The sequence below is a fragment of the Schistocerca serialis genome, chromosome 3 (genome assembly GCF_023864345.2).
Source record: "Schistocerca serialis cubense isolate TAMUIC-IGC-003099 chromosome 3, iqSchSeri2.2, whole genome shotgun sequence".
NCBI lineage: Eukaryota > Metazoa > Arthropoda > Insecta > Orthoptera > Acrididae > Schistocerca > Schistocerca serialis.
Window position 1 is genome coordinate 55,184,513 of NC_064640.1, and position 144,179 is coordinate 55,328,691.

The 144,179-nt window shown below is 42.8% G+C and overlaps 1 pseudogene; it reads left to right on the forward strand.

Moving 5' to 3' along the window:
• The first annotated feature begins 38,282 nt into the window (after nucleotides 1-38,282).
• On the forward strand, nucleotides 38,283-38,400 carry LOC126471703 (5S ribosomal RNA; annotated as a pseudogene).
• The last annotated feature ends 105,779 nt before the right edge of the window (nucleotides 38,401-144,179 follow it).

Here is a 144,179-nt window from a genome sequence, read left to right on the forward strand (position 1 = left end):
ACAGTCGGTCACAATTTGGGATGAACAGTGATGTCCATACCTACAATACTAGGGGGAAATTGCCTCTATTACTCATTATAAAGCTCTCAGTGGTTCAGAAAGTATTTCAGTATGCAGCAACAAAAATCTTTGATCATTTTCCCAGTAACATAAAATGTCTGACATGTAGCAAAGCAAGATTTAAATGTAACTTAAAATCATTTGTCCTGGTTAATTTCTTCTATTCAAATGGCGAATTTCCGCTTAAAAACGGAAAGCCAATAAAAAATTTAAAAAAACTTGTTCTTCAGGTGTATTTGTAAGAGTAGGACTAAAATACACTTAAAGAACAATTTGTTTTATTTTATTTTTTGTTGGCATGAGTAGGACTAAAATCCTTCCCCATGAACCATGGACCTTGCTGTTGGTGGGGAGGCTTGCGTCCCTCAGCAGTGCAGATAGCCGTACCGTAGGTGCAACCACAACAGTGGGGTATCTGTTGAGAGGCCAAACAAACGTGTGGTTCCTGAAGAGGGGCAGCAGCCTTTTCAGTGGTTGCAGGGGCAACAGTCTGGATCATTGACTGATCTGGCCTTGTAATATCAACCAAAACGGCCTTGCTGTGCTGGGTTATTTGGTGAGCGTGATAGCGTTACGGAGATGTTTAGCAAACTCAAGTGGCAGACTCTGCAAGAGAGGCGCTCTGCATCGCGGTATAGCTTGCTGTCCAGGTTTCGAGAGGGTGCGTTTCTGGATGAGGTATCGAATATATTGCTTCCCCCTACTTATACCTCCCGAGGAGATCACGAATGTAAAACTAGAGAGATTCGAGCGCGCACGGAGGCTTTCCGGCAGTCGTTCTTCCCGCGAACCACACGCGACTGGAACAGGAAAGGGAGGTAATGCAGTGGCACGTAAAGTGCCCTCCGCCACACACCGTTGGTTGGCTTACGGAGTATAAATGTATATGCAGATATGTAGATGTACGGCGAACGGCTGAAAGCAAGGGGAAACTGCAGCCGTAATTTTTCCCGAGGGCATGCAGCTTTACTGTATGGTTAAATGGTGATGGCGTCCTCTTGGGTAAAATATTCTGGAGGTAAAATAGTCCCCCATTCGGATCTCCGGGCGGGGACTACTCAAAATGACGTCGTTATCAGGAGAAACAAAACGCGTTCTACGGATCGGAGCGTGGAATGTCAGATCCCTTAATCGGGTAGGTAGGCTAGAAAATTTAAAAAGGGAAATGTATAGGTTAACGTTAGATATAGTGGGAATTAGTGAAGTTCGGTGGCAGGAGGGACAAGACTTCTGGTCAGGTGAATACAGGGTTATAAATACAAAATCAAATAGGGGTAATGCAGGAGTAGGTTTCATAATGAATAAAAAAATAGGCATACAATTTTGTAGGGAGCACATTGTGCTCATGTGGGAGCGATCTAAATGCTTGTAAAACAATAAACTGGTAGCCAAGATCGCAGGAATTCTTTTTATTCCATGATTACCGGTTCCGGCGAAACTAAAGCCGCCATCATCGAATCTTAGAACACATACAGGTTACAACATCAAGGCAAACAATGGTGATATTACTAGCTGCCTAAAACACGCAGGCCTTACAAAATTGTCGTAAGTAACACATAGACGTCCAAGAGAGATGACATTATAAATGTTACGTGTCTCCTTCACATACAAGCGCAAGCTAGGTACTCAGTACCTAGGCACACAGGTACTGAAGGCGAAGTCCGATAAACCAATATCTCTCAATCGAAGTAACATTCTTCTTACTATACCGTCGCGTTGATAACGGTAAAGATTAACTTTCATCAGTCGAATGACTGAACAATACTTCAGTCTCTACCTCACGAATATCTAACTTCCTAAACTGAAACAATCTAATAGCGTTTGCGTCCTGAAAACTATCGCAAAAGTACTCTAGGACGGCTCAAGAGAAGCTAACTAACTGAACATTTCCATATCCGAGTTGCATTGTAGTCGCATTGAATTTCCTTTTCGATGCGGCTACAGCTCTCTTCCCTGGTAAATGTTATCTTTGACTGAATTACTTTCTTGGATTCAAACCTTCGTTCATATGATTTTGAATTTATTCTATAGATATTTGATAAAGAATCTAGGATAATCCTTTCCTTTTATCTCCCCTCTTTGTGTGCTATTCTCAGTATCTGAATAATATAGGTGTTAATCAAAATCTTACCAGTGTAGATTTTATCATCAATAGTTGCCGTCACTGTCAAGATGACTCACTTCCTTACTTTAAGTTTCAACAAAGTTTATTAATTGGGGTTTTCTGTCCTTGGGGCGTTACAATTGGCAGTGGCCAAACCCAAAGGCTGCCACCGAATTGCCACAGGATGTAACTCATTCATCATCCAAATCATTCGTATCGAGTCATCTAATGTGCAGTGACGTCACCGTTTACACCCCACCAAGCGACGCTTGGTAGTGACTACAGAAATGTGTGGTTTACGAGTATCTGCTAGACCATTTTACTCTACTCTTTTTAACTGTCTACGCTCAGTCTCCGAAGAACTCGACGGTCCCTATCTGTCAGTTATTCCTTCACATGTCCACTTCATAATAAAATTACGAACAGTCGACCTGGGAAGCTTTAGAAGGGTTTAAATGTCACTGATGGACTTTTTACTCAGGTGACATCGGTGACATCCAATGAAGGGCACGTTCGAAGCGAGTGAGCTCTCCTGATCGTTCAGTTCTGCAGTCACTGCTCCTCTGCTGACAACACAATTTGTACTGGCGTGTCCGCCCCTACCGACATTTGCTGGTCAGTTCGGCTTTATATATAACTGTCCCGATACTTATCACCAGAAAATGTAAGCCCGTTACGCGTCCTGTTACACCAGTACAAATGGAGACAAGTACGTGCCAACTGTTGTAACACAGGGAGGGTACCACACACTAATTTCGTTGATTACTATTCATTGCGATCAGGATCGCCATAATCTTCATGCAGCTGTTTCTCCGTTTTCCACCAATTTCTGTTTGTATTTTTCCTTGTATATGACAGCTTTCATCCTCATAATCAAGCAAATTTCTACATATTGTACATAGCCTCTAGTCATTCCTACTTTGCAGTTTTGCACTTCATTTCGATCCTATTTTACATGCTTTTATTCCATTTTACATGCTTCATTAGTTGTTTTTACACTTTTTTGCCTATTTGATCCTCTGTTGCCTTCAATACTTGGTCTCTCAAAGCTTTCATACGCCTTTTACTGTATTTGATACAATTCACTTAATTCTTTCCTCATACTGTTGTGTGTGGCAAAAAGTTTAACTAAGTGCGTGGCTGAATTTTGGAGTTCATTGACCTTGTACGTATCTAGGACACAGTCACACACCTGTCGCGTTACCCTGTTATTGTTCTGTTAATGGAAGCCAAGCCCAGTGCCTCTACAAGGTGACGGGCGGCTGCGAGTGACAGCAGAGAGCAATCGAGAGTGTCACAGTGAAACATGAAGCGTACACAACTTGGATCCAGCGCCGTGGTCTCATGCAGCAGCCGCAGCACATGATTCCGAGTGTGCCGCCGGGTCACGGACGACGCGCCGTCCGGTTTTGTTTACGTCGTAGAGTGTATGGTTGATAGAGTTGGCCGGCGACCAATGGCTATAATGGCTTTAAGCACTGTAGCAACCCGTGTCACTGCAGCAAGCTGACAACACAAGCGAACGGCCCCATATGCAAGGAGCGTGAGCCACGCGATTTCTTCGGCAGTTCTGTACTTCGTCGCGCATAAAATTCCTTCGCAACAATGAAACTCGGTTATGCTATTAGCCAATGAGTCGCTTCTCAGCCAAAGAACTTCTGCAACAAGAGTTTCTGTAGCGGGAGAGGCTAGACCTACCACGCTCGGCTTGCAAGGAAGTGACTTCAAAATGACGTGTCAATCGATGCGTCCATGCATCAGACGCCGTATTGATTTGTCGTATTTCACAGTTTTGGTATTGTAAGTTTAGCATTCCGTTTCAAGGCAACGGTACATTGAGGATTTATCATAAAAACATCAACCCTGCACGATTTCTTATAAGTAATTAAGTAAATAGTAACGCATCAATAACAAATAATCGATAAGAGCCTCAAGAGACTCGAAAATAAATAAAGTTCCACCTTGCTAGTTCTCGGCATAGGGCACTGACAGTGTCGTAGGTTCGGCTTCAGGAATATAAGGAATTAGTTTTGCGTCCTGTTACATACTAAAAACTTTCTTTTCATCTCAGCTTTTGTAACACTTTCGTGTACTTTCTTGTTAGAAATATGTTCTGCAATATTCTATGTTATTTACATACGAAGATTGCGGTCTCTCACAAATGAATTTCCTCAGTTTTGTGATTCCTGTCTGATTGGAGAACAAAAAATGGTTCAAATGGCTCTGAGCACTATGAGACTTAACATCTGAGGTCATCAGTCCCCTATAACTTAGAACTACTTAAACCTAAAGAACCCAAGGACATCACACACATCCATGCCCGAGGTTCAAATGGCTCTGAGCACTATCGGACTTAACATCTGTGGTCATCAGTCCCCTAGAACTTAGAACTACTTAAACCTAACTAACCTAAGGATATCACACACATCCATGCCCGAGGCAGGATTCGAACCTGCGACCGTAGTGGTCGCGCGGTTCCAGATTTAAGCGCCTATAATCGCTCAGCCACACAGGCTGGCGATTGGAGAACAAAAAAATTAAACTGCTACAGATGAAACAACCATCAAGGACTTGCTTGTCACAAATATTTGTCCGTTTTCTCCTAATACACACATAAAAAATAGTTTTGCATCTGCCCGGTTCCCAGAACTCCTGAAGATAGACGTTGATTGTTGATATTGTATCACAGACACAGTCCTTTTGACTGTCCTGAAATGTCACTAAACCCGCCAAAAGTTGTAAACAACCACGCATGAGCAGCGCGTATTAGACGGAGGGGTCCGACAGCCGATCAGTTCCAGTCATTCCACTAGGAAGGAGGTACACGGCTCTTGTTGTCTGTAGTTCAGTCTTGCCTATACGGTCAATACCGCGGTTCAATCGCGTCCGCATTGTTGCTTGTGCCAGGAAGGGCTCTCAACAAATGTGAAGTGTCCAGTCTCCTCGGAGTAAACCAAAGTGTTGTTGTTCGGACATGTAGAAGATACAGACAGACAGGAACTGTCAATGACATGCCTCGCTCAGGCCGCCCAAGCACTACTACTGCAGTGGATGACAGCTACCTACGGATTATGGCTCGGAGGAACCCTCACAGCAACGCCACCATGTTGAGTAACGCTCTTCGTGCAGCCACAGGACGTCGTGTTATGGCTCTAACTGTGCGTAACAGGCTGCATGATGCGCAACTTCACTCCCGACGTCCATGACGAGGTCCATCTTTGCAACGACGACACCACCGTGGTACAGAAGGGCCCAACAAGATGCCGAATGGACGGCTCAGGATTTGCATCACGTTTTCTTCACCGATGAGTGTCGCACATGCCTTCAATCAGACACTCGTCGGAGATATATTTGGAAGCAACTCAGTCAGGCTGAACGCCTTAGACACACTGTCCAGAGAGTGCAACAAGGTGGAAGTTCCCTGCTGTTTCTGGATGGCGTTATGTGCGACCGACGTACGCCACTGTTGGTCATGGAAGGCGCCGTAACGGCTGTACGGTGCGTGAATGCCATCCTCCGACCGATAGTGCAACCATATTGGCAGCATACTCTACATCTACATCTACATGCATACTCTGCAAATCACATTTAAGTGCCTCGCAGGGGGTTCATCGAACCACCTTCACAATTCTCTATTATTCCAATCTCGTTTAGCGCGCGGAAAGAACGAACACCTATATCTTTCCGTACGAGCTCTGATTTCCCTTATTTTATCGTGGTGCTCGTTTCTCCCTATGTAGGTCGGTGTCAACAAAACATTTTCGCATTCGGAGGAGAAAGTTGGTGATTGGAATTTCGTGGGAAGTTTCCGCCTCAACGAAAAACACCTTTCTTTTAATGATATCCAGCCCAAATCCTGTATCATTTCTGTGACACTCTCTCCCATATTTCGCGATAATACAAAACGTACTGCCCTTCTTTGAACTTTTTCGATGTACTCCGCCAGTCCTATTTGGTAAGGATCCCACACCACGTAGCAGTATTCTAAAAGAGGACGGACAAGCGTAGTGTAGGCAGCCACCTCAGTAGATCTGTTATTTTTCTAAGTGTCCTGCCAATAAAAGACAGTCTTTGGTTAGCCTTCTCCGAGGCATTCGTCTTCATGTACGACAATTCGCACCCCCATCGTGCACATCTTGTGAATGACTTCCTTCAGGATAAATACATCGCTCGACCAGAGTGGCCATCATGTTCTCCAGACATGAACCCTATCGAACATGCCTGGGACAGATTTAAAAGGACTGTTTATGGGCGACGTGACCCACCAACCACTCTGAGGGATCTACGCCGAATCGCCATTGAGGAGTGGTATAATCTGGACCAACAGTGCCTTGATGAACTTGTGAATAGTATGCCACGACGAATACAGGCATGCATCAATGCAAGAGGACGTGCTACTCGGTATCAGATATAGCGGTGTGTACAGCAATCTGGACCACCACATCTGAAGGTCTCGCTGTATTGTGGTACAACATGCAATGTGTGGTTTTCATGATAAATAAAAGCGACGGAAGTGATGTTTGTGTTGATCTCTATTCCAACTTTCTGTACAGGTTCCGGGACTCTCGGACCGAGGTGATGCGAAACCTTCTTCGATATGTGTATGTGCGATTTCCGATGGAATCATTAGGTAGGAGCTCAAACTGCTGCCAGTAAGACAAGCAGGAATGACATTTATATTCCTTACTTATCACAAATATTTGACTGTTCATTTACGAATACGTAGCAATTGCCGAGGATGTAGTTGCTTGTCAGAAATATTTGGTTGCTTGTTTCAAAATATGTCACAGTTTCAGAAGATGTGGTTAGCCACGAAGCTAAAAGAACAGATTAAATTTCTGTTGCAAATCTATATACTTATAACAGCGCCGTCTGTCAGTAGCACTACGTCAAGTCGTAAAATGTTTCAACATAATTCTTCATAATGAATATATTTGGCTGGGAAAAGACATTGCTAGACAAAACTCAGTTCTAGTTAGTTTTACATCTTTGCCTCATGGCAACAGCGGGTATGCTTGGTCGGAAAGATTTTGCTTCTTGGGAAATTTACTGAGGTGACAAAAGTCGTGTAATAGAAATATGCATACATACAAATGGCGGTAGTATGGCGTACACAAGGTATAAAAGGTCAGTGCGTTGGCGGAGCTCTCATTTGTACTCAGGTGATTCATGTAAAAAGGTTTAACGCGGATTGGTAGCTGGAGCTGGATCCATGGAACAATCCATTTCGAAAATCGTTCAGGAATTCAATTTTCCTCGATCCACAGTATCAAGAGTGTATCGACAGTACCACGTTTAAGACATTACCTCTCACTACAGACAACACAGTGGCTGACGGCATTCACTTAACGACCGAGAGCAGCGACATTTGCGTACGACTGCCAGTGCTAACAGACAAGCAACACTGCCTTAAGCAACAGCAGAAATCAATGTGGGACGTACGACCAACGTTTCCGTTAGGACAGTGTGGCGAAATTTGGCGTTAAGGTGCACAGAAGCAGACGACCAACCGAGTGCCTTTGCTAGCATCACGACGTCGCCTGCAGCACCTTTCCCAGGTTTGTGACCATATTGGTTGCACCCTAGACGACAGGAAAACTGCTCTGGTCAGATGAATGCCGATTTAAGTTGGTAAGAGGTGATGGTAGGTTTGAGTGTGGCGCAGACTCCACGGCGCCAAGGATCAAAGTTGTCAACAATGCACTGTACAAGCTGGTGGATACGTAGGGTGTGTTTACATGGAATGCACTAGATCCTCTGTGTGTTCAGCTACTTGTAGAGCATTTGCTGCCATTCATTAACGTCATGGTATCAAACAACGATTGGATTTTGATGGATGCCAATGCACATGTCACCAGGCCGCAATTTTTCGCAGTTCATTTGAAGAAGGTTCTGCACAGTTCGAGCGAATGGTTCGGCGTCCCATATCGCCTCACATGATTCCCATCGAACATTTATGGACATAATCATGAGGTCAGTTTGTGAACAAAAACCTACACCGGCCATACTTTAGCAGTTATGGTCCGCTATAGAGGCAGCATGGCTCAATACATCTGTACGGGACTTTCAATGCCTTGTTGAGTCCATGCCATGTCGAGTTGCTGTAATACGGCGGGGAAAAGGAGGTCCGACACGATATTAGGAGGTATCCTACGATTTTTGTCACTCTCAGTCAGCGCACGGGTCGCGCGGCAGCGGAGACGCGAAATCTGGTAGGGGGTACCTCGGAGGATAATTGGTGGTTCACTGTTGGCAGCCGGCTATAGAGGAGCAGGATATATGAAGCTCGGAACAGCCGCGCTTTTCATGGGGACTGGAGCCTGAAGTCAGGAAGACGAGAATCTATGGAGAGCTACCGAGAAACGACAACAAGGGGGCAAAAGAGGCGGGTGTGTACACTACGGACAGAGCTGGAAGTTCACAGGGCCACATGTCCGGACCTTAGCTACCAGCCAGTAGAACTTGTTATCATCACACGAACATCGCTTCCTGTTCTGGATCAACAAACGGTGACTGGCGTCTTAGCTCCAGAGGAGGACATGCTGACGATACAGGAGTGCATACTACATCTAGTGTACGCTTTTTATCGGCGGTCTACAAGCACTGTGTCATGGTTGTGGTGCTTGATGAAAAAATGGGCTGTGCAGTGGCTTGCAATCTGGTTACATTTACCTTCAATCTAGACTAGCACCTGGAGGATTCAGTGTTCCTGTTTATTGTTGTCGTAAAGATGGGGTCACTGAAAGGCCTACGTGTGTTTACATTTCACTTGTTAAAAAATTGTGTGAAGTAGACTTGGGAGGGAGGTTGCTCTTACACTATTGTTTGTGTTTTTATTGTATAATTCTGTATGTTTTAATTTGTGATCTAATCGATTGGTCTTGAGTTTGCTTTCGCTTGATCTGGCTATCTTCCAGCGTAGTGTAGGCCTTTACTGTGTTGTTTAACTTGTCTGTTTCATGCTGCCGTTAGTCCATTATATAACTTCATAGTGAGTCTAGTTTTCGACCAACTCAAACATCTGACCAAAAAGAATCAGAATTTTAAGTGGTCACAGAGCCACAATCAACATTTAAGGACACAGTGCAATCTAACCCCTCCTTCCTACTTGCAGCTGCTCTCCACGTTAGTCTTTTATTAAGTTTTGAGAGGAGCGAAGATTACAATATACTTTCTAGTTTACTTACTTTTGACGTAGAGTTGGCTCCAGTTCTTCTTGTCTAGGTGTCTGTTTTTTGAAGCTTTTCACGTTTTAGGTCCCCATGGTTGAGTTGATCTAAATAAATTTTAAGATTGTTGCAGAATTTTTTTGTTACGTCAATATATTTTGTCACATTTTAGTATACCTTACTGTCTTTTGATTTTTCGCATTAACATAGCCGAAATTACATTGTTCGCACAAAATACAAAAATACACCCGATCTCATCTCAGGCATGCTTACTACTGTGTCACTCAGTGGAAATAATATTCCAAAGGGTTTGCAGTTTTTCTTGTCAAATGAATTTCTATTAGATTCGATTATTATTTCATAAATGAATCCACAAATAAACATAGTAAACAGTACTAGATAGTGTAATTAATAACTGAAGTCTTACGTGTGCCAAATAATTCGTAATTTCAAAGATTCCTAAAAAAAATCATTTTAACTTTACATTCAGAACTAGTACTTATCGATTATGACATACAAAATAAAGTAATTCCTTTCATAAATTTTAGCTTGAAATAGAACATACTGTGTATAAAATTATATGTAAGCTTTCAGAAAAGCAACTGAGATATTAATGAGTTGTCCAAAATTCGAAAAATAATACTGGTATCAACAACTACCGTTGAGGAAAAGTAATGCTAGATGAGGATGTTCCGTTACGACAGGGAGAGACAGCTGACAGGCCATCTGAATAACTCTGTCTTTTAGTGACAGAAAAATATCTTTCAAACAAAAGCTGCTTCACTCGAAGGGTGGAATTAGTTGAGTGACAGACTTAATGTTAGCTTTAAGTGTTTTTCATTCAGGTCCCATTTATACAGGGTGGGCCATTGATCGTGACCGGGCCAAATATCTCACGAAATAAGTGTCCAACGAAAAAACTACAAAGAACGAAACTTATCTAGCTTGAAGGGGGAAACTAGATGGCGCTATGGTTGGCCCGCTAGATGGTGCTGCCATAGGTCAAACGGATATCAACTGCTTTTTTTAAAAAATAAGAAACCCCATTTTTATTACATATTCGTGTAGTACGTAAAGAAGTGTGAATGTTTTAATTGGACCACTTTTTTTCGCTTTGTGATAGATGGCGCTGTAATAGTCACAAACATATGGCTCACTATTTTAGACGAACAGTTGGTAACAGGTAGGTTTTTAAATTAAAATACAGAACGTAGGTATGTTTGAACATTTTATTTCTGTTGTTCCAATGTGATACATGTACCTTTGTGAACTTATCATTTCTCATAGCGCATGCTGTTACAGCGTGGTTACCTGTAAATACCACATTAATGCAATTAATGCTCAAAATGGTTTCCGTCAACCTGAATGCATTTGGCAATACGGGTAACGACATTCCTCTCAACAGCGAGTAGTTCGCCTTCCGTAATGTTCGCACATGCATTGACAATGCGCCGACGCATGTCGTCAGGCGTTGTTGATGGATCACGATAGCAAATATCCTTCAGCTTTCCCCACAGAAAGAAATCCGGGGACGTCAGATCTGGTGAACGTGCGGGCCATTGTATGGTGCTTGGACGACCACCTGTCATGAAATATGCTGTTCAATACCGCTTCAACCGCACGCGAGCTATGTGCCGGACATCCATCATGTTGGAAGTACATCGCCATTCTGTCATGCAGTGAAACATCTTGTAGTAACATCGGGAGAACATTAGGTAGGAAATCAGCATACATTGCACCATTTAGATTGCCGTCGATAAAATGGGACCCAATTATCCTTCCTCCCATAATGCCGCACCATACATTAACCCGCCAAGGCCGCTGATGTTCCACTTGTCGCAGCCATCGTGGATTTTCCGTTGCCAAATAGTGCATATTATGCCGGTTTACGTTACCGATGTTGGTGAATGACGCTTCGTCGCTAAATAGAACGCGTGCAAAAAATCTGTCATCGTCCCGTAATTTCTCTTGTTCCCAGTGGCAGAACTGTACACGACGTTCAAAGTCGTCGCCATGCAATTCCTGGTGCATAGAAATATGGTACGGGTGCAATCGATGTTGATGTAGCATTCTCAACACCGACGTTTTTGAGATTCCCGATTCTCGCGCAATTTGTCTGCTACTGATGTGCGGATTAGCGGCGACAGCAGCTAAAACACCTACTTGGGCATCATCATTTGTTGCAGGTCGTGGTTGGCGTTTCACATGTGGTTGAACGCTTCCTGTTTCCTTAAATAACGTAACTATCCGGCGAACGGTCCGGACACTTGGATGATGTAGTCCAGGAAACCGAGCAGCACACATAGCACACGCCCTTTGGACATTTTGATCACAATAGCCATACATCAACCGATATCGACCTTTTCCGCAATTGGTAAACGGTCCATTTTAAGACAGGTAATGTATCACGAAGCAAATACCATCCACACTGGAAGAATGTTACGTAATACCACGTACTTATACGTTTGTGACTATTACAGCGCCATCTATCACAGAGCGAAAAAAGTGGTCCAACTAAAACATTCATATTTCTTTACGTACTACACGAATATGTAAAAAAATGGAGATTCCTATTTAAAAAAACGCAGTTGATATCCGTTTGACCTACGGCAGCGCCATCTAGCAGGCCAACCATAGCGCCATCTGGTTTCCCCATTCAAGCTAGACAAGTTTCCTTCTTTGTAGTTTTTTCGTTTGACGCTTATTTCGTGAGATATTTGGCCCGGTCACGATCAGTGGACCACCCTGTATTTTATCTGTGAAGTCCACCATAGCTTGTGCCCAGATATCTTAATAAATTATTGTTCCTTCCACCTTGCACAGTTAATTAATTGCAGTATTGTTGATTTACCTTGTGCTCGTCTGTTCTTCTTAAGTTACATTTATTTTAAGGGCCAGGAATTTTGCCGAGTTGGCATTTTGCGTGAGATATTAAGTTCCTGTGTATGTTATGGATTGGGGGGAATTTTTCTGTCCATATGTCACTAATGTATAAGCCTCTCAGTTCTGTACAAGACTTCGAGTATCATTCAAAGGAGCGTCAAATATTTCTCTATTTTATTTTATTTTTACTTTTAGACAAATTATTGCATAAAACATTAGATCATTTATAGTCTCATTTATCGTTTTCATGTTTTTTTCAGAAAGCATGAAATGCAATATATTTAAATGTTAAACGATATTCTGTTATTATGAAGAGTATCAAAGTCAAGAGAACACACTGAAGTTCCAATTTAGGTTGTAATTTTATATTTATTTTATTTTTTCAACATGAAATAAAGAATCCCACAATTTCTGCACCACTGTAACTTTTTATTTGCGTAAAATAGCTAGGCCTTGAAGAGCTGAACTTTTCAACACTTCATTTACGTAGCTAGTAGCAGCTCTTCGTGAAACATTTTAATTTTCCCTCAAATCAGTAATTAATTTTTTCTTAATTATTCTTATTACTTTTAAAAAATTACTGTATGCTCATTTCACATTCTTTGTCTATAAAAATTCGAACAAAAAGTTTCCCTCACATCACTTTCTAGGATTTTCTGAACTACACTGATTACTTTCAAGTAATTAAATCTTTCTTTGTATAAACAGATCTGACACTGGTCAATTTTATATACAATTTCACCGTTTCCGACTTTCCCTTTAGCTATGAGAATATAGACAAAAACGCATTGTGTAGTTTCATAGGGAAACTAGATGTTCGATACACTCAAACACTTGACCAAAGAGAAACAGAATTATGAGTGGTCACAATGTCACAAGTAATATTTAAGTATACGGAGTGAGGCGCCCAAGACCTAAATAACTCAGCCACTTTTAGTGCTAGAAGAAAATCTCTCAAACAAAAGATGTTTAACTTCAAGGGAAACATGGTATGGTGTTCACTATTTTTCATTAGTGGAAGGGTAGAGGAGATATGATAGCTTTGTTCCTTTAAATGGACTGGCATGTTATATTATTTACCTTTTAATAATAATATGTTTGAAAACACGTACAATATATTAGGTTATGCCGTAATTACCTTACATCAGATCAATGTGTTGACCTTTTACTATGTATCTGCAAATGCATGCAGTGAGACCAGGATAAAATGTATAGTAAGTAACCTAATGACGTTTGATAACGTTATTACAACAGGTGCTCAAAATAGTGACCATTAGCAGCCGTACATGCTGTAAAACGATTGGATGTGGACAATACTGTACGTTGAATTTCCGAGGAGATAGTAGGACAACTTGTTTTTTCAATGTACCGCACAAGTAACAGTCCAGAGGCGTTAGGTTTGGCGAACGTGCAGGCCATTTTGTGTTGCCGCACCTACCAATCGAACGAACCTCATATCTGTTGTTCATATTCTCTGTAATTCTCTGTGCAGAATGTGCAGGATATCCGTCGTGTTGGTACCAAGTGACTTTTCGTATGTCCTTGGGTCAAGAATGTCAGGAACATCACACATGTTTGCAGTTTCCGTAGTCCCCATTCGGAAAATTGTACCATTCGTCGAAAGTGGTCGCCATGGAGCTACTGATATAGTGGTATGTGGTATAGGTGACATATGTTGGAATGTAGTATTCGCCGATGTCAACTGCGTGTGGCTCATCGGTTGCTGATTTGAGCCGTTTAAATTTTTTACTATCGACGTTTCCTGTTTTCTGTTATGTTTACAGAGGTAGACAACGAAGCTGTAGCACTGTCAGGATATCTCTCAACATACAATCGTACTGCTGCTCTCATATTTTGGCGATATTCGCCGTAAATAAAACCCATATCAGATTTCTCAGCTCGTGCCTAGAGCATTGTGAAAATCTGATAAACTTATGAAGGTGTCATCTACTTGCTACGACAGCAAACGGTAGACTAATTTTCCTCATGCAACAGATAAACACACTAACCCTGCAATGAGTGAAATGTTGTTTACATTCGATGTAACCTGAAAATTAAAGCAACCACGTAGTGTGCTTGTTCTTTGTCGCTGATACGCCATAATTAACGGACTCTCATACGTAACCAAACCAAACAGCGTCTTAAAACGCATTATTCAAAGGTAAGTAATAAAAGATGCCAGTCCATTTAAAATAATAAAGCTATCGTATCTCTCTACCCTTCCAGCAACGAAAAATGGTGAGCATCGCATCATGTCCTCCCACAAGCTAAGCAGCTTTTGTTTGACAGATTTTCTTCCAGCACCAAAAGTGAATGAGTTATTCAACACACGAACATCCCTTTCTGTTCTGGATGGACGAATGGTGACTCTGTATACTTAAACGTTATTTGTGGCATTGTGACCACTACTCTTTGGTCAAATGTTTGCGTGTATCGAAATCAAGACTCCTATGAAATTGCACAATGTAGTTTGGTCCACATTTTCACAGCCAAATGTAGGGTGGGAAATGGTGAAGCTGTGTATCAAACTGACCAGTGTGAGGTCTGTTTATACAAAGAAAGATTTAATTACTTGCAAGTAAGCAGTATAATTCAGAAAATACTAATAAGTGATTTGAGGGAGACATTTCTTTCGAATTTTCATAGCCAAACGAAGAGCGTGAAATGAACAAATATTATTTTTTTAAAAGTGATGAGAGTAACTAAGAAAAAAAATTAATCACTAAATGTGGCTGAATTATTCAGGTGGCCTGACACGTTCATACTGACTATTTATCAACTTGTTTTCACTATGAATCACGCGATTTATTTCTGTTGGACATTTGTACACAAATTTAATGTTTCTTGATAGCACAATAGGCTCTTCTCGCTACACTTTTCATTATGTTCTCTGTCAATCCCTGCACTCGTGACACTGGTGCAGCCTGAACGTGAGCGCTATTGCAGTCTCTCTTACCAGACAGACAGTTTTGGTGCCAGGAAAACTCAAAGAAAAATGACTCAGTGAGTCACTCGTCAATATGTGTGTCTTATGAGACAAGAACCTGTAAGTCTAAACCCGTCTCCTTTGCTATTCATACTTGCCACAGTCACAAACAATATTTAAGAAGAGACCAGACACCCGCAAACATATCGCCTGTACTCTCACGGCTTAATACTAGTACAGACATGTCATTTCTCTTTCAACAACACATGCATTTCTAACATAACGGAACACAAGCTTCGAAACTGCACAGCTCTAAGACAAATCCTCTTGAAGCAAAATAATATGAAGACATGGAGTAAATAAAGCTATGAAAGCGTAATTTTCTACGATTAGCGTCATTTGCAAGCTTGCAGCTCAACAACCCCAACTTTCCCACTGTAAACAGATATCTGCAAAACCATTATCTTTCTGCACAATGGAAATGACAAAACCATCCCTGATCGCAAGTATGGCACGAAATTAAAAGTTTAACCGTTACCGTAAAGAACACAAAACAACACTAAATCTATAATGACCCATTAACCAGTGCTCACGTTTCATGGAACATGGATAGGAATCAACCAATCAAGTACATCTAGAGTAACAAACTTAAGATCCTTTCATTACTTTTAATCCAACTCCTATGCCAACGAACTTTTAAGTTAACACTTACAACAAATTTAATAAAATCTGCGGAAGTGCCATCTGTTCATAGCTGACCCCAACATACAAAAAGTTGGGAATGTATCTAAAAGATACATCACCATCCAAAAATGCATAAAAACACAATATAGTTGTAACAACAAATAAATTTAATCTCCCACATCTTATCAACTGCCTGCTGACTGCAGACACATTATTTCATGACAAAATAAAAGAACACAAGCACTATAAACTGCTGCAATTCATGAACAAAACCAACAAGTTTCTATCTCGTTACCAGCCGCAGCAACTGTCCTTTACAAGCAACTTGACTACATTTTAATCAAATACATTTAATGTTGCATAATAAATATTTTACTCCATTCCGAAACGGAACCTTAACCTAGGATCTACGACAAAATGACAAATCTCAATAAATATAAAGACAAAAAAATTCACTTGGCTTGACATTTAAGATTCTTGTTTCCCTACTGAACTTCAGCCTGAGTCAGTCACATTTCAGAGTCCTCTGTCCACATAAATCCGCGTTACGTAGTTTCTAACAGTTTCTTCATTTGCATCAGTGTTACTCCCACACAACTGAACTGAGCAAATCTTCGATAGGGACTTGATCAGATTATCACATAGATATCACTTAAACTTCTCTATCTCCCACTCTACTATTTAACTCAGCAGTTTCATCAGTAGGCGTCTCACATACTCTAAATTGAAACAAAATATTGCTTATTGTAACAACTGTTGATACAAGCTGGAATTATTTTTGTTGTCTTTTGTCAAATCTACTATTTAAAGGAACATATCACACTAATCTGCAAAATAAGCCCATTCTCTCACTGTCATTTTCGTTCTTACTTCGTCAACAACCTTTAATTTATCCATCTCACATTGAGCCACACAAAACTAGCTTCCTCTTGTTTCCCCATAAAATCTGCACCTATAATTAGTCTAACACTCAACAGTGGAATTACAAGAAAAGTTTGAGTGTACTGTTCCCCTCCTACATCTGTTTATAACGCAACTTCTCTCTTCAATAGTTTATTGAAATTTCCAGAGGAATTTTTATCTTTGCACCTGTTGCAAGGGAATTCTTCAATATCTTGGATGTAATGTAATCATGAAATATTTCTGATAGATCACAGATAGTACTACAGTAACTGAAGAGTAACTTCAGTTATATTACCCACTCTTAAATTAATTACAGGCTGAATTTCCTCTGAAGCGTCTTAATTCAACTCTGTCTCAGCTAAACATCCTCCTTTATCTCAACGATACAACCCATAACCACTGAGTAAATCAGTTTCTACAGGGGATGGACAAAAATATGGAAACATCATGAGAAATTCATGGTTGAACACAAATGCAGATTCTAGCTAAGCCTTCAGGTTGCATTGTTGTATTTCACCACAAATGATAAATCTGTGAGGTGCCAAATACGTTGCAAGTGTTAGTCATGATCAGAACAGTGTTCTGTGTAGTTGTGAGTGCATTGTGTCAGTGCTCTGTGCATTCGTATGTGGGCAAATTGTCGGTGCTCGTGAGGTAGCTGCTCCCATAACCAAGGTAGACGAAGTGTTTGGTGTTTCAAGAGGCACTACATCGAAAATTTTAATCACATACAGGGACAGTGGAAAAACTTCATCAAAAAATGGTTCAAATGGCTCTGACAACTATGGGACTTAACATCTGAGGTCATCAGTCCCCTAGAACTTAGAACTACTTAAACCTAACTAACCTAAGGACATCACACACATCCATGTCCGAGGCAGCATTCGAACCTGCTACCGTAGCGGTCGCGCGGTTCCAGACTGAAGCGCCTAGAACCGCTCAGCCACACCGGCCGGCCAAAACTTTCATACGCTACTTCACAATATGGACCAATGTGTAAGTTGAGTGATCATGACAGATGCTCACTGAAGAGAACTGTGGCGAAATGTAAGAGGACGACAGCTGCAGAAGTCACTGCTGAACTGAATATCGCACTCACGACCACTATCAGCCCCAAGACAATATGAAGGGAGGTCCATAAGCAGGGAATCGCAGGGCAAGATGGAATTCCAAAACTACTTATCAGTAATGCACATGCCTTTGACAGGGACACGTTGTGCTGAAGCCACAAAACGGGACTATGAACCAATGGAAGACAGTCATTTTGTCAGATTAGTCCTGTTTCACACTGTTCCCAACATCCGGCAAAGTTTATACGCCAAGAGTGAAACATGGTGAGGGTTCGGTGTTGTTTGAGCGTCCACATCGTGGAATTCCACGGGCCCCATGGTTACTTTGCAACGTCACATTACCGCCAACGATTATGCGGTCGCTGTGGCTGATCAGTTCCATCCCATGGTACAATGTTTGTTGGTGTATTCAATCAGGTCACACACCCAGGTGTGGTTTTGTGATTTACGATGAGTTGTCGTACCTCCCATGGCCACCAGTCACCAGATCTAATTATTATTTAGCTTTTGTCGTCAGGGTGCGTGGTAGCTATGCGTCTCCTCTAGTCCATGTTCTCCTACTATTTTTCCTTCTCTTCCTTTTCCTACTATCACCGTTAAATTTCTGTCTCCATTAATGAATTAAATTTATTTTACACCGAGGTGACAAAAGTCATCGGATAGTGACATGCACATACACAGATGGCGGTAATATCGCGAATACAAGGTATAAATGTGCATTGCACTGACGGAGCTGTCATTTGAACGCAAGTCATTCATGTTAAAAGGTTTCAGACGTGATTATGGCCACACTGCGGGAACTAACAGACTTTCAACGTGAATAGTAGTTGACGCTAGACGCATGGGACTTCAGTATTCCGATACCCACAGTGTCAAGAGTGTGTCGACAATACCAAATTTCAGGCATTACCTCTCACCACAGACAACGCAGTGGCCGACGGCTTTCACTTAACGGCCGAGAGCAACAGCATTTGCTCAGTCCTCAGTGCTGACAGACAAGCAACACTACGTGAAACGACCGCAGAAATCAATTTGGGACGTGCGACGACCGTGTCCATTCGGAGAGTGGGTCGAAATTTGGCGTTAATAGGCATAGAAGCAGACGACTAACGCGAGTGTTTTGCTAAGAGTGCGACATCGCCAGCAAGGCTTCTCCTGGGTTCGTGACCATACCGGTTGGTCATACACTACTAGAAAACTGTGGTCTGGGTCTGGTCAAATGAGTCCAGAGTTGGTAAGAGCTGATGCTAGGGTTTGAGTATGGCACAGACCCCACGAAGCCATGGACCCGAGTTGTCAACAAGGCACTGTACAGGCTGGTGGTGGCTCTATAATAGTGTGGGCTGTGTTTATATGGGTCCACTGGTCCAACTGGACCGATCATCTGCTGGAAATGGTTATGTTCAGCTACTTGGAGACCATCTGCAGCCATTCATACACTTCACGTTCTCAAACAACAGGGGAATTCTTATGGATGACAATACGCCATATCATCGGGCCACAATTGTTCGCGATTGTTTTGAAGAACTTTTTAGACAGTCCGAGCGAATGACCTGGCCACTCAGGTCGTCCGACATGAATACCATTGAATATTTATGAGACGTAATCGAGAAGTCACTTCGTACGCAAAATGCTGCACCGGCAACACTTTCACAATTACGGACGGCTATAGAGGCAGTATGGCTCAGTATACCTGCAGGGTACTCCCAGCTACTTTTTGAGCCATGCCACGTCAAACTGCCGCATTACGCCGGGAAAAAGAAGGTCCGACACGATATTGGAAGGTATACCGTGACTTCTGTCTTCTCAGTGTATCTCATTGCACGCTATTTCAATCTTTTCAATATCCTCACAGCTAACAGGCAAATAAACCTGTTTTACAGAGGTGGCACAGTCACTGTGTCAGCTGTGCCTACGATGGCTCTGGCCACTATGCGACTTAACTTCAGAGGTCATCAGTCGCCTAGACCTTAGAACTAATTTAAACCTAACTAACCTAAGGACATCACACACATCCATGCCCGAGGCAGGATTCGAACCTGCGACCGTAGCGGTCACGCGGTAACAGACTGCAGCGCCTAGAACCGCACGGCCACTCCGGCCGGCGTGCCTACGATAATGCGCCCACAATGCAATTGTTAGTAGCTCACCAGCAGTCCTGTTTTCTCATGTATTATTAGTCCTATTCTTACGTTGCTCTTATTTTGATTTGTGTAGATAGCTTTGCACCCTCCTAACCAGATATCCTGGTTTTTTTTCACCGCTCTTCACTGCTATATTTTACACCTAACTTCAACGTGTCGATTTCTCGTTTTAGATTCGATAACCTACAAACCCGATTAAGGTTGTACTCTCCGACCAGCAGAATGCCACACATAATTTTTTTCTTTCTGCTAACGCCTTCTTAAGCAGTCAACACACAGTGGTCCGATGGGGAACTAATTTACGCCTAGAACACTTCACTCATGAGGATTTTTTTATAATAACATTATATATCAGAGTTGCATGTACTCGAGAAATATAAATGCTGTAGATTCTACTTGATTTTGGCTAGCCGCGGTGGCGGGGTGTTGTACCGTGGTACACTTTTCAGACGTTCGCCCTTTAATAATACACTACTGGCGATTAAAATTGCTACACCACGAAGATGACGTGCTACAGATGCGAAATTTAAACGACAGGAAGAAGATGCTGTGATATGCAAATGATTAGCTTTTCAGAGCATTCACACAAGGTTGGCGACACCTACAACGTGCTGACGTGAGAAAAGTTTCCAACAGTTTTCTCATACACAAATAGCAGTTGACCGGCGTTGCCTGGTGAAACGTTGTTGTGAAGTCTCGTGTAAGGAGGAGAAATGCATACCATCACGTTTCCGACTTTTATAAAGGTCGGATTGTAGCCTATCGCGATTGTGGTTTATCGTATCGCGACATTGCTGCTCGCGTTGGTCGAGATCCAATGACTGTTAGTAGAATATGGAATCGGTGGGTTCAGGAAGGTAATACGGAACGCCGTGCTGGATCCCAGAGGCCTCGTATCACCAGCAGTCGAGATGACAGGCATCTTACCCGCATGGCTGTAACGAATCGTGCAGCCACGTCTCGATCCCTCAGTCAACAGATTGGGACGTTTGCAAGACAACAACCATCGGCACGAACAGTTGTACGACGTTTGCAGCAGCATGGACTATCAGCTCGGAGACCATGGTTGCGGTTACCCTTGACGCTGCATCACAGACGGGAGCGCCTGCGATGGTGTACTCAACATCGAACCTGGGTGCACGAATGGCAAAACGCCATTTTTTCGGATGAATCCAGGTTCTGTTTACAGCATCATGATGGTCACATCCGTGTTTGGCGACATCGCGGTGAACGCACATTGGAAGCGTGTATTTGTCATCGTCATACTGGCGTATCACCCGGCGTGTTGGTATGGTGTGCCACTGGTTACACGTCTCGGTCACCTCTTGTTCGCATTGACGGCACTTTGAACAGTAGACGTTACATTTCAGATGTGTTACGACCCGTGGCTCTACCCTTCATTCGATCCCTGCGAATCCCTACATTTCAGCAGGATAATGCACGACCGCATGTTGCAGGTCCTGTATGGGCCTTTCTGGATACTGAAAATGTTCGACTGCTGCCCTGGCCAGCACATTCTCCAGGTCTCTCACCAATTGAAAACGTCTGGTCAATGGTGGCCGAGCAACTGGCTCGTCACAATACGCCAGTTACTACTCTTAATGAACTGTGGTATCGTGTTGAAGCTTCATGGTCAGCTGTACCTGTACACTACATCCAAGCTCTGTTTGACTCAATGCTCAGTCGTATCAAGGCCGTTATTACGGCCAGAGGTGGTTGTTCTGGGTACTGATTTCTCAGGATCTATGCACCCAAATTGCGTGAAAATGTAGTCACATGTCAGTTCTGGAATAATGTATTTCTCCAATGAATACCCATTTATCATCTGCATTTCTCTTGGTGTAGCAATTTTTATGGCCAGTAGTGTAGTTTAATACCTTTTTTTATTACTCTCGTAAATGATGGCACTCACTTTCTATCTGCTGCAGTGTTTTTCTGAAATTACAAAAATTACAAATGCATAATAAGCCTTGTGAAAATGTAAAGCCCGCATCTCGTGGTCGTGCGGTAGCGTTCTTGCTTCCCACGGCCGGGTTCCCGGGTTCGATTCCCGGCGGGGTCAGGGATTTTCTCTGCCTCGTGATGGCTGGGTGTTGAGTGCTGTCCTTAGGTTAGTTAGGTTTAAGTAGTTCTAAGTTCTAGGGGACTTATGACCACAGCAGTTGAGTCCCATAGTGCTCAGAGCCATTTGAACCATTTGAACCTTTGAAAATGTAAAACGTGTTCCAAGTCACAACACGGTTATGTACTTACGAACAAATTTTCTACTGAAATTTAATAGCATAGCAGCTGTAAGCTGTCGTTGTATTGAATGGTTCATTGGAAATAGTAATGTGGCCCAGTGTATCTGACACAACTAAATCGCTCCCCATGAAAATAACGACAAAGGAGTCCCATTTAATATGAAATTAAACAAGAATGTCATTTAATTCAGTTTATTGAAAGTAAATGAAAAGAAACGGTTTATCAATCATTGGTAACAATAAGCCAATACCTTGGCAAATCTGGACAAGGGATCTGAAATAGGATTCAAATGAAAGCGTATCTGGATCAAACATTTACATGCGCAGAAGTTATACCGTGGTTGACGAAGATTAGTTGAAAAGGATAGAAAATACTACAGGAGGGTAAGCGTTTGCTTATGAAGCCAGACTTGAAAGCATGTTGAGCCTCTAGCTGCAGACAAGCCCTCAGAATGATCATTGAAATTACTGAATATCATTAAAAATGATTCTGCTTCCCCTACATTACGCCTCGATATTGAAACTGGATCTCATCTTACTCACAATCTGCAACTGGCGGTTAAAGTGCCTGCAGTATCAGGCATTGGCTCTGTACCAACCACTTCTGTCTGCATCTAAGTTCAGTTCAGCCAGCTGAGAGCCTCCCGTCTCCGATGTAAAGTCTGCCCATCAAGTCGCCTCGCTGAGAAGCCTACGCGGAAGGGCGCCCATCGACACGCTCGAATAAGAAGTAACTTTCTGCAGTGCATTTCCGACAACGTTCTCTGCGTGTTTCTCGCGTCACATAACTTTGATTGGCTGAATGATAGAGATTGCGAGTGAGAAGTTGTCTTACAAGATGCTGGTCTCCTTCCATTACTCTTAAGTATTTCACCAGTTACAAAATTCGTACATTTGGCTCTTCAAAACTATGTCCTTCTCTTTCCCTCTCTCTGTCTACACTCCTGGAAATTGAAATAAGAACACCGTGAATTCATTGTCCCAGGAAGGGGAAACTTTATTGACACATTCCTGGGGTCAGATACATCACATGATCACACTGACAGAACCACAGGCACATAGACACAGGCAACAGAGCATGCACAATGTCGGCACTAGTACAGTGTATATCCACCTTTCGCAACAATGCAGTGTAGGAGATCGCTCCCCACACCATGATGCCGGGTGTTGGCCCTGTGTGCCTCGGTCGTATGCAGTCCTGATTGTGGCGCTCACCTGCACGGTTCCAAACACGCATACGACCATCATTGGCACCAAGGCAGAAGCGACTCTCATCGCTGAAGACGACACGTCTCCATTCGTCCCTCCATTCACGCATGTCGCGACACCACTGGAGGCGGGCTGCACGATGTTGGGGCGTGAGCGGAAGAAGGCCTAACGGTGTGCGGGACCGTAGCCCAGCTTCATGGAGACGGTTGCGAATGGTCCTCGCCGATACCCCAGGAGCAACAGTGTCCCTAATTTGCTGGGAAGTGGCGGTGCGGTCCCCTACGGCACTGTGTAGGATCCTACGGTCTTGGCGTGCATCCGTGCGTCGCTGCGGTCCGGTCCCAGGTCGACGGGCACGTGCACCTTCCGCCGACCACTGGCGACAACATCGATGTACTGTGGAGACCTCACGCCCCACGTGTTGAGCAATTCGGCGGTACGTCCACCCGGCCTCCCGCATGCCCACTATACGCCCTCGCTCAAAGTCCGTCAACTGCACATACGGTTCACGTCCACGCTGTCGCGGCATGCTACCAGTGTTAAAGACTGCGATGGAGCTCCGTATGCCACGGCAAACTGGCTGACACTGACGGCGGCGGTGCACAAATGCTGCGCAGCTAGCGCCATTCGACGGCCAACACCGCGGTTCCTGGTGTGTCCGCTGTGCCGTGCGTGTGATCATTGCTTGTACAGCCCTCTCGCAGTGTCCGGAGCAAGTATGGTGGGTCTGACACACCGGTGTCAATGTGTTCTTTTTTCCATTTCCAGGAGTGTATATTCGACCGCTGACGAGTCAGGGTGGATCTCTGTAAGCACTGCTATATTTCTTACTGCGACTTCTAAATTATTTATGTTAACCAATCGTAACTGTCTTTGCATGTCCTGTACGTGGTGTCGGTGTCTCACAATCTTCAAAGGAGCCCTTAACTTTTCTGTTCCCTTCCACTTGCTAAGGCTTTATGTTAATTTCCCGTGAATTTCGATGAATTCTGACTGCCTGCAGTCCTGTACGCAGTAGCCGGTCTTCCGGGACTGCCAAAATGGCATGAAGCCCCCAGCCACACAGGTCGCTAAAAACAATCTCTATTGTCCCTGCACAGCTTAGAGATACAATTTTTGTTATGACTTTGGTGCATCCAGCGCTAAGGCAGCTTCTTTCAAAGCACTGTCCAGTCTGACTCCCTGGAGCGGTGCCTTCCACGTGTGAGTGGGCCTTCCTATAATTATACTGAGGGCTGTTTCCCTGCCAGCTTTTATGAGCCACGGCGTGCCCACTCGCCTATTGCTAATGGCAACTTGCTTTCATAGAGGCTTCTTACTTAGATGTACGTGCAGTCCAATAAAGCAAAATGTGATCTACACAGTTAAATACTGGCAATATTTCAGTTACTGGTTAAGATTAATTTATCCTAATCTGATTTGTCTTTTTCTTTCAGGTTTTGTATCATCTATGGGATAAAAACGGCCATGTTACGCAATCAATAAAATCTTATTACTACTGCATTTAATCGTCTCTCTCTTACATTATTACTCTACTACACACCAATAATCAGTAAGTGAGGGAAGAGGAGATTAGTATTTAACGTCCCGTCGACAATGAGGTTATTACAGTTGGAGCACAAGCTCGGATTAGGGAAGGATGGGGAACGAAATCGGCCGTGCATTCGCCTAAAGCGATTTTAGAGAAATCACGGAAAACTTAAATCAGAATGGCCAGAGGCGGGTTTGAACCGTCGTCCTTCCGAATGCGAGTCCAGTGTGCAAACCAATGCCCCACCTTACTCGGTTAGTAAGTGAATTCAAAGTGAGCAGAAGTATTATCAGAAACCAGTTGCAAGTTAAATAAGTTTTGCAGTAGCATTTATTGCAAACAAACACAAATTTCCTTTTTCAAAACAGTAAAAATTGTTAAGACACAAAGAATTTCTGTTAATTTGTTATTATCACATTTCCCATGTGTAGGGAAGCAGCCTACTCACGCTGTAATAAATTCACATCAGTCTTTCCATTGTGTGCCAGCCAGTTTGCTGTAACTAGCTCTAACGTCATAAATGTTGCGCAATACTTTAAAAATCAAGCAAACAACCTGAAATGTTTCTAGCATGTCAGGAGTAATACTAAATTAATGTGTGTTGAATATCAGTTCGATAACTTTAGCCATTTTCGAAATTTGGACGTTTTTCTGTAAAAATCATTGGCGCAACAGAAAAGAGCTAGAGAAGTAAAAATTCATATTTAGATTCCTCTTTCATAATAATTTAATCAAAACAGTCTTCTGGATCACACAAATTAAGATTTTAGTGGAAATTCATGATTTTCTGGTTTTCATCTTAAAACTTAAGGAAGCAAGATAGATTAAGTAGGCTAATAAATAAGGCTAGGATGTTTATATTTAAGTAGGTTGGAGATCATAACTATGAAGATGTGAGAAGTTTCATTTGAATACCTATAAAACTATAGCGATAGCGTATCTCCAAAGGGCCAGTTCAGAGCTCGTCTACTGCGTGCAGTGTAATTGAATTATTTCTCTCGCCCAAAATATTTAACTTAGCCACGTCAAAATTTTATTATCAATACTTACCTGCGTGCTGAATGCACATTTAAATTAAGAGCTTCATCGGCCATAAGCAAAACAAGCTATGATTTATTAGGTAACTTAAAGTGGTGCATTACTAGCCCAGCGGCTGGTCGGGAGAGCCGATTTGATCAGGCGTTCCCTTAGCCGTCCGCACCGTGGCTTTATATATAAGAACGCTGCGCGAGCAGGCAAGGCCCCAGTTCTCTCCAGACGCTGAATAGCACGTCATCTGTGTCGGGAGTCGCGTCGCGTCGCGTCGCGTCGGTATCACGGCTACAAACAGCCTCGGATGCCGTATTAAGTTACTCGAGATACGCGTAACCATGAAATCATTTGCGAGTGAAGTGTTAATTCTGGGTTGACTTTAATTATCGATCTTCAGTTTGCGTATTGTCGTATTTTCACGTGCCGTCGCGGACAAACATTCTACCATTATTTAGCGTGGCGTTTGATGAACCTAATCATCAAATTATGGCGAGCATTCATTTAAACATTTAATTTGGGCATTTATAGTTGCATCAGCGCATTAGACTCTGAACTGCTCTGTTAGTTAGGTTGTGTGGATTCTTTTGTTTTTCATCTGTGACTTTCAGAATATACTCAACTATTTTAGAAAATCGTTTTTGATTATAAATCCCAGACAATCTCCTAATTCCTCAGAGCTATGAGCTGTAACTATAAGTGTATTCTCAGGTGAAGTGGGCACTAGGAATTCTAACTACAGGCTTCACGTTTTGCTAATCACTTTCTGGTTGCCAATATTGTAGTTAGAGAGCCAGTGTTGAGAACGGCGAAAGACAGCATAAATAACATTCTAAATAACGGGAAATGCAGTGCTTCTCTATTCAAACATTTATGCACAGTTAAACAATTAATACTATCCGCCGCCCCACATATGGTGCATCGGATAGTATTAATTGTTTAACTGTTGCATAAATGTTTGTTTGAATGGCCGATGAAGCTCTTAATTTAAATGTGCATTCAGCACGCAGGTAAGTATTGATAATAAAATTTTGACGTGGCTAAGTTAAATATTTTGGGCGAGAGAAATAATTCAATTACACTGCACGCAGTAGACGAGCTCTGAACTGGCCCTTTGGAGATACGCTATCGCTATAGTTTTATAGGTATTCAAATGAAACTTCTCACATCTTCATAGTTATGATCTCCAACCTACTTAAATATAAACATCCTAGCCTTATTTATTAGCCTACTTAATCTATCTTGCTTCCTTAAGTTTTAAGACGAAAACCAGAAAATCATGAATTTCCACTAAAATCTTAATTTGTGTGATCCAGAAGACTGTTTTGATTAAATTATTATGAAAGAGGAATCTAAATATGAATTTTTACTTCTCTAGCTCTTTTCTGTTGCGCCAATGATTTTTACAGAAAAACGTCCAAATTTCGAAAATGGCTAAAGTTATCGAACTGATATTCAACACACATTAATTTAGTATTACTCCTGACATGCTAGAAACATTTCAGGTTATTTGCTTGATTTTTAAAGTATTGCAAAACATTTATGACGTTAGAGCTAGTTACTGCAGACTGGCTGGCACACAATGGAAAAACTGATGTGAATTTACTACAGCGTGAGTAGGCTGCTTCCCTACACATGGGAAAGGATCTTCTTCAGTGGCAAGTTACAACAGGGTCTATGACCGAAGAAGTATGGCTTAACTGTGTATTTTTTATGTAAATAATTCTAAAATTTTGTGGCATAGTATGATAAATAAGTAGTCCAATACACAATACATGAGCGTAGGGGGGCAGATGTAGGAATCCCGCACCGCCACTCATGGCATGGTCCGAATGGAAGTGGTTTGCCGTTGATTTCCTCCGACCTGTTATGAAATGTTAAGTGTGCATTTGCGTCGTGTGAATGACTTGTTTGTATGGTGTAGTGTTGGCTTTTGCGTTGTTATGGATGAAAGGAAAGCAAAGGGTGAAACCTGGTGTCGGCACATAGCCTACTCCAAGCGAGTAGCGCTAGGGGGGTGGGGGGGGGGGGGGGGGGGGGGCGCTGAGCTCAGTGTCCCCATCCGACGGACGGATCATCAACATCAATAGTGTCACATGCCTTCATTGCATGAGACACCGAGGAGAGGTTTGGAGCCGACCGTTGTGGCCGAGCGGTTCGAGGCGCTTCAATCCGGAACCGTATGCTGCTACGGTCGCAGGTTAGAATCCTGCCTCGGGCATGGATGTGTGTGATGTCCTTAGGTTAGTTAGGTTTAAGTAGTTCTAAGTCTAGGGGACTGATGACCTCAGATGTTAAGTCCCATAGTGCTTACAGCCATTTGAACCATTTTTGAGAGGTTTGGAAATCAATCCAGGACATTGGCGCAAAGACTGGTGATCAAGAACTGTACGACAACACTTCTCCGTCCCTTGCCGGCCAAACACTGGCAGAGAAAATATCATCGCCACCAGGATTCAAAGCAGTTTATTTCTGAGTCATGCGCCGCCGTACAAATGTACGTTACAGAGCGCGGCTACTGAGGCAGGTGTAGTATTGTGCTCACCATAAAATTCTCTACCTGAAGAATTAACAATATATTTCAAATAGCTTCAATGTAATCTTGTTGTTGTTGTTGTCTTCAGTCCTGAGACTGGTTTGATGCAGCTCTCCATGCTACTCCATCTTGTGCAAGCCTCTTCATCTTCTAGTACTTACTACAACCTACATGGTTCTGAATCTGCTTAGTGTATTCATCTCTTGGTCTCCCTCTGTGAATTTTACCCTCCACGCTGCCCTCCAATACTAAATTGGTGATCCCTTGATGCCTCAGAACATGTCCTACCAACCGGTCCCTTCTTCTTGTCAAGTTGTGGCACAAACTCCTCTTCTCCCCAATTCTATTCAATACCTTCTCATTAGTTATGTGATCTATCCATCTAATCTTCAGCATTCTTCTGCAGCACCACATTTCGAAAGCTTCTATTCTCTTCTTGTCCAAACTATTTATCGTCCATGTTTCACTTCCATACATGGCTACACTCCATACAAATACTTTCAGAAACGACTTCCTGACACTTAAATCTATACTCGATGTTAACAAATTTCTCTTCTTCAGAAACACTTTCCTTGCCATTGCCAGTCTATATTTTATATCCTCTCTACTTCGACCATCATCAGTTATTTTACTCCCCAAATAGCAAAACTCCTTTACTAACTTAAGTGTCTCATTTCCTAATCTAATTCCCTCAGCATCACCCGACTTAATTCGACTACATTCCATTATCCTCGTTTTGCTTTTGTTGATGTACATCTTATATCCTCCTTTCAAGACACTGTCCATTCCGTTCAACTGCTCTTCCAAGTCCTTTTCTGTCTAATAATATACATCAGTTAAATGTGCAGAACGCGAAATATTTACAAATGCTGAGTAAAACACATACTCATTTCAAACAACAACAAAAACAGTAGAAATGGCGGCAACTGCTTATGGTGGTCTCTAGCGCGCATTACATATTGTGAGTCTAAAATTAATCTCTAGGCTCGAGTAGCAACCAGAAAACATCGTGTGTTCCTAGATACACTATCCTATAGGGACAATAACCGCTCCTACTAGCACGGCAAGGACAAGGCCAGATCATTCAATCACACAGGCTATTGCCCCTACAACTACTGAGAAGGGTACTGCCTCTCTGCAGGAACAATGTGTTAGTTTGACCTCTCCACAGACAGCCGGACCGAGCGGATAACGACATCGGACGAGTATCTGTGCCGTTGAGGTCAAGAAGCCACAAGATGCGGCAAGGTCCATGTTTCGTGGGGAATTAATGTAAAAACAAACATGGTGGGCAGTGTAACAATTGAAGGTGTAAAAACTGCCCGTCATGTTTGTATTTACAGCTGGTAAAGCAGTGAAACAGTTACAGTGACAGTGGCAGTGACAGCTCAATATATAGTTTTCAACAGTGATGAAGATGATTAAAAGGAAAACGTAAGTGAATCTCAGACATAGAAATAACAAGTTTTCAAATCGTAAGTTTGACTTAAACAATTTGTCTACTTTAAGGTATAAGTGCTTGCAGATGACAAACTGTGCAGAAAAAAAAACGGTCATTGTAGAAACACATCACATCAGAAAAACCACACCATGTGGTAAAAAGGTATGAATTCGTAATTTGTGTGTTTTTTTTTTCAAACATTTGTAATTCCAATTTAAAAACTAATAGCTACATGTATACAAACAGCAAAGAACACTCTTTATCTTTAATAGATGGAAAATAAAAGCCCACTGAAGATGCTGCAATTGCAGTGAAACATGTTTGGGCTAAAAGCAAAAAATGTCTTTTGCTAAAGGAGAACCCTATCCAAAAACATACATATTGTTAAAGCAAACACGGAAGAAAAGAGCTTCAACCCCAAGATGATTATAAAACGGTTCCTCGCAGACAATATTGCACGTTGAACTTCATATGACTTATACTACCACACGACCGTGTTATTTCCCATTCCATGTCGTCGCGAATAGTAACTGTTCCTTTGCAGATGTGTTATTTTAATTTACCCACATATATAACTAAAGAGGTGTTAACTTTAGTGCGTGCCGTTTTATGTCCCCGACCGACCGATCCAACGATCTCCAGATGTTCTGTTAAGAAGGTCTGTAATTATTCGTGAGCAACTGTCGGGGCATTCGTCATGTTGGTACAACATAGACTGTATTGTGTTCAGTGAAACGTCTTTCAAAATCTTCGGCAGTAAATTTGTAAAGAACTGATACTTGAGGCTACTTTATAGTCCAACCAGTACAAAAAAACCAATGGTGCAATTCTTGAAAAGCCCACACCTCACTCTGACAGATCACTGTCGCTGTTTATGCACTTTTCTCAGCCAGCGTGTATCTTCAGTAACTGACAGTATTGCATGTTGCGAAGACTAGTTTGCCCACGGTTTTGTAAACGATGGTTCATCCGTCAGCAAAATACGAGTATTATATGAGAACATCGCATCGGACACCATTCGGAGAGGTGGAATCGATTTTGTTTGTACTGTGGTACTGCTGAAAAATCCTATGGTTGACTCTACTCGCACTTTCAAACTACCTCGTAGTGACGTGTGTACTGTGTGTTATCGCTGCTAAAATGTTAATTGTATTACTATCATTAGTTGTTCTTTTTCGTTGGCGTATTGAATTCATCATACTTCCAGTCCTTGATATTTTGATGATGTTTGGAAAGATAGATCATCAGCCCTTGGCTCGTTCTGAACACATATCAGTGTGGAATCGCATTGTTACTCTTGCAATTTATTGACATTCTCCATAAACAAAAACCGTATCCACTTTCGACTTTCGTATTATTTGAAAGTCTGAATAGCTCCAGATCAATAACTCAGATCACAGACTGACGAGCTTCAGGCGGACAAGAACCATACCAGCATTACGTTATGTTTGACACAGCAGGGCAGGATTTGTGGGATGGGGCGACAGCGGTTTGCTGCGCCGTTTCCTTCTTACTACATGATGAACTTCCACACGTCTTACGTCGGTGAAGTCCTCTTCGAACCTCTTTCTTCTATCACAGGAACGGGTACATAGTTCGATTTAAAAGAAGTCCGTGCCATAAAAAGGAAGCTATAAACATTAAAAATTACATAAGTACGACAGAAAATTTCATATATTGTCCACTATAAATTAGCGAAACCCGCACTCGTTCTCTGTATACCTAAGGTGACCAGTCTTAACTGCCACATCTTATATATTACCACATATTCCTAAAGGAACCCTAACTTAAGGCACTGAAAGGAAAGGATGATGTACGCCTCGTCATTAAAGGTGCAGTCCACATCTGTAATTCAGTGCTTCTATGAGGAGGCCTGGGTTCGATTCTGGGTACTGCCAGGAATTTTTCATTGATAGGATGACTGGAACGAGATGCACTCAGCCTCGTCATACCAGCTGAGGAGATTCTTGAGTGAGACACAGTTGTTCGACGGTCAAGAATGTCTACAACGAACTGTAGAGCGGTGCGCTGACCCCATTCCGCATCCAGTGACGCCATATGGCAGCTGATAACACGCCAGCCGGTCGGTCCTGGTTGGCCCATCAGGGCCAGAGCACTGAACTTCGCATTTATTTGCATTAGAAGTGCAGCAAAAGTGCAGGATTGTAGAAGAATGAAAGAAACTAATCTAAGGTTAGGAGTAATCAATTTAAGAAAAACACGAAATTACTTAATGTTGAAGTCCACACGGAAATTTAGAGCCCCACTCGTGCAGCACCTTAATAGTGCCCCAAATCACACTGAAGTGACATTGGGGAGTTGTAAGTTTCCAGTTCCCTTTCAGTTCTTCCGGTTTAGCTTTCCGACAGTTTTACTAAATGCTGAGATGATTCCTTCAATAAACCTGGGTCCAGATTTTTGGTACATTTTTCTTCGATTGAGCTAGTGATCCCTAGTGACCTCGACGTGGACGAGACCTTAAAGTATGTGACAGAGTAAACTGAAAAGAGCTCCGAGATGGCTTTTTTTGGTTTGTGCACGTGGCCGCTTGTCTGTGCGACGCTCTGGATTTTATTAGTTCCTCCATGTGCTCTGAAATTTCACGGGAGGCTGGTGGACGTGGCGCCGGAACTTTGAGGCAGCGACAGAGTCCAGGTGCCCCTGTTAGAGTCGCTAGTGCTCGGACGTTACGCCACCAATGTCGTTAACAGTTTGCACAACGACAGTCATCTTGATGGACGTTTACGCACATTCAGCGTAAACAAACACAGCAAAGCGCAGCAAAAAAAATTAAAGAGCTCAATGAGAGGTTTAGATTGTCTATAGATTGCCTGGGGAAGTGAAGTATTTATTTAGTTACTGAGCGGAAAACAAATCGGTCAAGACTTTTTACAATAACCGTAATAACATCTATACTCATTAAGCCACACAGAAGATCGACCTACCAAATGAAAGCACGAGAGTAGGCAAAGTGTATGAGCTACTAACGTGTTTATTTATACACTTCACTCGCCAATAAAAGCATATGCATTAAGTGATCAATTAAAGTCAGCACATCTAATTATACAAAGCAAATACACAAATAACATTGCAGCATTTGTTGGAAAACGTAATCACACATTACGAACTACAATTACATTGTAATTTTATAGTGTGTAATTGTTATTTTTGATTAATTTGTTAGATTTCTGGGCAAATTTACCCATAATTTAAATATTTCGAGAGCTGCACAAATTGGAATGGCACCATCAGAATGAACACCTCATATTCTTGAAACCGATGTGCCACTTACAAGGAACCTCCCCATCACATTTAGTGGTGGGACGGCCAGTGGAGAGCCCATCATAAACTGAACACAGAGGAAGCATGAAAACAGGAAGAAGGTGTAATGAATTATCACAAGAAAACAAAACAGGAACGGTGAACGGTGCAACTTTAACAAGTGCAAGAGTGTGGAGAAGTTAATAGCCATGGCGTCGTGGATAAGTAGTCACGTTATTGTACTATGAAATGCGTGAGATGGGTTCCAAACGGATGTGAACTATGTTACAACAGAGGAATTCAAAAGTCAAAACTCCCAGACCGGAATGAAACTTCAAAAACGGTAAAAACATATGTTTTGACAGAGCACAGGGAAACTGTGTGACTGTGAAACTGTTGCGGTCATTCGTTGCAGCTTATGTGACAAACTAATATGTTTTCATCATTCCCTTGGGAGTGATCACATTTACATTCATACGTACACAGAAATCGCGTCAAGGAGGCATTTCTCACTCACTCACCAGGCGTACAAATTTGGTCCTGTCATAGGACACATGTACTGTCACTAATACCGTGTGTGATAAACCAGACGTGTTTTCCGGCGGAGCATTCGGTTGATTTGTCGTCCTGTCATCACAGTTTTGTGGTTCCCATGCCTTTCGGCTGCTAATAGAGTAGTTGTGCATAATCAACTTTACTTGTAGATTCCTTCCTTACACCTCGCTGTTGCAAATGGACGTTACACCACGACACAGACACAAATTTTAACACAATGAACAGCGAAAAAAAAATCAAAAAAGAAAAGAAGGCATGAGGAAGCTTTAAGCCGGATCGCCCGCTTTGCAATAAAACAGCGTGGACACTTCTTTTTTTCTTATCTCATTTCGTATATTATTTTTCGTTACATTTGTTCAGAACGGACAGCCCATGACACCCGTTGAAGTTCATTGTTGATCCCCTCACTCAGCTTTTTGTATTGCCGAGTGCAACTAACCCTCCGACCGAACACGCTGAGCTACCGTGCCGGCATTCACCATCATACCTAACTTGTTAGTCCTGGACCATTTGAGAGGTGGCCATTGTCTTCGGCAGTGGCAACTCTCACTTATATTTCGAATAATGTAACAATATTTAATGCAATTGATCGTCGTGTTCTTCTGAGAATACGAGTTTGATCGTAATAAAATCATTTAATTTACTTAGCACAGACTTACTGTCGGTATCTGCAAATCAACACCAAGTTATAAAAGAATGACCAGAAGAATCGAAATGTTTTTATTGATTGTATAAGTTAAGAATGCCGACTGTATCCTATATTTCCTTATCCTATTGAGTCCACAGCAGGAGGGGGAAAGAAATGAATGTATGAAAATAATTGCAGGATGAATGTTTGGGGAGAGAATAAGGATCGAACGACATTTATCAATTGTGGGTGTACGATAGGGAACAACTAGTCGATAGGCAGCGATTATGGAAGCTCTGAAACTTCAGTCTTTGGCTGAAGCGAGGTGTAGGAAGGTTGGATAGTCTGCAAAACTTACGTTTAAGTCTTTGGGAGGCAAGGCGCGGGATCTTCCCCATTGAGTAAACGGGAGGTTCAACTGGAAATTTTAAACCTGGGAAATTCTGAGCTGATGATTGGTTGGGAATCGTCCCTGCCATGAGCGGTCAAGCGAGCGGAACAGTAACGTGGGTCCGAGTGGGGAACTGCTGCTGAAGACTTGGACGAGAGAGGACGCTTTCCTGAGATGGGTCGAGCGATGCTCGATTTGAGTGTGGGAAGTGTGCTATATTTATGATTAATGGTTTCACATTAGGTGAACAATCCTCTTTTTGCAGCTTGACGTAAAGTAATATTAATATTTTGGGGTAACGAAATTTATTTAAGTAGGTAATCTGCAATAGTAGGTGATGTAGAAATGTTGCTTTGCTTTGTGATAGTAATTCGCTATTTTGGGGTTTTATAACAATTTCGCGGTGAATAATTTAATTTTAATTTGTTGAGCGAGCAAGTTCATTAGGAAAAACGAAATATTTAAGTGCGTGTGGCAATTTACTTAGTTGTACACCTGGCACTCACTACGTGGGGCTCATCAAGAATCTTATAACTAGTGGAGGCACGAGTGCTAGGGACCTATAGCATGCAAGTAGGAAGCGTGCTATTACATGAAATATGCGTGTTGAATTAAGTACTGTTATAATTTTTCAATTTTCTTACATATCTGCAATCTTGAAAGATTTAGTAAAGTGGATCCTTTGTTAAGGACACGTGGTATTTCGTGTGAAAGCGTGTGTCGAATTTTAGCAAACCAAGTGAAGATAATGCTTGCTTATTCATGTTTATTGGAATGTAGAGCCATGTAGGGAATTTTCGGAATAATCAGTATTGAAAAGCGGGGAAAGAGATTAGTAAACTGATATCGTAGTCGTGAACTTTCGCTGCAACAAAGTAAGTAGTTGAACTTGAGTGTGTGTATTTTGTATGTGTAATTTTGGAAGGTTTTTCATATTTCAATGGGTGAAGTTATGTCGGGAGTAGGCAGCAGTACAATAGTGGCTATTAAAATGAATGATCAAATAGGAGTGGAATTTATATGTGATAATTTTGGTTTTCGGTGGGATAATTTTGTGTAGAAAGAGTTATTGAATGGTGAATATCGGAACTGCTAACTGCTCGATCCTTAGGTTTCTCCTGCGCATATGTTGGTGCAGTAATTGTGTGTGCATGTTGATTAATGGATACAGTTGTGGAACATCCTCTTCTTCCGATCCAAAAGTGGACATTTGTGGTAATAAGAGAAACCATTCTGTAGGAGAAGATAGTTTTAGTAAAGAAGTCAGATGCATTAACGATAAATTTAAATACAAAGTCAGATGCTTTAAATTTTACATTGTTAATAAGAAAGTCTATTGCGTTTAATTTACATTGTGGAATCTGATGCAAATTTCATGCTGTGTACAGATCGGATGCGTTAAAATTTGTTTAAAGAAGTGAATTTTTTGTTCTTATAATTATCTGAAATGTTTAATGAATAAATCATTTGTTATATCAAATTCAAATTAGAGTCGGAACATGCTTTCTATAAGAGTAGACATACCTGTCATTATTTTATTCTATTATCTGTTGAAAAAAGAAATTTTATTTAATGATTTTAGTACATGTTTGAATGTTAATCATTGGGGCAAGCAGAATTGACATAGCTTTTATGCAAACGTCCCGCAAATAAATCTGTGGCGCGTAGTGTTAAAGTGAAGTAGTAGAGGGAACCTTTCACATTCACTGTTTCTACTTTGCTTTTTTTTCATAGTTCAGTAAATCTTCCTCTTGTTTTCATACTTTATTTGTGTTCAGTTTTTGACGGGCTGTACACTGGCCCCTCATACCACTGAATCAGAGCGGAGTGCGATGTGGCGTTTCCCTTGTTAGATGTAGCCTGTAAATGTCCAAGGCATACATCATTAATATACTCCTAATTAGCTAAAAATTACTTTCACTTCAGCTAAGATTGCCCGCGAACTATTCACCTAGATATTTATTATGACGTACCATTTTAATCACCCTTTCAGCGTGCATCATTTGGTGTCTCTAGTCTTAGGTAATACGTAAGAGTAGAAGCTGTAATTCGGATCGCTGAACGATCATACTAAGGTGTCTCTAGTCTTAGGTAATACGTAAGAGTAGAAGCTGTAATTCGGATCGCTGAACGATCATACTAAGTGTCTCTAGTCTTAAGTAATACGTAAGAGTAGAAGCTGTAATTCGGATCGCTGAACGATCATACTAATATCTCATCGCAATTAAGGCGAAACTCAGGTACTGTCTATAAAAGGAGCGGCCATGTAGGCCTGGGGCAGTGTACTGGAAGCGTTTGAAGACCCAAGATCCGTGTCGCTCTGGGCGGCGATTTAGCCGCTTTTTGTGTTTGCTGCTTGCACAGCCGGACTGCCCTCTGAATTATTTTACAGATCATGTCCTTGGGATTCTGCCTCAGCCAATTCGGACTGTGTTGAATTTATATTTTTGTAGCTTTCAGTTCTGTGAATTTATACATGATTCGGAGGAACTTTAAATTTTAAAAGCTGTTACAAAAAGTATTTATTTAAATGAATAGTGATTATGGAACCACTATATAGGTGCTGAAATCATACTCGTAGATCAAAACTGGAACAGCAGTGAGATCTGTCAGCACCAGTCCCTGTTGAATGTGTGAAATTGATTAACAGATCACACCTATGTATTCAGCCTAACAGCCGGCCGGTGTGGCCGTGCGGTTCTAGGCGCTTCAGTCTGGAACCACGTGACCGCTACGGTCGCAGGTTCGAATCCTGCCTCGGGCATGGATGTGTGTGATGTCCTTAGGTTAATTAGGTTTAAATAGTTCTTAGTTGTAGGGGACTGATGACCATAAATGTTAAGTCCCATAGTGCTCAGAGCCATTTGAACCATTTTTTTAAACAGCCTAACAAATTTATTTTTTCTGATTATACATACAAGTGACATTTTATTCAACTTTTTATTGAGAGAGGCCGGCCGGTGTGGCCGTGCGGTTAAAGGCGCTTCAGTCTGGAACCGCGTGACCGCTACGGTCGCAGGTTCGAATCCTACCTCGGGCATGGATGTGTGTGATGTCCTTAGGTTAGGTAGGTTTAATTAGTTCTAAGTTCTAGGTGACTGATGACCTCAGATGTTAAGTCGCGCGCGGAGAAGCCGCGCGTTCTTAGGGGTCATGCCACGGTTCGTGCGGCTCCCCCCGTCTGAGGTTCGAGTCTTCCCTCGGGCCTGGGTGTGTGTCTTGTCCTCAGTGTAAGTTAGTTTAAGTTAGATTAAGTAGTGTGTAAGCCTAGGGACCGATGACCTCAGCAGTTTGGTCCCTTAGGAACTTACTTAAAATTTTCAAATTTTATAAAGTAGTTCAGCTACAACCCCTATCAAGTATACGAGCCAAAGATTATTCAGTCTTCGCACTGAAAATTCCAAAGTGGTAAGGAGTATATCACATTACATTTAAATCCGTCGTGTTGCAAGTATCACTTCTCTTCCTGCGGTGCGCTGAATGGGGCACATATTGTCGGGCTTCTTAATTATGCGGGCAACGGCCTTGCCGCAGTGGATACACCGGTTCCCGTGAGATCACCGAAGTTAAGCGCTGTCGGGTGTGGCCGGCACTTGGATGGGTGACCGTCGAGGCCGCTATGCGCTGTTGCCATTTTTCGGGGTGCACTCAGCCTCGTAATGCCAATTGAGGAGCTACTCGACCGAATAGTAGCGGCTCCGGTCAAAGAAAACCATCGTAACGACCGGGACAGCGGTGTGCTGACCACACGCCCCTACTATCCGCAACCTCAACTGAGGATGACACGGCGGTCGGATGGTCCCGATGGGCCACTTGTGGCCTGAAGACGGAGTGCTTTTCTTAATAATGCACGTACAGGCAATATAAAAAACGTTTGCACTCATTTAAAAAACATCTTATGATTTACGCTCGTCACCGTATGATCGTTCCAGGATTATTTTGCGCATTTACGTTTGATCAATTTACTTGAAAAACTCTACATATCACTTCACAGTTAATATGTAGACGTGAAATAAGTTGATGTGGGATAATAAAATCAGCTAATATTTGTTTAAGTGAAACAGTCACATCCAGCTTAACAAAGTGCATTATTCACAAATGTCAATACGGAGTAGCGAGAGTTCATTACAAATTTCAGTAACTGTCAAAAACTTGGACAGTCGTTACATTTGGGTCATTCCGCATCATTCCACGAAATATTAATGTAATCCTACAGACGATAACACACACCCCTCACAATTGCATACTTGTTATGGTGCAGCTATTTTGACTAAATTTTGGCCATTATCGTCTTACTGACTGTTAGTTCAGGCATTTGGTCTCAAAATACATATTCATCCCCCAAACATATAATCAGTACAGAAAAAATGAGGGCTGAAAATAGTTTCTGTAAGATCACATAAAGCTGTGACTACGAGGAATATCACCGATAATCCGTATCTATTCTTCACCAGGTAGGTATCGCTCACGCAAAGAGTTTAGACCTCCCGCTGACAGCGTGTGTACTGTTTGTCTAGGGAAGGGTCTTAAGGCGCGCACAAACACAAAAGTGAGCTGTGTCCGGTTTTTGGCTGTCGAGCACAGAGCGGGACGCTGCGCTGGTGATGGAGAGCGACGCCACCATCTGTAATGGGCACGAGCAAGCCGCCAGTTCCGAGGCGGACGGTGAGCAAGGAGGCTGTCTCGTAACCGCCTCCGACCGGAAGAGGTACTTGAGAGCGCGGCGTGCTATTGTTGGCCCAGTGGGTCGCGGTGCAGGGCACGTTAGCCGGACTGTGCTGAAGGCTGCTGTCTTAACTTTCTCTGCAGTCTGATTAACGTTGAGAACCTGCCGGACATTCCATTTGGACAAAGTTTCCCCACATTACCTTCATTCTTAATTTGGCTAGGTGGTTAGGCTGTTAAGTGGCATGTCAGTGACAAACTACACTACTGGCCATTAAAATTGCTACACCAAGAAGAAATGCAGATGATAAACAGGTATTCATTGGACAAATATATTATACTAGAACTGACATGTGATTACATTTCCACGCAATTTGTCTGCATAGACACTGATAAATCAGTACCCAGAACAACCACCACTGGCCGTAATAACGGCCTAGATACGCCTGGGCATTGATTCAAACAGAGCTTAGATGGCGTGTATAGGTACAGCTGCCCATGCAGCTTCAACACGATACCATAGTTCATCAAGAGTAGTGACTGGCGTATTGCTTCAAATGGCTCTGAGCACTATGGGACTGAACTTCTGAGGTCATTAGTCCCCTAGAACTTAGAACTAGTTAAACCTAACTAGCCTAAGGACATCACAAACATCCATGCCCGAGGCAGGATTCGAACCTGCGACCGTTGCGGTCTTGCGGTTCCAGACTGCAGCGCCTTTAACCGCACGGCCACTTCGGCCGGCTGACTGGCGTATTGTGACGAGCCAGTTGCTCGGCCACCATTGACAAGAGATCTGGAGAATATGCTGGCCTGGGCAGCAGTCGAACATTTTCTGCATCCAGAAAGCCTCGTACAGGACCTGCAACATGCGGTCGTGCATTATCCTGCTGAAATGTAGGGTTTCTCAGGGATCGAATGAAGTGTAGAGCCACGGATCGTAACACATCTGAAATGTAACGTCCACTGTTCAAAGTGCAGTCGATGCGAACAAGAGGTGACCGAGACGTGTAACAAATGGCACCCCATACCATCACGCCGGGTGATACGCCAGTATGGCGATGACGAATACACGCTTCCAATGTGCGTTCACCGCGATGTATCCAAACATGGATGAGACTATCATGATGCTGCAAACAGAATCTGGATTCATCCGAAAAAATGACGTGTTGCCATTCGTGCACCCAGGTTCGTCGTTGAGTTCACCATCGCAGGCGCTCCCGTCTGTGATGCAGCGTCAAGGGTAACCGCAACCATGGTCTCCGAGCTGATAGTCCATGCTGCTGCAAACGTCGTCGAACTGTTCGTGCAGATGGTTGTTGTCTTGCAAACGTCCCCATCTATTGACTCAGGGATCGAGACGTGGCTGCACGATCCGTTATAGCCATACGGATAAGATGCCTGTCATTTAGACTGCTAGTGATACGAGGCCGTTGGGATCCAGCACGGCGTTCCGTGTTACACTCCTGAACCCACCGATTCCATATTCTGCTAACAGTCATTGGATCTCGACCAACGCGAGCAGCAGTGTCGCGATACGATAAACCGCAATCGCGATAGACTACAATCCGTTTGTCAAAGTCGGAAACGTGATGCTACGCATTTCTCCTCCCTACACGAGGCATCACAACAACGTTTCACAAGGCAAAGCCGGTCAACTGCTGTTTGTGTATGAGAAATCGGTTGGAAACTTTCAGCACGTCAGCACGTTGTAGGTGTCGCCACCGGCGCCAACCTTGTGTGAATGCTCTGAAAAGCTAATCATTTGCATATCACAGCATCTTCTTCCTGTGGGTTAAATTTCGCGTCTGTAGCACGTCATCTTCGTGGTGTAGAAATTTTAATGGCCAGTAGTGTATACTCTCTTAGTTGTGCTTTTAAACTAATGTGTGAAACTGCATATTGTGTTTACCAAATGAATGGCTGCCAGCATGCGCTCTCTAAACATTGAACTACTACAATATGTCCACTCGTTGTATTAATATTAAGGTGTTAACTAATGCAGTCGTGATTTACTTCAGTCATAGATATTCAAGCTAGCTGTTTCAGCCATTTGCGTGCCTGTTCAAATGGCTCTGAGCACTATGGAACTTAACATCTGAGGTCATCAGTCCCCTATACTTAGAACTACTTAAACCTAACTAACCTAAGGACGTCACACACATCCATGCCCGAGGCAGGTTTCGAACCTGCGACCGTTGCAGTAGCGCGGTTCCGGACTGAAGCGCCTAAAACCGCTCGGTCACATCGGCCGGCTGCGTGCCTAGCTTGAGCCATTTGTTGAATTCATAAATAGCTGACTTGCTTTATTGTAATCTGTACGCTAATTGTGGTTTTCTCTCTGTTTTATAAGTCCATTATAATTGTAAGTGTTAAAGTAACCTGACGCTAGGTTCGGGCACACTGGTGGATTGTACAAATAGCTGTCTGAGTTGTTTCGCCTCAGCCAGGTGCGTTATTTTCCTGAATGCCTACCACTGAAACATTATTTGTGCAGATGAGTCAAGCCAGTGTCTGGTGTAAATTTAGCAAACTCTTGGGTTTATTGTTATTGCTATTTCTTTGGGCATTTGTATTTTATCTATTCTTAATGATTAATGATTCTGAATTTCTCACAAAGTAGCGAGCTGAGTAGAGTTTAGATTTCAAACTACCGTCAGTTGGATGCAAATAGTACTTCAACTTAAATAATTGAATTTTGCATTGTTCTCATTACAATCTTGGAATCATTTTTTTTATAATCCAAGTTTTAGTGGTCTGCGCCCGCTAGCCGTGCGGTCTAACGCGCTGCTTTCCAACCAGGAAGGCTTGCCGGTCCCCAGCACGCATCCACGTGGCGGATTAGTGTCGATTAACAGTGTGCCAGTCAGCCTGTGGATGGATTTTCAAGGTTTTTTCCATCTACCTCCTAGAATGCGGGCTGGTTCCCTTATTCCACCTCACTTACACTGTGTCAGCGATTGCTGCACAAACACCATCTACATGTGCGTATACACCATCACTATTCTACCATGCAAACATTTGGGGTTACACTCGTCTGGTATGAGACATTCCCAGAGGGGTCCAGAGGGGTCCACTAGAGGCCGAATTGCACAATAACACTGGGTTCGGTGTGGGGCTGCGGTGGGGTGGGTGGACCACTTTGGCCTGTTGTGGCGTTGTGAACCACTGAAGGCTACAGCGAGATGCAGCCTCTTTGTCGTTTCTAGGTATCTGGTTTAATACACACATACATACATACAAATTTTAGAGATGGTGGTATTGCGTGCACGCATGCATTTGGGTATGGGTCTCTCTCCTGGTCAATGCGGATGGAGGCTACACTGTAGACAGCTAACGGCGCACGCCTAGGAATTGCTAGTTTGTGTGATCGGTATGTTTAGTGGAAATGTTGTGGTTGAGGAGGCCATGTACAAGATCTCGGATATATTTAGCACTACAATCTGTTTGTTGTGGAAATTTCATTACTTGATTTGCATAATTATTGTATGTGATGCTCAAACGTTGAAAATATGTTTCATTATGAAGAAGGGTCATCGTAAGGTGTTTGGAGACTTTGGTTCACACAGACAAGCGTGGAGTGGCTTCTTGGGAGTGAGAGTGACAGGAAGCGAGTCTGGAAATTGCCGACCAACAGAATACTGCCTCTTGATGCTTTGTTTAGGGGCCGCGAGATAAAAGGAGGCCAATATCCGGTCCGTGATCGGTGATATTTAGTAACGTGATATGTAATTAGGTCATTGGATTGTTTTGACCTTCGCTGCGGTGCCTTAACGATAGAGACACACACGGGAGACCCCAAAAGGTGGCTACTTTACTGCACTTCATTCCAGACATGACTTGTAGACCAATTTTGCATGGTTTAATTGTCAGTGCAATATGACGGTTGTATGTTTCTCGATCTGTACAAAATAGTTTGCCGCTGAGATTTTAGTAAGTTGCCAATCTGCAGGAAGTGATGTTGAATTTCGACAAATGTCATGAAGTTTTAGATATGTAACTGCTCCGATTTTTCCATCTGTGCTTTTTTTTTCACACACTGCAGTCAATTTGCCGACAAATTCTTTAACTAAATAAGTAAACTATATTCCAAACACTACCTTTAAACACGTAAATTGTGTAAATAAACAGTATTTCACACATTGTGTAAATTGTGCAAACAATATTCCATACACTGCAATCGATTTCCTGGCAAATTCTATAACAAAATAAATAAACTATATTCCATATACTGCCATAAATAAATAAGCGATATTCCACACAGTGTCTTAATTGTTTAAACAATATTCCATAAACTGCAATGGAATTCCCACCATATAACCGATCTGATGAGTCTTTTTCCCGCCAACTTCCGTGAGGGGGAGGAGAGGGGGAGGATTGGGGGTTTTCCAGCCGGTGGATTTAATTAACTGATCGGTTTAAGTAATTAATCAATCAGATTTATATCAAAAGTGTGTTCGTATTGGCTAGTGGTGTTCCCTGAGAGACGGGGGAGGAGGAGGTGGAGGGGGAGGAGGGGTAGGCGGGAGGATGGGGGAACAGTAGGTTAATGTCCTGTCAGTCAAAAGGGTGGAGTACCCCCAGAGGTTCATAATGTGTCAATCAAACAGTGGATTCTCCACACAGAGTCTTAATCCTCTTAGCAGAACAATAGGTTAAGTATATGTCAATCAAAAGAGAACAATTGGTTTGCCCTGAATATATGCTTGGCCCTGGTGTAGGCAACCCACACTAACAAATTGCGCTGAAATATAGTTTGCCCTACTACTGCCCTCTGTCGCCACAATCCTTGAAAATGAATGGGAATGATGGAAGACAAGATGAGAAGCCTCAGTTCGCATAAGCGACGGTTACTGCTTATTTGCTGCGAAACGACATCGTAGTACCATGCAGAAAAAATTTAGACTTTTAGGTGGCAATGAAAGCACAAAAATTACGATGATCAACAGACAGGATTCATTGTTCTGAAAATCAAGAAGCACTTTGTCCTTTAAAATTGGTGGTATGAATAGTAAAATTTTAGAAGTCCCGCCCATTATCCGATTATCAGTCACAACAGTTTTCAGTGGAAATGGTCGAAGTCTCGTCAGATGTAACACCTCCTTTATTTGTGAACGGTTAGACATATAGAAACGCGGTTTTCCAGCAAATGCTAGACCGTCGAGGGGCACGTATTTTTTGTTTGGTTAATATTTTTAACTCTCTTATCAACGGAGTTGAAGCAAGTATGTCTTTTTTAATGAAACTATATACTTTTTATAGCTGCATTCGATAGCTCTTGAGAAGATAGCTACAGTGATATAGCGTTTATTAATGTTGAAGTTGAAACCAATCAAAAAAGAATTCAAGAAATGTCCTAAAATTTGGGAGCACGGTGGTCGGAATCGGCATTAGCGGTGCAAACACCGCCAAGCAGAGATCTGGTGCTACACTGTGTCAGAATGTCAACACATCTGCTTTTTACTGGTCTGCACTGCAGACCGCTCATTTCTGTTTCAACACTCGTTGCGTGCGTACATGTACACCAATGAGGAGAAGTTGTACATACAGCTTCTACGTGGTGAATGTGAAGGAAATGCCGTAAAAACAGTTCATGGATATAGGGCTATCTATCCTATCGCCAATGTCGGATGCGCTAGACAGTTGCCCGAGTTATTAAGACGCTAGTGCGGACAGGTTGCTTGAACGTCAAAAAGAGGACAAGAAAGAAGACTGAAACTGACAGAGAACACGAAGAAGCTGTTCTGTCTACGACGCCAATGACTTGGCACAGAAAGACATATTGCCAAGGAGCGTCATTCGCATCATGCATCGACAGAATTTCCATCCCTATTATGCCACTACATCAGGCACTCGACGACAGTGGTTTAGAACGTCGTATAGAATTTTTTCGGTTTGTCCTTCAACAATTGAAAGACGACTCTACGTTTTTCCAACGTGCGCTCTCTGCCGATTAAGCAACGTTTACTAATCACGCAAATGTAAATTTGTATGGTATAACATGCACTACTGGACAGCCGAAAATCCACACTCGCTTTGTCAGGTGCCATGTCAACGGCCGTGGAGCGTAAATTTATGATGCGGTATCATATTAAATTACACTGTGGGACCTTACTCATCTCATGTGTTCTAAATTGACATTCTTACGCACAGCTTGTAATGAACATTCTGCCGATTCTTCTAGAAGAGGTATCACTGGATACTCCATGGTTGTTCGGTTGACTCGTGTTGCAACGCAAATACCGAATGAGAACTTTCCTGGACGTTGGATGGGACGAAATTCTGTTGTCAAACGGCCTGTGAGGGCCCCGATTTGACTCTTCTTGATTTCTTTCTTTGAGGGGCATTCAAAGATGCAGTCTATGAGGAAGCCTCAACTACGCCAGTCGATATGTGTCGTCGAATCGCCAGTTCAACCTGTTCATCGTTCTTTCGAAAGGCGATTGTAAATGTTCCTTTGAGTTCATGATCAATAGTTTCAACATATGCTTAAATAAAGGATAAAGGTAGTTTATTGTAAGACAAAATTTTTGTTACGTGACTTGAGAGATTACCAAATCATTGTTGGTAAATTGTTTATTTCATTTACTTCTTTCTGTACCAAATAAGTCGACAGCGCACGTTGCAAATAGCTGGTAACATTGTCATTACAAGCCTAGGTTCAGCACGAAACGACGCTACGTTAAGAAGAATATTTATTTTGCGGTGTACAGGTGGTCACCAAGGTATTTTTAATAAAATTTTTAGTTCAACGAATGTATCTCATATGAAATAATTTAGAGCAATGTAGGTAGATGCAGTTGCCCGACTGCACGTATTTTACCTCTAAGAAGCACACAGCATCGTACAGGAAAAGATGGGCACATCTTCCTCCTAAAATTTACGTATTTAATACAGAAGTTGGTTTTTTCAGCGTATAAAACCTTTTTATTGTTGACAAACGAACAGCTGATTTCTCTGTTTCAGCTCACGTAAATCTGGGAGAATACACAAATGTGAAATAGTTTTCCTACGCCCTTTGCGATACGTTAGGTTTCTCCCTATGTAGTATTTCCGTGTACAACATTCATAGGTGAACCTGTATCTAGGTCGTAAGTTAGTTGAAAGGGAAATAAAGCTTCATTCTCGTAGTGTAGGCCTACCTTACCATATACAACTACGCAGCCTGGTCCAAGACGTCTGCTTAGCAGTGTTTGCACCCCAGACGCCGTTTCTGGCCACTGTGGTCTCACATTCTAGGACATTTCTCGAACTTTTACGACAGGTTTCAACGTCAACATTAACAAACGCTACATCATTGTCATTTTCTTAACAGCTATCGAATGCTGTTATAAAAAGTATACGGTTCAGTTTTAAAAAAGCACTTACTTAAGTATCTCAGTTGATACCAGCGCTAAAGCCATTAACGAAACAAAAACATACATGCCCCTCGGCGCTATAACATTTGCCGAAAATCGCGTTTCGATATATGTAACCGTTCACAAATAAAACGGATATTAAGTCTTACGTGATTCACTCTACATTTTACTGCAAAGTACGTTGGTTAAGTCAAGGGACATGCCTGAAACGATTTTTCGATTTAAATCTAGCTATTGTTGAATTTATGAAGGGAAAAGGAGTGCAGGAACAAAAATTAGAACGTCTGGAATGGACTGCAGACTTCTCATTTTGACTGGATTTTACCGCACACTCCCCACAGAAAGACACTGGAGGGTAACTTCTTTCTGATTTGATGGAGATTCATTTAAAAGACAATCCAATTCCCTTAGCTCGCTGGCGTTAAAGAAAGCGCGAGGTCTCAAGAATTCATTGCTGTCTCGCAAGAATTACAACGATAGTTTTATAAACGTTTTGAGGACACTGTCAATCTTACATCTGTTTGCGAGCTATTTTCGAGACCGTTTGACGTTTGAGTTGTAAGCGCCCCTCTGCATGTGCAGATGTAACTTACTGAGTTGCAGGATAATTCCAGTTTCAATTAACACTATTTAGGACAGCTCCATTGCTTTTCACAGGTAGATTTTCCAAGTCTTCATAATGATGTTGCAAAAGTACTACATTTCTATGGACATATTTGAGTGAAAGACCTTTTTTCGATTATGAAACTAAATAAGGCACGATTACATGGCTACTTAGTTCGAGACTGTGAAACCGTCTACGTCTGTCTGCATGCCGACAGTTTGTAACAGATAAAAATTATATTTCTTCAGCGCACCGAAAATAAATAATTAATACTGAAACCTTAGTTTTTTGTGAACTATGTTTTTGAGAAATGTGAAATATAAAACAAAGTGATATGCATTACCACTCTACTGCTGTTTAAATGCGGCGCGTTCACTATGTGGCAGTGGGAGAATGTGAAGCGAGACAGCACATTGGCACTCGGGCCCGGGCGTGGTCCACGAGCCGTAATGTTGGCCACCCCTGGTTTGCATTGTCTGCTTTAAGAGCCAAGGCCCGTTATAGAATGCTCAGTGGCTTACCAATCAAGGATCCTTGTATCCAAATTTAACATGCCCCAAAGTCAAATAATCCCGTTCCTAATATCGAACGTTCGAAGCATGACAAAGTTACGGTCACTAGTCCAATTTTTACTTTGTAGTGAGTGAAACGCTGCAGTCAGTCCACCTATCATATAATTTTGTGGTTTTATAAATCTGTCTTTTTGTCAAGTTGTGCCGATTGTCTATTCTCTGCCTGCGTTTTCTCAAATGTTTTCCATGCCAGAGAGGGACATAACGCTGGGAACAGAAATATTGTGTTTTATTTTCATCGTTATTACATTTTATGATATTCAGCACATCGTGTAGCTGTAACCACCTGTCCTGATCAAGGGCTATCACTGGACTAAATGAATGTGTGTGTAAACACAAACGCATGCAACTGGGTGAATTCAGGTGGACGTTCTTTGTTTAGCATTTGAATCAAAGAACATGCGAACTGCATCTACATCTACATTTACATGGATACTCTGCAAATCACATTTAAGTGCCTGACAGAGGGCTCATCGAACCACCTTCACAATTCTCTATTATTCCAGTCTCGCATAGCGCGCGGAAAGAACGAACACCTGTATCTTTCCGTACGAGCTCTGATTTCCCTTGTTTTATCGTGGTGATCGTTTCTCCCTATGTAGGTCAGTGTCAACAAAATATTTTCGCATTCGGAGGAGAAAGTTGGTGATAGGAATTTCGTGAGAAGATTCCGTCACAACGAAAAACGCCTTTCTTTTAATGATGTCGAGCCCAACTCTCTCCCATATTTCGCGATGATACAAAACGTGCTGCTCTTCTTTCACCTTCTTCCTATCTGGTAAGGATCCCACACCGCGCAGCAGTATTCTAAAGGAGGACGGACAAGCGTAATGTAGGCAGTCTCCTTAGTAGATCCGTTACATTTTCTAACTGTCCTGCCAATAAAACGCAGTCTTTAGTTAGCCTTCCCCACAACATTTTCTATGTGTTCCTTCCAATTTAAGTTGTTCGTATTTGTAATACCTAGGTATTTAGTTGAACTTACGGCCTTTAGATTAGACTGATTTATCGTGTAACCAAAGTTTAACGGATTCCTTTTAGCACTCATGTGGATGACCTCACACTTTTCATTATTTTGGGTCAACTGCCACTTTTCGCACCATTCAGATATCTTTTCTAAATCGTTTTGCAATTTGTTTTGATCTTCTGATGACTTTATTAGTCGAGAAACGACAGCGTCATCTGCAAATAACCTAAGACGGCTGCTCAAATTGTCTCCCAAATCGTTTATATAGATAAGGAACAGCAAAGGGCTTATAACACTACCTTGAGGAACGCCAGAAATCACTTCTGTTTTACTCGATGACTTTCCGTCAATTACTGCGAACTGTGACCTCTCTGACAGGAAATCACAAATCCAGTCACATAACTGAGACGATATTCCATAAGCACGCAGTTTCACTACAAGCCTCTTGTGTGGTACAGTGTCAAAAACCTTCCGGAAATCCAGAAATACGGAATCGATCTGAAATTCCTTATCAATAGCACTCAACACTTCATGTGAATAAAGAGCTAGTTGTGTTTCACAAGAACGATGTTTTCCAAATGCGTGTTGACTGTGTGTCAATAGATAGCTTTCTTCGAGGTAATTCATAATGTTTGAACACAATATATATTCCAAAATCCTGCTGCATATCGACGTTAACAATATGAGCCTGTAATTTAGTGTATTACTCCTACTACCTTTCTTGAATATTGGTGTGACTTGTGCAACTTTCCAGTCTTTGTATACGGATCTTTCGTCGAGTGAGCGGTTGTATGTGGCTGTTAAGTATGGAGCTAATGCATCAGCATACTCCGTAAGGAACCTAATTGGTATACAGTCTGGACCAGAAGATTTGCTTTTATTAAGTGATTTAAGTTGCTTCACTACTCCGAGGATATTTACTTCTACGTTATTCATGTTGGAAGTTGTTCTCGATTCGAATTCTGGAATATTTACTTCGTCTTCTTTTGTGAAGGCATTTCGAAAGGCTGGGTTTAGTAACACTGCTTTGGGATCTGTCTTCGATAGTATCTCCATTGCTATCACGCAGAGAAGGCATTGATTGTTTCTTGCCACTAACATACTTTACATACAACCACAATCTCTTTGGATTTTCTGCCATGTTTCGAGACAAAGTTTCGTTGTGGAAACTGTTTGAGTACAACTTTCATAGCTGTCTTTGGGCGCCACCCTGTGGGATGACGAAGTGTTAATTGCGCACGTTTTCGTAACAGGTGACCTTGGAATTAGTTCATTGAGAGCCACACCCGAGGAACGTAATCGCTCGTATTTGGTTCGTTTTAACTGATACAAAATGTCTTCTGACTGGACGAGATACCTGATACCACTAAAGAATTCGTCTTTTTAATTGGTCTGTTCGCCCCCTCCAGGATTTTTTGGCCTCTGTACTCGGAGGCGAGGCAGACTCGTTTTAGGTCAGACGTCAGGGAGATGCAGTAGCCGAATCGCTGAGGAGTCTCTTGGCTGTTGTGCAGTGAGTATGATGTGCCGCTTCTGTGTTCACTTAGGCGGTGACTTTGGACGACGATTAGTTGAGATTTTTCGAAGTGGAAACTTTCTCTAACTTTAAATTTCTTTGGCAGAATCGTTTGGAGTTCTCGTGATTGATTCTGCAATCATTTAACTAAAGTCAGGTGCGGCAGAAATAGTTCTTTATCCGGACACGTTTCATTTCATGCATAGTGATACTGACTATACGTCGTGTTTGCCTACCACTGCCAGACACAAGCCTGTTTTCAGGACTCAATTTTGCATAGAAAACGGTAAATACTAACTTCGGTATTTCTATGAATGTGAGCGTATGTGTATCCATGTTGTGCTCCCGACCCAGCCTAATCCACACTGAATAATAATCATCATACAGTTTGCCGGCCGGTGTGGCCGTGCGGTTCGAGGCGCTTCAGTCTGTAGCTGCGTGACCGCTACGGTCGCAGTTTCGAATCCTGCCTCGGGCATGGATGTGTGTGATGTCCTTAGGTTTAAGTAGTTCTAAGTTCTAGGGGACTGATGACCACAGATGTTAAGTCCCATAGTGCTCAGAGCCATTTCATCATACAGTTTGCTCTAACGGCACCATAGCATTAAGATCTTATACATTTTCCATGTATAATGCAGTTCAGGAGTACACTCCACTATCTGAATAAATGTCCTCTTGGTTTCAATTTAGCATACTAAATTCTCCCCAAGCTGCTCACCAGCACGCCATCCTTTCTCCTGTGATCGCTACCCTCTTGCACCCTGTAACAGGAAGTTATTGGGAAGCATATAGTGAAATTCAATCCCTGATCAGTTAGTCTGAATCTTGTTGTTAGACTTCCATTGCACGTTTCCCTTGTGATAAGAACTAGAGCTAAATTCTGTTAATGATAATGACACTTTAGGCGACTTCGCCAGTCAGGGCAAGTTAGATAATATTAAACACTGCATTTCTTAAATTGGAAGCTGGCGGCTACGAAAAGTCCCTTTTATAGGCCGATAGATCGTAACGTCAAACAATTAACTACCAATATTTAGGCGTTTTGGATACCCAAGAAACAGTTGGTGTCCTTCAAAAGCAAAAATTTCAGTGACTGGTAAACTGTCTGCATTAACTTTAACATCTATGTAATTAATTAGTGTGAGATACTAATTAACCAGCAAATAACTTCCTCACATTAACGACTACAAAAATACTTTATATAGTTTTGAGTAAAGCAACATCTGAAGTAATTGAATTAATTAATTTGAAGTCCTCCTTTACAACGATATTCCATAACCTCAAATACACATAAAGTAATGCACCCTTGCCACACTTTACAAACAATGAAATGCTAAACACACTTAAATCACTTATTATGAATCTTTTTTAAATGTTACTGTCAGAATTAAGTTATTTTTAGATTACCTGTTATCTTTTCACAAAATTCAAAATATATTAAAATATTTTGCAACTAACTGACTACACAGCTTTATTATAATGAATTGGTAAATTGTTTTCTTGGATAACAAAAATCTCTGCCAATCTTCGTTAAAGAAGGTTTTGCATTGTAATTCTAACACTAAGGCAAATTTTAGGTTTCGGGCCACTAACCTATCACAGGTAGTATCACTTGGCTCCATAACAGTTTGTATGCACACGTAAATTAAACACAATTAATAATGAAACCTGCGATTTACAATAGCCAACAATTCGAAGAGCTGAATCAGCATCATCGAATAAAAAAAATGGTTCAAATGGCTCTAAGCACTATTGGACTTAACATCTGAGGTCATCAGCCCCTACACTTAGAACTACTTAAACCTAACTAATCTAAGGACATGACACACATCCATGCCCGAGGCAGGATTCGAACCTGCGACCGAAGCAGCAGCGCGGTTCCGGACTGAAGCGCCTAGAACCGCTCGGCCGTAAATGGCCTGCTCGTCGAATAATATAACGTATGCAGCGAAGGATTTCCTGATGTCAAAAGTAAAGCAAACACCGTCCGAACAGGCCTTGAAGGTCCAACGGCACCGACCGGCCGCCGTGCCGTCCTCAACCCTTAGGCGTCACCGAATGGGGATACGGAGGGGCATCTGATCAGCACACCGCTCTCTTGGACGTTGTCAGTTTTTGTGACCAGGGCTACTTCTCAATCAAGTAGCGCCTCAATTGGCCTCACAAGGGCTGAGTGCACCCTGCTTGTCAACAGCAAATTGGCAGAACCGGACGGTGACCCATCGAAGTGCTAGCCAAGCCCGACAGCGCTTAGCTTAGGTGATTTGATGGGAACTGATGTTACTACTGTGGCAAGGCCATTTTTTTTTTCTTTATTGAATTTCAATTCCCCCCGAAGGGGGCGGGCTGGCAGCAGCTTAGTATGCCTCTCTTCAGCCTACAGATTTTGTTAAAAAGATGAAGAGAATAAATAATAAAAACAGGCGATAAAATCTGAGACTTAAAGAGTAACATGGCGAAAAAAAAATCGTGGAACGTAAAACAAAGAACAGGGGAATGATAAAATACATACGAAGCAGACAGGTAAAACAATAGACAGACAACTAAAAAAAACACGGCGACAGTCTGGTTTCTGTTCGCAAATGGCAAGGCCATTAGCTTCAAAATTAAATATATCTCTAAAATTAAGATCGACATACGAGTACAACAAATGGTATGTTCTGTGAAAGCTGAAAGAAATTTATACAGAAGTCTCGAAATAGTTCGGAAAGCTGCTGAATTATTTTGCTGTAATCTCAGTGCACATTGTCTATAAAAAGTGCACACAGTTTGGTGATCAGTTCCACAGTTGAAACGTGAAAGGAGGTTAGCGTGCCGAAGTAAGAGGTTGAAATCATGTGTTCCATTGAACAACGTGCTTTTCTGGTACTGGAATACCACTTACTTGAAGAATGTTTCGGGAACAGTTATTGCACTGGATTATTTCAAATTTACTGATGCAGGGATGGATTGTCCTATATATTCGCCCGATCTGACCCCCTGTGACTACTTTTTGTGGGGAGCATTGAAAGACACGGTCTATCGGAACCACTCCCAAAACTCCGGACGAACTTGAATCGACGATCTGTGTGGCGTCTGAACCAGTTTCCGTTTAGACACTACGATATATGATGACACAAACAAACATTGAAATTTGACACATCCGTACTGCAGCGATGACGATTTCGAAAAGACTGTGATGTGACTGAAAGACTGCTTGCAGAAGACGAGTTTAATTATACACGCTGATATGCACGACCTGCACAGCATAGAGCGCCATCCGTTAGCATGTTTCCGAACTATTCCGAAACTTCTGTATAAAAAATGGCTCTGAGCAATATGGGACTTAACATCTATTGTCATCAGTCAACTAGAACTTAAGACTACTTAAACCTAACTAACCTAAGGACATCACACAACACCCAGTCATCACGAGGCAGAGAAAATCCCTGATCCCGCCGGGAATCGAACCCGGGCGCGGGAAGCGAGAACGCTACCGCACGACCACGAGCTGCGGACGAAACTTCTGTATAACTTCTACATAAAATTCTCACAGCTTTCACAATAAACGTGCCTTTTATTGCACTCGTCTATCGATCTTAATTTTCTAGATATTTAATTTTGAAATCAGGGTCTCCATTTGACAATCTGTACTTGGTTTTAGCTTTGGCGTTTACATAAATGTTCACGCGGCTCCCCCCATCGGAGTTTCGAGTCCTCCGTCGGGCATGGGTGCGTGTGTTGGCCTTAGCGTAAGTTAATTTAAGTTAGATTAACGGGTGCGTAAGCCTAGGGACCGATGACCTCAGTAGTTTGGGCCCTTAGTCATTACCACAAATTTCCAATTTTTACATAACTCACATATGACTCTTCAAATAACAAAAGCCGTTGAGCACTGTTAAACACTCTGCATCTTTACCAGTGGAAAGAACCAGGAAATTCTTATAACAGTATAGAACTTAGCGTCGTATTCAAGCCGAGATATTCCCACTCTGATGGCTGACTACTTACAGGTGCTTTGTGTTCTGCTGACATGCTCTCCTCATGCCCTCCACGTTTTCCATCGGCTTGTTTATGCCTCCTTAACGCAGAGGTACTTCCCCCTGGCTTTTCCCGTCCTGTCGTTGCAGTTACAGCTACCCTATACATGGACAACTAAACCATACAATATGTTCACAGCTTACATGGCATGTATAGAATGGTTCACATTCGGTACAAAATAAATATAAACGCTAACAAAATATACATAAATTACAAGAAAGCATTATTTACAAACAATTGAAAATTATGAATGAAAAAATCTAGGTATTGCAAGACAGTTATAATTAACAGTTTTTCAAAATACTCTCTGCGACATAAAAACGATGGGTCACGAAGAAATTAGCCGAATGAGACGGAAATCGGTAGATGTGATGTACACGAACAGACAAACAAATGAAAAATTCAATGATTCGTTCAAGAAAAAGACCTTCACAGATTAAGCAACTCAATAACACGTTGGTCCACTTCTGGCCATTATGCAAGCAGTTATTCGGCTTGGCGTTTATTGGTAGAGTGGTGCATGTCCTCCTCAGCGATATTGTGCCGAAGTCTGTAGAATTCGCGCGTTAGATCGTAAAAATCCAGAGCTGCCTGAAGGAGCCTGTCCATAATTTTCCAATGAGTCTCAATTGGGGCGAGATCCGGTAAACTTGCTGGCCAAAGTAGTGTTTCGTAAGCACGAAGACAAGCAATAGAAACTCTCGACGTCTGCGAGAGGGCGTAAGCCCAGGATGCCTTGCCGTGTAGGACAACAAAACGGGGTGTGGAATATGGTTAACGTAATGCGTTGCTGTAAGGGTGAGGCGGTGACCAAAGGGGTCCCACTATGAAAGGAAATGGCAGCCCATACCATCGCTACTGGTTGTCAGGCCGTATGGTGGGTGACAGGATGGTATCCCACCGTTCTCTGGGGCGTCTCCAGACACGTCTTCGAGACTCAGTTCGAGGCGAGACTCATCACTGAAGACAGTTCTACTCCAATGAATCAGATTCCAGGCCGAAGACGTGTCTGAAGACGTCCCTGACAGCTGTAGGATACCAAACAGTCTGTCGAATACGCTGCACCTTTACAGCAAACCGGTACGTCGACGATATTTTACGCCATGTTTTGTTGCCCTTAACGGCAAACATTATGGGCTTACATTTTACACTACTGGCCATTAAAATTGCTACACCACGAAGATGACGTGCTACAGACGCGAAATTTAACCGACAGGAAGAAGATGCTCTGATATGCAAATGATTAGCTTTTCAGAGCATTCACACAAGGCGACACCTACAACGTGCTGACATGAGCAAAATTTTCCAACCGACTTCTCATACACAAACAGCAGTTGACCGGCGTTGCCTGGTGAAACGTTGTTGTGATGCCTCGTGTAAGGAGGAGAAATGCATATCATCACGTTTCCGACTTTGTTAAAGGTCGGATTGTAGCCCATCGTGATTGCGGTTTATCGTATCGCGACATTGCTGCTCGCGCTGGTCGAGATCCAATGACTGTTAGTGGAATATGGAATCGGAGGGTTCAGGAGGGTAATACGGAACGACGTGCTGGATTCCAACGGCCTCGTATCACTAGTAGTCGAGATGACTGGCATCTTATCCACATGGCTGTAACGCATCGTCTCGATCCCTGAGTCAACAGTTGGGGTCGTTTGCAAGACAACAACCATCTGCACGAACAGTTCGACGAAGTTTGCAGCAGCATGGACTATCGGCTCGGAGATCATGGCTGCGGTTACCCTTGACGCTGCATCACAGACAGGAGCGCCTGCGATCGTGTACTCAACATCGAACCTGGGGGCACGAATGGCAAAACGTCATTTTTTCGGATGAATCCAGGTTCTGTTTACAGCATCATGATGGTCGCATCTGTGTTTCGCGACATCGCTGTGAATGCACATTGGAAGCGTGTATTCGTCATCGCCATACTGGCGTATCACCCGGCGTGATGGTATGGGGTGCCAATGGTTCCGCGCCTCGGTCGCCTCTTGTTCGCAGTGACGACACTTTGAACAGTGGACGTTACATTTCAGATGTGTTACAATCCGTGGCTCTACCCTTCATTCGATCTCTGCGAAACCCTACATTTCAGCAGGATAATGAACGACCGCATGTTGCAGGTCATGTACGGGCCTATTTGGATGCGGAAAATGTTCGACTGCTGCCTTGGCCAGCACATACTCCAGATCTCTCACCAATTGAAAACGTCTGGTCAATGGTGGCCGAGCAACTGCCTCGTCACAATACGCCAGTCACTACTCTTGATCAACTGTGGTATCGTGTGAAGCTGCATGGGCAGCTGTACCTGTACACGCTATCCAAGCTCTGTTTGACCGAATGCCCAGGCGTATCAAGGCCGTTATTACGGCCGGAAGTGGCTGTTCTGGGTATTGATTTCTCAGGATCTATGAATCCAAATTGCGTGAAAATGTAATCACATGTCAGTTCTAGTTAAATATATTAGTACAATGAATAACTGTTTATCATCTGCATTTCTTCTTGGTGCAGCAGTTTTAATGGTCAGTAGTGTAGCAAGATAATGAACATCCTCACAGGGCGAGAGTACATACTGTTTATTTTCGTGCTTGCCAAACCCCACCGCGTCGAGCAAGTTCGCCGGATCTCTCCCCAATTGAGAACATTTGGAGCATTATGGGCAGACTGTCAAACCAACTCGTGCTTTTTACGATCTAACGTTCCAATCGGACAGCATTTGGCAGGATATCGCTGAGGAGGATATCCAACAACTCTATAAACCAGTGCCAAGCCGAATAACCGCTTGCATAAGAGCCAGAGGCAGACCAACGTGTTACTGACTTGCTAATTTTGTGAAGCTCTTTTTCTTGAATGTATCATCCAATTTTTCTGATATTGTAATGATTTGTTTGCCTGTTCATGTTCATTACATCTACCGATTTCCGGCCCCTTCGTATAATTTGTTCGTGGTGGAACACTTTTGTGTTTTTTTTTTTTTTTTTTTTTTTTTTTTTGTTCACATGATTGTGTTTATAATACGCTACATGTAATATTGATAAACCATCAGTAAGTAAAAAAAAGTGATCTTTTATTGTACTCATTATGGAAAATGAAATGCTGACTATGTTCATAAATACATAAACAACTGACCAAAAGTGATGTACACAAAACCTGTATAGCAAGTAAGATTTTCGTCCCACCCGAAGTAATATTGTGGTTACTGTATTAACCAACAGAAAGTCCTTATTGATGAGAAGATTTTTGTACAGTAACCTGTTTAAATTGTTTTCTAATTTTCAGGCAGAATGAGCAAGGTAACTGAAAATCCAAGTACCACTCGAGAACAAGATAAGATTTTGTGATTCATATTCTCAACATTAAGAGAAAAATAAACAAAACATTTCTGATGATGGTCACTTTAATTAATCATTTATTTATTTATCAGCTTCCTAGGGTCGGTATGGAACAAACATAGTTGGTTGTGGAACGAGTGAGTAGGACCTACGTAGTTTATATAACGCTGATTAAAAAATTTGTAATAAAATAATTAAAGATTTATAAAACAAAAAAATTGCTTTACAGATAAAGCGTTCGGAACTACTGCGATGAACTCCCGTACAGAGTAGAAAGAGTGTGCCACGAGACAATCTTTCAACCTGAATTTGATAAACTGTAAATATAGTATATGGTATCGGCAGTACAAGACAGTAGCTATTCCTCTGAAAACATATTGGAACAACGAATTTAGTCACTAATATTTGTGCATTACGCTGTGAATTTCAGTCCTCATAGGTCTATGTTCAAATGTATTTAGGTGGTAACATTGAATTTCTTGTCCTTGACAGAGATGATGTTTCAGCTTAGTGTGTTGTTGTTATTAGATGATGTCTTAAATTTGGAAATCGTGAATAATACAAAACTACTGAAAATGGCGTTAGCTGAGAGAAATTTCGTTTTCTTTAGCCACGATTTCCAGATTTAACACAAAAACTTGTAATAACATGAACGCACTATACTGAAGTATTATCTCACTCAAGAGGAAGAAAATTTATGTAACCACATAGACACACCTAAAAATGGACCAACAGGTTCTCAAATGCATAGTTCAGTGTAATAAAGCACAATTATAGGTGACACAAGGTGTTGTTTCGGTATACTTTCAAAGTATTCAGTACAGTCACGTCCGCAACTGTTAAAATTCGGTGAAATTAAATTAACTATTCCTATGTAAGATAATACTAATTACTTTAGTTTGATGTGATCTCTCAGGTTTTCTTGCCGTGTACTTCCGAGTTTACAGCTGACGTGTTCCCATTTTTGCTAAATATTACGACAAACTACCAGGTCGTCGCCTTCAGGTACTGCGAGTTTTGGTGCTATGTGTACTCGCTGTTGTGTGTACTCCCACCAGAAAGTGGAAATAATAGCTCAGGTGTACATCTAGAAGTACACCATTAACTTTCTCACGGTACTTAAAGCAATAGTTTTCTATTCTTATCTTTAGTAACCATATGAAGCAGACGATGGTATTGCATAATTTAACTTCACAACGTTCACACAGAAAGTATTACCGTAGCTATAATTTTTAGTATTAAAAATATAGAAACATCTAGCAGCGTTTGCAAGTACTACATCGTAAAGTAGCGAAGGCACTACAGGTGGCGCTTAAACTTAACTACGTGAAATAAAAACAAACTATAGTGCCATGAGTAAGTAGTAACTTTCACAGCAGTTTTATGGTAGCAGTTCCTACTCCTTTTCCAGTAAATAAATACACTGGTTGACAAAAAAAGTGAAGCGCCCAGCAGACAGTATCGGATGTCAGTGTAGCTGCGTGCATGTAGATACCAACTGCGGTATGTAAATTATTAGAGTTGCAGTTCTCTGTGACAGGCAGAATCGCCACCAGAGTGCGTTAGCACTGTTCGTGTTTAATGTTGTTACCAGCCGTGCTAGGGCACGTAAGGGACGTGAAAAGCGTTAGATAATGGGTGAGCATTGCTAATAGCAGCTGTGAGAGCTTGAAAGGGAGCTCATTGCGAGTCTCCATTTGGCGCACTATCGGATTTGGTGGGCAGCAGACATACTCGTCTGATCACCAGACGAGAGGACCGACATATCGTCCACAAAGCACATCATAGCCCCTTCACATATGTGCCTGCCATCCAAGAAGAAGTAATGGACTCTTTGCAATGTTGTGTGCTACCCCGCACCATTGGGTGGAGATAAGCAGCATCTGGACAAGGGAATTCCAGTCCCATGCCTAAGCTGCCGTTAACACCACAACACACAAATTCCGAAACGCCTTCACCAAAGAAGAAGTAAATATTCCTGAATTCCAGTCAAGAACAACTGCCAAGATGAGAAACATAGAAGTAGATATCCTCGGTGTAACAAAGCAGCTTAAATCACTTAATAAAGGCAAGGCCTCCGGTCCAGATTGTATACCAGTCAGGTTCCTCTCAGAGTATGCTGATAAAATGGCTCCATATTTAGCAATTATATACAACCACTCGCTCACAGAAAGATACATATCTAAAGACTGGAAAATTGCTCAAGTCACACCAATACCCAAAAAGGGAAGTAGGAGTAACCCGCTGAATTACAGGCCTATATCACTAACGTCGATTTGCAGTAGGATTTTAGAACATATACTGTATTCGAACATTGTGAAGTACCTCGAAGAAAACTATTTATTGACATATAGTCAGCACGGATTCAGAAAATATCGTTCTTGTGAAACACAACTAGCTCTTTATACTCACGAAGTAATAAGTGCTATCGACAGGGGGTGTCAGATTGATTCCATATTTTTAGATTTCCAGAAGGCTTTCGACACCGTTCCTCACAAGCGTCTTCTAATCAAACTGCGTGCCTACGGAGTATCGCCTCAGTTGTGGGAATGGATTCATGATTTTCTGTCAGAAAGGTCACAGTTCGTAGTAACAGACGGAAAGCCATCGAGTAAAACAGAAGTAATATCCGGCGTTCCCCAAGGAAGTGTTATAGGCCCTCTATTGTTCCTTATCTATATTAACGACATAGGAGACAATCTGAGTAGCCGTCTTAGATTGTTTGCAGATAATGCTGTCATTTACCGTCTTGTAAAGTCATCAGATGATCAAAACGACTTGAAAAATGATTTAGTTAAGATATCTGTATGGTGCGAAAAGTGGCAATTGACCCTGAATAAAGAAAAGTGCGAAGTTATTCACATGAGTACTGAAAGAAATCAGCTAAATTTCGATTACGGCATAAGTCACACAAATCTGAGGGCTGTAAATTCAACTGAATACTTAGGGATTACAATTACAAATAACCTAAATTGGAACGATCACATAGATAATATTGTGGGTATAGCAAACCAAAGACTGCGATTCATTGGCAGAACACTTAGAAGGCGCAACAGGTCTACCAAAGAGACTGCTTACATTACGCTTGTCCGCCCTATTCTGGAGTATTGCTGTGCGGTGTGGTAACCGCATCAGGTGGGACTGACGGATGACATCGAAAAAGTACAAAGAAGGGCAGCTCGTTTTGTATTATCGCGAAATAGTGGAGATAGTGTCACAGACATGATACGTGAATTGGAGTGGCAATCATTAAAACAAAGGCGTTTTTCGTTGCGACGGGATCTTCTCATGAAATTTCTATCACCAGTTTTCTCCTCCGATTCCAAAAACATTCTGTTGCCACCTACCTACATAGGGAGAAATGATCATTAGTATAAAATAAGAGAAATCAGGGCTCGCACGGAAAAATTTAAGTGCTCGTTTTTCCCACGTGCCGTCCGAGAGTGGAACGGTAGAGAGACAGCATGAAGGTGGTTCATTGAACCCCTCTCTCAGGCACTTTATTGTGAATAGCAGAGTAATCACGTAGATGTAGACGTAGATGTAGATGGCTGCGTCTTGATTGGTGCTGTGACCGGGCAAAATGTACTGCTGATAAATTGCGTCTCACTGTATTCAGTAATGAATCGTGGTTGTGCAATACCCTGGATGCCCGTCATTGGCAAGTATGCTGGAGAGGTGCCATTCTTCCAATGTTTTGCGGAGACACAGCTGTGTTACTCCTCCTGAGGTCGTGGTGTGGGGAGCCTATTGGGAATGAATTTAGATCACAACTGGTAGGGACTGAAGGAACTCTGACGGCTCGAAGATAAGTCACAGACTTTCTCCGTCCTCATATGTTACTCTTCATGCGACAGTGCCACCAGTGGCCACCAAAATCCCACATTTGTACCCAATAGAGTATATGTGGGACCAGCTCGGTCGTAAACTGTGTCCCAGTGCCAGCATCCAGCATATCAAGAACCAGACCAACAGTTATTGGTCATGTGGAATAATCGGGTCTACTGCTGGATGTTTGTGTCGCTCTGTCACAATATTTCGGCCACGTAACTCGTTGCCTTCTTCAGGTGCTACCTGAGACTGCCGCATTGGATAATAATAAAGGATGGGGCCGCTCCACGCCCGCACCAATGTGGTGACCAAACCAAAAGTTCTACTGTCACCTCCGTAAACATGTTAGTTTTTAAATCAGGCGTCACAGGATGCAGGCTGGGTAAGATTACTCATTAACATGGTCCATCAGGAGATAGAAGTGGTCGAAAACGATCGAAGGGTAGCGGTTGTAAGAGCAGAGGAAAAAAAGTGCCAAGGCCAGCGCCAAGGGAAAAAAACCTCTGCGACAGTAGGACGGGTAGTGAGGGCAGTAGCGGCTTGCTAGCTGCGACAGAGCATGCAAGGTGAGGGAAGGTTAGCATGAGGTATCGTGCATCGTTACCTATGTGTTGCGTGGTCGTTAGCTGGGTCAGTCCGGGTGCTGCGGCTGGGCTCGCTTGTAGTCTCCTGGGCCGGCCGCAGTGACTTCTTCCCTGTAACATAAAGAGTCCGGCGCGGCAACGCATGCGTTGCTGTTAGGCCCTCTGCTGCGCCTTGTCGTCAGTGACTTGGTGCAGCTTCATCAGGCTGGTGCAGAACGGCGGCGATCGGCTACCGTTCAGCGTCCTCCTCTACTGCACGGCGCAGGACTTCTGCATTGCAGCTTCGAACCGCTCCGCTTGTTCAGTGAGCTGCGCCGCTTCAGCGTCGGAGAAATGTATGCCGTTCGCTCTCGCTGTCGCGATGATGGACGCTCCCGCAGCGGTCGGCGTCGCCACCGGTTCCGCTGGGGCGGCGGTTGTCTTCTTTGCGCCTCTCACCTGCGGTGCTGCTGGGACAACCGCTGGGATAGGCGCGCGAGCGTCCTTCTGCGAGGTCGCAGGAGGAGTGTTCGTGGGTACGACTGCGCTGAGGCCTCGGGCGAAGACTGCTCGCAGTTGCCTGAGGGCCTCTTCCTTCTCTGCAGCCACGGCGGCTGCGAAGGCAGCCCTCTCCGCCGCCATGACGGCTTTGAGGGCTGCTGTGGCCTCCATCACGGCGGTGCCGAGTTCGAGGTCACATCTCTTCACGGGAGAGCGAGCTGCGTCCTGGCTGCCCGTTTCCGAGCGGCCGTCCCCGCCCCTGGCAGGTGGATCTGCTGCTGCGCCGTCCCTCAGCTGCGCCGGGCTGTTCTGCGCCCTACTCCGTTTCCGGCGTCGTCTTCTCTTCTGCTGCTGCGTCGGTGCGGCCGCGGCCGCTTCGCCGCCCCCGGCACGGTTGCGGCTTGAGAAAGCTGCACAACCGCGCCAACTGGCGACGTGCGGGCCGCCACACCGGACGCAAGTCGGCAGAGCGTTGCTGCCGCGGTCGCTGGCGCGGCTGTCGTGCTCACCTGAGCATTTGACGCACCGCGCCGCGTTGCGGCAATACTTCGCAACATGGCCCTCGCCCTGGCACCTGAAGCACTGGGGCTGAGGGTCCGTGGCGGTCGGGAGAGCCTCCGTCGTAACCGGGAAGCTCAGCAACTTCCGCAAGTCGAAGATGTCGCTCCCGCCGTCGACCGTTTGCACGGTCACGGCATAGAGCGACGCCCTCTTCCTGTTGGTCCGGTTGTGCAACCTTGCGGCTGCATTACCAAACCCGGCTCGCAGCAGCCCTTCCCGGACCGCAGCCTCGTCACAGCACCAAGGCAACCCCCTGAGGAGTGCCTTAGTCGTCTTCATCCTTCCTAGGGAAGGTGCCTTCTCACGCGCCGGCGGCGCGTCGACGATGTGGTCGGCCACTGCGACCTTGATCGCCCTGTGGTCGGCCACGTTTGCGGCTCGAACGCAGATCAGCGAGTCTGTATAGACAGACTCGTAGACCACCTCGTTCCGAGCGCAGTTCGTCATGGTGTCGAACAGCGCTGTCCACCCGCCTTTGCACTTGACGTACAAAGGGGGGACAGGCCGCGACTCGTCTTCTCGGGAGTTCCTTGCACGGTCTGCAGACTCGGTGAGTTGCACAACCGAAGGACCCTTCGTAGCGGCAGGTTTCCTCTGCGCACCCTTCTTTCCCATGCTGCGAGGCGCGGAACACGACAATTTGCACACGTTGTAAAAACAACGCACGACAATTTGCTCTCCGCGGCGCCCACAGCACAGAAAACCTCTTCACGAGCTCTCAACGGCAGCGATGCGCTCGCCTCGCCAGCTCAGGCCGCTCTGCGCGCTTGCCTTATTGGGGGATCTTGTCCAGTATTTATGCCCAGAGGGTGCTGGGTGCTCTCTTTGCCGTCCGCGCCCGCCTGGCGCTGCCTGTAATGTGTTGTCTCTTCCCCAGTGCTCCCTCGGACGTCCGCGCCCAACTTGGTCGCCATCTGTGGCAACTCTCTGAGGCCTATCCTGAACACCCAGAGCCCTCTGGGCATCAATACTGGACAAAATCCTCCAATACGGCAGTCTCAGGTAGCACCTGAAGAAGGCAACGAGTTACGTGGCCGAAATATTGTGACAGAGCGACACAAACATCTGGCAGTATACCCGATTATTCCACATGTCAAGATCTCGCCGGGAAAGCCTGAAGAGTTACATCAGTTATTGGTCAGCTTGCTTCAGGAGAAGATACGACGGCTTTATTACTCCCTTCCCAAACGAATCAGTGCATGCGTCCAGGCCAGAGGTGGTGTAACATTATACTGGTAAGTGACTTCATACTTCCAAGTTCAATGAAACTTTGACGCGGTTTTGTAATCCCTGAAATAACATCACATATCTTCACAACCTGCCAAGTTTCATTTCGTTCCCTCCTCCTCTTCTGGATGATCCTTTTTTTTTTTTTTTTTTTTTTTTTTTGTCAGGCGGTGAATGCTATTGCTTCACATTCATTTATGAAACGCATCAGGAATGTGTAGCTTCCTTGTATTGGGAAAAAATTCGTGAAACCTAATTCCAGGAAAGAAACCACATCACGCAGTTGTGTGTAACATCGCACTTTTGTCTAAAGTGAAGCACCGTGGTTTCCAGTATGTTCAGACACTGCCAGTTATTCTCAAACGATTCAAGTAAGTCACATTCGTCTGCGAATTCATAGACCTACAGCAAACTCAAATAACTAGTTTCTTCATGCGTGGATCCACAGACTCGACGTAAGTCTTCAACGATAAAATCAGTTTACCTATGGTGGATGTTTGAAATTGTTTTATCATGCAAAAAGTCAAATAACATTTACAGGTAAATGAGACTCTTGGTTGCCAAAAATTATAGAAAACACCATCACTGCTAAAAAGTTAACGTGCTGTGGAAAACAAATGTCGAAGATATGTTTTGTAGCTTCATTGCATCATTGTGTCTGATTTTCAGTATGCTGTCTCTGTATATGAATGTTCTGATAACCTTCGTTAGTCTCAATGTCTGTTCTTACCTGACGAGGCAATGCAGGATGATTCAGAGGAGTTGTTCACCGCCTATTTCCTGAACCGTTTAAGATATCGCATTCTATTTCCATCCAAATGAATTATAACAAAGTCTTCTCTAAATGACATTTAATGTCTTTTTATAGCTACAGTAGTTACAGAGTTGCCGGTAACAACTTCTCTTTTAGTTTGGAACTATAGTAACTTTTGCTGATAGTATCGGAGTTCTAAAAGAGGCAATTTACGAGAAATTACAGTACTTAGAAGTTAGGACTTCCCTGTTTTCGATACGGATCCGATTGCAGATTTATACAGAAAATAATTTAATACAGAAATGTCGTATCAGGCTGATGGGGTTCCCCTGCTTGACGCATCTAAGCCAACATACAAAAGCGGAATTTCGGAGGAAAGTTAAATTTAAACATATTAACCACAGTTGGCTATATAACGTGTCCCAGGAGGAATGGTTAATATTCAGGAAAATGACGGGAACGATCATTCGAAGATAAAAAGTCTAGTAAAAATGGGCTCTAGAATTCATACCTTAAGAGCAATAAGCAGTTACACATCTCTTCTGCTGAACAAGTGCTCATAGCACTTAAGTTATGCATTTTTTCTTGTCTTGGTTCGTACTACCTCCTGCTACGTACGGAAAGAAGGACTTGCAGAAGAAGAGATTTGTTTCACAATATCTAAGATGAACGTGCTCATATCTCTTAAGGTATACATTTTAGAGCCCATGTTTAGTAGCCTTTTTTGTTTCGAATGATGGTACGTGTTACATCCCCGAATACTTGCAGTTCCTCCTGAGATACCCTGTATGTGGTTGGACCGACACAGAGCTGGATGTCATAGGACGTGGCATCATGGATGATTCGCCATTTCACTGCGGCAACAGCTTTGCTCTTGTTTCTGCCAGAGCGTTGAAAGAAACGTGAACTACAAAATTTGAATGCATCTATAAAACGGGAAACTGCGGTAGAAAGACTGTTAAATAATAACTTAGTTTTATGAATTTAATTTTGAGATACAAACATAGGTTTCACAATTACATCAGCAACAGCAACAAAAACAATATCTCTAAATATTCCTTAAAATTCCATTTATGTCATTAACTGTTTGAAATGAGCACCGTCTACTGTAGTACACTTTTTCAGCCGCTGGTGGAAGGATGCCTTCAGAGACTGAACACTCCTTCGTTATCATTGTATATACTGCAACAATGAGATGTTAAAAATACCCTCGAGTCGTTGGAACTTTTGTATAGACTTCATCTTTGAGTTTACCCCAAACAAAAATGTTCAGTGGAGTGAAATAAGATTAATGAGCAGACCAACTATAACACATTTATGTCCTATCTAGTAACCAGAAAACAGGGTGAGCGCTTTCCTACATCCAAGCGGGTGCTGAGGATGGCATCCGTCGTGCTGGTAACACATACATCTACGTGTTTCAAGTGATACTTCTTACAGGAGAAATGGAAGCACTGCGGTAAGAAGTTGAGCGTATATTTTACCTGTTAAGCTTTCTTCGAGGAAGTGAGAAGCGGCCGAGCGGTTCTAGGTGCTTCAGTCTGGAACCGCGCTGCTGCTACGGTCGCAGGTTCGAATGCTACCTCGGGCATGGATGTGTGTGATGTCCTTAGGTTAGTTAGGCTTAAGTAGTTCTAAGTCGTGGGAACTGATGACCTCAGATGTTAAGTCCCATAGTGCTTAAAGCCATTTGAACCATTTTGAAGTGAGAAGCAGTCAGGTAGTCTCCAATACCCTCGCACCAAATGTTCAGACTCCACTGCCCCTTATGTTGGACGTGCCTCGACCAGTGCGGGTTCTAAGCGGCCCAACAATGCATCTTACATACAAACAGCTTTCCGTTATTTTTACAGATAGTTTCACTGACAAAGAAAATTCTTTGGCGAAAGAATCTGTTGTCCTATGCCGCATCACAAGCGAGCGACAGTACTCCATGCGTATTACGCAATCGCGCCGTTTAATGTGCCATTAAAACATCCCGGGTGGAAGCGTTCGTGTGCAAAGTGAGAACAAGGCAGTGCTGACTTATTGCAGAGGCACTCGCAGTTTTACTTGGCATTACGTGTGGATTATGGCCAACAACTGCCAGAACATCTGTTTCGTTCGCTCCCATTGTTGTAGGTTTCCTTCTCACCTTCAACATAGTATACCAGAGCCTTTGCAGTAACACGTTTACGCACATTCACTGAATTCTCATTTGTGTTAGAGACCATCTGCCGTTATAACTTTGTGTGAACATCCCAACTATACTCTTCGTCTTCCTTTCGCATTCTCCACAAAGAACCTGCGTACTTACCTCTCCTTGGTTTACGAAAGACATTTATTATTGCAAACTAACCAGTACCTGGGACAAGTGAATCACAGAGGCAAAATAAAGGCTACATTTCTTCTCTGCTCCGTTCATACCGGTATCGCGGCAGTGCAACATTCTGTTCCTTCTCTGTCCGACGTGACATATTTGCTTATTTGGGAATGAAGTCGCGATCTTCCGCATAAGGCAGAAACCCGTTTGATGTTCAAAACAGATATGGCCTATTTTCAAAATAATGTAATTTCTCCGTAATTACTTACTGCAGTTTGAAGAGCCAAAACATCGTTTAATTTGCCCTTTCTGTAAGCACAATACCAGTAGCAGAAAATATTATAGCTCCACTTAAAAAAGTGAAGTTGATAAAGATATCTCTGTGATTAATGTAGCTATGAAAAGAGATTGCACTGTTTAGCGAATTAATTTGGGTGAAAATAGAATTAAGGTATATCAAACAGTTTGGGAAACATTTGAGGTAAGCAGCTGAGCTGAATCAACCTGTATACAATACTTGCCATTAAAATTACCGAACCAGAAAGAATAACATTCTTTGAAAAATTTACTCCTTGTGCTCTTACGTTATGATAGAAAGAACACGCATTTAAATTTGCAGGTGAATTTGTGTGCCAAACTTCATACACAGAGCTGCCACCTTTAATGTGCCTGCGCCGCAAGTCGGTCAGATCTTGGATCATATGTAGGCATGGCATTTCATGCATGTTTAACTTTGTGCTAGAGTTCATCAGTGATAATGAATGCCTGCCGGCCGCCGTGGCCGAGCGGTTCTAGGCGCTTCAGTCCGGCACCGCGCTGCTGCTACGGTCGCAGGTTCGAATCCTGCCTCGGGCATGGCTGTGTGTGATGTCATTAGGTTAGTTAGGTTTAAGTAGTTCTAAGTCTAGGGGAGTGATGACCTCAGATGTTAAGTCCCATAGTGCTTAGAGTCATTTGAGCCAGTTTGATATTGCCTAGCTAACAGTGGCCTCCCAGTCTTTGCAGTGATGTTCTACGCACGACCGAGCTTCGTCTGAAAAGACGACGCGGTATTACTCTTATGTCCACAGTCATCGCTAGGCGCACCACTGTCTACGCTCACGCTCTCTACTGCTTCGGTAAGGGAAGCCTCGACAATGTTCGCCCACCTGACAGACAGTGGTGGTCCGGACATCATCGCACTATCCGTGTTTATGCCCGTGACCAGATATTTCAGTGGGTGACAAACCTGGACAACACACTGTCCAGCGAAACATCCGAACATTTGTATCGAGGTAAGTCTGGAGAGCACGGACAACACGAGGTCTAGTATTATCTTACTCAAGATAGGGCACAGTCACTGAACTTAACACGCCAGAAATATAGCACCCGTTGTTTAGTTTAACGCCTACCATGATCCAGAGGTGTTCATGTTGTACACAATTACACACTTTACCATTACGATAGATTCTGCCCCATATGACTATGACGAATGTAGTTCTTCTCGATGCCTCCATACACGGATACGTGCATAGTGATGTTCGCACGACCGAGCTTCGTGTGTAAAGACGATATGGTATTACTCTTAGGCCCACAGTCGTCGGGCGCACCACTGCCGACGCCCACGCTCTCTACTGCCTCGTTAAGGGAAGCCTCGACAATGTATGCCCTCCTGACAGACCGTCGTGGTCCAGACATCATAGCACTCTCCATGTTTATGGCTGTCTTACTTCATTCAGTTCAACCCACTCCCGTCTCAATGTTCGTGCCATGGCCGTACGGTGCAGCAAAGTGGAACGAACAATGCGTCGCGTGGGGCCGTTAATATCCCACATGGCGTTGAGAATGGCCTTTCTGGACCCATAGATTCCATATTCGCATGACAACGGTAATATCCCGACCAACGAATGTAACAATATCGCGGAGGCTACGATATTGCCGCTGACGGTCTTCTCAGAAACAGTTCACATTCAAATGTGATTTATGAATAAGTATGCCACCTCTTAATCTCTCCTTATATACAGAATATAGATGGCATTATTCCTACCTACTTTGTGAGGTTGCACTGAAATGATAGTCATATGCATATCCCAGCACGTAGTGTACTTTGCGCCAGTCTGACGTTCGTTGCATGCCGTCTTTGTGGTGTTGCAATTTACATGGCCAGCAGTGTAGTTTCACCTCCATTAATGAGGATTTTTTTGCAGTCACGCCACCACTTCCCCACCCTCCTGTGCGTTGTACTGCTGTTACCATTCTCATCCAAATTGTCTACAACACGTCCTTTTGCCAAGCATCCTAAAAGTGATCAACACGATACACGGAATTATCTGCTAAGTGTACACCATCCAACCTCCTCCTCAGCTCAGAGTGTGATCAGCTACGGCACAGAATATGTAATACAGTGGTTCTTAGTTTTCGCAATTCATCTTTGACCATTTGCTCTTCTTTCATTCTGTATTTCTCGATGCTCCTTGCGATCAGCTACGGCACGGAAACCGTAATAAAGAAATTCTTGGTGTTAACTATTCATCCATGAGCAGTTACTCTTCTTTCTTTTGCTCTTTCTATCTTAGTGCTCACACCGATCCGTCAGAGTCGCTACAATTTGTTTGCTTTGTAAAGAAATGTTTTCGTTAACAAACTGCCTTCGACGACTTGGCCATTGCGCTCCCAGAACGGCTGATAACCTGAATGGAATGTGTTACACCAACAACACTTTGACGGAACTTGTACTACTCTACTGTTTTTATGCATTTGGGGCATGCTGATAAAAATTTCATCTTTATGCGAGCTTATTCTCAGAACAGAAAAGGCCATTCCTACACCTGAAAAATGGTATGTGAATATTATGGCTATTCGACTGCCTAACGCTGCTAGAACTTTTCAGGTGGAATTTTCAACACAGTACGCCCAGAGAACATGGCGTGCATAGCTTATCTTCATCTTTCGGACTTTAAGAAAGACCGAGTAATTGCACGAGGGACAAGGCAGCATCACAACAACAGACTGCACAGACTACTGGCTGTAGTGCAATGGCTGCAGAACGAGTGATGTTGAGATGTATCAAGGACAGCGATATTGCAAGAAAAGTAGACACAGGTCCTTCCAGAAGGGCTCCACGAGAAGATCGTATGTTTGAAGCCTGTGACGAGTCGACGGATGACGTAAGTTATAATACGCACATATGCAGCACGCAGTGTCACAACCAAACGTTAGAAACAGATTATTGGAAGCCGAGTAGAGATCTCTATTTACCAAGCGTAGTTTACAACTCACACCAAACAACAGTGATTACATGATGTAGATCCAGCGTCCATTGGGACATTTAGTGGCATTCTGTGGTGTTCAGCGATGAGTCTCGCTTCTGTTGGTAGCGGACAGATCGACGCGAAGGTCCTCGTAAACGGCTGGGTGAAAATATCTCAGGAAGCAACTATTCTAGAGATACATACTCTCCAATATTGTATATGATAACAGATTTGGTAACTGTTTAAGGGAAGTTGAACGCTCCGTAGCATGTGGCAAGAATGGTAAATCTTGTTTGCGTACCCTACATGACCAGGGTACCAAATGGCATATTCCAGCACGATAATACAAAACCCCACAATATAAATACATGGTTCCTTGACTATTCTGTCCAGTCCCTCTATCGTCACCCATAGAGCTTGTCTGAGTTACGATGGGAGCATATCAGCCTGCAGACTTCTTAAGATGACACAGAATTTATTTCAGGCATGGTAAGAAACTCCTCAAGATGAGATTAGAGGCTGTCACCTTCGAAGTCACAGGGCATACAAGAGTGTATCTGTGCCCGTGGTGGTCGCATCGTCTACTGATGTTGATGATGGACATCAGTTCCGAATGAAATGCATGTTTAACCCTAGAATACTCAAGTTACTTCATCACGTTACACACCTGAGGTGAGCCTGCGAGATTGATAGGTATTTTTTCTTCATAATGTTATTTTTTCTCTAAGAGAGCAATGAAAATATGAATAAATTCCATGAGAAAAGTTTTATTAATATCAATATAAATATTTAATGTGCTTAAACAACAAAACTTTATTTTTCCAAAACTCGCTGAATGATAAATATTGCAGAAAAGGATCACGTATATCTGTTACAAATTTTTATATTATATTGCTAGACTTTACTCCTGAAAAAGCTCTGTTTCTGTGTGCTGCTTTCACCCAAAGCACTAGTTGCACTTCACTACTTCTGCAGTTATAAAAAACGATTTTCTGCGGTCTTCATTTTTTTGGGTCGCTTCTTTGCTGGAGATTTTTCTTTTACTACTGCACTGAAGTCTTGAGTTTCGTGCCCAACACTTTCCATACAATGATGAACAGGTTTCTGAAGTCCTAGTTTTGGCCTTCTTTTGATGTGTTGTTGAATCAAATCTTCAGTGAGCTCGATAAGAAAAATCTGACGCCTAGATTTCATCTTTGTGATGTGATATACTGAATTTTCATTCAAAAATACCACTTATGCTGCAACGCAATAAACATCAACTGAGCTCATGGATAATGCCATCTTCTTCTTCTCTGCCTGAAAAAATATGCACCATTTAATCTAATAAGTCCACTTGACCTTTCGTCTCGTTATACTACTTTATTACGTTTGGCTTAGATGCATCTTCACTAATTTGGTGTGCGTTGCATTGTAGAAAGTAGCACTGCACTTCTACCCTTTTTAGAACGTATGGCAGCAGTGTATGATAGCGAATGACTAAATTCTGTAGTATGTTTTTCGTTTCCTCCTTTTCCGAGATTTGGTGGCCCTTTCAGTGGCCAGAAAATTTGTCACATATAAGGAATTTTGTTCCATATCTGTCAGGTTTTGAAATCATACACTGTCTATACGCACATCGTTCACGGAATGGGACTAGTTGTTCATCGATCATCAAGTTTTCGTTTGGTAGATAATATTTCCCAAGATTATGTGAATTATATACGAAACAGTGCTTCAAAAGGAATTTATTTTTTCGGTTTGTACTACATGAGACGACAATTTTGTGATATGAGGGAGGACTTTGAGGGGCGAACCCATGGAAAAAGTCTTAAAGTGATCCCCTTTAAGTCGGCCGGTGTGGCCGTGCGGTTCTAGGCGCTTCAGTCTGGAACCGCGTGACCGCTACGGTCGCAGGTTCGAATCCTGCCTCGGGCATGCATGTGTGTGATGTCCTTGGGTTAGTTAGGTTTAAGTAGTTCTAAGTTCTAGGGGACTGATGTCCACAGATGTTAAGTCCCATAGTGCTCAGAGCCGTTTTGATCCCCTTTAAAAATAAAAATTTGTGTGACACTGAAAGACGTGACACTGTAGGCACCGAAACTTTTTATACGTCGTATACCCTACCACATTTTCCCCAAGTTTTCTCAAAACTCTTTTCCTTGGGCACCCTTTCAGCTTCACTGTTAGTAATCTCTACAATTTTCTGTATATTATCTGAAAAAATGTGTAATTCATATGCGTCTGTCAGTGTTTACAAACCAAGGAACTTGACTGAAGCTTTTTAAGATTTTGTTGTATTATTTTTCCTTACTTTTTTTCCTCATGTGGAATTTTATTCCATATAACTCCATTATTCCAATAAATTGTCAATCAATACTTCCAGTATTATTGGTATCATCTTCATCTCCCAGGGTCGAAACATCTGTTGAGGCAAGTACATTACTTACTTCGCTGACAATACATTATCGTCTTCCCCATCTTTATCTTCATCATTTGGCATTCAGTCGGAATATTCATCACTGAAATCGCTGAGATCATCTGATTCTTCCAATACTTGAAGAATTTCTTCATGTGTCAATTTTCCCTTTGTCATACCGTAAGACTAATAGCAAAAAAATGTGTGTGAATTCCTAGGGGGCCAAACTGCTAAGGTCATCGGTCCCTAGACTTACACACTACTTAAACTAACATATGCTAAGAACAACACTCACAACAATCCCCTAGGGAGGACTCGAACTTCCGGCGGGAGGGACCGCGCAGTCCGTGACAGGACGCCTCAAACCGCGCCACCACTCAGACTAATAGCTAATATGTTTTGCAGCTACCAGATATCATTTTACACTGGAGCATTACATTGCACAAATGTACAGTGAACAATGAACTGTAAGTGAAGCAAAGAAATTAAAAAATAAAATGAGTCACAGAGACTCAGCTGAAGTATTAATGCATGAATAATTTTAAAAAAGAATTTAGGTATTAAAATCTTAGTGCTTATCATTTATAGGAGCACAACATGATGCTAGGAGTATAGCTAAATGATGAAATGCAGTACAAATAATTATTGCTACTAAAAAGAAATTGTAATGCATTGAGTCCCGGACACTCACCGTAAGTGTTGTAGAGTTATTCATTTAATACTTGCTGTATAATGAACATCTCAATAGAGTTTGACAAATATTGTTCTGCTGCTTCGTGGCGTAACACTTTTCATTTCAGTCCAGTGTATTTAGGAGAGAAACATGAGTATCTGTAGTGGCACGGCACTCAGACATCGGCGCCGAGCACTCATTCCTCGCCGCACGTGACGGCTGGAAAGCAATTCACGGCTGTCGCCGGCAGGCGGCGCGATGCCTCGCCGGCAAATCTGCTGCTGGCTGCGACCTGAGCATCGGCAGCGGTGCGGCCGCGAGCAGGCTGTCAAAAGGTTAACTCGCGATCAAACAGTCACCTACGACTTAGCACTACTTGCAAATATGGGGACCTCTTGAACTTCGACAACCACAAATAGCGAAGATCACCGTTTGAACTACGAGCCGTGTGTGACAGGGGCCTATTCGTATTATACGGGGGCGTGCTGAAAAGCAATGCCTCAGAATTTTTACGTGAAAATTGTTAATGCGTTTTAAATAAAACAAACTGTATTAATATTCTACAGCTCCATTCTTCGTGTCTACTTATTTATTTCTCAATACAGTCATCCTGGTGACGAACACATTTCTCCCAACAAGAGACCAGTCGGTGCATACCGTCACTGTACAATGTTTGACTTTGTTGACGGAGCTACAACCTCACTTCTGCTTGCAGTGCTTCATCACTGTCAGAGTGAATTCCTCTAAGGTGTCCATTAAGTTACTGAAACATGAAAATCGGATAGGACCGAGTCGGAACTGTATGGAGGATGATCGATGACAGATAACCCAAGCCGTCGGATTCTTGCAATCTTGCAGCGCTTGTGTGTGGTCTGGCATTGTCGTGGTGAAGGAGAGGGTGGTCCATGTGTGGAGGACTCTCCGAATCCGAAAGTCGATTACAGCAGACACCGACATAATTACGCTACACATCACTATGTTACACGCTACAATTCTAAGCCCTCTAGTGGCAGAGCGCTGCAAATATGTAGACATGAAGAACAAAGATGTAGAAGGCAAATATGTGACCTATATTAACAATGTAGTAAATAAAAGAAATTATATCCCAAGATGATTTATGGACATCATACCATCTAGACGTAAGTATAAGATAAAAATCTCATAGTACTGTTACATAGGCCCATAACACAATGCTTTATAAATGTAATGTCAACAGGAACGCTTGAAAATGGCACAAATTCCGAAACAAGTTTGTAGTGATCCTATGTAGAAACAACAATTTTATAAAAGTATAAAAATTATGTCATATTACGAACTGATGTAAGCTGCGGGCCCGTCAGAGAAGGCTACTTCAGTTCTTACAAAGATACTGAATAACTGATATCTGAACGAAGATGTCAGTGCAATTATAGAAAAAGTGGAAATCCTGAATAAACATTTCTTCTCAATGTGATTTAATATAATTAAATCACATTTCTTTCACAGACTGAAGTATTGTAAATTTTTTATGAGTAGTAATGCTATGGCCATCGTGACACACTTTGCACTTCAATGACTTTAAAAATTGCAAGTGTTCGAGTGGGTTACCTACAGTTAGGGACAGGACCAATGACCTTTCACCTTGAACTTGACCATGAGACAACGTTCACCTCATGACATAATTATACCCGTCTCCCCTCCCATCTCCTTCCCCTCCCCACCCCTCCACCCTGTCTCCAACCAATCATAGAATTAAAAATGAAACAACCACTAAAAATTCAAGATGATGGAAATAGTTCAACAGTGTTATTGGAAAATTAAAAACCTCTCCCCTTTACCAATTTGCAGCCAGTCACACAGTGCAGTAATCATTATCTCCAGTCAATCATGTACAATATTAAAAATCCAAGATGATGGGTATAAACCATTTGTGTGCTTTATACACCACACCCCCTCCTCCTTCTAACCAATCAGAGCATAGCATTTAAATGGTGTCAGCTTACATTATCTTCAATGTACTGTACACTTCCATATCTTCAACAAATTGGAGAGTAGTATTAAGAATAGCTTAAAATATGCAGCAAAAATTACATAACCCTTAGATTAAAGTCATAGACACTCACTATTTCCAGAATATATCAGCTCTGGTTGAAAAATAGTGTGAAATTACATTATTTATACACACACACCACCTGGGCTCTGTTCTAAAATATCTGAATGAATCTGAATTACTTTTAAAAAATCCATCACATATATATACCTCGCTCTCTCTTCCTACCAGAACCTATTATTAAAACACAAGAGCCAATTACAATGTTGGCCCATCTGGGCTGTGCTCAAATGTTACCAGAGGACCTGAAATATTTATCCAAAGAGTATGTCACACACCTCTCCCTACTCTCCTCCACTGAAAGCCTATTATTGCTACTACAATGTAGCCCCATTTGGACTGTTCTCAAAAGTATCCCGAATATTTATCAAAAAGTATGTCAAAGCATATGAATTGCCTAAAACACCGAAAACGTTGTCAACTATATTTGCATTACTAACTTCCAATATATCGTTTATGAGATGGCTCAACAAACACATCAGTTAATTTCATTTAAAGCTATATACCATTCGGCATCGAACATTGGACCCAGTATGTATCATATTTTCTGTTGTTGTGATCTTCAGTCCGAAGACGTTTGATGCAGCTCTCCATGCTACTCTATCTTGTGCAAGCCTCTTCATCTCTGAGTAACTACTGCTACCTACATCCTTCTGAATCTGCTTACTGTACTCATCTCTCGATCTCCCTCTGCGCTTTTTATCCCCACGCCCCCTTCCAGTACTAAATTGGTGATACCTTGATGTCTCAGATGTCTCCTACCAACCGATACCTTCTTCTAGTCAGGTTGTGCCGCAAATTTATATTCTCCTCAAGTATATTCAGTGCCTCCTCATTAGGGACGTGATCATCTAATTTTTGGTATCGTCTGTAGCACAAAATTTCAAAAGCTTCCATTTTCTTCTTTTCTACACTGTTTATCGTACATTTTTAACTTCCGTAAGTGGCTACACTCAATACAAATACTTGTAGGAAAGATTTCCTGACACTTAAATCTATACTCGATGTTAACAAATTTACGAATTACGACCAGACGGAGAGACATCCAAATACTGGGACTGTGTCATTAAAGAATCTATCGAGATTCGAGTACGGAAACCGCTGATCAATCGAGATAGCGGTTACATCTATAGTAAGGCTTGCGAACCTGCTGTTAATCTGGTTAAAAGGAGTAAGAAGGTATCCCACCCCGAACTGACTTCGAGAACAGGCAGAGATACTAAGAAGACGCCGCCGGCACGCGCACCCGGGCGCAGACTGCGTTGAGAAGGAATGCCGGACATTTGCCACGCCTGACATTTGCCACATTTGCCCCTTCGCCAGGTAGCTTGAGTAGCGATCCCTCAGGTAAGGGACACCCTTCCTCGTACTACTTCTGTCCGCTTTCAAACCACCATCTCCACATCTTACTCGATACAATCAGCACGTAAGGAACCTTCTTCTTCGACATCTTGGCGAAATATAGAGCTTCTTTTCAGAAATCGAAATATTTATAACTTTTGGGAAACGAAAGCAATACCGACGATTGTGTCAGTATGTAATTAGCTCTGCCAAGTATAAATATAGATCCCTCTGTCTGTAGGGTAGCTTCCTTTCACGCTTACTGATTACGATAGAAACAGTCCATCGGCATGGGAGCAACAAGAAAGGAGCGATGTAAAGAGAATGTGAATGTACGCTAATCATTTCTTTTTAATCACTGCATTTGTGCCTACTTTAATTACTACAACTGCATGCCCAAAAGACAATAAGGAAAGAAGAAATGGGAATGTGAATGTTTGAAAAGAATAACGACATGCTCCATATTAATTTACTCTCTAAAATCCGATATCCCTTGCGACGAAACATTAGTTAGTAAAGTGTAGCGGGACAATGTTCAAAACATGACTGAAAATACGTTCACTAAATAGAGTTAAGAACATCTATGATTGACATGTCATCTAAAGTCGACGTACAATTTTAAAATGTTAGGAATAAGGAAATGAAGTAATACCGAATGCTATGCTTGTAACGTACGTTGTTGTTCTACATTTAGTAGCTCCGGTATTTACAGGGTCACAGAGAAAGCATCCTAGGTTTTGGAGGGTAAAGTCGTAATTGTAATGATCTGCACTACAACAGAAACAAGAAGCACAACTTAAGTAAAATAATGTAATGTGTGATTCAGCTCACAAGCGACGTTGAACACCTGGAGGGAGGGGGGGGCGGGGGAGGAGATAAAAGCCCGGCGCCTACGACTCCGTGGTCAGTTCGTCAGTGTACCTGGTGATGGCAACGTGGTCGCTTGCCGAGATGTTGTACCTGTCGAACACTAACACCCAGCTGTTCACCCATGAACTCTTTCGTCATGAAGTACGGCAGAAGAAATTGAAACATCACTTCAGTTAGATAGAAATCATCTACCCTGTTACGTTAGATAGCTTCATCATTGCCACACCTTCCCACGAATTAAAGTTGACTATCTATTTAGTGATTTAGTTTCTGTTAGTAAGTAATTGTTATTGTGCTCATATTTTGCCATTAATCATTCTGATTTAAAGACATTGCCCGATGAAGAATGTCTGACTAGTGTGGCAGCAGGCCAAGTCCATTTAGCTTCATACACTCGAAGGCACAAAAAAAAGACGCAGCACGAAGAAATTATTCTAATGGGACGGAAATCGGTACATGTCATACATATGTACAGAAAAACAAATGCTTACATTTTCAGAAAAACTAGATGATCTATTCAAGAGAAATAGCTTCACAAAGTGAGCAATTTTAATAACGTGTTTGTCCACATCTGGCCTATATGCAATCATTTTTATGTCTTGGCACTGATTTACAGGGTTGCCAAATGCTGTCCAACTGGCACGTTAGATCGTCAAAATCCCGAGGGACTTGCCCGTAATGCTCCAGACGTTGTCAGCTGCGGAGACATCCGGCGAACTTGCTGGCCAAGGCAGGGTTTGGAAAGCACGAAGACACGCAACAGAAACTCTAGCCGTGTGTGGACGGGCATTATCTTGCTGAAATGTAAGCTCAGGAGGGCTTGCCATGAATTGCAAGAAAACCAGGAGTATAATATCGTCGACGTACTGCTGTGCTGTAAGTGCAGCCCGCGGATGGCAACCAAAGAGATCCTACTGTGAAATGAAATGGCACCCCAAACCATCCTTTCCGGTTGTCGGGTCGTATGGCGAGCGACAATCATGTTGGTATCTGAACACTGTCTTGGGCGCCTCCAGACACGTCTTTGCTGATCATCTGGCCCCGTTCGAAGCGGGACTCAAGAATGATGAGTACCACTGAGACCTGAGGCCCACTGACTGGCAAAGATGTGTTTGGAGACTCTTTGGACATCGGTTGGATGCCATCCTGACTGTTGTCTGCCATACGGTCCGACAACCAGGAGTGATGGTCTGGGGTTCCATTTCATTTCACAGCAGGACCGGTTTGGTTGTCATTCACGGCTCCCTTACAGCCAGATATTGTACATGTTGTTTTGTTACCCTTCATGGTAAGCCATCCTGGACTTACATTTCAGCAAGTTAATGCCTGCCCGCACACGACGAATGTTTCAACTGCTTTTCTTCATGCTTGTAGCCCCTACCCTGGACAGGAAGCCCGCCGGCTCTCACCTTAATTGCAAACGTTCAGAGCGTTATGGGCGTGGCCCTCCAACTAGTTCGGGATTTTGACGATCTAACGTGCCAGTTCGACAGCATTTGGCAAGATATCTCTCAGGAGGACATCGAAAAACCCTGTAAATCAGTGCCCAACCGAAGTGCAATTTACATAAGGGACCATCACATTATCGACTTGCTCAGTTTTTGAAGCTCATACTTTTGAATAAATTATCCAGTTTTTCTGAAACTGTAATCACTTGTTTGTCTGTATATTTACATCACATCTATCGAGTTTCAACCCATTCCTATACTTCCTTCATGGTGCATCTTTCCTTTTTCTTCTTCGTCTTTCAGTGTACATCAGTAGCAAGCGATTCACTTCTTGTAACTGCACAGAAAGGGATTTCTAGGCCAAGAAAATGGTTCAAATTGCTCTGAGCACTATGGGACTTAACAACTATGGTCATCAGTCCCCTAGAACTTAGAACTACTTAAACCTAACTAACCTAAGGACATCACACAACACCCAGTCATCACGAGGCAGAGAAAATCCCTGACCCCCTTGCTAGGCCAATTTATGTGCAGCAGTTACAGTTATTTACGTCTGGCCAACTGCCAGTCCACTTCGGAAGCTCTATAACACTGCTAGAATCGTGTTGTATTTGAATACCCTCATTCGAAAAAAAATGCGGCCTATCTCTAGTGATAAGCTATTTCGTATGTTTAAAGAACTGTATTCAACAAAGATTCTGATCAGGAATTCTAAATATGAATCTTTGACCTGTTTCAGTCAGGTAAATCACATCTATGTGCCACTTACCGGCTACAATTAGCTTGCATCTTTGGAACGAAATAACTACCACTGTGTGCATGTGCACTGCCTATGTAAGAGAAGATATGGACCACCCTGCTCTACATCTAATCGAAGGTCACTGACGTTGGGAGCTACCATCAAATGCGAATGAACTTCTATAATACATAGTGGTTCTTTACTGTAACGCGGAAGTCATAGGAACAGTCGATTTCGTAGTCGTGGAATGAGTTTACCACTACAGAAAAAATAACGATAGATTATTACATTGTGTTGGATGATGGCAAAATTATTATGTAGGATTAGTGTAAAGGAAAGTGCTGAGAGCAATACGCATGTTGCATTTCAAAATCAGGATGATAGAACTGTGCATCCAATAATAAAATTAGATTTCAAAGTTGGTAAATGGAAGTTGGAGATGTAAATTATATACATTGAAGAACATAGTTTAACGGAACAGTTGTTAACGGCAAGAATATGAGGAAAAGCGCTACCATGCAGCAATACTCTAAAATGACACTGACTTGGGATAGTGTAGACGATCTGTTTTTTTAATATAGGTCTGCTCTTGAGTATATTATGAAAGTATATTATGAAACAGCCATTTCTTAAAGAAAGGTGACAGCATTGTATCAATATGTGGCGTACTGAACACTGTGCCTCTTAATGTTCTATAGGCTTTAAGAATAAAGCGTTGCAAACTGTTCCCATAAATGCTGTTATTCCACAGATTTTGAAAAAAAAATGAGGCGATCTATCTAACAGACTTAGACAGATCGATATTAAAGAAATTCCTCCAGGTTTCTGCAGCAGATGGATGAGATATATGCTGCCTCTACCCTAAATCTCATATTAAAATTATCCCACTTTCAAACAGAATTGTTAAAAATGAATATTTCAATCAATCACTATACATCTCGTTGTTCCATGTAACATTGATAAGTGATGCAAGCCTCGAAGCATTAAATTCATTTTTCATTTCATATACAACGACGGATAAAAGAAGGGGTTGTGTGACATAAACGAAAGTTGGTATGCGTGCTTCTATATCTCAAATTTCGCGCCAGTCGAATAAGGGTGACACTGGTAGAGCCACTATGGGGGTACAAATTAAGTTTGCTTTAAATGCACGTTGTAACGGTGGTGAGTGTTAATTTCCTTCGAGACTGGATGTGATGAGTGGAAGTTAGTCAAGAACGCCTCTAAGGCGACAAAGAAGCCATTATCAACGCCTCACTAGCTTTGCACGAGGTCGTGTGATAGGGACACGAGAAGCTGGATGTTCCTTCCGTGATACTGCAGAAAGACTGGGCAGGAATGAAGCCACTGTACATGATAGCTGCCAGCGATGATCACGAGACTGTATGGTCGCAAGAAGACCGGGCTCCGGGTAGCCACTTGGCACTACCGAGAGGGAAGACCATCGTGTTCGGCGTATGGCTCTGGCGCATCCTACTGCATCTGCCGCACCAATCTGAGCAGCAGTTGGCACAACAGTGACACAGCGAACTGTTACAAATAGGTTACATCAAGACAGCTCCGAGCCACACTCCCTGTAGCGTGCGTTCCATTGGCCCCAAATAACCACCATATGCGACTTTAGTGGTGTCAAGCGAGAGCTCAGTGGAGGGCAGGGTGGAAATCTGTTGTGTTTCTGATGGAAGCTGGCTCTGCCTCGGCGCCAGTGATGGCTGTGAGTTGGTTAGAAGTAACCAACCGAGGGCCTGCGAACCAACCTGTCTGCGTGCTAGGGACATTGGACCTAAACCTGGACCTACGGCCTAGGGTGCGATTTCATATGACAGCAGGAGCACTCTCGTGGTTATCCAAAGCACAATCTCTGAAAATTTGAATGCCAGTCTGGCGATTCGAGCTGTTGTGCTGCCATCCGTGAACAGCATTCCAGGGAGTGTTTTCCAACAGGATGACGCTCGCCCACATACCGCTGTTGTAACCCGACATGTTCCATTGTGTGTCGACACGTTACCTTGACCTGCTCGAACACCAGATCTGTCTCCAGTCGAGCATACATGGGACATCATCAGATAACAACACCAATGTCGTCCACAAACAGTATTAACCGTCCATGTATTGACCAACCAAGTGCAACAGATCTGAAACACCATCCCATAAACTGACATCTGACACCTGTACATCACAATCCACGCACTTTTTAGTGCTTGCATTCAACAGTCTGGTAGTTACACCGGTTATTAATGTACCAGCATTTCACATTTGCAATGGCCTGTTAATCACTTAGACGTGTTGCTAGACAAATGTATTCTCGAAATTTCATTACTCTACATTAATTATTTTTTGATGTTGTAACTTTTTCTGTCAATGTATGTATAACGCTTTAGGTGTGTTGAGAAAAGATGAATTTTTGAGAGAATTTCACGAGAAAATTATTGAAGCCGTCATTACTAGTTTAATCATGATAATATGTATGGAAAGATCTCATAAAGATGTGACTGGACGGCAGCGTGAGGTCTTGATTATCTTCCCATGAGCGGCCATCTTTTTTATATAAGAGCCACTGCCAAGTGACCGATTGGTTTACTTAAAGCTAAAGCATTGGCGGCCATTTTGTTTGTTTGTTGGTCATAGCCAAGTGTGTGGCTTGTGTACATAAGGGCCAGTAAGAGACCTGGGTGAAGTGGCCTGTTTCTTTACACAAGGAGAACAATGTACAGCTAGGGTAGGTATCAAACATAAAGGCAGCTGGAAGCGAATCCGCTACTACAGATGCATGTAGCTAAATGGAACTGGCCAGCTGGCATACTAGTTGTACATTCTTCACAGGACAGTGTCTTTAAAACAGAATCGTTAGTGGCAACACATGAGTACTAGAAACATCATTTATTATAAGAAAATACATGAAATAACAGATATTCAACATTTGTTTGTGAGAAGCCGTGATACCGACGAACCTAATCTAACCTAACACTGTACAATGTAGATGATTTTCAACTATCTTTCTGTGGTGTCACCGCCAGACACCACACTTGCTAGGTGGTAGCCTTTAAATCGGCCGCGGTCCGTTAGTATACATCGGACCCGCGTGTCGCCACTGTCAGTGATTGCAGACCGAGCGCCGCCACACGGCAGGTCCAGAGAGACGTCCTAGCACTCGCCCCAGTTGTACAGCCGACTTTGCTAGCGATGGTTCACTGACAAATTACGCTCTCATTTGCCAAGACGATAGTTAGCATAGCCTTCAGCTACGTCATTTGCTACGACCTAGCAAGGCGCCATTATCATTTGCTATTTATCTTGTGGTGCATGTACCGTCAGACCGAGGTTCACCAATTATGGATTAAAGTTAAGTATTCCAACAGCTACGTACTTTATTTGCTAGACTCACATCCTTTAACTCTTCCAGACCTCACGCCAGCCTGCGTGAGATTAAACGCGTGCCTTTCGGCTTCACCTCCTAGTGGCTTGGCTGTCTGGCCAAGTCACAACACTTTCTGAGGTGTAAGTTCTTTATCTCACCAGGTAAACTACTTGTCTTTCACTTAACTGATGTTAGACCGGGAGTGGCCCGGTCTGTGTGGCCGAGCGGTTCTAGGCGCTTCAGTCCGGAACCGCACGACTGCCACGGTCGCAGGTTCGAATCCTGCCTCGGGCATAGATGTGTGTGATGTCCTTAGGTTAGTTAGGTTTAAGTAGTTCTAAGTTCTAGGGGACTGATGACCTCAGATGTTAAGTCCCATAGTGCTCAGAGCCATTTGAAGACCAGGGGTTTGCCCGTATGGTTGCCCGCGGGCACCGTGAGCCGCAAGGGCAACGGTGAGAAGCTGTGAGCGCACGTAGTGCGGGTAGCAGAGCTGTGAGGTGTGGCTGGCCGGTTGGGTGTGCACGCTGCACGGGGGGCAACCGTGCCGCTGTGAGAGCTGAATATGGGCAGGTGGAACACACCTATTCCGAGGTCGTTTCACGCGTATGTGGTGTCCGTAACTCGGCACCGGTACTCGGTTATCGGGAGACCAATCATATGTGGCAAAGCATGCGTGTGGGGAACATAAGTGTAGAACGTGCTTACCCGAGGTTTGTGCATCCTGTGCCATGCAACGGTTGGCCATGTACGGATGAAACAAAGTTACGAACCATTGTAACACGTTCTACTTTCATAGCCACAAACAGGACACAGACGTAAAGGATTAAGAAACGGACACATTTGTATTGTAAATGTTACGTTATACACTACTGACCATTAAAATTGCTACACCAAGAAGAAATTCAGATGATAAACAGGTATTCATTGAACAAATATATTATACTAGAACTGACATGTGATTACATTTTCACGCAATTTGGGTGCATAGATCCTGAGAAATCAGTACCCAGAACAACCACCTCTGGCCTTAACAACGGCCTTGACACGCCTGGGCATTGAGTCAAACAGAGCTTGGATGGTGTGTACAGGTACAGCTGCCCATACAGCTTCAACACGATACCACAATTCATCAAGATTAGTGACTGGCGTATTGTGACGAGCCAGTTGCTCGGCCACCATTGACCAGACGTTTTCAATTGGTGAGAGACCTGGAGAATGTGCTGGCCAGGGCAGCAGTTGAACATTTTCTGTATCCAGAAAGGCCCGTACAGGACCTGCAACATACGGCCGTGCATTATCCTGCTGAAATGTAGGGTTTCGCAGGGACCGAATGAAGGGTAGAGCCACGGGTCGTAACACATTAGAAATGTAACGTCCACTGTTCAAAGTGCCGTCAATGCGAGCAAGACGTAACCGAGACGTGTAACCAATGACACCCCATACCATCACGCCGGGTTGTACGCCAGTATGGCGATGACGAATACACGCTTCCAATGTGCATTCACCGAGATGTCGCCAAACACGGATGCAACCATCATGATGCTGTAAACAGAACCTGGATTCAACCGAAAATTCGTGCATCAAGGTTCGTCGTTGAGTACACTATCGCAGGCGCTCCTCTATGTGATGCAGCGTCAAGGGTAACCGCAGCCGTGGTCTCCGAGCTGATAGTCCATGCTGCTGCAAACGTTGTCGAACTGTCGTGCAGATGGTTGTTGTCTTGCAAACCTCCCCATCTGTTGACTCAGGGATCGAAACGTGGCTGCAGGATCCGTAACAGCCGTGCGGATAAGATGCCTGTCACCTCGACTACAAGTGATACGAGGCCGTTGGGATCCAGCACGGTGTTCCATATTACCCTCGTGAACCAACCAATTCCATATTCTGCTAACAATCATTGGATCTCAACCAACGCGAGCAGCAATGTCGCGATACGATAAACCGCAATCGCGATAGGCTACAATCCGACCTTTATCAAAGTCGGAAACGTAATGGCACGCATTTCTCCTCCTTACACGAGGCATCACAACAACGTTTCACCATGCAACGCCGGTCAATTGCTGTTTTTTGTTTGAGAAATCGGTTGGAAACTTTCCTCATGTCAGCACGTTGTAGGTGTCGCCACCGGCGCCAACCTTGTGAGAATGCTCTGAAAAGCTAATCATTTGCATATCAGCGTCTTCTTCCTGTCGGTTAAATTTCGTGTCTGTAGCACGTCATCTTCGTGGTGTAGCAATTCTAATGGCTAGTAGTATATTTACACAGACGTGTGTAGTTCAGGGGGGGCTGCTACGTACGAATAGGGCTCTGAGCACTATGGAACTCAACTGCTGAGGTCATTAGTCCCATAGAACTTAGAACTAGTTAAACCTAACTAACCTAAAGACATCACAAACATCCATGCCCGAGGCAGGATTCGAACCTGCGACCGTAGCGGTCTTGCGGTTCCAGACTGCAGCGCCTTTAACCGCACGGCCACTTCGGCCGGCGTACGAATAGGGCATAGGCATTAATTTACATCATCCTGGATGTTTTTTCAATGATTCTGAACTAGCATCTCGATATTTGGTGTGAAATTACTGGTCATTAGGTGCACTGCACCAGTCAGATGAATTTCAGTAAGACTATTCCTACGCTTCGATTTTGTCAGTATCATTATGGAGAAAACACTTTCGCATAAGTATGTTGTTCCAAAAATCTATACACACGAGCAGCTATTTTAAATAACAATGGAAACTGTTCACGTGGGAAATATTTGTAGAAGCTTTCCAGGGTTTCTGCAGTGCGAAACTTTTCCTTCAACACACGATTGCAGTGAAAGTCAATGAAATCTAACTGAATTTCAGAAGGCACTATTTCAACGTTAACTGCAAAAGGGGTCACAAAAAGGTTGACATCGCACTCAAGTCCATCTAAGTCCTCAAATCTACTATCAAAAATTCCTTCGAGAGACTGTAGCACCGTCAAAACCCATCATAGTGTTCTTTGAGCCTCTCCTGTTTCAAATTGTTTTCACTAACAACTAGTGCAATGTTCAGGAAGTGTACACACGACATTCCTGACAGTTGCTTTGCCCACAAAGCAGTTTCCTCTTGAATGCCAAATTAGTGTCGAACACTTCGCTAATTACATTATTTCTACCTTGAAAAACTACATTCAAGCTATTCAGATGCTTGATTCCGTCAATTAAAAACGCAATGTCTGAAATCTACTGTGTGTCGTTCAATTCTTTCACCGGTTTTCTTTTCGCATCCATGAATAACGCTGTATCTTTACGTAAATTAAAAAATCGTTCTAAAACCATACCTCGCATCAACCAGCGTACTTCACAAAAGTATGGAACATCGCCGTATTAACACTCGGGATCTTCCAGAAACGATCTGAATTGTCTGTGTCCCAAACTGTGCTATCTTTCAATATTACCTGCTTTTATAATCATGTCCATGACGGCAACTAGTCTGGTGAAGAACACGGTGAAGAACGCAATGTATTGCTGGTAGTTCCTGCTGGACACCGACGGCTTTCAACTTTTTTGGTATCAAAGCAACGACACTAGACTTGTTGTTGTTGTTGTGGTCTTCAGTCCTGAGACTGGTTTGATGCAGCTCTCCATGCTACTCTATCCTGTGCAAGCTCCTTCATCTCCCAGTGCCTACTGCGACTTACATCCTTCTGAATCTGTTTAGTGTACTCATCCCTTGGTCTCCCTCTACGATTTTTACCCTCCACGCTGCCCTCCAATACTAAATTGGTGATCCCTTGATGCCTCAGAACATGTCCTACCAACCGATCCCTTCTTCTAGTCAAGATGTGCCACGAAATCCTCTTCTCCCCAATTCTGTTCAATACCTCCTCATTAGTTATGTGGCCTACCCATCCAATCTTCAGCACTCTTCTGTAGCACCAGATTTCGAATGCTTCTATTCTCTTCTCGTCTAAACTATTTCTCGTCCACGTTTCACTTCGATACATGGCTACACTCCATACAAATACTTTCAGAGAAGACTTACTGACATTTAAATCTAAACTCGATGATACCAAATTTCTCTTCTTCAGAAACGCTTTCCTTGCCGTTGCCAGTCTACATTTTATACCCTCTCTACTTCGACCATCATCAGTTATTTTGCTCCCCAAATAGCAAAACTCCTTTACTACTTTAAGTGTCTCATTTCCTAATCTAATTCCCTCATCATCACCCGATTAAATTCGACTACATTCCATTATCGTCGTTTTGCTTTTGTTGATGTTCATCTTTTATCCTCCTTTCAAGACACTATCCAACTGCTCTTCCAGGTCCTTTGCTGTCTCTAACAGAATTACAATGTCATCGGCGAACCTCAAAGTTTTTATTTGTTCTCCATGGATTTTAATACCTACTCCGAATTTGTCTTTTGTTTCCTTTACTGCTTGCTCAATATACAGGTTGAATAACATCGGGGAGAGGCTACAACCCTGTCTCACACCCTTCCCAACCACTGCTTCCCTTTCTTGCCCCTCGACTCTTATAACTGCCATCTGGTTCCTGTACAAATTGTAAATAGCCTTTCGCTCCCTGTATTTTACCCCTGCCACCTTCATAATTTGAAAGAGAGTATTCCACTCAAGTCCGAGGGTATTTCGCCTGTCTCATACATCTTGATCACTAAATGGTAGAGTTTTGTTAGGCCTGGCTCTCCCAAAGCTGTCATTAGTTCTAATGGGATGTTGTCTACCACCGGTGACTTATGACCAATAATTGCAGGAGCTCCATCTGTTGCAATCGATGAAAGATTTTCCAAACATAGGTCTCATTTCTCTAAAATGGTTCAAATGGTTCTGAGCACTATGGGACTTAACATCTGAGGTCATCAGTCCCCTAGAACTTAGAACTACTTAAACCTAACTAACCTAAATACATTACACGCATCAATATCCGAGGCAGGATTCGAACCTGCGACCATGGCGGTCGCGCGGTTCCAGACTGAAGCGCCTAGAACCGCTCGGGCACCCCGGCCGGCTCGTATTTCTCTATTATATGTTCTATGCACGAAAATATATCGTCCGCCTTCGTTGAACTGAGCATCAACTCCTGGCAAACAGACCGCAAGTTGAGCAACATCACATACATCAGTTCTTTCGTCCAGTGCTAATGAAAAGAAAACCAAATATTTGATCCTGTTTCTCAATTGTGCTTCCACATAGTGTGCCATTTCTTCAATGCGCCTGCAAACCATTCTCCGTGAAATAGGAACCGTTTCAAAAACAGGAAGACTTGCTGGGCACAGAATTGTTGCGGCAGCAACAAAACATTCTTTCACAAAATTTCCATCACCGAAGGGCTGTGCTGTTTTAGCTATTTCAAGAGCTACATGATAGCTTACTGTCATCGCTGCATCGTTGTGGATGATGGTTTCGTCGCCGGCCGCTGTGGCCGAGCGGTTCTAGGCGCTTCAGTCCGGAACCATGCTGCTGCTACGGTCACAGGTTCAAATCCTGCCTCGGTCATGGATGTGTGTGATGTTCTTAGGTGAGTTTGGTTTAAGTAGTTCTTATAAGGGAACCTCCCCATCGCACCCCCCTCAGATTTAGTTGTAAGTTGGCACAGTGGATAGGCCTTGATAAACTGAACACAGATCAATTGAGAAAACAGGAAGAAGTTGTGTGGAACTGTGAAAAAATAAACAAAATATACAAACTGAGTAGTCCATGGGCCACATAAGCAACATAGTGGACTACTTGAGAATAGGAGTGCCGTGGTCCCGTGTTAGCGTGAGCAGCTGCAGAACGAGAGGTCCTTGGTTCAAGTCTTCCCTCGACTGAAAATTCTACTTTCTTTATTTTTGCATAGTGATTATCTGTCCGTTCGTTCATTGACATCTCTGTTCACTGTAATAAGTTTAGTGTCTGTGTTTTGCGACCGCATCGCAAAACCGTGCGATTAGTAGACGAAAGGACGTGCCTCTCCAATGGGAACAAAACATTTGATCGCAAGGTCATAGGTCAACCGATTCCTCCACAGGAAAACACATCTGATATATTCTATACGTCACTGGTGACGGCATGTGCGTCACATGACAGGAATAAGTTGTCGACCCACCTAACTTGTACACTTGGCGAATGGGTAAAAAGATTCTTCTACCTTGCCGATTTAGGTTTTCTTGTGGATGTGATAATCACTCCCAAAAAAGTGATGAAAACATAAGAGTTTGTCACATAAACTGAAAAGAAAAAAATGAACTTTTCATTCGATGGAAGATTTGAACCAAGGACCTCTCGTTCCGCAGCTGCTCACGTTACCACGAGACCACGACGCTCTTGCCTTTCTCTTGTCCTTAATGTTGCCTATCCTGCCATGAACTACTCAGTTTGTATATTTTGCTTATTTTTTCACAGTTCCACACAACTTCTTCCTGTTTTCTCAATTGATCTGTGTTCAGTTTTTCAAGGCCTATCCACTGTGCCAACTTATAACTAAATCTGAGGGGGGTGCGATGGGGAGGTTCCCTTGTTAGTCTAGGAGACTGATGACCCCAGATGTTAAGTCCTATAGTGCTTAGAGCCGTTTGAACCTTTCTTTTTTTTTGTTTCCGTCCTGTAAATACGTTCAGAAGAAGATAAAAGTGATGGTTCAAATGGCTCTGAGCACTATGGGAGTTAACTTCTGAGATCATCAGTCCCCCAGAATTTAGAACTACTTAAACCTAACTAACCTAAGGACATCACACACATCCATGACCGAGGCAGGATTCGAACCTGTGACCATAGCGGTCGCGTGGTTCCAGACTGTAGCCCCTAGAACCGCTCGGCCACCCTGGTCGGCTAAAGTGATGGAAAATGCACGTAACATATTATTAATAACAGTAATAATGTGAATCAATGTCATAATTATCTACATCTATACGTATGTCTTTCTCCTTCTTCTGCTTCAGTTCGATAAGTTTGGCTTTTCTTTCTTCATTATTCAAACCGACTATATCCTTCACGTGAAGCAGTTGATAATGTCGCTTCACATTGTACTTCTTCGGTGAAGACAATATTGCATTGCAAATCAAACACTGAGGTCCGTTTTGCGTTCCAACAAAAAGTACTCTTCTTCCCACTGTGGATTAACGAGTATGGATTCAAACGACTTTCCTTTCGACGATTTTAACTCCTTCTCAGCCATTTTCTACCCACAAGTTCTGTTTTATCGCAAACACCGAACGCGATGTCTACACAGACAACTGAAACGACGGGTGCATTCACGTGCGTGGCTAGGTGAGCATATGTTGGGGATACTGCTGGCTGGAGAGTGGGCGAGAGCCGCGGGCAGGCCTTGCGGGCAAACCGTATTTGCCCAGCCCTTTGTTAGACACTTGGCGTAAACTACCCGACTAGACTGCTCTGCACAGGCTGGCAACGGTAGAGGCCTGTGGCGTTGACTGCTGACGGCTCCCGTGTAACAACTGAGTCATGACTGAAACTGGAGCTGCTGACAAGTGGAACTGGTGAGAACTGGAAGTGGTAGAGCGTCGGCGTGCAGTCACTTAAATCGTGTGCTCGGCGAATGAATCTTATCCTGCGAATTATTTAGCAGATGCATAAAATAGATCGTGGTTTCTGCTTTCTCTGTGGTGGCAGTCGTAACAATTGGCGGATGAATGGCCTGTTAGAAGGTCTTGTAGTCGAAGCACAGACTGGTACATGTGCCACCTAGGAGGCAGGTGCCCATACCATGTGTGGCGCTATGTTGAAACTGCCTGTGGTGTGGCGCCCTCTAGAGACTAGAGCTGCATACCGCGTCCGGCGGAGTGACAGCACTTACACACGATAGACTAGTGACGCGAGTTGTATCAGTATTGCCGGCCGAAGTGGCCGAGCGGTTCTAGGCGCAACAGGATGGAACCGCGCGACTGATACCGTCGCAGGTTTGAATCCTGCTTCGGGCATGAATGTGTGTGATGTCCATAGGTTAGTTAGGTTTAAGTAGTTCTAATTGCCTCAGAAGTTAAGTCCCATAGTGCTCAGAGCCATTTGCATCAGCCTTCGGACTGAAGACCACAACAACTACCACGTGTCCACCCGAAAGATGCTTTGAAAACGTTGCATTTTACTTGGAATGGAGGTGGAATGCCCTGAAGTGACTTACCAACCAGTTGCAGGGCGACTTACATTTTCACGTGGACTCCTTCCCAGGCTGCGACTTGGCATTGTTTCACATTAACAAGGCTGTGCAGAGGTGAAAGAGGTCGATTTCTATATCACCATTTACGGCCGTCCTATCGCCCTCACCCCCACCCTCAAGTACCTTGGCGTCACCCTCGACCGCCGCCTCTCCTGGACCCCATCTCCGTACGATGCAAGCCAAGGCACACTCCCAACTCCGTCTTCTCAAGCTCCTTTCTGGCCGCACATGGGGTCTGGAACCCTCCACCATCCTCTACACCTATAAATCCCTCATCCGCGCTATTCTCTGCTACGCCCACCCTGCCTGGATCTCCGCCCCTCCTACCTTTTACAAATCCCTTCAAATCCTAGAACGCCATGCTCTCCACCTTGCCTATCGCATCCGTCTCCCCTCCCCCTCGCGGATCCTGTATGACCTTATTCCGATCCCACAACTCCTCCTTTTCATCGAACGGATACGGATCCTCTACACCTCCCGTAAACTTGAGCCCCCTTACCCGCTTGTCTCTCCCATCCTCTCCCACCCCCGTCTGCTGCCGCGCCTGTATTCCACATCCCACCTGCTCTCCATCTCTCCACTCTCCATACCCTCTCCCAATCTGGCTTCCACCAACTCCCCCACCCTGATGATGCCCTCATCCCCTCCATCTACCCCTCCTATCAACTTTGATTCTCCCTATCCTCACCCTGTGCTTCCTTAGGGCACCCTTTCTCCCTTCTCTCCCTCCTCCCTTCCTCCCTCTCTCCTCCCCCAGGCTCCCCCTACCCCCATACCTTCTTTCCTCCCCCTCCCATCTCCACTGCCACTGGCATCTACACACTCCCCTCTCCCTCCTCCCCCACCTTTTCCCTTTTTGGCAGGTCCCTGGACTCGCACACGTCACGTGAACATTTGCGCGCCGGAGATCATCGCCATCGGTTCTGTGTGTGTGCTGTCGTGTTAGTGCTTTAGTGTTTTCACCACCCACGCTCCATCGTTCACATGTGTCGTTTCGGTCATCAGTGTCCGTGTCCAAGTGCTGAACGTTATTTTTTATTATGCTCCATTTGTGAACGGATCCATGGTTTTTACTCAAGTGTCTACTGTTTTTTGTCCACCATTATATTTTGTTTTTCTGTATCTTCCTTATGACTATTTGTTCTATCTATGGCCGAAGAGCGGCGTAATATTGCCGCTGCCGGCCCACCTTTTGTGTAAGGTATTGAAATACCAATAAAGGAAAAAAAAGAGGTGAAAGAGGCGGTAACTGACAGAAAAATCATATGACCGACCGAGAAGAGAACCCTTGACCATTCTTTTACGTGATTATATCTCAGGTATTATCAATATTCTATTCAACCCATGCCAGACTGTTCGAAAGACAATTTGTCAGCTAATGACGTGGCGTCAAAAGAGCCTATCAACGACCACCAAATAAAGGAAAGGACGCACGAGACATCATGAGTTTGCGTAATCTTCTCACTTGAAACCCATCGCCGTCCACACCTCAATTACCAGGTATTACGAGGTTTTGTTTCTGTAGTTTTTTTTAAATTTTGTATGCGTTTTGTGGTTTTTGCGAGTGATTTGCATGTTTTCCTTATGTTTTTTGCGTGTTCTGTGTTTTTTGCGTTTGGCGGATGAATGACGTATTTGAAGTTCTTGTAGTCGAAGCTCATACTAGTTGCTGGTACATGTGCCACCTAGGAGGCATAAAATGTTGCAACGCAACTAACGTGTAGACGGAGATAAACAGTTTTTGGTACATTTTATTATTAACACGTTCGCTGCCACTGTAATTGGCCTTGCGTTGCCACGTAATCAATTATTTTTTTAAATAGAATCTCAAAGTGTACTGCTAAAAGTAATATAAAATGTATTTATTTTATAAGTAAAAGATAAAATTTATCTCGTTAACCAATTTTTTTTTTTTTTTGGGGGGGGGGGGGGGGCAGTAAGGCGTCAGTGGCATATCAGGCCACATTTTGTAGTGCGTGGCCATGGACGCGCTTGTGCGTCTCGTATATTTTTCCTGAAAATTGTGACAGTTTAGAGTACTACATTTTTATTTTATATTCAAAACTAAAACGAAACATCCTACTGACAAACGACACATTTATTGAACAAAAAATATAGTAGAAACAGCATTCAAAAACAAATACCAGACGTTGAAGAAACTTCTGAAATACAATGTATGTCAAATCTCAGAAAAGATACAATCAAGAACTTTACCGATTACACTCAAACAAATAAAATAAATACAAAGTTCAAAAATAGTACCTACACAAAGAAAGAACAACGAAAGTGCTATCTGCCTTTAGAGGAGGTGAATAACACAACAATTCAAACAATACCCTGCTTTATTTCGGCAGTCTGGGCACTCGTAAATCGTGTCTGTTCGTTGTCCTCGGTTGGCCCATGATCTGCACTTTTTTCTCGGTGTTTTTGATTTTCCAGTTGATTCTCGTTTTTTGCAATTTTGTCATATGATGACATGATGGAGACCGTGGCTGTTGTTTGAAGAAAAATGTCGATGGTGTTGTTTTACCACAACCTGTTGGGGATTTCCGACTGGCCGTTCTACCTGCTTTTGTTGCAATAGTGCTCTAATAATACTGAGTCTGAATTCTTGGAGGGGCATTTTTGTGCCAGAATATTTACTGTGTAGGGCATGTGCATTTGTCAGCATCATTTCCATAACGTGGATAAAAAGTTTCTTGTACCAGCGTATGGTTTTTCGTTCCGAGAGGTAATATGATAACATCTGATCGTGCCGATCAAGTCCCGACACAAATTTGTTGTAGTTTACAATGGCCAAGGGCTTGGATTTCTTCTCCTATCTTTTGTCTTCAACCTCAACCATTTCATTTGTAAGTGCATTAGAAATGTAGCAAACCAACCTCTTATCACTCCACTTACCTATCATAACTCCTTCCGCAAATCTGGCAACGGCTTCACCTTTTCGTAGTTTTACCTTCTGTATTTCCTTGGGTGTATCGTTCCTATTCGCCCTCAGAGTTCCCGTGCAGTGAGTCTTCTTATCCAGGAGCAACTTAGCCAATGCGAAGCTATTGTAGTAATTGTCCATGTACAAGTGGTGGCCAGCATTCAACTTTTCATCCTGTAAATGAAGAACAATTTTTTGTGCATGGCCTCGTTCTCCTAAATCGTCCAGCATGCCAGTGTATACCGCGAATTTTAGGACCATTCCAGTGGTAGTTGTCAAAATATATAGCTTTATGCCATATTTGTGCTTTTTACTTTTGATGTATTGGCGGAAAAGTAATCTTCCACGCAAAGGATCATTGATTCATCCAGTGACAGTTCCCGTCCAGGGCACTACACTTGGCACACCCTTTCATTGAAAAAATTGATAACTGGACGTATTTTATACAACCCGTCGTATGGTTTTGGTTCCCCCTGTTTTGGATTTTCAGAAAAATGCAATGCACGTAGTATTAGAAAGAAAACCATTTCGTGACATACTATCGGCAATTCCTTTCACGTGAAATAAAGGGTCCTTTTTCCAATAGTCCTGTAACTTCCTCATCTTTACATTTCCCATGTGCAGGAAAACTAACAAGAAGACTAACAATTCGCCAACCGTCACATCTTTCCAACAATTTATTCGTGATTGTTCTTTGGTTCCCACAGAAAGGAATAATTCAATTGCGTTTCGATTTGTTCCTTCTACAACTTTCAATAGAGATTCGTCCGTCAGCAAAAGACGAAAATACTCTAAGGGACTGTTTCCCGTTGGTTGAATTAGCAGTCCCTCATTTTTTTATAAACGGGCAATTTACCATTCCAACTTGCTCGCTTTCCCATGCAACACTTGTGTCAGCTATGTCAGCACTTGTTACCACTCCTTCTGCCCTTTCCCTGTCGCTTGGATCTACAGTCTCATCTAAAGCAAACTCGGCTCCTTCAGACTCTTCACTGGATTCCCACCCGTCCTCCCCATTGGCCAATTCCGTCTGCGAATCGCTTTCTTCTAATATTCGTAATAATTCCGCATCCGTTAGTTTTTGTACATTTATTGTGTCCCGTATTTTACGTTTCTTAGGTTCTGAAGAGCCCTCCGTGTCACGATTGCTTTCCATTTTCAGTCCCACAACAGAGAAAAACTGTAGGGAAAAAACGCGAACCGCGCCCGTTAAAACTGAAAACAATACATTCTTAGAGTGCCTGCGCAATAAACCACACCGAATGGCTGCTCCCGACTAAACTGTGGTTCCTCGCAACAGCTGAGTCTCTCGGCGCGCAGGCGCGTCCACGGCATGTGCACCGATGGCAGCGAACGTGTTAATCATGTTATTGTTACGATAAGCGGTGACGTAGGATAGATTTTATGCTATTTGACGCCACAGTTTTAAAATTGTCATCTAAGCTGTTACAAATGTCTAATATACATGCTCAGGAATGAAGATGAAAAGCTGTTGTGAGAAAGAAATACTTAACAGCAGGTCTTCGCGGGTGGTCTTTAACGTTTTTTAAATACTTACACGCTGTGCAGCATCGCGATTACAAAATATATTGTAGTAGCTATCACGGCCAAAAGCCTTTCTTACATCGAATAACACATTACCAGAGGCGTCTTCTTGATTCTTTGTAACTGCTGCAAGTGGTGGACTGTGGTATGTTCGGATTGAAATCCAAACTGTTCTGACGAGATAGGTGTTTGAACTGTATGAGTCTTATTTGGGAGAAACTCATTTATCTTTCAAGTCGGTGAACGCAGTGGTGTAGATCCTCTGTTAAGGAAATGCCTAGTTTTCGAGCAATGAATTCATGCATTCATGAAGCGTATTTCCGTTTCGCAGGCAGACGCAGAATAAGATATCGGTGAAATTAGCTGTTTGGTCTCTCTAAATCGTGTGTACAGCAACGCATATTCCTCACTTCTTTGTTTTGCATTCTCTCTTGTGAACGTATAGATCGTTGCCGAAAGTAGACTCAGTGATACATCGGAAAAAAGTATCACGATATTCTGGTGAGGAAATAAACCATCACTTATTCGATAGCGTAAGATATACTAGCATATTACTTCTTTTTCTAAAAACTTTCTAGTTTAGAATAACCAAAAGGAACCAGAAATCACTTTTATTTCTGGAAACCATGCTAATACTGCGATGAAGAGCTTTCTTCAGTCAGATGCTGAAACCTACTGAGAGCTCGCAGAAACGAAAAGAAGCGATGCACAGGAAGCGCGTGGTGTAAAGTACACCCTGCTATCAAAGGCAACAAGTTCAGGCAAATGCTGGAGCTAGAAGAAAATAAATGCCCAGGTGTGTTATTGAGGTTATTTCGAGTGAGAGGCTGTCATTCAAAAAACATTTTCTGCTTGATGATAACTAGTATCAATTGGATCTGGATCTTCCATTTTGCATAATGCTTCAGATGTAAATTAACAAAGTAATAAACGGTATGAAGATAGAACTGATCGTGCCCAATGCTGCATGAAGTTCTGTGGCAGATGCTAAAGCTGTAGCCAATCGGCACTAACTCCTTAGGACTCCGTACTTGTGACGTACAATTTGTAACCAATTTCTGCCATGAAATGTTAGGACAGTGTAGCAAAAGTATTTTTACGGTTCTGTTTACCGTGGTAAATGTATTTAACAGCAACCATGACCTTACTTCAAAGTGCCATAGACCATGACCCTACAACCACATCATGTAACCCCACGAAATAAGTGTGTCCGAACGCGTTATCCTCTGCAAGGACAAAGGAAAAGACGAATGAATAGGAACGAGGCTAGAATGAGGTTAGGTTCTGACTGGGAGGAAGTCTACGGAAGAGCTTCCCCCTAGTACGAATATGTGTGATGGGTCCACATATTGGCATCGTTGCTCTCTAAAACAGGTCAAAAATCAAAAGTTCCCAGTTACTTTAAATTCTTTCTAACGTGTTAATCTTCAAGGTCGATTGCCTGCCGGTCTTTCGGCGTTCCGAACCTCCCCCTACGTTCACACCACCTGTTGCAAAGTCAGTGGCAAACCGGACGTAGTGGGAAATACACGCGCTACTTCGTGCTCTCTTGTTTGTGACATTTGTTTCACTCGCATTTGTTTCTCTCGCTTTTGTGGTTAAATTTAGCTAAAAACACCTACTGAATATATAAATGGAAGGTTTGTACTTTATCTTCAATGATCTCTTTAATGTTCTATTGTTTAATTTGCATATTTATTGACAGTATATGAACTGATATTTCCGTTACCTCAAACCTTGAGAATTCAGTGTTCTTAGTTACCTGTCGTGTCCCGTTGAATTATATTTCCTTTAGAAGTATGAAATTTAGATCTATGACAGTTGTTTAACATAATAGCATTGTCCGCCCTCATCCACTATTTTGTAACTTATTCATTCAAAGTGAAATGTTATGTTAGTTAAACTATTGCAACATAGACATTTTTCGTTTATTCTTCGTAGATTATTTAGGAACTGTCAACGAATTTACTAGAACAAATTTGTGTGATATTTTGAAGCATTTAATTAAATTTAATTTAGATTCAGAGTAATCCTGGAACTGATTTCGAGTGGCACATGCACCGATATTGAAAAATGTCATGCTTTTGCTCGTGAACCGCAAAAATGTTACACACATTTGTATGGCTCGTATCCTATGTCACCAAGTCTTCACGCAGTTTTAATGCATGATGCCGAAGTCATATCTAAAGCAGTTCTACCCACAGGCCAATTGCCAGAGGAAGCAGCTCAGGCTGGCAACAAGCACCGACGGAAACACAGAATAAATTTTGTCCATAAATTTTCACGTACGGATTGTAACAGAGATGTACTACAAAGATTGTTACTAAGTTCAGATGTATTTATGTTGTAGCAGGCCAAGGTAACATAAGAAGTGTCCCATTTTCGCAAGAGGCAGTAAGTCTAATGATCGCAAATGATAGCGATGAAGCTGTAGAGGAAGGCAAAGATGACGAAGAGGACGATTACCAACAGTTTGGTACTGAATAAAGGTATATTGTAATATTTTGCATGTCATATTTGCATGTTATGCAAATAAACATGTAATTAACCTCCAGAAATGTATTTCATTTGATTCCATGGCGAAAAAAGCATAAAATAATTTTCACCGTTTTTTAATGCAAATTCTCCTACGTGTGCTGTAAGTGGTTGGTTGACAGAGCAGAAACATTGTTCGTGGACTATGTTAGTGGTAAGGGATATTGCAAGCACAGGTCCTCTGCCCGGCGCTAGAAACCTACTACTGCCTATAGAAACATACCGATTGAGGGGCTCCTGGTGATACTAGAAAAAAGACCACTCGATCGAGAGAGGTGCAGCCGCGGTTATGAGATGTCTGTATAACTCTGATGTCACTGTGTTGTGCCTATGTTTTGAAATTTGTACCTGTGTGTGGGAGTTTTCTGAATTATAATTCCGTAGCTGCTTCTCTTTTCTCCAAAAGCTTCTTTAGTTTTCCTGTAGACGATATCGGTCTTCAACCTAGTATACATGACTGGAAATCCTTACATTTGTCCTCTAGCCATTCCTAATTAGCCATTTTGTACTTCCTATCAATTTCATTTTTTAAACGTTTGTATTGCCTTTCTCCTGTTACATTTGCTGCATTTTTGTATTTTCTCGTTTCGTCAATTAAATTCAGTATCTTTTGTGTTATCGAAGGATTTCTACTAGGCCTTGTCTTCTTACGTGTTTGATCCTCTCCTGCCTTAACTATTTCATCTCTCAAAGCTATCCACTCGTCTTCTACCGTTTTTCTTTCCCTTCTTCTAGTCAACCGTTGCCTAATGCTCCCTCTGATACCACGGGGTCCCGCGTTCGATTCCCGGCCGGGTTGGGGATTTTCTCTGGCCGGGGACTGGGTGTTTGTGTCGTCCTCATCATTTCATCATCATCCTCATCATTCGTGACAGTGGCTAGATTGGACTGTGAATAAAAATTGGGCTGTGAAAAAACTGGGACTTTGTACGGGTGCTGATGACCGCGCAGTTGAGCTCCCCACAAATCAAACATCATTGTCATCATCCCTCTGATACTCTCAGCAACCTCTGGTTCTTTCATCTTATCCAGATCCCAACTCCTTAATATCGTACCTTTTTGCAGTTTCTTCAGTTTTAATCTACAGTTCGTAACCAGTGAACTTTCTTCAGAGGTCACATCTGCCCCCGGAAATGTCTTAAAATTTAAAACAAATCTAGAATGTATTTCACCCGCCACCCACAACAAAAGTAATGTTTGGTACGTTAAAGACTCCTGAACCAAGAACTCTGCCGCATTCCGTGCTAATGCGAAAAAATGTACATAGAGTCAGACCATCCGGACGGCACGGACAAGACGCACAGAACGCAAGCGTCACACAGATAAGAAACAACAAACAGATTCAGTTGTTGTCTCTCCAAAGGACATAGCATGAAATATGATGGCATAAAGTTATTGAAAGAGGTGAATGCATTCTGGGATAGGGTTAAAAGGAATCTATAGAAATTCAGCTACATGATGAGTTCCTAAAAACAGCGGTTTCCAAATAACAAGGGGAGCGCGCATACTCGTCATCGCTGATTTCGTTCAAATGTATGGTATATGTGGGCCTACGATATCCACCACTATTAAGGCTCCGCACCGAGCAGCGGCGCTCTCCATTATGCGAGGTTGAGGAACGCATCATTGGCCGCACTTCTCCGTGCGCGGTCCGCTACAAACAGCGCAGGCCGCCTTCGCGCCCGCGCTTCATACCACAGCGTTTGGCCACACATAACACTCGGCGATTGGCCGGCCAGAAAATACAGCGACCTCAGACCGGCCTTATTTAACACCGCTACTGACGCCTACAAGCCAGTTCTCATCGTGCTATGTTCCACTACACAATTCGGGAGTGCTACGCTGCGGTGGACTTGCTGTTCGGTGTTGATTTGGCTGCGCTGAGGACTTAGAATCCGAATGTTATACTGTAACTTGGACTTCAGAGTTCACTAAGCTTAGTATGTCAACGGACTTATGATTCCGCAGGAATTCTGCATTTCACATGCACTTCCTGGACATTGGAGTAACCATCATCAATTTATATAATTTTCCATAAAGTGTTCATCTACAACTCGGCACTTGGTAACAGGATTATTTCTATCAATGTTGTGCCAGTAAACCGTAGAACGATGAAATAGTGAAATATTTATTGTGTTATTCCTGATTATAACAAGACCTTAGCCAGAAATGAAAGTGACGAAAGTGACAGCTCCAACTGGCCAAGCGTTTAGAAATGACATCGCTTTTGTCTAGAGTCGGGCGAGGCATCGGCCACTTCACCTAAGTCTACATCTACATAGATACTCTGCAAATCACACTTAAGTGTCTAGCACAGGGTTCATCGAACAACTTTCACAACAATTCTCTGTTATTCTACTCTGAAACAGCATGTAGGAAAAACGAACAGCTATATCCTTCTATGCGAATTCTGATCTCCCTTATTTTATTATGATGACTTTTCCCCCTATGTAGGTTGGCGTCAAAACTAATACTTCCACATGCGGAGGAGAAAGTTGCTGACTGAAATTTCATGAGGAGAGCCCGCCGCAATGGGAAACACCTTTGTTTTAATGATGTGCACCCCAAATCTTGTACGATGTCTGTGACACTCTCTCCCCTATTTCTCGATAATACAAAAAGTGCTGAACTTCTTTGAACTTTCTCGATGTATTCCGTTAATCCTATCTGGTAAGAATCCCAGGCGGCGCAGCAGTACTCGAAAAGAGGAGGGGCAAGCATAGTGTGGGCAGTCTCTTTGGTAGATCTGTTACAGTTTGTAAGTGTGCTGCCAATGAAACACGCTCTTTGGTTAGCATTCCGCACAACATTTTCTATGTGTTCCTTCCAATTTAAGTTGTTCGTAATTGTACTTCCTACGTATTTAGTTGAATTTACGGCCTTTTTAGACTGATTTATCGTGTAACTGAAGTTTAACTGATTCCTTTTAGCACTTATGTGGATGACCTCACACTTTTCGTTATTTAGGGTCAACTGCCAATTTTCGCACCATTCAGATATCTTTTCTAAATCGTTTTGCAATTTGTTTTGATCTTCTGATGACTTTATTAGTCGATAAACGACAGCGTCATCTGCAAACAACCTAAGACGGCTGCTCAGATTGTCTCCCAAATCGTTTATATACGCTAACGGCCGTTAAAAATGCTACACAACGAAGATGACGTGCTACAGACGCGAAATTTAACCCACAGGAAGAAGATGCTGTGATATGCAAATGATCAGCTTTTTAGAGCATTCACACAAGTTTGGCGCCGGTGGCGACACGTACAACGTGTTGACATGAGGAAAGTTTCCAACCGATTTCTCATACACAAACAGCAGTTGACCGGCGTTGCCTGGTGAAACGTTGTTGTGATGCCTCGTGTAAGGAGGGGAAATGCGTACCATCACGTTTCCGACTTTAATAAAGGTCGGAATGTAGCCTATCGCGATTGCGGTTTACCGTATCGCGACATTGCTGCTCGCGTTGGTCGAAATCCAATGACTATTAGCAAAATATGGAATCGGTGGGTTCAGAAGGGTAATACGGAACGCCATACTGGATCCCAAAGGCCTCGTATCACTAGCAGTCGAGATGACAGACATCTTATCCACATGGCTGTAACGGATTGTGCAGCCACGTCTCGATCCCTGAGTCAACAGATGGAGACGTTTCCAAGACAACAACCATCTGCACGAACAGTTCGACGACGTTTGCAGCAGCATGGACTATAAGCTCGGAGACCATGGCTGCGGTTACCCCTCAGGCTGCATCACAGACAAGTGCGCCCACGATGGTGTACTCAACGATGAACCTGGGTGCACGAATGGCAAAACGTCATTTTTTTCGGATGAATCCAGATTCTGTTTACAGCGTCATGATGGTCGCATCCGTGTTAAGCAACATCGCGGTGAACGCACATTGGAAGCGTGTATTTGTCATCGCCATACTGGCGTATTTCCCGGCGTAATGGTATGGGGTGCCATTGGTTACTCGTCTCGGTCACCTCTTGTTCGCATTGACGGCACTTTGAACAGTGGATGTTACATTTCAGATGTGTTACGACCTGTGGTTCTATCCTTCATTCGATCCCCGCGAAACCCTACATTTCAGCAGGATAATGTACGACCGCATGTTGCAGGTCCTGTACGGGCCTTTCTGGATTCAGAAAATATTCGACTGCTGCCCTGGCCAGCACATTCTCCAAATCTCTCACCAATTGAAAACGTTTGATTAATGGTGGCCGAGCAACTGGCTCGTCACAATACGCCAGTCACTACTCTTGATGAACCGTGGTATCATGTTGAAGCTGCATGGGCAGCTGTGCCTGTACACGCCAACCAAGCTCTGTTTGACTCAATGCCCAGGCGTATCAAGGACGTTATTACGGCCAGAGGTGGTTGTTCTGGGTACTGATTTCTCAGGATTTATGCACCCAAATTGCGTGAAAATGTAATCACATATCAGTTCTAGTATAATATATTTGTCCAATGAATACCCGTTTATCATCTGCATTTCTTCTTGGTGTAGCAATTTTAATGGCTAGTAGTTTAGATAAGGAACAGCGAAAAGCCTGTAAGACTACCTTGGGGAACACCAGAAATCGCTTCTGTTTTACTCGATGACTTTCCGTCATATACTACGAACTGTGACCTCTCTGACAGAAAATCACGAATCGAGTCACATAACTGAGTCGATATTCCATAAGCACGTAATTTCACTACAAGCCGCTTGTGTCGTACAGTGTGAAAAGCCTTCTGGAAATCTAGAAATACGGAATAAATTTGGAATCTCTTCTCAATAGCACTCAGCACTTTGTGTGAGTAAAGAACTGGTTGTGTTTCACAAGAACGGCCGTTCCTAAATCCGTGTTGACTGTGTGCCAATAGACCGTTCTCTTCGAGGTAATGCATAATGTTCGAATACAAATGTTTCAAAATCATATGGGCCTGTAATTTATTGGATTACTCCTACTACCTTTCTTGAATATTGGTGTGACCTGTCCAACTTTCCAATCTTTCGCTACGGTTCTTTCGATGAGCAAGCGGTTGTGTATGATTGTCAGGCATGGAGCTATTGTATCAGCATACTCTAAAAGGAACCCAACTGGTATACAGTCTGGGTCGGAAGACTTACTTTTGTTAAGTGATTTAAGTTGCTTCACTACTCCGAGGATATCTGTTTCTAAGTTACTCATGTTGGCAGTTGTTCCTGATTCGAATTCAGGAATATTTACTTCGTCTTCTTCGGTGAATGAATTTCGTAAGGCTGTGTTTAGCAAACTCTGCTTTGGCAGCACTGTCGTCAATGGTATTTCCATTGCTATTGCATTGGCCAGAATCTCTTTGGATTTTCTGACAGGTGAGTGAACTATGTAGGCAGCGGTTGGCACAGCGGAGAGAGTAGAAAACGGTAACCCGAAGACCGCGGGGTGAAGTCCGTATACGAAAACTTTTTTTTCAGTTCTTACGTTACTTACACTGCAAACAAACAGAAAAATTGCTCAGTATATTATATTTATTAGTATTTTTATAAAGGAACTGAAAGGGAAAGGGAAAGGAAAATTTTGGACGAAGGACGTAAAAACGGTGGGTACGTATGCGGCAAAATATCTGAATGCCGTTATTACTTCATCAAACTATACAGGAAACATTTTGAGTGATGTGATGAAGCCCTGTGTACGGCAGAACAAATTTATTCTGTTAATTGACTCGTGACGAGAACAAACAAATAAACAAGTGGCAAAAAGCTCTAGGGTTTGGAGCCGGGTGTTACAGTTAAAATACATCGACGTTTCGACGAGAGTCGTCTGGGGAAGTGTCGAGACATACGATTGCTGTAATATTTATACGAGTGGAGTGCCCCCTCCATGTGGCTACGGGCGGGCGGGTACTGTTCAGCCGGCGGACACACCGCATCTCTCTCTGGACATTCCGGCTGCGTCTCCTAGTTGGATGGTGCTGGCCAAGTTATCGTCGCATTGCCGCTAAGGCGGTATTCCATACTGCACATGCTTGGTATGCTTCATCTCTGTTGTCCAGATTCTCGTATGCACTATCTTCGTGAATTCCTTTATGACGCTGTTCCAATAGACGATTGTTCGCAAAGTTGCCTGGTGTTCTGAAAGTCAAAGATGTGATCCTCCTTGATGCTATGCTCTCCTATTGGCCACATTCGCAGGAGACGCTATATATATATGTATTTTTTTCAGGTACGTTTATTTTTAGTGATGCTTTCGTACAGCCAAGCAACTCTTTCGTCTTCAGCGGTGGTCGGAAGACAGCTTTTATGTTTGATTTTTTGAGTAGCATCGCAATTTTGACTGAGAGTGGACCCCACTACAAAAGCAAAGCGAGTCTCTTTTTCTTCTTCTTCCTCTTCCCTGTTTCTAGTGTCTTGTCTCTTCTTGAATGCCCTAATGCCCTGCGCTTCACTGTACCCTTTTGCGGAATACTTCCTATAGGTATTGTAGTTCATCTGAGAGGCTTTCCTTATCGTAGATGACGCACGCCCTTTGTACGAGAGTGGTCAGGCTGTCTGCCGTTGCGCTGTATGACAGCAGCTCATTGCATGCAGCTACAGGTCTGTGCGTCTTCTTCCTATACACTTAATGGCCAACCGCTCGCCTCTATTTCTATAATGAAAGCAATGCTTTGAATGCTGCTGTTAAGGTGATCCAGACATTCATCCTGTGCTTATTTACCAAGCTCCCATACCACGGAAGTGTCGTCGACCTGGCGGAAGAAGCCCTTGGGTTTTTGGTGAACTGTTTGAAGTATCACCTCTTCAAGGTCTCCATGTAGAGATTTGCGGTCCGTGGAACCAGTAGGCATCCCATAGCCACTCCATCCATCTATTCGCAAAACTTTCCGTTGCAATTGGAGTAGGTGGTCGCCAGTGCATATTCAAAGGGTTTAACTATTTGCTGCTCAAAATGTTTAGAAAGCATAAAGTCGTCCTGCAGAGGTACTTTCGTGGATAGCGATGAAATGTCTAAACAGGTCATCACTTCGTAATCGCATGTCCTTAACTACTTTCACGAAATGGGCAAGTTATTAACAAAATGACGTCAGCTAGCCAGAAGGGGTTTTAGAAGTGTCTCCTAATATTTGGTCAGTCCGTAACTGTGTGTAATGATGGTGTCGTGTACTGCGCGCAGAGGCGCCCCTTTCTCGTGGGTTTTCGGCAGTCTGTACAGGCGTGGCCCTGGTATGCAGCCACTTCTTCATTGGCTCTCCTGGATCTGAATTCTTTAACAGAGCGACAACAGACAGTTCTGACCACGCTGGTACCTAGGTCGCGCGTCATCTGAGATAAAGAAAGCCTCCCAGAGGGTCTACAGCACCTGAAGGAAGTATTCCGCAAAAATGGGTACAGTGAAGTGCAGATTAGTAGGGCATTCAAGGCGAGACAAGATACTGGAAACCGTGGCGAGGAAGAAGAAGACAAGAGACTTGCTCTATTTCCGCACTTGGGGCCGCTCTCTGCCAAAATTGCGAGGCTACTCGAAAAATCTACCATAAACTAACTTTAAACTAACTTCCAACCACTACGGAAGACGAAAGAGTGGCTTGGCTCTGCGAAAGATCCACTAAAAATGAACGTACCTGGAGTATACAGTATTTTATGTGAATGTGGCCAGCAGTACATGGGGCAAACGCAGCTCTCTATGTATTTCGAAACTCTGCGAGGAGCACATCAGGCATGTACGACAGGGACAGGCAGAGAAAACAACACGAGAGCATAGCATCGAGGAAGATCACACACTTCACTTTTAGAACTCCTAGGACCCTCGAATAGGTAAATGGTATTAGTATTTCATACAGGAATCTTATATGTAATTACACATACTTATAAAAGGTGCTTGTCGATTTTTAGGAGACCTGGATATGATCTTCGAATTGTGTGGCAGGGTTAATCAGGTCCCTGTCGTGAGCTCTCAGGATCCTTGAATATGCGAGTGTTTCACATAAGTGTTACATACGAACTCATATGATGTTTAAGAAATTTTATTGGTTTTTGTATATTAGGCACCTCGATATGATCTTAGAGATATGTAGTACGGTAGGTGCATAAATCTCCACATAGAGAAGGGCTCCTATCATACAAATATAACTGAATTTTTCTCAATATTAATTGACGCTTGTGTGCATTACTTATGAGATGTTCTTTTTATTCCGTTCCAGCTACTGTCGATGCCACACCTTATCACACTGAAATTAATGTTTATGTTGAACTCGATAAAACATTGGAAACCATTAAACCGAGTGATGTCACACCCGCTCACACTGAGCAGGATATTGATTTTAGCAGGACAAAATATTAAGAACGAATATTCCATTCAGTGCTGAGGATAATGAATAGCTGAAATCCCTATGTGGCAATACCAACTCCAGTGATTCTCCATGTAAGTACTGGGAATTATTATTATTAGTGACATCTGCATGTGTGTCTCACACGCACATGATACTTATTAGTTACCCTCTTCGTTTGCAGGAATATTGGACCAGCCTGGAGGTGGGCTCGTGTCAACACCATCGACGTGCAAACGTCACTGTCACCGCGAGATACTTCATCAGTGGCATCGTCAACCTGGTACGGACTGACAACACCGGCACATTTGTCACGATCTGGGCCACACTCCCTGGACCATCTCACCATCATCGTCCTGGACCTAGCAGCAGACTACCCTGTTAATGATCACTAGGTAGAAAACATTCCCACGTTGGACTGCTCTGTGGTTGCTGGCAATTTAGAGATAATATCTCGCAAGTTTACATAGACAGTTCTAATGCGGGCTACCGTTACCCATATACTTCCTGTAACACATGGCTACCTGTCCCAGAATCGTCAATGACCTGCAGTATCGAGTCATTAAATGCAGTGCAATTATATGCTACATACCCAACCCCCTACCCCTCTCCAAACGAAGGCAGTAATGTTGTTGAGGAAAGTCCATTGTCTACATTTGGGGGGATAATGGATTGATGTAATCGGGACACTCAATTACAGATTGGTTTAAAACTTTTAATAAGGGTGTCATTCTGGGAATTTTTGCGAAATTCACGAAAGATGATCTTGTAAGGCAGTCAATCGTGTACTCTACCTCTATTTGTATTCACATATGTACAATCCAGTAATTGAATGGGTCCAGTTTTATCTGTCTTCCAAAAGATATTGCTGTTAAACAGGAGTGTATCCATGTCCAAAATACGTCTAAAGCGAACAAATATTACTTTCCATGGTCACTTCAGGTTTTCAACAGAGACTACAAGAAAAATTCTCATCGTATGACTGTTACAAATATCTGATTTCAGCGAGCATTACAACTTCACTGGGATCTCATCTCCCGTTAAACTCAGGACCTTCCGAAATTTTAAAGAATGAATCCAGCGTATTCGGTTTCTGATGGAAGATAAAAGAAACAATTCAGAAAAAGAAGAAGAAGAAACTGAAGACCATATTGTGCAGAACACAGAAAATGTGAAGCATAATGTAGGTGGACCACTCTATTTTTCAAAAGTAGATGGTCAGTGCCTTAAATATGTAGATTTGTTGCTATTCTCCGAGAGTGAGAAGTAATACTACATCTGGATCGCCGGCCGGAGTGGCCGAGCGGTTCTAGGCGCTACAGTCTGGAACCGCGCGACCGCTACGGTCGCAGGTTCGAATCCTGCCTCGGGCATGGATGTGTGTGATGTCTTTAGGTTAGTTAGGTTTAAGTAGTTCTAAGTTCTAGGGGACTGATGACATCAGCTGTTAAGTCCCATAGTGCTCAGAGCCATTTGAACCATTTGAACATCTGGATCAAAAGCATGACCCAACTACTTTCTGCTGAAATGAGTACAGGGAAATGTGTATGGAACTTTTTCTGTACATGTCTAAACTTCTTTACTAATAGCGATTCCTCAGAATAGCATCTGACTGATTGCCCTTGCCAGGAACCAGTGTGTGTAAACATGCCAACTGAGGCAAACAAATTCCTTAAGTTTAAGAATGCCCACCACCAGGAAGGCTACACCTTTGTCGTTTTGGGGAGTTAGAGTGCCTACTAGCTCCTGTGGCACGTTGTGAAGGTGACCTCACCGCCTCTCATACAAACTTATGCGGCTGCACATTAAGTTGATTGCCCATATGATTCCAGTCTTAATCAACTAAAATCATACGACGAGGAGAGTACTGCAATGTCATTGCTCACAGAGCTCGAAAAATGTTCGTTAAGTATTCATTGGATTTATTTCAACAACATTCCCATGACCAAATCACAGAAGATAGTAGCAGATTGTCATATTTGTCATATTTTCGGGCTGTCACTGGATAGAAGTGAGGAAACTCCACGTAGAGACCATTGTCATCTGCTGAGGACGTTCTCTATTGCAGCACATAACGTATACAGCTTAAAATACTTACCGCCGTAACATACACCTGTGCTGTTTCACGATCTGAGTGGATATGATGCTAACTTCCATGTTGAGCACTTGGATGGTGTCAGTCTGATACAAGATAAGGTATGTGTCCTGACTGATAATGTCGAAAAATACATCTCATTCTCCAAACGAATCACGCTGAAAACAACCCTTTAGTTTCTAGAGTCCCTGTGTTTCGTGCACGTACATCCTCAGAAATTTGCTGAGACAATGCATCGGGAGGACATGCACACACTGGAGCTACACAACCTGATGGCGCAAAGATTCAGCTTGTGACGAAGAAGCGGGTCTTTCCTTACGAATACCGGGATTCAATACAGAGACTCCACATAAACGCATTGCCCACCATAGCCACAATCACCGTTAAACTTATAGGTACTTTCATAACGGATGCAGAATATGGTCATTAGGGTGTCCCTTATTTCCCCCTAAAAATTTGTTTTGAATAAATTTTACACTCACCCCTTAAAAGTTTTCCATTTCGTTAGATACACTCTGGAAAAAAAAGTCATCTCAATAGGATGATGTTAACCCATGCCGAGTAGAGCTTCAATTTATAATATTGGGGTCTTACGTTTTGTTGTTTTTGATTGGTGTAAAAGTTACTGACGACTGCATATAATCAACATTAAATACCTTTTTTGCTTTTTAGGATGCATTTAGTATTCTCGGGAACATTTTATTTTCAGTGTTGCTCTCTTGCAATACGGGCACACCCTACAATGTTTTTAAAACTACGCAGTACATTCCTTTTGCTCCTCATCTGCCGGAAATCATTCCTGAAAAATCTTGCATTTATTTGACACATCTTTCAGCAGTCATTAACAGTTTTTAGCTCCTTATCTATCCTTTAACGTCTAAATATGAAGTACTACTCTTCTATATCGAAGAGTATTCTTGAGTAAAACTATAGTCTCCATAATCTTCAGGTAAGAGAACAGATTTCTGCTCTGGTTTGACATGTAGTCGGTTAATAATTTCTCTGAAATGAAGATGATACTGAATTAGGAGATGTAAATTAACGAATTAAAACCAATAACAAATGGTAATCAGTAAAATATTTAACTTACCCTATAACGATTCTTCCAGTTTTCCATAAAAAGGAATATTCTTCATGACCAATTTCACTACGATTTTGGTTTCCAGTCCAACTTCACCATCAAAGAGCGATTAGAGATACAACTGTTACGATAAATACTACAAATAATGGCTAAATTTCCTTACAACTGCTTTCGAAATCGTGGGGTCTACCCTTTCTCTTGATTTCAGATCTTTTAAGAGACAGAGATCCAGATAAGAAGCTCTTTATAGCTCCACGGCACTGTAGCAAAGTTTTGGCGTAAGCACCTACAATGAAAAGAAAGACACCCCTCAGTGAATTATTATTTTCAATAGTTCGTCCAAGTTTTGATCTTAGCAGAAACATTTTCAAGCAATAAAATGCTCTTGCCATTCTTCTTGCTTGATGCGTTCCCCCTAGAGGGTATATTTTCAGGTTTTTTTCCCAAAATCTCCACCCAAAAATATTGCACAGAGCTCTATGAGTTCACAATAATCACCTTTCACTTTTGGTTTATCTAATTCTCTTTCATAAAATTCCAACATATAGTTTATTTCTGACTCACTGAAAAAGAAATCTACAAACTCTTTTGCCAGTGTGAAAGCTTCTGACATTGACACTTTTCCAGTGTTATCTCAAATGTTGACAAACTGGTACCTCGGGACTGCTTGTTACACCATATACTTTACATTCAAACACACTTTTTAAAACAAGCTCATAGATGTTATTACATCATGGGAAATACAATTTCCTGTCCAATTTGTTTTGAGGTAAGATGCAGCCCCTATAAGATGGCCATTGTTTGAGGCAGTTGTGTCACTGCAGATAATTTTTATGTAGTCTTCAATAGCCAGATAAATTAAAGCATTGCTTTATATCAGAATCATTCTGTACAGTTCGGAACGCCATTAACGTGTTCACTATCACCAAATGTAACAACAGCTGGAGGTCTTCCCTTTTTTGAGTCCCTGATATTGAACGCTGGCAGCAGTTTATCATTACAATGAACAAAAAGAGCGACAGGGATATTATTTTTTCAGATGTTCTCTTCTCTTCTACTGTCCGATTCAATGAAAAGATTTATTGATCCAGAGCTCTTCAGTATTGTGATAAAGCGCCTTTGCTGTCGCCTGAAGAATATACACAGAATCAGTTACACTCAGTTAGCATCTATCGAAGGCAGCCGCTAATTTTCTAGTAATAAAGTCGTTGGTACCTCACCTGACAGCATTCTCCAATGAAATTCTCTCAGAACTAAGTTGTAAAAACTTACCTTCAACAACGTCTAATTCATCTGACCTTGATAATGCCTTATCTGATTCTTCAGATGATGAAAAATGGTTCAAATGGCTCTGAGCACTATGGGACTTAACTACTGAGGTCATCAGTCCCCTAGAACTTAGAACTACTTAAACCTAACTAACCTAAGGACATCACACACATCCATGCCCGAGGCAGGATTCGAACCTGCGACCGTCAGATGATGAGTAAAGAAGTATGGGATAAGATGCACGATTAGATGCTGTACACTTTGGTACTCTTGCCTCGCCGTTTCTTCTTTGTCTGCAAGTGTTCGGTCTACTCCTCGAATGCAGCATTCACTCCCTGGCTCTCTCTGTCGAAATAAAAACATTCTATCTTCCTCCAACTTGACTGTTTGTGTAGCACTGGCATGTGTGGTATCAGATTCTCCGAATTAGTTATAAACTTTTCTTCGCAGCCCTTAAACACATCTTGACATCTTTTTTCGTCATTTCGGAATTTTCTCCACTCCAAATGCGAGATAATGTTTTGTGAAGAATGTTGAATAGTTCTTGTCGGAATTTTTTCTTTCTCCCAAAATATGATGCACGAAATTAACACTTTTACTAATGGTTAATTTTGTTTCTCGTATGTTATAAAATATAACTTCCAGCACTTGTTTATTTGTTGTTAATTTGTGTTTAGTTGTTTGGTGTTTTACATCTCCTATTAAAATCACACGTTCCTTGGCACTGCTTAATTGATGTGACATCTTAGATAGCGACTGGAAAATACGGTAACAAATAAACAACTGACTACACTGCACGTGTTCGTAATTATATGCTGAGTGGACGTCAGCGCAACATCTGCGAACAATGTGAACTCAAGCGAGTTCGGGCTCAAGTCGGCACGGGTTACAGTCGGTCGATCGCAACAAAATTTTGTACTCACGTGTTTTAGAGTGATCCAAACTATACTGGAGGGTGAGGGATCAAAAATATTAATGTCGGATAATACGGGACACCCTAATGGTCACGCGGTGAATGTTTCATAGCAGTTCAGCATCCCATCTCTAGAAGAATATGCCGGACTATACATGGAAACCAACGTGCACCTGTTCGCTGGTATTTTCGAAAAAAACCCATAGTGTGTGCACTGACACATACATGCTGGATTCTGCCTTTTATTACACCACACCACGGCTTTCGTGGGACGTGTTGTTAAAAAGGACACCTGTCGATATCGAATTGTTGACCGATGTTGACATGCTGCTCCTCCTTACATGCTGGATTCGTGGGCGACTTTGCCAGTGTGTACATTGGTATGCCAGCGCAAATAAACTGTGATGAGCAATGCAGGCTTTCAAATAAAACATGAGGAGTTGTGTGGTGGCCCTCAACTACGTACCCTCAGATTCAGAATTGAAACATTAAAAGTTTTGGCTGGTTTCGTTGTCTAGGGGCTGGAATACGTAGTTGCCGCATTACATGCCAAATACTGCTGAGTCTACAGTATACAATATGAATATACACAAGAATCGATTGGTCGAAGGTTCCTATCACTTGGCAGTTGCGAATTTTGAACGTAATATAGACATATTTCTGTCTCCCGCGACCACGCGCAAACTGCTATACTCTCCAATCCCTTCCCGCGGCTGTCCGTCGCGCCATACTGTCCAGGACTCTCTCGTGTCCTCTCTCATCCTGTCCATAACCCCCTGTCCTCTCTCAAAACGATGCTCCTCCCCCACTTCCATACAGTCCCTCCACGTGTCCTTTTTGGAACGATCGCTGTGATTGGATAGAGCACTCCCGCCCTGTCTTCGAGCCAACGCACACTCACAAACAAAATGAAGCACATTCAAAATACTGGATTTACATTTAAATAATTTGAAATTAAATAAATATTCTTACGGCTGGACCTTAAACACGCTCTAACACACATTATTAAATACATAAACAAATTAAATAAACATATATCAAAGAAATAGAACGGAAATAAGCCAGTTGCCTAATGGCCCTGTGCTTTCTAAACCACAGTAAATAATTGACCAATTTCTTCATTAATAGTATATATCGGCTATAAACAAAGACATATATGAATAAATATATTTATAAGCATGCTGCTACCGTTTTCTCGTGTAACTGTGGAGTACTTATGGCCTGACGCGATTAATAGTAATCAGCCACTTTGACCTCCAATAGCTCATGTACTATTCAAGTTACATGCCTGTAATTCATACCAATTTAGGTTTACACTAATAGCTTTCTAAAGACATGTCGATCGACAAAATCGGATGAACTGTTTAGATTTTGGAAATTCGTTGCTGGGTGTTACTTGTATTATTTATCGTCAGATACTAAACTTTAAACTAATAAAGATATTTAAAATCTGATTACACCATCAGAATCGTCGTGCAAATGATGGTAATGTACATGTTTCTTTTTGAGGTATCATGATTCATCTGGCTACTTTTAATTTCTATGTGAACTGTGAAATGTCTGCCATGAAGGTTTCACAAAGTCTGTCATCTCCCTCATCGACATAGTGTCGCCATGGAATTCCCAGCAACACAGCCGATGGACCCCGGCTAACGTTTGGCAGCATGCGGCCACCGACGAGCCGCAGCCCGCTGAGAGGCCCCAGCACTGCCACGCCAACTCTGGCCACACCATGCAACAACTTCTGCCCATTAGGGGATTTTGATGGGCGTCTGAAGAGGATATCGCCAGGTTGGATAGGTTCTAAGATGCGGTTGCAGATTCTAGTAATGGATATGTCATGAAGTCGGATATGGTATATTCTGCCCAGTTGAATGGCAGACACAGAGACTTGTGGTTGTGTCCAGAACGACTAGTCCCACACAATGGTTCCATCACTATACTGATGACAACAATGAGGAACAAACAGAGGTACATCATACACTGCAAAAACTTCGAGGAACGCCTTAGTTTGAGAATGGAACTTAGTACCACCACATTATGTTCAAACAGCCATGCTGGTTGAAGGAGTACATCGATTTGAATACCGAAAAGAGGGCTCTCGTGATGCATGATTTTGAAAAGTATTTTTTTAAATTAATTATCAACTCAGTTTTTGGTAAAACAATGGAAGGTTTGAGAAAGTGTTACGAAATTCGTTTAGTTCACCATTGGGGTGGACATTATGGTGCAAGAGATTACATCGTCAGGCCAAATTCTAAGCGAGCCGTTATCTTCCATGAAGGATTAGTTGCTCTGGAGATGGCTAAGGCTTCAGTAGAGTTCACGAAACCTACCTGTCAGTAAGTGTATATTAGACCTTTCCAAATTCCACATGTATCACTTCCCTTGTGAGTTTGCGAAACCATGCTTCACTGATCCAAAGTTACTTTAGATGGATGCAAACACTTTCACCAGTTAAGTGCACGGCTGCATAACATATTAAGTATTTAAGGCACTATTCTGAAACATTCGACATAACTGCATCTGCAGCTCGTAGCCCTTATGCTATTGTAACTAAAAACAAGAGTGTTATATGCCTAATGAAACAGGAGGTGACTGGATCGGAGATTGTGGAGTTTGTGGGTCTCAGACCCAAAATGTACGCATATCATACTGACACAGGCGCCATCCAAAGACAGGCTAACGATGTGCATCGAGCTGCCTCAAAGGCTCTAACAATTGAAGATTGCAAGGAGTGTCTACGCGAGGGCATTGGTGGTGTTCCTTCTCGACTTCTGCACTTGGTGTGCCATGTAGTTTTTCGATCATGAGGCATGAGGTATGAGGCACATACTGCACTGCAGCTGTAATTCAGCTGTCACATCAGGATGACGAACGGTTTATCTGTGAGGATGGGATTGGTACCCTCCCATTCTCACACTACTCGCTTGTAAGATAGTGATAGAGTGGATGTACTTATACTTTATGGAATAGTAGCACGGATTTTTTGTCATAGGTGTATATGTTGTTGTTGTTGTTGTTGTTGTGGTCTTCAGTCCTGAGACTGGTTTGATGCAGCTCTCAAAAAAATGGCTCTGAGCACTATGGGACTCAACTGCTGAGGTCATTAGTCTCCTAGAACTTAGAACTAGTTAAACATAACTAACCTAAGGACATCACAAACATCCATGCCCGAGGCAGGATTCGAACCTGCGACCGTAGCGGTCTTGCGGTTCCATACTGCAGCGCCTTTAACCGCACGGCCACTTCGGCCGGCTCATGCAGCTCTCCATGCTACTCTATCCTGTGCAAGCTTCTTCATCTCCTAGTACCTACTGCAACCTACATCTTTCTGAATCTGCTTGGTGTATTCATCTCTTGGTCTCCCTCTACGATTTTTACCCTCCACGCTGCCCTCCAATACTAAATTGGTGATGCCTTGATGCCTCAGAACATGTCCTACCAACCGATCCCTTCATCTAGTCAAGTTTTGCCACAAACTTCTCTTCTCCCCAATCCTATTCAACACCCTCTCATTAGTTATATGATCTACCCATCTAATCTTGAGCATTCTTCTGTAGCACCACATTTCGAAAGCTTCTATTCTCTTCTTGTCTAAACTATTTATCGTCCGTGTTTCACTTCCATACATGGCTACACTCCATACAAATACTCTCAGAAATGACTTCCTAACACTTAAATCAATACTCGATGTTAAAAAATTTCTCTTCATCAGAAACGCTTTCCTTGCCATTGCCAGTCTACATTTTATATCCTCTCTACTACATCGACCATCATCAGCTATTTTGCTCCCCAAATAGCAAAACTCCTTTACTACTTTAAGTGTCTCATTTCCTAATCTAATACTCTCAACATCACCCGACTTAATACGACCACATTCCATTATCCTCGTTTTGCTTTTGTTGATGTTCATCTTATATCCTTCCTTCAAGACACTGTCCATTCCGTTCAACTGCTCTTCCAAGTCCTTTGCTGTCTCTGACAGAATTACAATGTCATCAGCGAACCTCAAAGTTTTTATTTCTTCTCCATGGATTTTAATACCTACTCCGAATTTTTCTTTTGTTTCCTTCAGTGCTTGCTCAATATACAGATTGAATAACATCGGAGAGAGGCTACAACCCTGTCTCACTCCCTTCCCAACCACTGCTTCCGTTTCATGCCCCTCAATTCTTATAACTGCCATTTGGTTTCTATACAAATTATAAATAGCCTTTTGCTCCCTATATTTTACCCCTGCCACATTCAGAATTTGAAAGAGGGTATTCCAGTCAACATTGTCAAAAGCTTTCTCTAAGTCTACAAATGCTAGAAACGCAGGTTTGCCTTTCCTTAATCTAGCTTCTAAAATAAGTCGTACGGTCAGTATTGCCTCACGTGTTCCCATATTTCTACGGAATCCAAACTGACTTCCCCAAGATTGGCTTCTACTAGTTTTTCCATTCGTCTGTAAAGAATTCGCGTTCGTATTTTGCAGCCGTGGCTTATTAAACTGATAGTTCGGTAATTTTCACACCTGTCAACGCCTGCTTTCTTCGGCATTGGGATTATTATATTCTTCTTGAAGTCTGAGGATATTTCGCCTGTCTGATACATCTTGCTCACCAGATGGTAGAGTTTTGTCAGGACTGGCTCTACTAAGGCCGTCACTAGTTCTAATGGAATGTTGTCTACTCCCGGGGCCTTGTTTCGACTCAGGTCTTTCAGTGCTCTGTCGAACTCTTCACGCAATATCATATCTCCCATTTCTTCTTCATCTACATCCTCTTCCATTTCCATAACATTGTTCTCAAGTACATTGCCCTTGTATAGACCCTCTATATACTCCTTCCACATTTCTGCTTTCCCTTCTTTGCTTAGAACTGGGTTTCCATCTGAGCTCTTGATATTCATACAAGTGGTTCTCTTTTCTCCAAAGGTCTCTTTATTTTTCCTGTAGGCAGTATCTATCTTACCGCTAGTGAGATAAGCCCCTACATCCTTACATTTATCCTCTAGCCATCCCTGCTTAGCCATTTTGCACTTCCTGTCGACTCATTTTTGAGACGTTTGTATTCCTTTTTTCCTGCTTCATTTACTGCATTTTTATATTTTCTCCTTTCATCAATTAAATTCAATATTTCTTCTGTTACCCAAGGATTTCTACTAGCCCTCGTCTTTTTACCTACTTGATCCTCTGCTGCCTTCACTACTTTATCCCTCAAAGCTACCCATTCTTCTTCTACTGTATTTCTTTCCCCCATTCCTGCCATTTGTTCCCTTACACTCTCCCTGAAACTCTGTACAAACTCTGGTTTAGTCAGTTTATCCAGGTTCCATCTCCTTAAATTCCCACCTTTTTGCAGTTTCTTCAATTTTAATCTACAGCTCATAAACAATAGATTGTGGTCAGAGTCCACATCTGCCCCTGGAAATGTCTTACAATTTAAAACCTGGTTCCTAAATTTCTGTCTTACCATTATATAATCTATCTGAAATCTGTCACTATCTCCAGACTTCTTCCATGTATACAACCTTCTTTTATGATTCTTGAACCAAGTGTTAGCTATGATTAAGTTGTTCTCTGTGCAAAATTCTACCAGGCGGCTTCCTCTTTCATTTCTTACCCCCAATCCATATTCACCTACTACGTTTCCTTCTCTCCCTTTTCCTACTACCGCATTCCAGTCACCCATGACTATTAAAGATTCTTCTCCCTTCACTATCTGAATAATTTATTTTATTTCATCATACATTTCTTCAATTTCTTCGTCATCTGCAGAGCTAGTTGGCATATAAACTTGTACTGCTGTAGTAGGCATGGGCTTCGTGTCTATCTTGGCCACAATAATGCGTTCACTATGCTGTTTGTAGTAGCTTACTCGCATTCCTATTTTTTTATTCATTATTAAGCCTACTCCTGCATTACCCCTATTTGACTTTGTATTTATAATCCTGTATTCGCCTGAACAAAAGTCTTGTTCCTCCTGCTACCGAACTTCACTAATTCCCACTATATCTAACTTTAACCTATCCATTTCCCTTTTTAAATTTTCTAACCTACCTGCCCGATTAAGGGATGTGACATTCCACGCTCCGATCCGTAGAACTCCAGTTTTCTTTCTCCTGATAACGACGTCCTCTTGAGTAGTCCCCGCCCGGAGATCGGAATGGGGGACTATTTTACCTCCGGAATATTTTACCCAAGAGGACGCCATCATCATTGACCATACAGTAAAGCTGCATGCCCTCGGGAAAAATTATGGCTGTAGTTTCCCCTTGCTTTCTACCGTTCGCAGTACCAGCACAGCAAGGCCGTTTTGGTTAGTGTTACAAGGCCAGATCAGTCAATCATCCAGACTGTTGCCCCTGCAACTACTGAAAAGGCTGCTGTCCCTTGTCAGGAACCACGCGTTTGTCTGGCCTCTCAACAGATACCCCTCCGTTGTGGTTGCACCTACGGTACGGCTATCTGTATCGCTGAGGCACGCAAGCCTCCCAACCAACGGCAAGGTCCATGGTGTATATATATTGCACGTAATATAGACATCTGTTTGACTTTATTTTTCTTTACCCGCTGATAGTCGTTCCAATTAGTCTCGTTTTTCACATGTGTTGTATAAAAGTATATAAATAACAAATGGTACACCGAGTTTCTCTATTTCTACATAAGTTTTCTACTGCAGTAAAAAGTGATTGTATTGTGAAGTAATATTCACAAAGAGAAAGACTCTGAAACTCTAACTAAGAGGTATAAATGACGAATTGCTCTAGAGATAAAAATGAATTAGAAGAAGGGATGAATCTTACTGTTAATAATAAACCCAATATTAACTTACTATTATGACTTATAAGAGATACCCCCAAACAAACATGATTCATTCGCTGTAGAGTACAAACCTCGAATGAATGATGGAAGTCACAGAACTGCAACAATGAATAGCAGGGAGAGCTTGGGGAATTTGATTCCTATTGGCCCAGGGAGTCATCACGTGCCTGGGGGAGAGGTTCATTGACCTTGACATTCTAGAAAAATGGACCCTTTGTTCTGGAAATTGTACTGTGGTTTCGTGACGTCGTCATGTGCTCAGGGGAGGGGAGGAGGATGGGAGGATGTTCAGTGACCTTGGCATATGATAACAATGGACCATTTGTTCTCAAACCTGTCTTGTACTACTACTGAAGGTTTCATGACACATAAGGTGACTGAATGTAGGTGGAGGAATGGCAGGCCATTCTTCCTCAATAGTCAGAACAAGAAAATGTAGTGATGTTGAACGCTAGGATCTTTAGCGAAGTCGACGTTCTAACTCATCCCAAAAGTGTTCCATTGAGTTCAGGTACAATCAACTCGCTCTTCAGTCAAATGACAACAAAAACAAAGAGAGAAAGTAAACAAGAAACATAAAGGTAAGATATTTATAATGAATTTAAAACTTTTTATATGTGAAAATAGAATGGAAGGTTTTGTATATACAAGAGGCAACACTTTTTACACTTGTAGTTAAAAACAGTAATAATAAAAGGTAGAACGAAATACAATAAGAGCACAGTTAGAAACATTTCAAGCACGATGCTGAAACACTGATATTTAAAAGAAGCACTTTCCTGGTAATGGAACTGGAAGGACCTGCCTTAGTACAGGGAGTCTGTTGTTTGAAGGGAAAACGTTAAGCTGGCGGGCAGTGTAGGAATGTGGTGGTATAAGGATGGATGACTGTTGCACAATATCGATGAGCAGGAGTAGCTGTTGAGATAGAAGAGGGGGTGGCGTAGAGAGCGGTGTTTATGAGGTTAAAAATTGATGGTTAAAGACGGTAGGCAAAGAAAGGAAGATGGGGAGAAAAAGGGACTAAGGAAATATGCGGAAGGGAGGGAGAGGAAGCCCTGATGAGGAAAAACGTGTGGGGTTGACACAGAGCTGGTAGGGTGAGTAAATATTGGGGCTGAGTTCATGATCTGGCAAGGGGGGCTGGTTGAAGCTTTTTGGAAGAGTATCTGGTGGGTGTGTAGGTGCAGGGTTGGTGGGATGTGTTGGTAAAGGTACGGTAGCATATGACGATTGGAAAGCAGAATGGAAATTATAGCCAGATTCGAGGCTGCAGATGGTGTACATAGCTAGGGAGTGTTCAATGTGAGTGAGGAGAGGCGAAGTCCATGGCGTTCCAGGATCTGGAGGGACTTACAGAACATGGATGGGCAGAGACCCATGCAACATTCGCATAGCAAAGGATGGATCAGATCAAGAGAGCATTTACATTACACTGCCTATTACATTCGAATATGCCGCATTGCGTGATGAGAACAACAAGTGATAAAAATTAAAACGGAAAGCAAACAAACGTGACATAATAAAAGGAAGCAATATTTCAATAAAATATTTTAGAGATAGCATAATTTGTAGTGGGAAGGTAGTGAAGCTGCAGCGGCTGTCACTAAATGGCGCATGTTACTCGTAGTTTCATGTTATTTTCTCTTGGCTACAGTTCTTGTTGTGCCATTCAAGGTAGCAGCGTTTCTACAGGGAGCGGTCCGCAGTCCCGTGTGCCGTGTGTCCACAAAGATTTGTGAATGACGGCAACATTGTTAATCTCTGCAAGCCTTCGACGGTTCACAATGACACTTCAACTAAGAACTCAACAGTCAGGAAGTAAATTTTTAAAAGACTTCGAAATAAAAGTTTTGTTGAACGCAAAATCTGCAATTTTCAACGGTCCCCGTCCGTCAATGACGTCTGCCTGCTCTTCGCATCTCCACAATCAGATCACCAACAGTCGACTTGGCAAATTTTATAACAGCTGAAATGTTCGTGATGGATTTGTTGTTCGCGTGACATCCGATGACAAGTGCAAGATCTAAGTCAGTGAGTCCTCCTAATAGACCAGTTCTGCTGTTACTGCTTCTCTCCTGGCAACAGACTCACTCATTTGCGGCTTCCGCGAGGCTTCCTGCCTAGTTTATCTGCAGGTTAATCAGTAGCTGCTGTTCCTGCTGCTTCATAAGGTTGGTGTTGTGTGGCCTCTCCTTCTGATTTTTCTCCTCTTGATGCCACTTGGTAGTTTCTTCATCTCTTGTTGAGTGGTATGATTACTTAAGCACAGATCCTGTCATCCCGTGGACGGCCACCGGTGAAGCTAGTTGCCCAATGCACTGCCGCGGAGAGTATTCTTGTGGAGTGCAGGAATATTCCTTTAAACCTCAGAATTCCAGAAATGCTTTGTTCTGCAATGTCTGCAGAACCTTCAGCTACGTATATATATATACACCAGGAACCGCGGTGTTCGCCGTCGAATGGCGCTAGCTGCGCAGCATTTGTGCACCGCCGCCGTCAGTGTCAGCCAGTTTGCCGTGGCATACGGAGCTCCATCGCAGTCCTTAACACTGGTAGCATGCCGCGGCAGCGTGGACGTGAACCGCATGTGCAGTTGACGGACTTTGAGCGAGGGCGTATAGTGGGCATGCGGGAGGCCGGGTGGACGTACCGCCGAATTGCTCAACACGTGGGGCGTGAGGTCTCCACAGTACATCGATGTTGTCGCCAGTGGTCGGCGGAAGGTCCACGTGCCCGTCGACCTGGGACCGGACCGCAGCGACGCACGGATGCACGCCAAGACCGTAGGATCCTACGCATGCCGTAGGGGACTGCACCGCCACTTCCCAGCAAATTAGGGACACTGTTGCACCTAGGGTATCGGCGAGGACCATTCGCAACCGTCTCCATGAAGCTGGGCTACGGTCCCGCACACCGTTAGGCCGTCTTCCGCTCACGCCCCAACATCGTGCAGCCCGCCTCCAGTGGTGTCGCGACAGGCGTGAATGGAGGGACGAATGGAGACGTGTCGTCTTCAGCGATGAGAGTCGCTTCTGCCTTGGTGCCAATGATGGTCGTATGCGTGTTTGGCGCCGTGCAGGTGAGCGCCACAATCAGGACTTGCATACGACCGAGGCACACAGGGCCAACACCCGGCATCATGGTGTGGGGAGCGATCTCCTACACTGGCCGTACACCACTGGTGATCGTCGAGGGGACACGGAATAGTGCACGGTACATCCAAACCGTCATCGAACCCATCGTTCTACCATTCCTAGACCGGCAAGGGAACTTGCTGTTCCAACAGGACAATGCACGTCCGCATGTATCCCGTGCCACCCAACGTGCTCTAGAAGGTGTAAGTCAACTACCCTGGCCAGCAAGATCTCCGGATCTGTCCCCCATTGAGCATGTTTGGGACTGGATGAAGCGTCGTCTCACGCGGTCTGCACGTCCAGCACGAACGCTGGTCCAACTGAGGCGCCAGGTGGAAATGGCATGGCAAGCCGTTCCACAGGACTACATCCAGCATCTCTACGACCGTCTCCATGGGAGAATAGCAGCCTGCATTGCTGCGAAAGGTGGATATACACTGTACTAGTGCCGACATTGTGCATGCTCTGTTGCCTGTGTCTATGTGCCTGTGGTTCTGTCAGTGTGATCATGTGATGTATCTGACCCCAGGAATGTGTCAATAAAGTTTCCCCTTCCTGGGACAATGAATTCACGGTGTTCTTATTTCAATTTCCAGGAGTATATATATATATATATATATATATGTTCAAATGTGTGTGAATTCCTAAGGGACCAGACTGCTGAGGTTATCGGCCCCTAGACTTACACACTACTCAAACTAACTTAACGCTAAGGACAACACACACACACCTATGTCCGAGAGAGCACTCGAACCTCCGGGGGAAGGGGCCGCACGATTAGTGACGTGGATCCTATAACCGCGCGGCCACTCCGAGCTGTAGCAACGTGTATGCAGCGTTTCTCCACACCACAGCAGCGTCCTCAAGCAGTGGCCTATTGAGTGCTAGGTGCAATGTGATGCCACAGTGTGAGAATAGCGTCGTAGTGGGGTTTACCAAGCGCATCCTGCTCGACGCCTTACCCCTCACCTCCCGTACGTGCGCCATCCATGTCAGGCAACAGCCCAGTGTGACGCCGAGGTATTTACCAGTGCGTGAACAAGGGATGGGGCCACCCATGATTCACACTGGCTGAAAATAACAGTCCCCAGTTCCATTTATAGTGGCGGATCTGCCTCTCGTGGCATGTACTGGTCAATTGTCAATCGCTTTAAGGTGTCCAGATACTTTTGATCAGATAGTGTATGTTGTACGCTTCATTAAGAAGGCTTATTCCTCCTTAATTTGTATTCTGTCCTATCTTCATTTTTAAAAATGACAGTTTTCCAGCTGGCAGGAATATTCCCCTTCCAGCGCACATCGCGTTATTTAAAGGCACCTTCAGAGACAGGTGTGAGGGTTTGTGCGCTACAATGAAGAGAAGAGTAATGAAGGCGGTAGCGTCGCTACTGGTGGGACAACAGGAGTCGTATAATCCGTGTCTCTGGAAAGCACAGTGAAATCACTGTCTCCCCCTAAACAGCAAATTAATCAATACCGACTTGCACTGAACTTTTGACTGTTTCGACTTTTCACCTGTTAATGTAGTTCGTGCTTATTTAGATTTCACAAGATCTGACTTCCGGAATCAAATTTTCAGTCTGCAGTGGAGTGTGAACTGTTTTGATGCTTCCTGGATAAGTAAAACTGCGCACGGGACCGGGACTATAGCACAGACTCTTGCTTTCCACGTGCAAGTCTCGTACAGACTGATGCATCCAGACATTCTCACGACCCTCCTTCTTAGCTTCACTTCGCATCGTCACTATCAGGAGTGAAGATGTTACGACGTGCTGTGGGTCGTGCACGGAAACCAATAATATCTCAACTGATGGAAAAAGACAATTGGAAAAATGCATTCGTAGAATGGTAAGGGAAAAATACTTAAATTGTATACTGTTTTGAGGCTACATACTAGAAACAATAGAAACAAAAACATTATTTTGAGTAATATTGGTGGCTTTTTTTTCTTTTTATGTAGGCGAAGAAAATGTGTCTACTTCTTTCCATAATTTTAGTGGGTAAAATGTTAAGCTAACAAAAATTTGGACAAAATGTTTTAATCTGCATCGAAATTCAACAGGTCACTCGCGTCATCAGCATAAATAGTACATCTTCAATTTTTGGTAGTGCACATGCTGTTTTTACCTTAGGATAGCAGTAGTTCCGCTGTCTGAGCTCTCTAATTTACATCCAATACTGGTTGAAACAGTACATCAGCATAGCACAGAAGGTCTCTAAAAGGAGAAGTTCAAATCACTTTATATTCCTTGAAAATATTGTACAAAATCTGCACTGCTATTTGTAACTCTTCGCTTAATGCAAATAACATAAGAAATGTGTGGATAAAGATTGAGATTTGTGTCAACATGTGTACAGCTTACACTGAAGTGACAAAAGGCATGGGATACCTTCTAATATCGTGTCGGACTTCTTTTGCCCGGCATAGTGCATCAACTCTGCATGGCGTGGACTCCACAACTCGCTGGAAGTCCGCTACGAGAAATATTGAGCCATGCTGCCTCTATAGCCGTCCGTAAGTGTTGCCGGTGCAGGATGTTGTGCACGTACTGACCTCTCGATTATGTCCCATAAATGTTCGACTGGATTCATATGGGGCCATCTGGGTAACCAAATAATTCACTCGAATTGGCCAAAATGTTCTTCAAACCAATTGCAAATAGCTGTGGCTCGGTGACATGGCGCATTGTCATTGATCAAAATTCTGTTGTTGTTTGGGAACACACAAAAGTTCGGTCGTTGGTTGGGGACATGAAGTCCCCGAGTGGCTGAAAATGGTCTCCAAGTAATCGAACATAATCATTTTTAGTTAATGATCAGTTCAGTTGGACCAAAGACAGCCCATACAATTATGGAACCACCACCAGCTTGGACAGGACCTTGATAACAACCGGGGTCCATGGCTTCGTGGGATCTGTACCACACTCGAACCCTCAACCAGCTCTTACCTAATGAAATCGGGACTGACCTCTCCAGGTCACAGGTCACACAGGTCTAGGGTCAGGCCCAGGAGAAGCGCTGCAGGCGATATAGTGCTGTTTACAAAGGCACTTACGTCAGTAGTCTGCTGTCATAGCCCATTAACGACAAATTTCGCCGCACTGTTCTAGCGGATACGTTAGTCGTACATCCCACCATTGATTTCGCGGTTATTTCGCGCAGTGTTGCTTACCTGTTAGCACTGACAACTCAACGCAAGCGCCGCTTTTCTCGGTCGTTAAGTGAAGGCGTCGGCCATCGCGTTGTCCGTGGTGAGAGTTAATGCCTGAAATTTGGTGTTCACGACACACTCTTGATACTGTGGATCTCTGAATATCGAATTCCCTAACAACTTCCAAAATGGAATGTCCCTTGCTGAAGCTAAACAAGCGCCGTGTCATTGTAAAAGGTATCAGAGGTGAGAGACTGTGCCAGGGCTTATCCCAGTTCACCACCACCACCAGCGCCATGTCATCGTAGAGCGTCTGTGCTTAACATACAAGGACTGCACCATAATCTAAGAGTGAAATTAAAAATTAAGATAACTTTTCCAGACTTCTTCAGTGCATGTTTCAGTATATTAGTGTGAACATTTTAAGGTCTCAGAATGATCAAACGAATTTCAGACAAAATACACGATGTTACGAAAAATATGTGGCGCAGAATAATAACACTACAAAGCCAAAAATTGTTCAGAGTATGCAAATGTATATCCCAATAAAAAGTTACAAGTCTCAACTTGATGTGAGCAATATTTCGTTCAAAACTGGCTTTTTTATGAGAAATAGAAGGCGCTAAATATTAGGCTCAGAAAGATGAAAATTCGGATTACCGTAGTTACAAATAAAAACATTAACTATGTTACACTAATAGTAAATTAGTTTTCAATTTATTTACTAAAAACCAAATTTGGAACGAAAACGTCCTTATTCATGGTAGATTAAGCGTCATTTGTATTTCTAATGGAAAGTTCTAATTAAAAAACTCGATTACATTTACCTAACAACACGGCTGTACCAAGTTTCAAGACTGTATTGTAAATAATAATAATATGCAAGGAATCTTAAAGAGGCAGTTCATAAGTCATGTTCTACTGTCACTTTCGTTCTAAAAATTCGAGCCAGCAGAGTTTAAATGGAGTCGAGCTAAAACTCTTTTACTAAGTAAAACAAATTAAACTCTATTTATATACGATGGTTGGAACTTAAATAGTGCCAACTATTTATTCACAACCGATTCAAAAGAGTTACAAGTTTGCACCTGTTACTGTCCAAAGTAGTCACCAGCGTTGTGTAGAACTCGTTGCCACAGATGTGGAAGGCGTACTATACCGTTAGCAGAGCCTGTTCTGTTGAAGGTGTGAATGGAGCGGTCTAAAGTTAAGGTGATTCTAGTATATGACTGTCATGGTGTTATCCTAACGCATTACGTTCCTCCCCGGCAGAAAACGTCCTTATTCATGGTATTACTGTTCGTTTTTGGAGCATCACCTGCGACCAGATTTGCGGAAGAAGCGGCGACACTTTCTGCGCAACCCACCCATCATTTTGCACGGCAATGCGCGGGCGCATACAGCACAAGCTATGGCTGCTCTGTTCAGTCGATGGGACTGGGAAGTACTGTACCATCCACGACACTCCCCGAACTTAAGTCCTTGTGACTTTAATTTGATTCCGAAGATGAAGGAACCACTTCGTGGCATTCGCTTCAGAACTGTTCCAGAGATTCGAGAAAGGGGACGTTTGGATACCGCTACCTGTGCCTAGGGCAGTTGGTATCAGATGTTCCGTTTGCTGGTCGACTGCGCCCATAAATAAATACAGCCAGAGGGGCAGGAGAGAGACACTTCGCATCGAGATATCAATCTGTTCGCGTCAGTCAAACGCATGCGTGGGCTGTGCCTCGGATGACGTCAGAGCCGGTCAACTACCAAAAGCGTACGAAGTGAACTCGCGAGTACTGTACACAATCCTGGACCGCTCAGATTTCACGGAAGTAACTGTTTGTGTGCCGCCCGTAATGTTGACAAAACTGCGTGGCAAGCTTCATTTTCAAGGCGAGCAATTAACTTTGGTGATTAGAAGTCAGGGTGATAAACCATTTTACTTGGAACTTCCCGTAGAGGTCACCTCTGAACTGTTAATAGTGCTGTTTTCGATAGGGACACTATAATTATTATTGTTAATATTATTATTATAAGGGATATTATTACATTTTGTGCGCTTGGGCTTTTAAAGAATATATCAATCAGTTACAACTCAAAACTTTTATTTATAGTCATAGTTTCAGATCCTGCTGAGTAAAAAGCAAGTAGAAACATTTTGCTTCAGTGCGTTCAAAGAGTAATATGGACTTGCAGGCTGGAAATTATGATCAGTATGTTCTCCACCGCTTTCTGGCTGACCGTAAAAATGGTTTTCTAACTCTTGTAAAAGGCGAAGGTAGGTGTAAAGCACCCACAAACAATTTAAGAGTCTTTTCACAAGCTTAATAACGGAATATCAACAATTGTGGATATTTACCCACCACCACCAATGCGTCTACCGCCTGCTAACATTCCGAGTTTAGAGTCTGTGAATTCGTGTCGTGCGGCCATAATCAGATCGTAAAGGTTTTCACATGAATCACGTGAGTACAAATGGCAATTCCGTCAATGCACTGACCTTTTATATCTTGTGTACCCGTACTACTGCCATCTGTATATGTGCCTATCGCTATGCCATGACTTTTGTCACCTCAGTGTACAGTATTCAGCACATTAAAAATTTTTTTAAAGAAAGAGACTTCAGGCAGTAACAGCATTTTCCACAAAAGGCAAGGCTCCGGGTTCAAATCTCTCTCCGGCACAGAGTTTTCATCAGGCCAGAAAGATTCAAGATCTGACCCCTTTTACACCGTAGAAAATAATTTTGCTATCGAACCAACCAATAATTCATTAGTTTCTGACAAAATTTCTTTAATTTCGCAGGTAACTACGAGGGTCACTCCAAAAGAAATGCACGCTACTTTTGTAAAAATACAGTTTTCATTGTGCATGTGTGAAAGTTTTACAGTGTGTAGATACATCCTTCCCGCTTGTTTTCAAACTTAGTCCAACGTGTTCCCGTGAGTGGCGCCGTCACAGCATGTCTTGAAGATGGCTGCTACACTTGACGTTCGTCAGAAGCACCGTGCTGTCATAGAATCCCTGTGCTGTCCAAACGAGACAGTGGGAAACATCCACAAGAGGTTGAAAAAGGTGTATGGAGATGCTGCTGTCGATTGCAGTACAGTTAGTCGGTGGGCAAGCAGGTTACGTGATGAAAGCGGGCACGGTAATATTGAGGATTGTCCTCGCAGCGGCAGGCCTCGTACTGCACACACCCCAGACAATGTGCAGAGAGTTAACGAATTGGTGACTGCTGACAGACGCATCACAGTGATCGAATTGTCACGCTACGTTGGGATAGAGAAGGAAGTTTTTGCTGAATACTGAAGGTGTTGGCGTTGAAAAAGGTTTGTGACAGGTTGGTTCCCAGGATGTTGACACTGGCTCACAAAGATACAAGAAAAACGGTATGCAGCGAACTTTAGGAACAGTACGAGAATGGTGGAGATGAATTGTGACAGGTGATGAAACATGGCTCCATCATTTTTCACCAGAGACGAAGAGGAAATCAGTGGAGTGGCATCATGCAAATTCACCCAAGAAAAATAAAAATCAAAACCACACCTTCTGCTGGAAAAGTTCTGGCTACGGTGTTTTTCGATTCCGAAGGACTCTTGCTTGTGGACATCATGCCAAGTGGAACCACCATAAATTCTGATGCATATGTGACGACACTGAAGAAACTTCAAGCTCGACTGAGTCGTGTTCGACCACAGTGGCAAAAGCGGGATGTTTTGCTGTTGCACGACAATTCACGACGACATGTCAGTCAATAAACCATGGAAGCGATCACAAAACTCGGTTGGACAACACTGAAACACCCGCCTTTCAGTTCTGACCTGCTCCATGTGACTATCATCTCTTTGGGAAACTGAAAGACTCTATTCGTGGAACAAGGTTTGAAGATGACGACTCCCTTGTACATGCTGCCAAACAGTGGCTCCAACAAGTTGGTCCAGAATTTTACCGTGTGGGTATACAGGCGCCGGTTCCAAGATGGCGTAAGGAAGTTGAGAGAGATGGAAATTACGTGGAGAAATAAAAATATTTTCCTAAAGGATGTATCTACACAGTGTAAAATTTTCAGACATGTAGAATGGAAGATGGATTAAAAAAAATAGTGTGCATTTCTTTTGGAGTGACCCTCGTACATCCTTCCCTGTTGTCAGCTGCTACACTTGTACATCTACACCTACATCTAGATGACTACTGTGCAATTCACAATTAAGTGCCTGACAGGGCTTCATCGAACCACCTTCAAGTTATTTCTCTACCGTTCCACTTTCGAACGGCACGCGGGAGGAACGAGCACTTAAATCTATCTGTGGAAGCTCTGATTTCTTTTATTTTATCATGATAATCATTTCTCCCTATGTAGGTGGACGCCAACAGAATATTTTCGCAATCGGAGCAGAATGCTGATGACTGAAATTTCACGAGAAGATCCTGCCGCAACGAAAAACACCTTTGTTTTAATGATTGCCATCCCACTTCACAAGTCATGTCCGTGGCACTGTCTCCCCTATTTGGCGATGGCACAAAACGAGCTGCCCTTCGTAGAACCTTTTCGATTTCTCCTGTCAGTCCCATCTGAGGCAGATCCCACACCACACAGCAATTCCAGCAGAGCGTGGACGAGCGTGATTTAATCATTCTCTTTAGTAGACCTGTTGCATTTTCCAAGTGTTCTGCCAATACATCACACTCTTTGCTTTGCTTTCTCCACAACATTACGTATGTGATCGTTCCAGTTTAAGTTATTCGTAATTGTAATCCCGAAGTATTTAATTGCATTTACAGCATTTAGAATTGTGTTATTTATTGTGTATTGCGTAAGTTTTGTCAAAACATATACGAAGATACGCTCAGGCACAAAACAAAAATTAAATATATTAGATCAAATGGCGCCAGCAGCTCTAGACACTTCTGAAAAACAAGACAGGGTCTTCCAATAGTAAGATATGTCTCCACTTTTTTTCGTAATTTGTCGTTCCTATAAATTGGCCTCCCGTGTTTGTCGTTTCATCTTACCCGTAATAAAATTCCTTGGCTCAGCTGCAGTCGCAGCGAGTCTCTGGTCCGTCCCGAGGGACGTATCGGTTGGCGACAGACGGCTTCGGGCCGACCGTGGCGACCGCGCAAACATGGGAGAAAGATAGGGGTCTCACGTCCCATCGCCGACGAGGTCATCAGAGGCGGGGCACAAGCTCGGATTGGGTGAGGATGGAGAAGGAAAACGGCTGTGCCCTTTCAAAGTAAACATCTCAGTATTCAGCACTGAAAACCGAAATCTCGGACGCCAGGCAGAGATTTGAATCACTGTCACCCCCAAATAGCAGTCCATTGTCTTACCACCGTTCGCCTAAATACAAGTCCATTGTCTTACCACGGCCCTCCCAAGTACTAGTCCATCGTCTTACCACCGCGGAATCTCGCTTGGTATGATCATGCAACTGAATACCAGCATTCAGTGGCAAGGCTTTCGAGTCTTGATAAGAGAGGAATTATCACCAACATTTTCCCAGCAAGGCGTTTAAATGTATGGCGTACTCTTCCTCATCAATATAATTACAGTACTGGCCATTAAAATTGTTACACCACGAAGATGAGGTGCTACAGACGCGAAATTTAACCCACAGGAAGAAGATGCTGTGATATGCAAATGATTAGCTTTTCAGAGCATTCACACAAGGTTGGCGCCTGTGGCGACACCCACAACGTGCTGACATGAGGAAAGTTTCCAACCGATTTCTCATACACAAACAGCAGTTGACCGGCGTTGCCTGGTGAAACGTTGTTGTGATGCCTCGTGTAAGGAGGAGAAATGCGTACCATCACGTTTCCGACTTTGATAAAGGTCGGATTGTAGCCTATCGCGATTGTGGTTTATCGTATCGCGACACTGTTGCTCGCGATGGTCGAGATCCAATGACTGTTAGCAGAATATGGAATCGGTGGGTTCAGGAGGGTAATACGGAACACCGTGCTGGATCCCAACGGCCTCGTATCACTAGCAGTCGAGATGACAGGCATCTTGTCCGCATGGCTGTAACGGATCGTGCTTGAGTCAACAGATGGGGACGTTTGTAAGACAACAACCATCTGCACGAACAGTTCGACGACATTTGCAGCAGCATGGACTATCAGTTCGGAGACCATGCCTGCGGTTACCCTTGACGCTGTATCACAGACAGGAGCGCCTGCGATGTTGTACTCAACGAGAACCTGGGTGCACGAATGGCAAAACGTCATTTTTTCGGATGAATCCAGGTTCTGTTTACAGCATCATGATGGTCGCATCCGTGTTTGGCGATATCACGGAGAACGCACATTGGAAGCGTGTATTCGTCATCGCCATACTGGCGTATCACCCGGCGTCATGGTATAGGGTGCCATTGGTTACACGTCTCGGTCACCTCTTTTTCTCATTGACGGCACTTTGAACAGTGAACGTTACGTTTCAGATGTGTTACGACCCGTGGCTCTACCCTTCATTCGATCCCTGCGAAACCCTACATTTCAGCAGGATAATGCACGACCGCATGTTACAGGTCCTGTACGGGCCTTTCTGGATACAGAAAATGTTCGACTGCTCCCCTGGCCAGCACCTTCTCCAGATCTCTCACCAATTGAAAACGTCTGGTCAATGGTGGTCGAGCAACTGTCTCGTCACAATACGCCAGTCACTACTCTTGATGAACTGTGGTATCGTGTTGAAGCTGCATGGGCAGCTGTACCTATACACGCCACCCAAGCTCTGTTTGACTCAATGCATAGGCGTATCAAGGCCGTTATTACGGCCAAAGTCGGTTGTTCTCGCTACGGATTTCTCAGAATCTATGAACCCAAATTACGTGAAAATGTCTGTTCTAGTATAATATACTTGTCCAATAAATACCCGTTTATCATCTGCATTTCTTCTTGGTGTAGCAATTTTTTATGTCCAGTAGTGTACTTACATTAGTGTTCTAAGTTAAATTCGAAGCATTCCCGCAGCTACTCGTGCAGTGAGGGCTAGTGGCACTCTTTGTATCCTGTCAGTCAGACGGGGAGGTTAAGCTCAGCGGTCTTCTCCTTGTTGCTATTCGAATACTGCGCATCTCTCTCTGTCGATCATCATGATCATGACCACCATAATCGTCATCATCATCAACACAAACATGACACTCAGTTTCCACGCGCATTCATCACAGTCATCTACACTAAACAGATACACTTATGACAAAACATTTACTCTCCTTGAAGTAAAGAAGTCGCTGGCAGCAAAGAAAGATGTGACTACGCTTCTCCTTCGGTTTCTCGCACCCAACAACGCCATACAACTTTATTTTATGCAACTGAACCTTGAAACAAATATTCTCATTTGCCCTACTAACTGCTGCGTGTAACTTGGCGTTCCAAGTGAATGTACGTGATAAGGGCAGTCACGCACTTGAGCTGACTGACTTTACTTCGACCCATAAGCAGGACTGAGACAGCTTTTGTGGTGCTCGAAACCGATTAGAAGGTACCTAAACATCAGCTTCTGAATATGCTGACACACCTTCGTAGCCGAATCTCTAACGAACTCTTAGCGTTTTGATGGTCGAAACAATTGTAATTGGTGTGCATAAAGAAATTCTCCTCGCCAATATTTGGGCGGATCAGCTAGGAGCTACTTAAGAAACAATTAGCGTCTCTGCTAGGAAAAGAGTTGACATTAACGACTGTGAGACTGATGTGTCGACCACTAGTTCGTTCTTATGTGACCGCAAATGGCGCCACAGACTGAAGATGAGACTGTCTTCGCTTAACTCCCAGCGGCTTACGGCGGAGTTTATCTGCACTGTGTACCAGTGCCCTGAGTCAAATCCAAATCCAAATCGCACTGTCTAATGCAGTGACGATATGTGATAGTATTGATGATGATCCGTTCGTTGCATGAAAACGTTTACGTTCATCTCAGCCCCCCCTTCCTCCTCCTTCTCCTCCTGGTGACTAGTGAGACGAGACCGTTGTACGACAGCACTAAGACCCACATTTTCTCTTTCATTCATTCATAACAATACAAGGAGCTGACACTGTGACACCTATCACTACAATCGACAACGCAGTGCCACACCACTAACACAGTTCGAAGGTAATCAAATAAACACTATTCCTACTTACTCACGACAGAGGGCAGCTTTAAAATATTCCGTTGTAGTCTTCAAGACTCAATTATGAACATGATATACGCAGTAAAATCCACTTTATTTATCAGCATACTTTCCTTTTAGATCGCTGGACTTTGTTAGACGGGTTCAACAGGGCTATGCAGTTGAGGCAGACCACCCAAAATATATCCAACAGGAGTCAATATATCGAGATGAGATTTTTTGATCAGTTACAACAGACAACGTGACAAGTTTTCTAATTTACGCGAATACTTTTTAACGTCTATAGCTGCTGAATTATAGCACCGACGTTTTGTTGAGTGTAACTACATATATTTTTCGGTAACATTGGAAAAGGATGTTCAAAACACACTTCAGTAACATAACCTGTGGGTAACTGGATCAGGTAGTAACAAGATAACGGCGCTGGGAACCATTGTCATGCGGTCAGTGGAAGCAGTCCCACAAACGTCTGTCCTGTTGCACTATATGTAAGCAAACACATAACTCAGGTATGGTTCGTGTGTTCACTATTATGACTCAAAGTGTTGACCATGAAAATTGTTGCTTGCTGTAAAGCGATTGTGGACAGACAATATTGGATGTTAAATTTCCTCAGTATTTTACGTGACAGGCATAATAAATAATAAACAAACGGACCGGCGAGAGAGTATTTGCGGCCCTGCTATCTTGTCACAATTTACTCAAGTTCCACACATGTTACGTCTTTGAAGTCCTCTTGTAAGGTTGCTTCCAATGTTACAGAGAAAAGTACGTATTCCGTATTTTTTTTTTAGTTGGAGTCGTAAATTCAAATACATTTACAATGGGCCTTTTGAAGTGCAAGGAACTCCAAATGCAAATGCTTATTTTCTTGTGTACCCTAGGTCAAGGAAGCGTTTAGGAGTTAGAAATATAGTTGATCTGAAGTTGTATGTCCACAGAAACCAGTGATGAATGAAATGTGGAACCCTCAGGGGACATGCACTCTTTGCATTGTCAGGTGCCTGACGAGCACCAGGGACCCGACTCGTTGCCAGCACTACTTCCGTTTCTTTTCGTGTTGGCAACCTTCCCCTTCTTCATTCACAACTTTGACTATCTTCTTTCTTTCTTCCCTTTTTTTATGTTGAATCATGTCTTACAGAATGTAAGTTTAGCTTTAAAATAACTTTCAATTAGTGTGAATTTCAAGCTTGAAGCAATTTGTTAGAATTGTGGCACGAACACCAGAACTAAGTTATTTATTTAAATTTTTTTAGTGGATTTGAATGATGATAAAAATATTAATAATGTTAAATTTTCCTTGTATAACATGACTAAAGGTGAACGTTTCTGTAAGGAGTAATGGATAATCAAACTGGGCACACTAGAAAATGATTGAAAATGATTTTAGAAGTAAAGTGGGTACAGAAAAAGGAAATAGGAACATGCAGTGAAAATAAATGAGTAAATGGTTTTATGCAGGAAGATGAAAGAGTAAATAAAGTTAATGTTTAAAATGAATAATCTAATATGATTAATGTCCAAAGATGGTTGCATAGAAATGGGTAAAAACGGTGATGAAAAATGTTCTACGTCAAAATTGACTAGATAAACCTGACTAATGTATGTGAAATAGATGTGAGAGGTGTGTGTCTAGTGCCACCAAAAGTGGGCAAAAATCACTTGTAGTACGATGTAAAATTATTTTCCTGGTCTGTAATGACCTAACTGTGTGTGGAAAAGCAATGGTAAAGGAGTAATAAGAAATTCTTAATACTGACTTGATCCCAAGTATGACATTTAAATTTTTCTTGATTAATGTATATCTTACCTGATGTTGTCATTTGAAAAGAAATGGTTTTGTTGCCAGTGTCTAATTACTGTTTTGAAGTTACAGATATTATGTTTTATACCATTAATGCAAATTTTACCAAAGATGTGACCTAATGATGAAAAAGCTTAAAGGTGATGACAACAAACTGCTCAAAAATATGTTGTTGGGCAGCAAACAAGACAAAAGAATAAAAATTCTGTGGTCCGGAAGTTGAGGGCTACCAAAAATGCTGTGTGAGCATTAGCCGAAGGACTTGCCATTGTGGGGGCAAGGAGTTAATGAATGATCATGAACTGCCTAACCTAGAGGATGGGGCAGTGTGTCAATTTAAAAATGTGTATTCTTTTTAGTGTTCTTAATCTAAATTGTGTTTTTGTGTCTAAATGTTTACATACAAAGACTGCCAAACCAATAATGGGCAGAATGTGTAACATGAACTGCTAGTGCTGAGGCAAGCAGAGAAGTAACTTAGGTTTATTGTTCAATGTGTTATTAACTGACTATTCTGACTCTTTTGAAAAATTATTACAAAATATATATACATTCTCATTCAAATGGATGTAGATGTTTTTGATACAAAGTTTTTTGGAATAACTTAAAGTTTTGGACTGCCTTGTTTTAAAACACAGCAGTGATGATTAAAGATAGGTTCTGAATATCTTAGTGTGTTATGTGCAACAAACATTTTTGGACTGCTATTAATGAAGAGCAGCCTTAAAGTTAATTATTTGTACTGTGTACTGTGATCATGAGTATGCTTGTGTGTCTCTGAAATTAACATTCCTTTAAAAATATTGAAAGACAAATTTCTGCTTTGGTTTGAGTTAAAATGTTCTGTGCTATTGTATATGTGTTATTTACTTTTTTTTATTTGAAGGCTATAACTATTCTACTAATATGTAGATTATTTTGTGTACTATTTGTCTGTTATTTGAACTGTATGTGTCTGAAATGAACATGCTTAAAACTATCTTGTATAATGATGAAAATTAGTATCCTTAAACCAGTGCGAAAATGAAAATTACTGTAAATGTCTTATTTTGAAAATATTTTGGAAGAAAGGTATGAAATTTCTTAGTGTATATACTGTATGTTTGTAATATGTGTTTTTTTTCTCCCAACTGAAGTTGGATGGAAAATTTTATTTTTTTGTAGCCAACACCACTTACGTGTTACGGATGTTTCCTTGAAGTATCCCTGACGGAAAACTTCAACGAAATATGGGGCATGTGTAACACCATAGCTCTAATACTCTACTGATTTAATTCGCTTTTGTTTTATTTAATGTTACATCATTGAGCTTCTGTAAATGTTGTTGGATTGAATCAATAACACAAAATTGTATACTCCTTTCTTTCTACAAACTTTGATGTCATGGTTTGATTCTATGCAAAGTAGTGTATCTGTCATTTAAATTCTTTGCCCCATTTGGAGGGAACAAAACTTACTGTATATAATTGTAATTTCTATGTGAATAATTTTTTTGTAGAAATGTCAATATGTGAAAATGTTCTGTTTTATTTAATGTGTTTGTTTGCTGTTATGTAAACTGGTGACCTTCACTTAGGGTTCTTAGTTATTTTGTATGTAAAAGGTGTTGTGGTTCCCATTGGGAACAGAACTGTGTAGCGCACGCAAATTGTGGTTGGCCTAGGTAGAAAAGGTGGAACCAAGAGTCAGTCGGGGACGAGCTACGAGTCGGGGACGAGCTACCAAACTGTGTACTGCCATGTATATGTTGAATATTGTGCTGGTTCCGAGAGAGGCTTTTTCTGCCACTTTTCAATGCCTCGGATGGATGGATAAATAGCTGGAACTATTCTGGAATTTGTATCTATCATCGCCACCAAGAAATGACAGAGTCCAGCAATTCTACCCGCAAATCCACCTACCAATATGCAGTTGCCACCACATTGCGCAATCACTGTATCGGAATGCTATAATAATGTACAGTGAAGGATCAGCTCATTGGATGTTTTAGTGTGCACAAATATAAGGTAACTTATAACTGAATTTATGTACCTACCTTGATTTTTTCCTTATCATAACACCTCTTAGGTTCCTCTCCGTTTGAACTAAAGTGATTACCGAGTATCCCTACTGAAAGAACATTAAAGACCAGTGTTTTTGCTAATTAATGCCTCTTGAATATAGTAAAAAGAAAGTTAAAGTTAATGTGGCAAGAGAGTGAGTTAAAGTTAATGATGCTTGCTGAAAATAGTTTTCCTAATAAAACTGCTTATTAATGTGTTGTTGCCAACTTCAAATTAAGAGTTCTTAAGACTGAGGCTTATAAAGTTTTGCTTAGTAAATGATCACATTATTGCCTGTTGTAAATCGCAGAAGGTGAGTCAGTATCTTACATATATGTTAATTTTGTCTCTCAATGTAGTAAAAGTGGAAAACTGCAGTGTGAAACGTTATATACTCATGTTTGCTAAGTGTTTGTCTCTCTTGTGTATTGGAAGTGCATATTAATAATATAACAGGATCCACAGTTTGTCTGTTGTGTTAATGCTAGGTAACAAGTAATGGGAAGACCACTAAGTATGAAAAAACATTATTTCTTTATTCAATTGATAGTGAGAAACAACCTGTTAGTGGATTCCAATTAACTTTCATTTTAAATAGTAAAGTATTTAACTGAGAGAGACTTAACCTATATCCAATTAATGATTCTGCAGTGAACAGTAATAATAACGTTATAAAGACCATTAAGTTTGTGTAAGCCCAGAAACTAATAGTGTATTTCGGTATCTGTTATAATTTTGCAAATAGTTTGTGCTGCTCTAACTGTTAGTTTCAATCTTACCGTAAACACATGTATGTGTCAGAGTTCACTGCACTCGCGTGTGACAAAATATAGGTTGTGTTTATCCATTAAAGCTACTAATAATTATTTTCTTGAACGAGAATGTTAATCATTTTCTTGCCTAGTTAGGCTGGCGACCGTTTTCTTTATCCGTTAAACAGTGTAGATAGGCAAATTTTTGTTTGTTACTGTTCAAATATTTACGTAATTCTGACTTTCATTTCCGATAAGCCACCTCCGTTAGGTACAACACGGTCAACATAACAAAATTCCTCTCAGAGGGTAACACTGCTCTGTTGCTTTATACCATAATTGCTTTAACAAAATAGTTTTATTTCACGACCTGCTTCCAACTTTAAGGTTATGGTATAGCAGTAGCAGACGGAAGTGTTATAGGTTATCAAGATTTAAGTCAGTTTGAACGTGATGTTATAGTTGACGCACGAGCTATGGGACACAGCATCTCCGAGGTAGAGATGAAGTGGGGATTTTCTCGCACTGCCATTTCACGAGTGTACAGTAAGGATTTTCTCGTACGGCCATTTCACGAGTGTACAGTGAATATCAGGAATCCGGTAAAGTATCAAATCTCCGACATCGCTGCGGCCGGAAAAAGATCGTGCAAGAACGGTTCAAATGTGTGTGAAATCTTATGGGACTTAACTGCTAAGGTCATCAGTCCCTAAGCTTACACACTACTTAACCTAAATTATCCTAAGGGCAAACACACACACCCATGCCCGAGGGAGGATTCGAACCTCCGCCGGGATCAGCCGCACAGTCCATGACTGCAGCGCCTTAGGCCGCTCGGCTAATCCTGCGCGGCTGCAAGAACGGTACCAACGACGACTGAAGAGAATCATTCAACGTGACAGAAGTGCAACGCTTCCGCAAACTGCTCCAGATTTCAATATTGAGCCATCAACAAGTTCCTGCGTGCGAACCATTCAACGAAACAACATCGATATTAGCTTTCGAAGCCGAAGGTCCACTCGTGTACCCTTGATGACTGCCTCGCCTGGGCCCTTCAGCACCGACATTGGGCTATTGATGACTGGAAACCTGTTTCCTGATCGGATGAGTCTCGTTTAAAATTGTATCGACTGATGGATGCGTACGGGTACAGAGACAATCTCGTGAATCTATGGATCCTGCATGTCAGCAGGGGACTGTTTAAGCTGGTGTAGGCTCTGTAATGGTGCGGGGCGAGTGCAGCTGGAGTGATATGGGACCCCTGATACGTCTAGATACGATTCTGACAGGTGACACATATGTAAGCATCCTGTCTGATCACCCGCATCGATTCATGTCTATTGTACATTCCGACAGACTTGGGCAACTCCAGCAGGACAATGAGACACCCCACGCGTCCAGAATTACTAGAGAGTGGCTCCAGAAACATTCTTCTGAGTTTAAACACCTCCGTTGGCCACCAAACTCCGCAGACATGAACATTAATAAGCATATCTGAGATGTCTTGCAACGTGCTGTTCAGAAAAGATCTCCAACCCCTCGTACTCTTACGGATTTATGGACAGCCCTGCCGGATTCATTGTGTCACTTCCCTCCAGCACTGCTTCAGACATTGTTCGACTCGATGCGACGTCGTGTTGCGGCACTTCTGCGTGCTCGCGGGGGCCCTGCACGATATTCCGCATGTGTACTAGTTTCTTTGGTTCTTTAGTGTATAAATCGCGGGAAAAAATGCAACACCCTCAGGGACAGTGTTCAGTGGCGATCAGGGTATAACGTGTGCATACTGAGGGCTTGTAGTCTTAGCGATTCATTTGCCTCGGTCTTCAGCGATCAGATGGCCTGTCTGTGAATACCCTGTTTCGACTCGGCAGGCAGTAGCTCTGCTGAGTTTAGAGGTGAACAGTGTTTGCACCCTTTTTTCTAGGGTACAAGCATGATCCGTCGACGAGTACGTACTCCTGCTGAACATCTTCAGCCATTTGAAAGGGGTGGCGTTGTGGGCCTGCGGGAAGCTGCATGGCGTATCGACTGATTGCTGCGCATGTTGAGCACAGTGTATTGGTGTCGAGTCGCTGCTTTCAGCAGTGGTCTGTGGAATATTCCCATACCGTAGACAGTGTTTTGAACGTTCGCGTAATACAGACGCACATCAAAATCGACGCATTGTGCTAGTAGAGGTGGCCGACCGAACATCATCCAGGGGCGAAATCCGGATACATGCTGCATTTGATGCATCATCTGGGACCATTGGCTAACCGTCTGCTTGCAGCAGGATTAAGATCACGTGTACACCTATCCACGCTACCGATGACACCACCAAGCATGGCTACTCTGGTGTCGTGAAACTGTTGACTGGAGATTGTGTGAGATGGGCACGTCATTTTGATTTTTGTAAGTTATCGATGTGCACTTCAGAGAGAGAGCAAGTTATGTTACTGTTAAGCAATCTTTGGTCTTGTTGTGGCACAATCTTTGCCTCTGCTCCGCCTGATACATTCTTAGTTTAAGTTTGGTGGGTGATGGACGTATTCAGTAGTGCTTTGTTGACTTGTGATTGTAGCCGTTAAAGGAAGAAATATTTATTGTAATGGACAGCAAGGATGAATATGATGTATATACTGGAAGGCGAAAAGAATATCAGTATTGAATAATATTATTTTTTTAAGAGAAGGATGTTGTGACTGACATTTTGCAATTTTTCACAAACGCAACTTTTATTGATGTAATTTCACAAGGTTACAGAGTTCATCAACTGTGAAAACAAGACTCTTAAATGTCTTGCGAGGTTTTTCGTCAAAATAATGCTATCATGCAACATTACTAAAGCCTTCCCAAAAAGTCGTAGCTATTCTGAAGTGTGGTACACTACCGAATTAACCTGTTAGTCAGGGTTCTGCTGCAACAAGCCTTTAGAAAGACACATCCTTAACAGGATCGATTCAAGGATCCATGAAGTTACTCCCATCGAAAAGCAGGATTCAGGCCTAATAGAAGCAGTACAGACCAAGTACTTAGCTTAACCACACATATAGAAGCTGGGTTCCAAGAAAAACTTAAAACATCAATGGCCTTTACTGATCTCACAACTGCCTATGGTGCAGTATGGAAACAAGGACTCCTGTACGAACTCGCAAGTGTTGTACAATGGCAGACCATAAGTAGGCTCGTACACAATATGCTGTCTCAGAGGCACTTTCAAGTGGTCCACGGCAGTCGATTAAGCAGACAGAAGAAACTTATATAATGTTCTTCCCAGGTTTCACTTTTGGCACCGTTTCTATTCAACTTATGTTCATCTGATCTACCTGGAACAGAGTTGAGGAAGAACATTTATAAGGACGATTTGGCTTTGGTATTCATCAGGAAAGTCTTGTAGCTGGTGAAGAGATATCCTCTGCAGATCAAGTACAATACATTCATTGTTCAAAAAGTAGAGTATAACACCAAATCCAACGAAATCAGAGGGTAGCTACTTTCATCTTATCAATAGAATGGACAATGAAAAGCTGCAGGTCACCTTTAGTGGTCGACTCCTTCGCCATCAGTGCTTCCCGAAATATCTGGGAGTAACTCCTGAGAGAACATTATCGTACAATTAACACATAGAAAACACCGCAACAAATCTGAAATCGCGCAATAACATCGTTCAGAAGCTGAGTAGTACCTCATGTGCTGCAAGACGTACAACACTACGATGTTCTCCCTTAGGACTCGTCTATTCTCCTGCCGTGCTCCAGTGTGGCTTAATAGTTCACATGTGTTTAAAATCGACATTCAGCTAAATGCAGCAATGAGGACAATAACAGGTTGCAACAGATCTACTCCTCTTCACTGGTTAGCACCTCTACTCCACATTTCGCCACCATATCTTCTTAGACGGAGTACTGTTCTCGAGGAGTATGAAACAGTAATTAAAATACTTCAGCTCCTCCACTCTGATGTTCCTGAATTTAGAATGAACTGATTAAAATCCAAGCAGTCACCACAGAATCGCTGCAAGAGTGGATTTCAGCTTGAGCAGAAAGTGGTCAGAAACATGGAATAACATTGCCAATGAGGAACATCAGATCCTCATAAGATCTGGCACAAGACCAGCTGCCATATAACTACCACGACGTGCTGGGAAAACAGTTAATAGTATTCGTACTGGCCACGACACTAGCAGAAAGCCTCCACCGATGGGGAATGGCTTCATCTTCTCAAATCGACTGCGGCAATGAACATCAGACTAGCGAATACATTATAAGAAACTGTAGCAGACGAGCTTACCATCGAAATGTAGAAGATTTAAGTAATTGAGGCATCTCGCGAACTGGTTGACCTGGTGGGATACCAGTTCGATTTTACACAGAGTACGCGAAGGAACTTCCCCCCTTCTTGCAGCGGTGTACCGTAGGTCTCTAGAAGAGCGTAGCGTTCCAAAGGATTGGAAAAGGGCACAGGTCATCCCCGTTTTCAAGAAGGGACGTCGAACAGATGTGCAGAACTATAGCCTATATCTCTAACGTCTATCAGTTGTAGAATTTTGGAACACGTATTATGTTCGAGTATAATGACTTTTCTGGAGACTAGAAATCTACTCTGTAGGAATCAGCATGGTTTTCGAAAAAGACGATCGTGTGAAACCCTACTCGCGCTATTCGTCCACGAGACTCACAAGGGGAGGCCGCCAATTGTGAAATTCAGATTCGATTCATACTGCGCATAATAAAAGCTCATGGCCAGAGGTCTAATGTGGCAAAGCACCAAGATGCACTTCTCAGCCGTTGTCGAGAAAATCGACAGTTAAAAGAAACCGTTGCGGTGAAATACTCTCTACGATTAATACCTTTCTACAGCGTCGTGGCGCAGCGGTAAGCGCTCGGGTTCGTAATCCGAAGGTCGCCGGATCGAATCTCGCGCCATGCAATTTTTTTTATTATTAGTTTTTATAATTCAAACATTAATGAATTGCTTATGCATGTTGGTGAAGGCGGATCGCTCTCCAATTGTACCGCCTCCATTTTTCCGTTTGTCTAACAGGGTGTACCAAAGCTCTCACGTCCGCACTGATTTTCGACGATGTTGTAAGTTGCGCTAGGGACCGCATCTAACTTCTTTCGAAGTTAGCAGGCAACTACGCTGTTATGTGGCGGCTCGTTTCGGCCCATTCAACATCTGTCCTTCAAGTGTAACGAGCGAGTAACGGAGTTTCTATTTCATACCTGCCACAGCAAATTTGTGTTCGTGGGGTCTCTATTCTAATTCGAACGTTAGGCTATACGCATTCGTTTCGGAATATCGTTTTTACGTCTTCCGTTAACTATACGTGGTTAACATTATGAAGACAATTAATAACATTTGTGAAATACAACTTTGTTTGCGGAAAACATAATAATGTCCGAAGTCGCCAGTTTTTCCACGACAAACGACTTTCAACAACTTATTATATGCATAATTGTTGCAACTGATTACCGGGAATTATATATATATATATAATCAGTGCGGACGTGAGAGCTTTGGTACACCCTGTTAAACAAACGGAAAAATGGAGGCGGTACAATTGGAGAGCGATCCGCCTTCACCAAGGTGCATAGACAAGTCATCAATATATATATATATATATATATATATATATATATATATATATATATATGTGTGTGTGTGTGTGTGTGTGTGTGTGTGTGTGTGTGTGTGTGTGTGTGTGTGTGAATTACAAAAAACTAATAATTAAAAAAATTGCATGGCGCGAGATTCGATACTGCGACTTTTGAATTACGAACCCGAGCGCTTACCGCTGCGCCACGACGCTGTAAAAAGTTGTTACTCGTACAGAGTATTTCACCGCAACGGTTTCTTTTAACTGTCGATTTTCTCGACAACGGCTAAGTG